This window comes from Papio anubis, chromosome 11 (genome assembly GCF_008728515.1).
Source record: "Papio anubis isolate 15944 chromosome 11, Panubis1.0, whole genome shotgun sequence".
Lineage (NCBI taxonomy): Eukaryota > Metazoa > Chordata > Mammalia > Primates > Cercopithecidae > Papio > Papio anubis.
Genome location: NC_044986.1, coordinates 97,703,349 through 97,847,527, shown reverse-complemented (window position 1 = coordinate 97,847,527; position 144,179 = coordinate 97,703,349). Strand labels below are relative to the sequence as shown.

The following is a 144,179-nucleotide window of genomic DNA, read 5'->3' as shown; positions in this document are numbered from 1 at the left end:
ATGATGTCACTTCTTTCTGTTTTTTTTTTAATTGTGGTAAAATATACATAACAAAATTTACCACTGATACCATTTTTAAGCATACAGTTCAGCAGCATGATATACATTCACATTCTTGGGCAACCGTCATCACCATCCATCCGTCCCCAGAACTTTTTTTTTTTTTTGAGACAGAGTCTCGCTCTGTCACCCAGGCTGGAGTGCAGTGGCCGGATCTCAGCTCACTTCAAGCTCCGCCTCCCGGGTCCACGCCATTCTCCTGCCTCAGCTTCCCGAGTAGCTGGGACTACAGGTGCCCACCACCATGCCCAGCTAATTTTTCTGTATTTTTAGTAGAGATGGGGTTTCACCATGTTAGCCAGGATGGTCTCAATCTCCTGACCTCGTGATCCGCCCACCTCAGCTTCTCAGAGTGCTGGGATTAAAGGTATGAGCCACCGCACCCAGCCATCCCCAGAACTTTTCATTTTGCAAAACTGAAATCTGTACCCATTAAACATTAACTCCACATTCCCCTCTCCCCTGGCCCCTGGCAACCACCATTCTACTTTCTGTCTCTATGAGTTTGACTACTCTGAGTCCCTCATATAAATGGAATCGTACAGTATTTGTCTTTTTGTTACTGGCTTATTTCACTTAGCCTAATGTCCTCCAGGTTCATCCATGCTGTAGAGTGTGCCAGAACTTTCTTCCTCTTTAAGGCCTAATAGTACTCAATTGCATGTATATGCCACATTTTATTTATCCATTAATCTGTTGATGGACCCTTGAGTTGCTTCTGCCTTTTGGTTATTGTGAATAATCCTGCTCAGAACGTGAGTGTACAGATAGCTCTTAGAGATCCTGTCTTCAGTTCTTTGGGGTATATACCCAGAAGTGGAATAGCTAGATCACATGGTAATTCTGCTTTTAATGTTTTGAGGAACTGCCATACATCTGCATCATTTTACATTTCCATCATCAGTGTCCAAGGGGACCAATATCTCTACGTCCTCACCAGCTGGAGCAGACTAATACAGTCTCACAGGCATTCTTTGTAAAAATTATAAGAATAAAAGCAGGGACTCTGTAGTCAAAATACTGGGTTTGAGTTCAGTTCCACTACTTACTAGCTCTATGACCTTAGGGAAGTTAATCTCTCTGTTCCTACTAGGGAAAAAAAATCATATCTACCTTATAGGATTATGAGGACTACATTTGTTAAAATTTTAAAGCGCTGTGCGTGGCTCATATAGAGTAAATGCTGTATAAGTGTGTGACAAATAACAAAGAAACTGAACCAGGCACAATGGCTCATACCTGTAATTCCAACAATTTGGGAGGCTGAAGCAGGAGGATCACTTGAAACTGGAAGTTCAAGGCCAGCCTGGGAAACATAGCAAGACTCTGTCTCTAAGAACAAACAAAAAGACTGGACGCAGTGAATCACACCTGCAATCCCAGCACTTTGGGAGGCCGAGGCAGGCAGATCACCTGAGGCCAGGAGTTCAAGACCAGCCTGGCCAACATGGTGAAACCCCGTCTCTACAAAAATACAAAAATTAAACAGGCATGATGGCGGGTGCCTGTAATCCCAGCTACTCAGGAGGCTGAGGTGGGAGAATCACTTGAACCTGGGAGGCAGAGGTTGCAGTGAGCCAAGATTGCACCACTGCCCTCTAGCCTGGGCGACAGAGTGAGACACTGTCTCAAAACAACCAACCAACCAACAAGCAAAACCCACAAAAACTAGCCGGGCATGGTGGTGCATGCCTGTAATCCTACCTACTTAAGAGGCTGAGGTGGGAGGATTGCTTGAGCCCAGGAATTTGAGGCTGCAGTGGGTTACGATCACACCACTGCACTCCATCCTAAGCAACAAAGTGAGACCCTTTCCCTTAAAAACAAAGAAAACTAACACACACACACACCCAAACTGATGAGTCATATTCCATTAGTCAGGAAAATAAGAGCAACCTAAGAAATTTGAATAAGGAGATTATTATTGGGAACAAGAGACTTATATAACCTCTGAAGATAAAAAAGGCAGGAATGGCAGGAGTCAAGGATCACAGAGAAGCCACCACCAATCCTCAGCACTAATTCTCAGAGGACCGTTAAAAGCCTCGGGCCGACACTGATGTCAGCTGTCTGCATCTGCAGATATCCATGTGTTTCTGGAGAAGAATGGTTCCTCCTAGTCTTCCACCCACCACTCGCTTCTCAGATGCCTCCCTGTGTGCTGGCGAGCCTGGAAAGTGGGGGGTTCAGGCTTTCAACAGCTCCTGGGAGGTCTCAGGGAGGCAGGGCTGACACCAAGTTTGAACAGACAGGGTTTTATTTAACTTCTGATTATCTCCATGTGTGTTTTGCCTTCATTCGTGATTAAAACATTGATTAGAGCCCTAAGAGATCTGTCTACAGCTGTATTATAAATTCTTTAATGTAAGGGAGAGCATATTTTATACTTCTTTTACTCTCCTTTTGTGCCTTAATAGAATTTTGAACCTGGAATGCCCTATGGATGCTCAAGAGATTTTTTTTATTAAAAAAATTTAAAACCTTTATAAGAAAAGTGACTGTGATATAATTCAAGCCACAAAGGGCCACTGCTGAAATTATTTTAGATGAAACTTCCTTTTACAAAGCATCTCTTTTTCCTTTTTTTTCCCCAGTGTATTTTATGTTTATTTCCCAGTCCATTCTACACTGCTAATAAAAACATACCCGAGACTGGGTAATTTATGAGGAGGTTTAATTGACTCACAGTTCCGCAGGGCTGGGGAGGCCTCAGGAAACTCACAATCATGGTGGAAGGGGAAGCAAACCCATCCTTCTTCACATAGAGGCAGCAAGGAGAAGTGCACAGTAAAGGGCATATAAAACCATCAGATCTCATGATAACTTACCTTCATGAGAACAGCATGGAGGTAACTGCCCCTATGATTCGATTACCTCCCACTGGGTCCCTCACACAACATGTGGGGATTTTGGGAACTACAGTTCAAGATGAGATTCAGATGAGGACACAGCTGAATCATATCACCCAGTAATAGTAGAATTTATTATTAAAAATCAGTTCTTAAAAACACCCTGGGCTGGGTGCGGTGGCTCATGCCATGTAGCACTTTGGGAGGCTGAGGCGGGTGGATCACCTGAGGTCAGGAGTTCGAGCGAGACCAGCCTGACCAATATGGAGAAACCCTGTCTGTACTAAAAATATAAAAATTAGCTGGGCGTGGTGGTGCATGCCTGTAATCCCAGCTACCCAGGAGGCTGAGGCAGGAGAAGCCCTTGAACCTGGGAGGCGGAGTTTGCAGTGAGGTGAGATTGTACCATTGCACTCCAGCTTGGGCAACAAAAGCGAAACTTCATCTCAAAAAACAAAAAACAAACAAAAAAACACCACCGCTATTCATGGCATGTCACAAAGACACAGGACTCAGCTTGATGGGGAGCTGACAAGCCAGATCTGGGACAATTTGAGCACCAAAATAACTGCGTGTGTCAATACATTGCAAACTGTTGGATAAAATAGTAATCCATGAGTTCATACTGATAATAATAGGTAATGAGCAATACTAAACAGGTAAATCAACAACTGGGAGAAAAGGAAGTCTTGTTGACGGTTCACTGGTCAACTTGGAGGAGTGCTGAAGTTGGACACTCATAGTAAAGCCTGAATAAGGTAAGAATTATTAATATCAACGGGTGTTCAACCTTGGAGGGTATTTCAATGAGGAGCTTGGCTTTAAAGTGTGTTCCCCTAGACCGTTTATTAGCTGCAAGATAAAAGAATACAGCAATTATACAGTGGAGAGATTGGATAACACCTTGACTGGGGTCTAAGTGAACCTACTGAGGAACTGGTGAAAACCACTTGCCATCAGACGTGGTCCCCTGAGAAGGGTCCATCACTGATGTGGCTGTTTGGAGACGAATGCATACCCACATCTAATAAGGAAACACCAGCCAAACCCAAAGTGAGGAATATTCTATGTTTTTTAAAAGACGGGGGAGCTGTATTTTCAAGAATATCAAGAAAAGTTGTAGAAATGTTCTAGTAAAGGGGACTAAAGAGACATGACAATGAAATGCAATATCTGACCCTAGAATGAATCCTGTACTGGAGGAGAAAAAAATTCTATAAATGACACTGGCCAGGCACAGTGGTGCATGCCTATAATCCCAGTGCTTGGGGAGGCAGAGGTGGGAGGATTGCTTGAGGCCAGAAGTTCAAGACCTACCTGGGCAACATAGCATGACCCTGTGTCTTCAAATATATAAAACAAAAAATTAGGCTAGGCACAGTGGCACACGCCTGTAATCCCAACACTTGGGGAGGCCAAGGCAGATGGATCACTTAAGGTCAGGAGGTCAACACCAGCCTGGCCAATATGGTGAAACTTCACCTATACCAAAATATACAAAATTTAATTGGGCATGGTAGTACATGCCTTGTAGTCCCAGCTAGTCAGAACGCTGAAGTGGGAGAATTGCTTGAACCCAGGAAGTAGAGGTTGCAGTGAGCTGAGATTGCACCACTGCACTCCAGCCTGGGCAACAGAGCAAGACCGTGTCTTTAAACAAACAAACAAAAAGGGACATTAGTGAGTTAACTGACAAAACTGGAATACCAATGACGTTGATATTTTAAATAAAAGTCATTGTATGATGTCAAATTTATTGAGATTAATAACTATGAAGTGGTTAGGAAATGTACGTTGTCATATATAGGGATAAAGAGCCTTAATGTATGTAACGTACCCTCAAAATAGTTCAGGGAAAAATGATTAGGAAGAGATAGACAAAACAAATGATAAAGCAAATGGGGTAAAATGCTAACAGTAGGGGAACAATGTAAGTGTTCTTAGTACTATTCTTATTCTTTCAAGTTTTCTGTGAATTTGAAATTATTTCCCCATTAAAAAAGGAAAAAAATAATTAACTCATGTTTTCACCTTTTTTTTTTTTTTTTTTTTTTGAGACAGAGTCTCGCTCTGTTGCCCAGGCTGGAGTGCAGGGGCGCAATCTTAGCTCACTGCAAGCTTCACCTCCCGGGTTTGTGCCATTCTCCTGCCTCAGCCTCCTGAGTAGCTGGGACTACAGGCGCCCACCACCACGCCCGGCTAATTTTTTTGTATTTTTAGTAGAGACGGGGTTTCATCATATTACCCAGGATGGTCTTGATCTCCTGACCTCGTGATTCGCCTGCCTCAGGCTCCCAGAGTGCTGGGATTACAGGTGTGCGCCACTGCGCCTGGCCCACTTTTCACTTTTAACTAATTTTAATGAACAAATCTCAAACAAATGGAAGAATATAAAGGAAATTATAACTAAATCCGATGTACTTATTATTATTATTTTTTTTTACAAAGAAAAACTTTAGTAAGAAATAAAACTCAAGAAGATTTCTTTTTTTTTTTTTTTTTAATTTGAGATGGAATCTCACTCTGTCACCCAGCCTGGAGTGGTGCAGTGTCATGCTCTCAGCTCACTGCAACCTCCACCTCCCAGGTTCAAGCAATTCTTCTTCTTCAGCCTCCAGAGTAGCTGGGATTATAGGCTCCTCCTACCATGCCAGGCTAATTTTTGTATTTTTAGTAGAGACGGGGTTTCACCATGTTGACCAGGCTGGTCTTGAACTCCTGACCTCAAGTGATCTGCCTCCCTCGGCCTCCCAAAGTGCTGGGATTACAGGTGTGAGCCATTGTGCCCGGCCCTCAAGTAGATTTCTGAATGCAGTCTGAAAACTGAAGAGTTCTGAAGGTAGACCCATTGATGGAAACTCGTGTTCCTAACCAAAGGGAACATGCAAAGCCGTGATAGAGGAAAGGTCTGCCTCTATCAGAGCTCACCAGGTCTCCTGTTTTCTCCATCACTACCTTTTCTAGTGTAGGGTTTGCCCCTATGTCATCCTTACAGAGCACAATGTGGTTACTTCACTCCCCTTCTCTACTGAGTTGAAGAGTGTCTCCCCCAAATTCATGCCCACCCAGAACCTCAGATTGTGACCTTATTTGGAAATAGGGTCTTCACAGATGTAATTAAGTCAAGAGGAGGTCACACTGGATTAGTGTGCACCCGAATCCAATGATGTGTGTCCCTATAGGAGGGAATTTGGGCACATAAACAGACACATGGGGAGAACGCTATGTGATGACAGAGGCAGAGACTGGAGTGATACACCTGCCAGCTGAGGAAGGCTAAAGATTGCAGGCAGCCGGCTGGGTGTGAGAGCTCATGCCTGCAATCCCAGCACTTTGGGAGGTCAAGGTGGGTGGATCACTTGAGTTCAGGAGTTCAAGACCACCCTGGGCAGCATAGTGAATCTGCGTCGCCACTAAAAATACCAAAAAAAAGGCCGGGCGCGGTGGCTCACACCTGTAATCCCAGCACTTTGGGAGGTCGAGGCAGGTGGATCACAAGGTCAGGAGATCGAGACCATCCTGGCTAATACAGTGAAGCCCCATCTCTACTAAAAATACAAAAAAATTAGCCAGGCGTGATGGCAGGCACCTGTAGTCCCAGCAACTCAGGAGGCTGAGGCAGGAGAATGGTGTGAACCCGGGAGGTGGAGATTGTAGTGAGCCGAGATTGCGCCACTACACTCCAGCCTGGGCAACAGAGTGAGACTCTGTCTCAAAAAAACAAAAAACAAACAAACAAAAAGATTGCAGACAGCACCAGAAGCTACAAGAGGCAGTGAATGACACTCCTTTAGAACCTTCAGAGAGAGAGCATAATCCTGAATATGCCTTGATTTTAGACTTCTAACCTCCAGAGTTGTACAACAATAAATTTCTGTTGTTTTAAACCACTTACTTTGAAATAATTGGTTACAGCAGCTCTAGGAAACTAAAATACTAAAACACTTTCCTTTTTTTTTGGAGATAGGGTTTCACTTTGCCATCCAGGTTGAAGTGCAGTGATGCCATCACAGCTCACTGTAACCTCCAACTCCTGGGCTCAAACGATCCTGAGTAGCTAGGACTACAGGCACGAGCCACCACACTCGTCCGACTAATTTTTAAAATTATTTGTAGAGACGGGGTTTTCACCATGTTGCCCAGGTTGGTCTTGAACTCCTGGCCTCAAGCAACCCTCCTGCCTCAGCCTCCTAAAGCATTGGGATTACAAGCGTGAGCCACTGCACCCAGCCAAAAACACCTTCCTAATCGGGTTTAACCTGCTGAGGATAGCATTCAAGGTCAGGGTGGTACCACACCCTTTATTCCAATACACTAAACTTGGGATTGCTGAAATGCGAGGCGACGGGGCCTTTCAGCAGGAAGGCCGTGAGCACCCACTCTCAAGTAGTCACCCTCATCCTCTATATCATATTATTGGTTTATTGTCCTCATCATATAACATTATTTGTTATCATTTTTCCTTGCTTATCTTCTGTCTCCCCCATCAGAATACAAGACGTAGGAGAGCAGGGATCTTATCTGTCTTGCTCGTGTTGTCCCCATGTCTGGTCCACAGTCTAGGCTGGGTGAAGATGTTCTGAATAAACAGCATGAGTGTGAAGAAGCTCGACATCCTGGAGAAGGGAGAGAAGGTCAAATGCCTGCAGCAAGGCCAGCAAGCCCAGTGACAAGCAGCAAGCAGAAACATCTTGTGGCGCCCCAGAAACACCTTAAAAGATTGTGAATTTGTTTCCTAGGATCTTAATGTTAAAAAAAAAAAAAAAAAAAAAAATCCCGGCACAGTGACTCATACCCATAATCTCAGCACTTTGGGAGGCCCAGGTAGGAGGATCACTTCAGGCCAGGAGTTGAAGACCAGCCTGGGTAACATAGGGAGACCACATCTCTACCAAAAATAAAATAAAAATTAGCTGGGCATGGTGGCATCCACCTGTGGTCCCAGCTACCTGGGAGGCTGAGGTGGGAGGATCACTTGAGCCCGGAAAGTTGAGACAGCAGTGAGCTGAGATCATGCCACTACACTCCAGCCTGGGTGACAGAGTGAGACTCTGGCTGAAAAAAAAGAAAAAGAAGAAAAAGACTGTAGATATGTCTATTTCGCTCTCTGTGAATGGAGCTCCTTCATGTCGTTTCTCTTCACTGTCTGACCATCTCTTCCATCCTTCAGTTTCCACTTTAAATGCCTTTCTATCTGCCAAGTAGTTGGAGGTGTCCTTACATACTTCCCAAGTCAGTTCACATCTCAGTTTTAGGGCTTGTATTGTATCTTCAGTCCGCCTGTTTCCAAGCCTATCTTCTCCATAGACTTGAGTTTCTTGAGGATAACCTCTGTTATCTTCAGGGCCCACCAGTGCTGGTCATAGAGTGGGTGCTTCATGGACTTCTTTGTGTGCATGGGTGGATAGATAATGAGGTGACAACTTGCCTCTCAGAGCCTTAACCACCCCTAGTTAAGCCATGAGATAGGGCTATGGTTTCCAGTTTGCACGACCTCCTCCCTAAGTTCATTGCCCCAGACCCAGAATGAGGAGAATTGGCTGGTCCCACTTCTTTCCTTTTGGCTTTCCAATGGTTTTCTTCCAAGCTATAAGGCCTTGCTCTAGAGATTTTAAAGTATTAAGAACTGGAATACTGTTCTACATGTTTAGGTCAACAGAGTCAGTTGATCCACAAAATGCACATGTTGGTTTTTTTTTTTTTTTCATCATTAGGTCTTAACCCTTCTAATGAATGATATTTGCCCCCGAACTCAGAAGTGATGTTTGATCCTACATTACACATGCAAAACAAGTTACTTAAATAATGATTTAGTCCAGGTTCTCTGACAAGCAGATGCCAAGACAGGATTAGCTGGATAAGAGATTAATTGGTGAAAACACTGGGGAGGGAGAATGAGAAGGAAACAAGAGGGTGATAGGAGAGCCATCAGATCATGACACAGGTCTGACCCCTGGGAAGGCAGAAGGAAGAAGGGAAAGAAGGAAGGAAGGGAAGGAGGGAGGGGGGGGGGGAGGAAGGAAGAGAGAAGGGAGAGGAGGGAGGGAGGAGAAGGGAAGGAAGGAAGAAAGGAAGAAACTGGAGAGGGAAAGAGGAAAAGAGAAAAGGAGGGAGAAAGGAAAGAAGAAAGGAAGGAAGGGAGGGAGGGAGGGAAGGAGGAAGGGAGAAAAGGAGGAAGGAAGGAGAAGAGACAGGCCATAGACTGCCTTGTAGTTCTAAGAAAGTTTCAGCAAGGTCAAAAGGGAGTCAGTGAACCTAAGTTGCCCATTAGAGGAGTCCCTGCCTCCCAAGAAGGGGCCTCCTTGGTATCCCTGCCATACTCAGTCTTTGACTGGGAACAGCCCACAGGAAGTGTGGCCTCAATGCTGGGCACACCAGCAGCTAGGGCTGGAAATAAATTATGCTTCCTGCAGTAGGAGATCTGAAAGGTGTATCCTCATGCTACTGCAGACAACAATTTGTATAACTTAGAGTTAACTACCCTCTGATCTTACTGGAAACAGTGGAGTGATCCAAGGAAACTTTGGGGTTTAGTCCTCAATCATCATCCACCTGGGCCTTGTTCTCAATTCCACTAACTAAACAAAGGGTTGTAGTCACAGCATCCTAAATGAAGATTGAGAAGAAGGATCCACATTTTGCTAAAAATGTTAAGCTATAGCTCTGTAGCAAAATAATTCGTTTTCATTTCAAAATACAATAGATGTATTACTTTTCTTCTGCTTCCGCAATACACTGATTTGAGATGAGTGTTGGATGCCTGCAAACAGGCAAAAACAAAACAAAACTGTTAGTCCAAAGTCTTACTTATTTTTTATTTTTTATTTTTATTTTTTATTTTTATTTTTATTTTTTTTGAGACGGAGTCTCGCTTTGTCGCCCAGGCTGGAGTGCAGTGGCCGGATCTCAGCTCACTGCAAGCTCCGCCTCCCGGGTTCACACCATTCTCCTGCCTCAGCCTCCCGAGTAGCTGGGACTACAGGCGCCCGCCACCTCGCCCGGCTAGTTTTTTGTATTTTTAGTAGAGACGGGGTTTCACCGTGTTAGCCAGGATGGTCTCGATCTCCTGACCTCGTGATCCACCCGTCTCGGCCTCCCAAAGTGCTGGGATTACAGGCTTGAGCCACCGCGCCCGGCCCACAGTTTTTAAAATAAGATTAAGGACTGAGGACTGGTGGGGGCTCATAAACGATATAAATAAAGTGTTAGCCAAAACAGAAGAAAAAAAAGGGTGCCCGAACAAGTCACCTTAAAATTTGATACCTGTGCTATCATTAATAGTAATAAGTTAGGAATAAGGTGTGGTTGTCTTAATTAGAAAAGAGGCTATATGGCAGAAAATAAGTACATCTGTCATAAATTAGGACTGTGTGGAAATAAATGTAAATATTGGTCTTGTGTCATTTAGGCCACTTGGATAAAAGAAAAAAAAAATGATGAAAAGGATCCAGTCCACCTTCAGAAAGGAAAAAATGGCCCTTCCTGTACTAAGGGACAATGTAACCCCTTAGAGCTAGTAATAACCAATACTCTTGATCCTTGCTGGAAAAAAGAGGAGTGTGTGATCTTAGGAATTGACGGGGCCAGACTGGATCCTCGAGTAAATATCTTGGTTCGAGGAGAAGTTTACAAAGGCTCTCCTGAGCCAGTGTTTCAAACTTTCTATGATGAGCCAAATGTACCAGTACCAGAAATTCCAGAAAAAACAAGAAATTTGTTTTTGCAATTAGCCGAGGCATGTAGCCCAGTCTCTCAATGTCACTTCATGTTATGTATGTGGAGGAACTGTAATGGGAGATCAATGGCCATGGGAAGCCCAATAATTAGTGCCTACAGACCCAGTTCCTGATGAATTTCCAGCTCAAAAGAATCACCCTGATAATTTCTGGGTCCTAAAAGCCTCAATTATTGGATAGCTAGAGAAGGAAAAGAATTCACTCACCCTGTAGGACGACTTAGTTGTGTGGGACAGAAACTGTATAATGGTACCACAAAAAAGGTCACTTGGTGGAGTTCAAATCAAACAGAGAGGAATCCATTTAGCAAATTCCCAAAGTTGCAAACCGTGTGGACCCACCCGGAATCCCACCGGGACTGGACAGTCCTCACTAGATTGTATTGGATATGTGGGCATCAAGCTATGCCAAATTACCTGACCAGTGGGCAGGTAGTTGTGCTGTTGGCACTATTAAACCATCTTTCTTCCTACTGCCCATAAAAAGAGGCAAACTCCTGGGCTTCCCTGTCTATGCTTCCCGTGGAAAGAGAAGCATAGCTATAGGAAATTGGAAAGATGATGAATGACCCCCTGAGAGAATCATACAACATTATGGGCCTGCTACTTGGGCACAAGACGGCTCGTGGGGATACTGGACCCCCACGTACATGATCAACCGAATCATACGGTTACAAGCTGTCTTAGAAATAATCACTAATAAAACCGGCAGAGCCTTGACTATTCTGGCCCGGCAAGAAACTCAGACGAGAAATGCTATCTATCAAAATAGATTAGCTCTTGACTACTTGCTAGCAGCTGAAGGAGAGATCTGCAGGAAATTTAACCTTACTAATTGCTGCCTACACATAGATAATCAAGGGCAAGTAGTAGAAGACATAGTTAGAGATATGACAAAACTGGCACATGTGCCCGTGCAAGCGTGGCATGGATTTGACCCTGGGACCATGTTTGGAAAATGGTTCCCAGCGCTAGGAGGATTTAAAACTCTTATCATAAGAGTTATAATAATAATAGGAACCTGCCTACTGCTCCCTTGTTTGATACCTGTACTTCTTCGAATGATAAAAAGCTTCATTGCTACCTTAGTTCACCAAAATGCTTCAGCACAAATGTACTATATAAATCGATATCCATCTGTCTTGCAAGAAGACATGGGTAGTGAAAATGAAAGTGAGAACTCCCATTAATAAAATGAGTGAGAGTCTAAAAAAGGGAGGAATAAGGGAGGAGACCACCCCTCATATTGTCTTATGCCCAGTTGCTGCCTCCAAAAAAAGAAGAAGTAAAAACTAAAAGGCAGAAATGAAATCCACAGGCGGACAGCCCGGCGCCGCACCCTGGGCCTGGTTGTTGAAGATCGACCCCTGACCTAATTGGTTCTGTTATGTTATAGGTTACAGACATTGTATAGAAGTGCACTGTGAAAACCCCTATCTTGTTTTGTTCCTATCTAATTACCGGTGCAGACAGCCCCCAGTCCCTTCCCCCCTGCTTGCTCAATCACGACCCTCTCACATGCACCCCCTTAGAGTTGTGAGCCCTTAAAAGGGACAGGAATTGGTTACTCCCGGAGCTTGGCTCTTGAGACTGAAGTCTTGCTGATGCCTCCGGCCGAATAAACCCCTTCCTTCTGTAACTTGGTGTCTGAGGAGTTTTGTCTGCCGCTCGTCCTACTACAGGATTACAGGCGTGAGCCACTGCGCCCAGCCTGCAACTTTTAAAATTTGGTTTATCCATCCATTTTTTTCTAATCTTATTCTATAAAAGATTTGAGGTGGTTGTACTTCAACTAGATCCAATATATTAATGGGTTTAGCTAAGGAGATTCTATACATAGAAAGCCTGATAACTTTCTGAGATTATCCTTAGTTAAAACTACTGGATGACTTCCACTAAAATATCACATATATTTGATTAAACAATTTGTTAAGCAAAGCAATATATTTTTGGTTGAGAAACTCACAATAATAAGAATTTGTAATTTACCTTTATTCTTGTCAAAAACAAAATATCAGCTTTTAAAAATAAAAAGTATATTTTAAAAAGAAACCACAAAATTCACTTCTTTAATCCTTTATGAGATACAATGCAGAAAAGTACATAAACATACAGTTTAATTGATAATTAAAAGCAAATATATGCAATTACCATATAGGTCAAGAAAGAAAACGGCCAGCACTTCAGCAGCAATCCTTTTCAGTACAAAACTCACCATTAATTCAACATCTAATCTTTTGAATTCGTCAGGACATAAATTACCCATAACACTAATTTTTGTTTTCACAATCGCATTAGACACAAGCATTGGAAATGTTACTGAATTTGCCTTTTTTTTTTCCAAAGCAGGTTTGAGTTTGCTTTAGATACTCTATTTCAGCTTTTCAAGATGCTATTTATTCAAAGGAAGTGAACATCATATTCAAGGTACTGACGCCCTCAGAAAGAGAAATTGGAGTGAGCTGTATTGTTGCTATGATTTTTTTTTATTATAGGAACATCATTCAGATTTGAATTACTTCATGGAGACGCCACCATTAGGCCAAACTAAATAACTTGGAGTACAGTATGGTCTATTTCCTTCCTTCCTTCCTTCCCTCCCTCCCTCCCTTCCTTCCTCCCTTTTTTTTGAGATGGAGTTTTGCTCTTGTTGCCCAGGCTGGAATGCAGTGGCACCATCTCAGCACACTGCAACCTCCGCCTCCCAGGTTCAAGAGATTCTCCTGTCTCAGCCTCCCGATAGCTGGAATTACAGGCGCCCACCACCACGCCCAGCTAACTTTTTGTATTTTTAGTACAGACGGGGTTTCACCATGTTGGCCAGGCTGGTCTCAAACTCCTGACCTCAGGTGATCCACCCATATTGGCCTCCCAAAGTGCTGAGATTACAGGCATGAGCCACCACGCCCAGCCAGTATGGTGTATTTTCAAAAGGAGGTCATTTCTTCCCATATTTGAGGTTTACCCATTTAAATTAGTTTAGCTAGGAGTAACAGTAAATGAAAAATTACAGTGGTTTATCAAAAAAGCAGATTATTTTCTAACTCCTCACATTAAAAATCTCTCTAGAGAGGTAGTAGTCTCTCTAGAGGTGACATGCCGTCCCATGATGCTAGGAAACCGGGCTCTTATCTTTGGCTCTATCATCCTTAGCACATGGTTTCCACTTCAGAGTCCAAGGTGCGTATTCACGCTCCAGCTCTCACATTCACATTGTAGCCAGAAAGAAGGAGAAAAGTAGAAGAACCTTTTCCCCTTAAGGACATTTCCTGAAAATTCCGTGCACCACTCCTGCTTATGTCCTGTTGGACAGACATGGCTACGTCAAGCTACAAGGGAAGGGGAGAAATACAGTCTGTTTCTGGACAGAGAGAGGCCCACTAAAACCTAGGGATTCTACAAAGAAAGAATGGAGAAAAAATACTAGGAGAAAGCCTCCTTTTGACAGAGCTTTTATATTTGTAGTGTTCCACAGGTAAATGTATTCACTATATAAACGGGTCAATCTTCTTTCAAATGTGAAAGTAACTTGCATATAGAAAAACATCCAAAATTTACTTTAGAATTTTGCAAATTAAATCTAGTTTTCTAAATGTTGATTTAAGATGGCCTGTCTTTGTTGATAAAGTAATATTCCTTTTTTCGGAAGTATACTTTGTGATGAAAAAAAAGAATCAAAGCCAGATGGAAAACAGCATTGTAAAAGGAAAGAATTCAGTACTACCACACCGTTGTATACCACCTGGCAAGCAGACAACACTAATATGAATTTGGAACCCCACCGATGGAGTCATATGTCCGTGCTGGACTGGGCTGCTAGGATACGCACCTGCCTATATATGCCAAGCGTGTTCCCTACTACATGCTTTTAAAGCAGTGGCTTAAAGGCACATAATGCAGGCCAAAGGTGGGCTTGAAAGAATACTCCCATAGAAGTCACATTATCCCAAAGTAATAACAAGATTTGATTAATTAGGAAATACTGGACATTTATATGAGTAGAATTATCGTATTTCCTCAACACTCTCTCTTTACAGACTCTAATGCTCCATCAGCTCAATGTAGCATCCACGTCCTCAAAACCCTCCATCAGAGTAAACATAAGGCTCGGTAAACACAAACATATTTGAGGAAATATGATAATTCCACTCATATAAATGTCCAATATTTCCTAAGTAATCAAATCTTGTTACCACTTTGGGATGATGTAACTTCTGTGAGAGTATTCTTTCAACCCTCAAACACTGCATGAAAACTGGATGCCTAGTAATTCAATGCTACCTTGGATTAAACTGTAGCCTGCATGACTCCTTTGATCTATCTTGCAGGAATTCGAACTATGAAAATAGTACCTGAATATGCATGTTTGAAAGATGTTTGTTTGTTTATGTTTACCGAGTCTTATGTTTACTATGATGGAAGGTTTTGAGGAGGTGGATGCCATGTTGAGCTGAGGGAGCATTAGAGTCTGTAAAGAGAGTGCTGACAGGGGTAATGATTGCCAGCTACAGGGTCCAGAGAAATTCTACATTAACAAGAGACAATTGCAGAAAACATTAGAAACCTCTGGGATTCTACAACACCCTCTATTATTAAGCAAATTTTGCTTTACCAAAGACCTCTAGATAGGTACCATTTCTCTAAAATTTGGGAGAATAAAGGGGACCCAAGAAATCACTGGCAGGCTTTCCTTCTGCTTCATTTCAAAGACAAATAGCTGAAGGATAATACAGAAGCCTCTGAGGCAATGATAAGCCATTGAAAGCCGAAGAACTACATGTAACTTACCTAGTGACACTATTACACTGGCAAAACAATTGCAAGAATAAGAAACCAAAGTAGAAGATCATTGCATTCACTGATTCATTTGTGTTCACCCTGCGAATTAATACTGCTGCTTCTATATTGGGGCTGGGAAAGTTGCATAGTGCTCCAGGATTTGGTCAAGGATGAAAGCTTCCTAGATACAGGTGGCATTTGGGACCTGAAAAACAGCATACAGGACAGCAACGAGTAAGCAGCAAGAGAACCCACACACAGAAGAAAAATACTAAAGAGCTGCTCCCATTTCTTTTTCTCTCTTTCCTTTTTTTTTTTTTTTTTTGAGTCTCACTCTGTTGCCCAGGTTGGAGTGCAGTGGCACAATCTCAGCTCACTACCTCCTCTGCTTCCCAGGTTCAAGCGATTCTCCTGCCTCAGTCTCCCAAGTAGCTGGGATTACAGGAGTGCACCACATTTGGCTAACTTTTGTATTTTTAGTAGAGACGGGGTTTCGCCATGTTGGGCAGGCTGGTCTTGAACTCCTGACCTCAGGTGATACGCCCACCTCGGCCTCCCAAAGTGTTAGGATTACAGGCATGAGCCACCGCGCCCAGCTGTGCTTCCATTTCTAAACTATCTCTTGCAGAAATGTTGCTAGTTTACCCAGTTCGTAATATACATATTAAATAACAACCACAGCCTGGCCAACATGGTGAAACCCCATCGCTACTAAAAATACAAAAATTAGCTGGGTGTGGTGGCATGCACTTCTAATCCCAGCTACTCTGGAGGCCAAGGCAGAAGAATGGCTTGAACCCGGTGGGTAGAGGTTGAAGTGAGCCAAGATCGTGCCACTGCACTCCAGCCTGGGCAACAGAGTGAGACTCTGTCTCAAAAAAAATTAAATAAATAAGTAAAAATAAATATATAAGTAACAACCAACCATTTACTCACAAGAAAAGCGTGACTACACTATCTTGGTAAAAAATAGATAAAATTATGAAAATGTTTTGAAATACAGATCACCTTTCCTATTAAAAAAGTGCTTATGATTCTCTTAAGGTTTTGTACAGTACATGTACTGTTTTGCAAAAAGAAAGTCTGCACAGCAAAATGATCTGGATACACCAAGGATCTGAATATGTAGGCCCTGGACAACTGTTGCTGTAGCACTGTAACTCCCCTAAGCACGGTTGCATCATACATTAGTTGGATAACAGGTGCTTCTGTTTTGGGGTAACTTCCTGGCACAACAGAGCCCCATTGCTTCCTTTTTGGCTCCAGCCTTCTGTATTGTAATATTACCAGGGTTGCAAAAGAAAAGCCTAAAATAGAGACCTAAATGCAATATTCTATCTGTCTAAATTTTTAATCTGTGAGTAAAACAACGGATAACCATGCCATGCAAATTACATTAACTATTGTGGTTTGTGAGCAGGGATTGGTTAGTACCTTGGGGTCATCTGTGCTGTATGTCTCATTATCTGTTTCACATGAGACATACAATAATTCAGATCATATTTTAAGTTATATGGATAATAGTTCCTAACAGTGTTTTTTTAAAAATTGTGATTGAATAGATATAACATAAAATTTACCAGTAAAACCATTTTTTAAATGAACAGTTCTGTGGCATTAAGTACATCCACATTGTTGTGCAACCATCACCACCATCCACCTCCAGAACTTTCAAAATCATATCAAACAGCAATTCTGTACACGTTAAATAAGAACTTCCTGCTCCCCTCTCCCCGCACCCCTGGCAACCACCATGCTACTTTCTGTCTCTATGAATTTGACTACTATAGGCACCTCACATAAGTGGAATCATACAATATTTGTCCTTTCATGATGACATTATTTCACTTAGAATAATGACTTCAAGTTTCATCCATGTTGTAGTATATGTCAAAATTTCCTTCTCTTTTAAGGTCGAATAATATTCCATTATATATATATATATACACACACACCACATATTGTTTATCCATTCACCCATCAACAGACACTTGGGTTGCTTCCACCTTTTGACTTTTGTGAAAAACTTTGCTATGAACATTGGTCTGCAAACACCTGTTAGGGTTACTGCTTTCTTTTGGGTGTATACCCAGAAGTGGAAATGCTGGATCATATGGTAAATATATTTTTAAATTTTTGAGAAACTGCCAACTCTTTTTCATAGGAGCTGCACTTTTATTTTATTTTATTTTATTTTTTGAGACGGAGTCTTTCCCTATTGCCCAGGCTGGAGTGCAGTGGTGCGATCTTGGCTCACTGCAAGCTCCCCTTCCCGGGCTTGCACCATTCTCCTGCCTTAGCCTCTGGAGTAGCTGGGACTACAGGCGCCCACCACCATGCCTGGTTAATTTTTTTGTATTTTTAGTAGAGACAGGGTTTCACTGTGTTAGCCAGGATGGTCTCGATCTCCTCACCTCGTGATCCGCCTGCCTCAGCCTCCCAAAGTGCTGGGATTACAGGTATGAGCCACTGCGCCCGGCCAGTAGCTGCACAATTTTATATTCCAACCAGCAGTGCACAAGTGTTTCCAGTTTCTCCATATCCTCACCAACACTTGTTATTTTCTGCTTTGTTTTTGTTTTGTAATAGCCATCCTAATGAGTGTGAGGTGGTATCTCACTGAGGTTTTGACCTGCATTTCACTTGTAACACTGAGCATCTTTTTATAAGCTTATTGGCCATTTGTATATCTTCTTTGGAAAAGTGTCTATTCAAGTTCTTTGCTCATTTTTTAATTGTGGTGTGTGTGTGTGTGTGTGTGTGTGTGGTTGAGTTGTAGAGAGTTCTTTATATATTCTGGGTAGCAACTCCTTATCAGATAGATGATCATAAAGTGTTTTAAGGGAAAATTAGGTCTCTAGTGAAGACTGAGTAGCAGTAGAAGACATATAGGTGTGAACACAAGCTTTGTGTGAGTGAAACATACCACTAAGCAGATTTACTGGGGAAGGAACAAGTAGAGACTAGAGGTCCTCTCACGAATGCCAGGGTGCAGAGTTTCAACCTTTCACTCTCAGGTAGAGTTGCCTTTCCACTTCACTTCTTAATCTCCCTTAGCGTGGGGGTCTGGAGTTACTCCATGTCTGCCCCATTTTTCTCAGACCCCTAACTACTACATCAAAGACCCACCCCAGACAGACTAATGATGTGCTTTCTAGCAATGTTTCTCAAACTTCCTTAACAATTTTTGCCATCTTTACGTATATAACATTTTCCTAACACTTTTCTTTAAATCAATTCAATTTTGAAAATTAAATTTATTTTATTATTTTATTTTTGAGACGGAGGCTCAGTCTGTCACCTAGGCTGGAATGCAGTGGCACAATCTCAGCTCACTGCAACCTCCGCCTCCTGGGTTCAAGTGATTCTCATACCTCAGCCTCCTATGAGTAGCTGGGATTACAGGTGCCTGCCACCACGCCTGGCTAATTTTTTTTTTTTTTTTTTTTTTTTTAGATGGAGTCTTACTCTGTCACTCAGGCTGGAGTGCAGTGGCACGATCTCAGCTTACTGCAACCTCCGCCCCCCTGAGTTCAAGCGATTCTCCTGCCTCAGCCTCCCGAGTAATTGGGATTACAGACACCTGCCACTGCGCCCAGCTAATTTTTTTGTATTTTTAGTAGAAACGGGGTTTCACCATCTTGGCCAGACTGATCTTGAACTCCTGACCTCAGGGGATCTGCCTGCCTCCTCCTCCCAAAGTGCTGGGATTACAGGTGTGAGCCACTGCAGTATTATAAATGGAAAACCAGAATCAGGTGTCTTGAGGCACAACAGATAAGCATCAGTCACTCGTTTGTCATCCAGGACATTTCTTACTGTTGGTACTAGATAAGCACGTCCTTTCCCTAACAGAGAGCATCTGCTAGCATGCCATGGTGGGGCCATTTAGTGAACACAGGTGCTACTCAATAGACAGTTTGCACTTGTGCAAAAGTTTGTGTCCAGAAGTAGAGAACGACTGATAGTGACATGGTACCATCTCAAATGTTTATCCTTACCATACTTTGCTCTAGCCTACAGAAGACCTCTCGAGATTTTATTCCTGGGGGAAAAGCCACAGATTCCCAGTGGGTTCCCTCCGTATATGTGAGTGAAGGGTGATAGAGGCCTAACTGACCCAGCAGTCAGTTGACTGGAGGTAATTCTTTAATTCAGTAGTTCTCAAACTTTGTGGCCTCAAGATCCCTTTACATCCTTAAAAATTATTGAGGAATACAAAGAGCTTTTGTTTATGTGCATTTTATCTATTTATATTTACCAATCAGAAATTAAAAGTGAGAAATATAAAACTATTTATAAATTCATTTAAAATAAACTAATTATGTTATAAATATTTTCATGAAAAAGTTACATATTTCCAAACAAGAGTGGCTTTGTTTACTTTTTTGTAAATATCTTTAATATGAGACTTAATGGAAATCAGCTGAATTCTCGTATCTGCTTCTGCATTTAATCTTTTGCAACATTACATGTCATGAAGCCTCTGGAAAATGATACTGCCACACTCATGAAAGAGTGGAAAAGCCAAATTATGTTTTGCTATTATTATGAAAAGTTTTAACTTCATAGATCTTCTGAAAGTGTCTTGGCCACTCCCAGACCTGCTTTAGTTCATTTAGAGGTAGCATAGTATGGTGGGTTAGAGGGTAGATCCTAGAGTGCAAATGCTGAGTGCACACCAGCTCTGCTGCTTTGATTATCTGTTTGACTTTTGCCAAATGATTTAACTACTTTATGTCCTAGTTTTCTTATTTGTAGAGTGATGGTAATAATGAGGTGATGCACCTAAGGGTATGTAATGGTGAAATTAGAAAAATAAAGACCTTGAAAGAGAGGTACCTATGGGTGCTCAGTCTAGCCTTACACTGAAAGTTCAATGTTATTTGTGTTTCATATTTTATATATGAGATTAAACATTTATTACTGGCCATCTGCGTTTCCTTTTCTGACTCATCTATATGTTAATATATTCTATCTACTTTTTGTTGAGTTGGTATTTTTACTAATTTTGGGAGTTCTTTGTATAGTAAACGTATTAACTTCTTGATTCTTTTATGTATTGTAATTATTTTCTTCAAATCCATAGCTTATCTTTTAACTTTATTTATATTTTTCATCATAAAGAAGTTATAAATTTGTATGTGTCAAATCTATCAGTGTTTTTCTCTGTGGCTTCTGGGTTTCATGTTCTGTGTATACCTAGATTAAAACAATTCTATATATTATTTTAGTCCTTTCATACTTTTTTTTTTAACATTTAGGTATTTAATACATTAAGAACTTATTTGGGAGTACAATGTAAAGGAGAGATTTAACTTTTTCTTCAGAATGAGTAGACACGTTTCAACATCATTTCTTAAATATTCTGGCAATTTGCTACTGATTTAAAATGCCTCCTTTAAAATTCACTGAATTCTCATAGCCATATGGAGGTATTTTTGAAGTATTTTGATTCATGTAGTATTTGTCGCTTCCAGTAGCTACATACATTTAAAATGACTTTAGACTTACAGTACATTTTAATGTATGGTATTCCCTCATTCTTCTTCTTCACGATTTAAAATTTTTCATGAATATCTCAGGATAAATTTTAGAATAAACTTATCAAACACTACCCTCATTTTCCCAAAGTTATGATTATGATTGAAATTGTTGCATTACATGTATACCTTTACACTATTAGGTTATTCTAACCAGGAAATTAAATGGTTTTTTTTTTTACTTAGTCAAATTATTTTTACTTTTTTTTTGAGACGGAGTCTCGCTCTGTCACCCAGGCTGGAGTGCAGTGGCCAGATGGATTTCAGTTCACTGCAAGCTCCGCCTCCCAGGTTCACGCCATTCTCCTGCCTCAGCCCCCGCCGAGTAGCTGGGACTACAGGCGCCAGCCACCACGCCCGGCTAGTTTTTTGTATTTTTTTAGTAGAGACGGGGTTTCACCGTGTTAGCCAGGATGGTCTCGATCTCCTGACCTCGTGATCCGCCTGTCTCGGCCTCCCAAAGTGCTGGGATTACAGGTTTGAGCCACCGCGCCCGGCCTACTTAGTCAAATTATTTTATGTCCTTCTGTAAATTCTTAAGATGTTCTCAATATAAGTCTTGATATTTCTTTTAAAACATATTCATGGATATTAAACAGGACATTTTACAAAATCTGTTAGTGATTATGAACCTCAGGATAAAAATTGTAAGGCTGATAGAAGCCTATGATTATTATTTCAACACAATATTTTTGTTTTGGTTCATCTTAAAAATAGAAGTTAAGGTAATGATACTGAAGGTATACATGGTGAACAAAATGCATCCAGAATGAAAGAGAGAGAGAGATATATATATATATAGTTTTTTGAGAAGTAGTCTCACTCTAACGCCCAGGCTAGAGTGCAGTTGTGTAATCTCGGCTCACTGCAACCTCTACCTCCTGGGTTCAAGAGATTTTCCTGCCTCAGCCTCCCAGGTAGGTGGGACTGCAGGCACGCACCACCACGCCTAGCTAATTTTTGTATTTTTAGTAGAGACGGGGTTTCACCATGTTGGCCAGGCTGTTCTTGAACTCCTGACCTCATGATCTGCCCGCCTCAGCCTCTCAAAGTACTGGGATTATAGGCATGAGCCAGCCACCACGCCTGCCCCAAAGATAATTTCATATTGGTTAACATGGGAGAAACGATTACCTATTATACTAACCCTGTCTGATCCATTAAATTTGTCTCCCTAAGCAAGACAGCGTTTGAATCAACAGCAGACTCTATTCCTCTGTGTGAGGAAAGAAAAAGGCGGTAAGAAATAATCTTCCTGAGTCTCATGCAATATTCTCAAATAATCTCATGTATAGAAAGCAGTTGGAGGACTTACTAAAATGCAATTTGCATTTCTAACAAGTTCTCAGGTGAAGCTGATGCTATTAGTCCAGCAACTACATATTGAGAACCACTGTTTTGACGTAGTAACTTTGGGAGAGAAAGCCCAGTAGCTTTGCTAGGAGATTGATGCAGGAAGTGATGATAGATCATTATTAGTAAGAGCTCTGATCACAGTAAGAATTATTTTGTTTGGCATTATATTGCTTTAAAGCTATGAATTCTTCTCTGGGCTTAGGTTTGATTCACTTCCCATAAATATTCATATGAAGTGTTCCAATTTTTCAATTTGTATACAACTTGTAATCTCAAATTTGACTTCTGCTATACTCCAGTAATTATTTTGTAGTGTTTTCAAAGAATTGGGAAGTTTTTAAATTCATTTTTATTTATTCCACAAATATTTATGAAGCATCAACTATGAGCCACGTGCTTGGAATATATCACAGAGCGAAAGAGATTCTGATTTTTATCCTTATGAAGCCCCCATTAGGGGGCAGGAGCTAGACAATAAACATAATACATAAATTATACAGCATGCTAGAAGGTGATAAGTGTTATATGTAACACAAAAATAAAAAAGAGGAAGGAAAATCATATGTGCAGATGGGGGGCTGCAATTTAAAATAATGTGATCAAGGTAGGCCCCACTGAGCAGGTGGGGTTTAGGGAAGGACTTAAAGGAGGGGAGGGAGTTGGCCAAGTGAATGCACAGCAGAAGAATAGAAAGTAAACAGCTTGTGCAAAAGCCCTAAATTAGTAAGTGCCCAGAATAGCATGAGTGAAGAGTTGGAGATGAGGTCCGAGAGGCAAGAGGGATGAGTTCATGTAGGCTTTTAGGCCATTGTTATGACTTTGGGTTTCACTGAGTGAAATGGGGGGCCACTGAAGAATCCTGAGCAGATGGGTGACACAAAATAATTCACATTTCAAAAGCATGACTGGCTGCTATTTGAGCACAGATTACAGGGAACAAGGACAGAAGCAGGAGGCAAGTGAGCAGTAACCCAGGTGAGATAATAGCAGCTTGGATCAAGGTGGTGGCAGTAGAGGAACTGAAAAGGGGTCAGACTCTGTTTCCATTTCAAAGCTACAGCCAGCAGGATTTCTTGATACAATGAATGTGTGTATTAAACAGGAAAGTCAAGGATGACTCTAAAGTTTTTTTTCTTTTTTTTTTTTTTGAGATGGAGTCTTGCTTTGTTGCCCAGGCTGGAGTGCAGTGGCAAGAACTTGGCTCACTGAAAGCTCCGCCTCCTGGGTTCATGCCGTTCTCCTGCCTCAGCCTCCCAAGTAGCTGGGACTACAGGTGCCCGCCACCACGCCCGGCTAATTTTTTTTTTCATATTTTTTAGTAGAGACGAGGTTTCACTGTGTTAGCCAGGATGGTCTTGATTTCCTGACCTCATGATCCGCCCCCCTTGGCCTCCCAAAGTGCTGGGATTACAGGCGTGAGCCACTGCGCCCGGCCTTTTTTTTTTTTTTTTTTCTGAGGCAGAGTCTCACTCTGTCGCCCAGGCTGGAGTGCAGTAGTGTGATCTCAGCTCACTGCAAGCTCCGCCTCCTGGGTTCATGCCATTCTCCTGCCTCAGCCTCCCTAGTAGCTGGGACTACAGGCGCCCGCCCCCACACCCGGCTAATTTTTTTTTTTGTATTTTTAGTAGGGACAGGGTTTCACTGTGTTGGCCAGAATGGTTTCGATCTCCTGACCTCGTGATCCGCCTGCCTCGGCCTCCCAAAGTGCTAGGATTACAGGCGTTAGCCACCGCGCCAGGCTGACTCCAAAGTTTTTACCATCATTATCGAGAAGGATGAGTTAACATTCATAAAATGAGGATGACTACTGAGCAGGTTTAGGATTGAAGATCAGAAATTTGGTTTTACATGTTTTGGTTTTGAGATGTTTATCTGACATTTACCTGGAGATGTTGGGTAGGTTGTTAGATAAAGGAATCAGGGTTTTAGGCGAGAAGTCAAGGCTACATATAAATTTGGGAGTTGTCAGCAAATAGATGGTTTTGAAAGCCATGAAACTGGGTAAGATCCCTCAAGATGTGTAGATGGAGAAAGACAGGGTGAGCCCTAGGGCACTTCACTGTGAAGAGATCTGGGAGAAGTATCAGACCAATAAAGGAGACATCAGTAATGTAGGGAGAAAACAGTGTGGTGTTCTGGCAATCAAGTGAAGAAAGTTTACCTAGGAGGAGGTAGTGATATACTTGGTCAAACGTTGCTGATAGGTCAAATAAAGGAGGATTGAAAAGTGACTGCTGGAATTAGCACATGGAAGCTATTAGTGACCGTGATAAGGACAGTGGTCTTTGTGACAGGGGAGAAAGCCTGATTAGAGTAGGTTCAAGTGAGAATTAGAAAGGAGGAATTCAAAACAGCAACTAAAGACTATTATTTCAAGGTGCTGGCCGGGCGCAGTGGCTCGTGCCTGTAATCCCAGCACCTTGGGTGGCTGAGGTGGGCGGATCGCCTGAGGTCAGGGGTTCAAGACCAGCCTGGCCAACATGGTGAAACCCTGTCTCTACTAAAAATACAAAAATTAGCTGGGCGTGGTGGCGCATGCCTGTAATCCCAGCTACTCAGCAGGCTGAGACAGGAGAATCCCTTGAACCCGGGAGATGGAGGTTGCAGTGAGCCGAGATTGCACCATGGCACTCCAGCCTGGGCAACAGTGAGACTCTGAAAATAAAATAAAATAAAAATAAAAATCAAGGTGCTGTGTTTTGAAGGGGAGCAAAGAAACAGGACAGTAACTGGCAAGAAAAGTAGCATGGAGATTTTTTCGGTTTATTTAAAGATGGAAGAAATAACAGAAGACTTGAATGCTAGTGGAAATAATCTTGAATGAGGGCAAACACTGGTTAATGTAGAAGACAGAAGGAAGAATTGCTGTTACTCTCAAGTAGGTGTGAGGGAATGTGATCTAGTACAGGATTCAGTTTTGGAAAGAGCCAAACAGTAAATATTTTAGGCTTTGTGGATCACACATGGTCTCTGCTGTATATAAATTTTTCTCCTCAACACTTAAAAATGTAAAAACTAGCCGGGTGTGGTGGCTCACGCCTGTAATCCCAGCACTTTGGGAGGCTGAGGCGGGCAGATCACAAGGTCAGGAGTTCAAGACCAGCCTGGCCAACATAGTGAAACCCCATCTCTACTAAAAAATACAAAAATTAGCCAGGCGTGTTGGTGGGCGCCTGTAGTCCCAGCTACTTGGGAGGCTGAGGCAGAAGAATCACTTGAACCCGGGAGGTAGAGGTTGCAGTGAGCTGAGATCGTGCGATTGCACTCCAGCCTGGGTAACAGAATGAGACTCCGTCTCAAAAAAAAAAAAAAAAAAAGGAAAACCTATTCTTGGCTTATGGGCTGTACAAAAACAAAGCAGGATTTGGGACACAGGCTGCATTTTGTCAACCCTGATCTAGTACACAAGCAGAGGCTGATTTTAGATGACAGCACGGACATCATCCTTTTATGTATAGTAACAGGCTGGAAAGAACATTATATGAGTTCAGAAGCTGCTAGAAAGATAGATTTAGTGGCAGGGGATCTCTTCTGATTGCTCCAATTTACTCCAGGAAATAGGAACAAGAGTTATCATTGAGGGTAAGACTGGGAATAGAGTGTTGGATATTTGAAAAGAGAGAATTATATAAAATCATCTCAGGAAAAGGGAGTGTTATGCTCTGAATGTTTGTGTCCCTTCAAAATTCGTATGTTGAAATGCTAACCCACAAGGTGATGGTATTGGAAGGCCTAATCACCTTTGGAGGGTGATTAGGTTATGGGCTGTGGTCCTCATCATTGAGATTAGTGTCCTTATAAAAAAGGCTCGAGAAAGGACCCCTCTTTCCTTCCACCATACCTTCTCACAGTGAGAAGTCACCATCCATGAACCAGAAAGCTGGACTTCAACAGACACTAAATCTGCTAGTGCCTTGATCATGAATTTCCCAGCCTCCAGAACCATAAGGAAGACAAGTCTGTTGTTTACAAGCTACCTAGTTTATGATATTTTATTGTAGCAGCCCAAGCTGACTACAAGTGTATAAACTTGGAGAAAATATAATTTGATTGAGTGGCAGCATTTTGAGGTCACATGAGGTTTGTCTTCAAGAATTTAAAGTGAAACTCTTGCAAATTTCTCCCAGTCATGTTCAGCTACATGGGAGCAAGAATGGAGTAGGTAAGTAATGATTAGGGTTATGGTTTTGCCAGTGAGTAAAAGGAATATCCAATCAATGACTGGCTATGGAATTTAAGCCAAGGGAGGAGGAAAATAAGGGTGAGGGGCAGTGAAATAGGGATAGAATCAATAGATTAGAATTAGCAACAAAGGGCCAGGTGCAGTGGCTCACGCTTGTAATCCCAGCGCTTTGGGAGGCTGAGGCGGGCGGATCACCAGGTCAGGAGATCGAGACCATCCTGGCTAACACAGTGAAATCCTGTCTCTACTAAAAATACAAAAAAATTAGCCAGGCGTGGTGGCGGGCGCCTATAGTCCCAGCTACTTGGGGGGCTGAGGCAGGAGAATGGCATGAACCCAGGAGGTGGAGCTTGCAGTGAGCCGAGTTCTCGCCACTGCACTCCAGCCTGGGTGACACAGAGTGAGATTCTGTCTCCAAAAAAAAAAAAAAAAAGAATTACCAACAAAGTTCAATAGTTATTAGGAGCTAGGGATCTAGAGGGGAAAGCTGGAAAAACAGGATGTGGCAGTCAGAAAGGTGGATGCATGAAGCTGAGATAATTGAGTTTGCTGTTAATGGTAATAAGCAGATCTAACTAGGGAACGACCAAAGGAGTGGCTTAAGTAGAATGAAAGAGGTGTCCAAGAACCTGGAGGTCAAGATATTGGAAAGATCATTGATGCGCATATTAAAGTCACCTAGAATTAAGGCGGGAGTGTTGGAGAGACTGATAGTAAACCAGCAGTTAAAATCATCAAGAAACAAAAATAATCTGTGTTGACTTTAGGTTTTAGTGCACTATCTGAAAAGTAGCTTTTAAGATTTCTACTTTTCGAGATTCACTAAGGTTTTCTAGTTGGTCAATCTTATGATTAATATTTGGAAATGTTCCTTGGGCATAAAAAGAGAAGAATATAAATTCCCTACCTGTAAGATACAAATTTATACTTATAAATATTTTTATTAGGTATTGTCAGTGAATATGGGAGTTAAGAGGCCATTGTATAGACAAAAGACGGCTGCTTGGATAAGGCTGGTGGTAGCAGATGAAATGAATTGGATGGAGTGAGAGTTATTTAGGAAGTCAAATCAATAGGACCTCATGATAAATTGTATAAAGCATGTAAAGAAGTGACAAAGATGACTTTGTGTCCTAGAAAAGGAGACAGTATAGGCAATGGCACACAAACACAGGCTCTGAAAAGTCAGGCTGCTTTTTGTTAGAGGCCAGTCTTCCTGTAGTGCAAAAATGCATTTCCAGTAAGTTTTTTTGAGACGGAGTCTCGCTTCAGTTCTTCTGGTGGCTGAGGCAGTGCTCAGATCTCGTGGGCTTTACTGCAAGCTCCTACCCTGGTTTACCATTCTCCTGCCTCAGCCTGGCCGAGTAGGCTGGGACTGCTGCACCCGCCAAATTCTTCAAGCTAGTTTTTGCATTTTTAGGTAGAGATCGGTTTCCGCATAGCCGGGTACGGTCTCATTTCCACCCTGATCCGCATCCTGCCCGCCGGGATTACAGCAATGAGTTACTCGCGGCCAGCCTCTGGCTGTTATTTTACCTTTCAACTTTCTCACTGCAATGGAAAATAGTATTTATCTGAGGTTTTGAGGATTGGCGGAATTAATGATTAACACTTACTTCAACCCACACAGTAAACCCTCAACGTAATGAAGCTATCTCAGTGAGATTAAAAACATCTACATAATCAAATTTAGGAGAAAAGGTAATGAACTCAGTTTTATATTTCAAAGTTGCATTTGAAACATGTGTGGAGGTGGTAGGTAAGTAAACATCTGGAACTCAGAAAAAGATGTGGGTTGGAGATACAAACTGCCTCTAGTGAAGCATCTGTGTATGGATGCTAACTACACACAAAAGCCACGGGAGTGGAAGAATTCATGGAAAAAAAATAGTGAAGAGAGGGACTGCTATGGATTGTGTCCCCCAAAGTTCTTGTGTTGGAAAATTAATCTTCAATGCAACAGTGTTGGGAGGTAGGGCCTAATTAGAGGAGAATAGATCATGATGGCTCTGTCCTCATGAATAGATTGTTATCATGGGAGTGGGTTCGTTATAATGGAATGGGCTTGTAACAAAAGCACCTTTTCTTGCTCTCTCTCTCATGATGTGATGCCTTCCACCATGTTACGATGCAGTAAGAAGGCCCTCACTAGATGTGGCTCCTTCATCTGCCAGAATTGTGGGCCAATATATTTCCTTTTTTTTTTTTTTTTTTCTTTTCAGACAAGGGTCTCTCACTGTCACCCAGGCTGGAGGACAATGGCTTGATTGCAGCTCACTGCACTGCAACTTCCACCTCCTGGGTTTAAGCAATTCTCCTGCCTCAGCCTCCCAAGTAGCTGAGATTACAGGGACACGCCACCACGCCCAGCTAGTTTTTGTTAGTTTTAGTAGAGACGGGGTTTCACCATGGTGGTCAGGCTGGTCTCGAACTCCTGACCTCGTGATCTGTCCACCTCGGCCTCCCAAAGTGCTGGGATTACAGATGTGAGCCACCGTTCCCAGCCAACATTTGTTCTTTATAAAGTTTCGGGTATTCTGTTAGAGCAGCACAAAATGGACTAAGAGAGGGGCTACTTTTTAAAAATTATTGACCTAAAATTCACATGACATAAAATTCACCATTTTAACCATTTTACTGTACAATTCAGTGCCTTCCAATACATTCACAATGTTTGCAAGTATCATCACTACCTAAATCTGAATATTTTCATCACTCAAAAAAGAAACCCATTAAGCAGCAACTCCCCATTTCTACATTTCCCTAACCCCTAGCATCCACCAATGTTTTCTGTCTCTATGGTTGTGCCTCTTTTATATGTTTCACATAAATAGAATCATATAAATGTGGCTTTTCCTTTCAGTTAGCATGTTTTCAAGGTTGATCCATGTTGCAACATATACTAGTAAGTAATTTCTTTTTATGGCTGAGTAGTTTTTCATTGTATGAATATACCACAATTTGTCCATTCATCTATTGATGAACATTTGGGTTGTTTCTACTTATTGGCTATTATAATGCTGCTGTATACATTCATGTAGAAGTTTTTGTTTGAATATTTGTTTTCTATCCTCGAGTATATATTTAGGAGAACTGCTGGGTTATATGTTAATTATGTTTAAAATTTTGATGAACTGTCAAACTATTTTACAGTGACCGCACAATTTTATATTCCCGCCAGCAATTTATTAGCTTTCCAATTTCTCCACATCCTTGCCAACACTTATCTTTTAATAACAGCACTCTAGTGAGTATAGAAAGCGGTATCTCATGGTTTTGATTTGCATTTCCCTTAAGGTGGAAGGTTATGAGGCAAAGCATCTTTTCATGTACTTGGCCATTAGAATATCTCCCTTGGAGAAATGTCTATTCAAGTCCTTTGCCCATTTTTAACTTGGGTTGTCTTTTAATTGATGACTTCTAAGAGTTATTTGACCTTTACCAGGTACATGACTTGCAAATATTTTCTCTCACTCAGTGGGTTCTCTTTTCTCTTTCTTGTGTCGTTTGATGTGTAAATTTAAGTTTTGGATTGAAATTTTGATCAAGCCCAATTGTATCTATTTTTCATGTTGCTACTTGAGTTCTTGGTATCATATCTAAGAATCCACTGGCAAATCCCAGGTCATGTAGACTTACCCCAATATTTTCTTCCAATAGTTGTATAGTTTCATTCTTATATTTAGGTATTTTATTTCTTTCGACAATGTTTTCATGTGGTGTAAGATAAGGATCCAAATCCGTACTACTGCAGGTGGATACCCAGTAGCCTCAGCATTTGTTAAAAATACTATTCCATTCCCCAGTGATCTATATTGACACCTTTGTCAAAAATCAATTGACCACAGATGTATAGGCTTACTTTTGGGCTCTCAATTCTATTTTATTGGCCTATATATCTATCCTTATGTCAGTACCACTCTTTTGATTACTGTACCTTTGTGATAAATTTTGAAATCACAAAATGTGGGTCTTCTAACTTTGTTCTTTTCCAAGACTGTTTTGGCAGCCTTGTAATTTCTTATGAATTTTAGGATCAACCTGCCAATTTCTACATTAACGGCAGTTGGAATTTTGATAGGAATTTCACCGATTCCGTTGGTCAATTTGGGGGAATACTGCCATTTTCAAAGTCTTCCAATACACGAATATAAAATGCCTACTTTATTTAGGTTTTTTAAAATTTATTTCAGCTATGTTTTGTAGTTTTCAGTGTACAAGTCTTACATCTTGTTTATTAGTATCTTATTCTTTTTGATGCTATTATAAATGAGTTTTCTAAATTTCACTTTGAAATGTTCATTGCAAGGATACAGAAATATAACTATTTTTTGTATGTTGATCCTGGGCATCGTGTGACATTGAGGTATTAGCTCTAACAGTTTTTTCTGTGGATATCCTTGTAATGTGATTCAGGATTCACTTTTGTTAAGGATCTTTCCATCTATATTCATTAGAAATATTGGACTGTAGTTTTATTTTCTTGTGATGTCTTTCTCTGGATTTGGTACTAGGGTAACGCTGGCATGATATAATGAGTTAAGAAGTATTCCCTCTTCCCCTACTTCAAGTGTTTGAGAAGGACTGGCACTCTTATTTTACATCACCAGTAAAGCCACATGGTCTGATCTTTCCTTTCTTGGATTTTTTTTTTTTTTACTGGTTTGCTTTTTTTTTTTTTTTTAACTAGTATGATTATAGGTTTAGTTTTTTCTTGAGTCAGTTTTGGTAGTTTGTGTGCTTCTAGGAATTTGTCCATTTTATCTAGGTTATCTAATTTGTTAGCATATAATTAATAGTATTTCCTTAAGTCCATTTTATTTCTGTAAGATTGGCAGTAATGTCCCCACTTTATTCCTCATTTTAGTAATCTGAATCTTTTTGTCTTGCTCAGTCTTTTTAAGGGTTTGTGAACATTATTGTTTTGAACAATCCACTTTTGGTCTTGTGGATTCTATTTTCTACTGCGTATTTCATTTATCTCTGCTCCAGTCTTTATTATTTCCTTCCTTCTGCTACCTTTGGGTTTGATTTCCTCTTTTCTAGTTCCTGAAGGTGGAAGGTTAGGTTGCTGATTCTAGGTTTTTTGTTTTTTTTTTTTTGAGACAGAGTCTCGCTCTGTCTCCCAGGCTGGAACGCAGTGGCACGATCTGGGCTCACTGCAAGCTCCACCTCCCGGGTTCACGCCATTCTCCGGCCTCCGCCTCCCAAGTAGCTGGGACTACAGGCACCTGCCACCACACCCAGCTAAGTTTTTGTATTTTTAGTGGAGACGGAGTTTCACCATGTTAGCCGTGATGGTCTCGATCTCCTGACCTCATGATCTGCCTGCCTCGGCCTCCCAAAGTGCTGGGATTATAGGCGTGAGCCACAGTGCCCGGCCAATTCTAGGTATTTTTTAATGTAGGCATGTGCAGCTATAAAATTTCTTTTGAGCACTGCTTTTGCTGCATTCCATATGTTTTAGGGTGCTGCATTTTTGTTTTTATTCATTTCAGAGTATTTTCTAATTTCTCTTATTTAATCTTTATTTGAGCCATTGGTTGTTTAAGGATGTGTTATTTTTAGTTTTATTCCATTGTAGTCAGACACTTTGTAATTCAATCTTTTAAAACTGAGACTTGTGAACTAATATATTTTATTGTGAAGAATGTTTGATGTGAACCTGAGATAAATTGGAATGTCTTTTTCCACTTGCTACGGTTTGAATGTGTGCCCTCCAAAATTCAGATACTGAAACTTAATGGCCAACATGATGGTGTTAAGAGGTGAGACTTTTAAGAGGTGGCTAAGTCTTTCGTTTTTTGAGTTGGAGTCTCACCCAGGCTGGAGTGCATGGCGCAATCTCTGCTCACTGTAAGCTCCGCCTCCTGGCAGGCGCCCGCCACCATGCCCAGCTAATTTTTTGTATTTTTAGTAGAGACGGGCTTTCACTGTGTTCACCAGGATGATCTCGATCTCCTGACCTCGTGATCTGCCCGCCTCAGCCTCCCAAAGTGCTAGGATTACAGGCATGAGCCACTGCGCGCCCCCAGGAAGAGGTGGTTAAGTCTTGAGGGCTCCTCCCCTCATGAATGAGATTAAGTGCCCTGATGAGGAATTTCATTCCTTTTTGCCCTTTTACCTTCTGCCATGTTGAGGATATAACATTCCTCCACCAAGGCTAGGCACGGTGGCTCATGCCTGTAATTATAACACTTTGGGAGGCCAAGGTGGGTGGATCGCCTGAGCTCAGGAGTTCAAGACCAGCCTGGGCAACACAGTGAAACCTCATCTCTACTAAAATACAAAAAATTAGCCACGTGTGGTGGTGTGTGCCTGTAGTCTCAGCTACTCGAGAGGCTGAAATTGCTTGAACCCGGGAGGTGGAGGTTGTAGTGAGTCAAGATCGCGCCACTGCACTCCAGTTGGACAGAGCAAGACTCTGTCTCCAAAAACAAAAACAAAATAACATTCCTTCCCTATAGAGGATGCGCAACAAGGTGTCATCTTGCAAGCAGAAAGCAGCTCTTAGCAGACAACCAAGCCTGCCAATGTCATAATTTTGCATTTCTCAGACTCCAAAACTGTGAGAAAATAAATTTCTACTCTATATAAATTACCCAGTCTCAGGTATTCTGGTATGGCAGCACAAGAAAACTAAGGTACCGGCTGGGCATGGTGGTTCACGCCTGTAATTCCAGCACTTCGGGAGGCCAAGGTGGTGGATCACCTGAGGTTGGGAGTTCAACACACCAGCCTGGCCAACATGGACAAACCCCATCTCTAGTAAAAATACAAAATTAGCCAGGTGTGGTGGCGCATGCCTGTAATCCCAGCTACTCAGGAGGCAGGAGAATTGCTTGAACCCAGGAGGCGGAGGTCGTGGTGAGCCAAGATCGCGCCATTGTACTCCAGCCTGGGCAAAAAGAGTGAAACTCCATCTCACACAAACACACACACAAAAAACAACTCCATCTCACACAAAAAAAGAAAACTAAGGTGCCACCCTCTCACTTTCAACATACTTATTTCTTTAGTTCTAAAGTGAGTCTTTTATAAACACGATATAGTTAGAAGATTTAAAAGACTCCATTCTCCCAATCTCTCCATCTGCTAAATGGAGTTTAAAGCATTCACACTTAATGCAATTATAACAACGAAGGTCATGGCCACTAGCTATTTGTTTTCCCTGTATCTTCCTCAATTCCTCCCTTATGTCTTTTTTGTATTAGGTATTTTCTAGCACACCATTTTTATTCCCTTTTCAAAATTTTTAGTTATTTTCTTAGTAGTTGCTCTAGGGATTACCATTAACTCTTTCATTTATAACAATCTATTTCAAATAAATACCAACTTAGTTTCAATAGTACACAAAATTTTTGCTCCTATACTTCATCCTTTCCTCATCATCATGAATCACCTTTATGCATTGTGCTTTCATTGTCACAGATATAATTATTGTTTTCATTTATATCTACCTATGTATTTAAATCTTTATCAGTGGTTTTAATTTATTCATGTGGATCTGAATTACTGTCTAGTGTCTTCACTTCAGGCTGAAGGATCCGTTTAGTATTTCTTGCAGGGCAGGACTACTAGTGACATACTCTCTCAGGTTTTGCTTATCTGTGAATGTCTTAATTTCTCCTTCACTTTTGAAGGATAGTTTTGCTGAATACAGAATTCTTGACAGTTTTTTCTTTCAGCACTTTGAATATGTTATCCCACTGCCTCCTGGCCTCTGTGGTTTCTAATGAGGAGTCAGCTATTAATCTTATTGAGAATCCTTTGTAAGTAAGGAATTGCTTCTCTCTTGCTGCTTGCAGGATTCTTTGTCATTGACTATTGACAGTTTGTGATGTGTCTTGCTGTGGGTCTTTTTGAGTTTACCCTATTTAGGGTTCTTTGAGCCTTTTGAATATCTAGATTCATGTATTTCATCAAATCTGGGACATTTTCTACCATTATTTCTTCAAATATTATTTACGTTCCTTTCTCTCTCTCTTCTCCTTCTGGGACTCCCATTATGCATATACTGGTATGCTTGATAGAGTCCCAGAGGTCTTTTATGCTCTGTTCATTTTTCTTCACTCTTTTTCCTTTCTGCTCCTCAGACTGCATAATCTTAATTGAACTATCTTGAAGCCTGTTAATTCTTTCTTCTGACTTCTCCAGTCTGCTGCTAATAGTGGATTTTTAGTTTTAGTTATAATACTTTTCAATTCCAGAATTTCTATTTGGTTCCTTTCTACAATTTCAATCTCTTGATATTTGATGAGACATTGCTTTCCTAATTTTTTTGTTCTCTGTCCACGGTTTCCTTTAGCTCTTCTAGCATATCTAAGAGTTGATGAAAAGTCTTTGTTTTGTACATCCAAAGTCTGTGCTTCTTCAGGGGTAGTTTCTATTAATTTCTTTTTTCCCTGTGTATGGGCCATACTTTTTTGGTTTTTCCTTGCCTTGTAATCTTTGCTAAAAATGTGACATTCTGAATAGTATTATAATGTGGTAACTCTGGAAATCAGATTCTCCTCCCTCCCCATAGTTTGTTGTTGGTACTTGTTATGGTTACTATTGTTTGGTAACTTTTCTGAACTTTACAAAGTCTGTATTCGTTGCTGTGTGTAACCAGTAGAGCTTCCGTTCTATTAGCTTAATTTGCAGCTAGTGATTCAACAGAGAAACAGATTTTCTTAAATGCCTGAAACCAAGACAAAAAGAAAACACTCTCAGTCTTTACCAGTGGGCTCTGTGTAAGTGTTGGGGCACACCTTCAACATTCAGCTAAGCAACTTACAAATTCACCTTAGTTTTCACTTCCTATTTTGAGTAGAGCCTGATGGTTAGCCAGAGGTGAGAGTTTAAGGCTCTCTCAAGTCTTTTCTGAGTATTTGCTCACCCTGGGTGTGCATGTGGCCTTTTGGGTTCTCAGGTATATGTGGATGTTTTAAAAGCCTTTATTCTCCAAAATATCTTACTTTCTAGCTTTTCCTCCCAGGCTTTTTGGTGTGGCTATTGTTTGTCTTAGCTATTATTCTTTGCCCCAGATGGCAAAGGATAATAAACTTGCCTTTACAAATTTTTGACAAATGCCTGTAATCACCTTTCTTCCTTAGGAGATTTCCAAGTTACATGAACTAAAATAAGTCTCCATAATTCTTTTAATACAAGGTCCATGGCCAGGCATGATGGCTCACACCTGTAATCCCAGCACTTTTGGAGGCTGAGGTAGGTGGATCACCTGAGGTCAGAAGTTCGAGACCAGCCTGGTCAACATGGCAAAACCCCGTTTCAACTAAAAATACAAAAATTGGCCGGGTGTGGTGGCAGGCGCTTGTGATCCCAGCTACTCGAGAGGCTGAGGCAGGAGAATCGCTTGAAGCCTGGAGGCGGAGGTCGCAGTGAGCCGAGACTGTGCTACTGCTCTCTAGATTAAGCAACATGAGCAAAACTCCAACTCAAAAAAAAAAAAAGAAAGAAAAAAAGAAAACAAGGTCCATTCTGCTCCCTTTGGCACCAGGAACTGATATCAGAAACGCAGGTCGTTGAACAGATATCAGAAATGCAGGTCATTGTTTTCAAAGCTGGACAGGGAGGTGGCACCAGGGTAAGTTTAAATGATAGAAAGTGCTCCTGAGATTCAGGATTCAGACATCTTTTCTTTTCTTTTTTTTTTTGAGACAAGAGTCTCGCTCTGTCACCCAGGCTAGAGTGCAGTGACACGATCTTGGCTCACTGCAACCTCCACCTCCTAAGTTCAAGTGATTCTCCTGCCTCAGCCTTCCGAGTATCTGGGATTACAGGTGCCCGCATCCACATCCAGCTAATTTTTTTTGCTGGTCTCAAACTCCTGACCTCAAATGATCCGCTCGCTTTGGCTTCCCAAAGTGCTGGGATTACAGGCATGAGCCACTGCAACCAGCCTCAGCCATCTTTTTAAAAAGATGTTTCCTTGGTTACTATAAACCTTTGACTAATTTCCAGAATTTATATAAAATTGATTCTGACATTTTTTGCCAATGTATTGACTGGTTTTGTGCAGAAATGCGTTCTTGAAGTTTCCTACTCATCATTTTCAATGACATCACCTCCAAAAGACTGATTCTTGAAGAACTTCAACATTTGGTAGTGAAGTAGACGAGGATGAGCCTGTGAAAAATGAGAGAAGCAGTCAAATAAGGAATAAGAAAATACAAAATGTGTTGTGCCACAGAAGGCGAGAGAAAAGGGCGATGCAAAGAGAGTTGCTATCAAGGTCAAATATTCTGAGATCGAGTAAGAAAAAGAATGAAAAAAAAGTTTGTTAAACATAGGTACAAAGAAGTTGTTTGTGACCTTAACACTATTTCTAAATGAGACAACATTGATATTTTGAGCAGGACAAGTCTTTTAAATATAAAGGACTGTCCTATGCATTGCTACATGTTTAGCATCTTTGACCTCTGGTAACTAAATATCGGTAGCACCCTTCACCCTTAAGTCATACAGAAAATACAGCAGTGATAATAAAAAAAATACTGCCATACATTTCCAAATGCCCCCTGGAGACTCAGCACTGCCTCTTGAAGAACCACTGCCTTGGGGAAATCTATTTTGCTAATATTATGGGGGCAGATGTCAAACTATAGTGACTTAAAATGTAAATACGAGAATAAAGAATGAAACACGTGAGGTACCACAAATAAGACTTGGCGGATGTTTGGCTGAAGTGAGCAGTTAAGAGTATAGGGTCAAGAAAGGGTTTTTAGTGGTAGGATTTAGGTATGTTTAAAGACCAGTGGAAATAATCCAGATGAAAGAGAGTTTGAATATTCAAAGGGATAATTGATAATATAAGGTGAACTGAAAGCAGGGTGGGGGGTGTGGCAAGAAAGGACAAGTAAAGAAAATGGCCTTAGATAAGCTTCCTTTCTGCTTTGAAACAGTAACCTTAGGCACTCAGGCAATGCAGTAGCATCCTAACTAGTTTCCCTGCTTCTTTCCTTGCAATATAGACTATTTTCAATATAGTAGCCGTGTCATTTTCTACTCATAACTCTTCAATGGCTTCCCCATTAACTCAGAATAAAAGCCAGTATTCTTATAATGGCCTATAAGATCCTTCACAGTCTGTTCCTCCACCCACTCCTTTAACCTCACCTCATTTCCTAATATTTTCCCTCTCAGTCACTACCCTTCAACCACAGAGCTTTCCTTATTATTTCTGAACACATTAGGCACAGTCTTTCCTCAGGACCTTTGCTCTTGCTGTTCCCTTTCCCAGAAACATTCCTTTCCAGATACCTGTACAGCTTGCTACCTCATCACTTTCAAGTCTTTGCTCAAATGCCACGTGCTCAATAACCACTCTACTTGAAAACATTACTCCTCCATCCAACACTTTATCTTACCCCACTATTCTCTGTAGCACTTATTACTTTCTAAATTACTATGTCATTTGATTTTGGTGATGATGGGGCTGAAGTGGCATCAGTATATTCAATTATTTTATAATCTCCTGCGGCGTGCAACTGCTCAGTGGTGCTCAGAAAATGAATGGTTGGGTTAACTCAGGCTGAAGTTTCACCAGACACAGGTAAAGGGTTTAGGGTATGCTTCTCAATATTAGCTGAAATTTAGTATCTATTACCTGGTAGAACTTTAAAAAATGGCCAATCTTGAGTCAGTAAGTAATTCTCCCAAGATGTGTTGATTGCATCATTTACATCATCCCTGCCTAGAAGGGTACACCATATGTTGATATGGTGACGTCCTGGAGGTTTTTACTCCCCTTTCCTAGACAGTAATTTCTGTTGCAATTTCTTATTTTTCCTCATAATTGAATGAAAGCTTCATATCACAAATCTGAGACCCCAAAGTATCTCCTTTTAGTTATGTATTATACTTAATTAAAATATAAACTCCATAAGAGCAAAATCCAAGTGACTTTGCTTAACACTATGTTCCTAAGACTTGACACACAGAACTTCAATACTATTTCCAAAAAATGAATAACCACCATTAGTAAAACATGTATGTGCCAGGTACTGCTAAATTATTTACACAATTTCGATTACTTTTCACAAAAAGCACTACGTCCTATTAAGCCAAGTTTAGATACAAAACAGGATAATCCTCAAGACCAGTAATTTGCCCAAGGTGACGTTGCTAGTCAATAATGTAGCCAGAGCTCTATGTAATGTCATACTGATTCTAAAATCCATGCCTTTAATCACTATAGTAGGCTGAGTTTGTGAGGAAGGCAAGGACAGAGAAAAAACAGAAATGAAGTACGTGAACATTTTAGGGAATACATCCTTATTTTATGATGTTTTAGAAATTGCAGCAAAGCTTTTAAAAGTCCCTTTTGGCCAGGCGCGGTGGTTCATGCCTGTAATCCCAGCACTTTGGTAGGCTGAGGTGGATGGATCATGAGGTCAGGACATCGAGACCATCCTGGCCAACATGGTGAAATCCCATCTACTAAAAATACAAAAATTAGCTGGGTGTGGTGGCATGTGCCCGTAGTGCCAGCTACCCAGGAGACTGAGGCAGGAGAATCGCTTGAACCTGGGAGGCGGAGGTTATAGTGAGCCGAGATCGCGCCACTGCACTCCAGCCTGGTGACAGTCAGACTCTGTCTCAAAAAAAAAAAAAGTCCCTTTCCCAACTAGAGGCTTGAGGATTTCACTCTTCGGTTCTTCCTTCAACAGAATCACATTAAAATCTTGCTCAACCTACATATAACCTATGAGTTGACAGTTTCTCCCCTCTATTGGTTGGTACGTGTTCAATCTACAGTTGAAATACGGGTCTTTTACTTATTTGCAAACTTTCACTCATTTGCAAACTCATTGCTATCATTAGATAGCAGTGTAAATAATCTGGTTTAAGATTTGCTATACATGCAAATTCATGTATATTTTTAAATATTATCTATTACAATATTTTGCCTGTATTAGGAATAATATAGCTTTATTCTCCATCTTATTTATGAGAACAAGACTGGATTTATAATTCTTTTATTCTTTTGCAAAGCAAACAGAAATAGAACCTATGCTTTTTCCTCTTGAGAATTCAATTTTGCTATCTTTGTTGTATATGTTTCTGCAGGCAAATATCCTTTCATTCAACAAATATTTATGGTACGTCACATGAAGCATTCATTCTAGTGGGAAACAACTAATAAACAAAATATATTGCAAATGGTCTAAGAAAAATAGATCAGGGTTAAGGGAGCAACATGGTGGTAAGGTGCCATCACGTAGAGTTCTGAATTAAACAAGACAAGACTTAAGCAAAGACCTGAAGAAGTGAGGGTGTGAGCCAAGCAGGTACTAAGGGGGAAGAGGATTCCAGGCAAAGGGACAGCAGTGCAAAGGTCCTGAGGCAGAGGCATGCTTGGTATATTGGAGAAACAGGGAGGGAGGATAGAATGGTGGGAAAAGGAGAAAGTAGGGCTGGGCTTGCTGGCTCACGCCTGTAAATCCCAGCATTTTGGGAGGCTGAGGTGGGTGGATCACGAGGTCAAGAGATGGAGACCATCCTGGCCAACATGGTGAAACCCTGTCTCTACTAAAAATACAAAAATTAGCTGGGTGTGGTGGCAAGCGCCTGTAGTCCCAGCTACTCAGGAGGCTGCGGCAGGATAATTGCTTGAACCTGGGAGGCAGAGGTTGCAGTGAGCCAAGATCATGCCACTGCACTCCAGCCTGGCAACAGAGTGAGAATCAGTCTCAAAAAAAAAAAAGAGCAAGTAGTCAGTGATAAGAGGCCAGAGGTAACAGGCAGTTTACATATGGCCTAGTGGATCATGGCTAGAACTTTGGCTTTTATTCTTTTTTTTAAGATTGGAATGATACTGTCTGACTTTTTAAGGGATTACTGCACTGTATGAGATAGCAAACAATGTGGAAGCAGGCAGAGAAGGGGAAGATCAGTCAGAAAGTCTTTGCCACGGTCCAGATGTAATGATGGTGGCTTGGACCAGAGTGAATGTGGTGGAGGTGGGTTACAGAGATCAGATTGTGGATACATTTTGAAGATAATGTTGGCAAAATTTGTTGATAGAGTCAATGTGAGATACAAAAGAAACAAAGATGATTCCAAAGTTTTTAGCCTTCACTCAAAGAATGGAGCTGTCACTTCAAGAGATTGGGAAGATCTCAGCAGGACTTGTTTGGGGTGGGGGAGATTAAGAGTTTGGTTTTGAATACATTAAGTTGGTGATGCCTGTTAGAAACTCAAGCAGTGCTATACAGTAGGCACTTAAGTGTTGGCCTTGTGTTCAGAGGAAAGGTGTGGACTGGAGATTCAAATGTGGGTTTCATCCAGCCAGAGATTTGAATGAGATTGCCTAGGGAGAGAGAACAGAGGAGTGCAGGTTGTGGCATTTGAATCTTGGGCCACTCCAGCATTTAGAGGCTGGAAAAGAAGGAGAAACCGGTAAGAAGTCTAAGGAACAGCCACTTGGGAAGGAAGAGAAGCAAGAAAGAAAATGAAATCCTGGTAGGTAAGATAAGGAACTTTAGGGAGAAGAAAGTTATCAGCTGTGTCAAATACTGCTGACAAGTGAGATGAAGACTGAGAAATAAAAATCAGGCTTGAAAACATGGATGCCACAGATGATCTTGAACAGGTTCAGGAGTGTGGGAATGAAGTCTGTGGGTTCAAGAGTAGAAGTGAAGATAAAGTATTTCTGTAAAGGAGAGCAGATCAGACTTTTGGTAATGTGATTTTATTTAAAGACAGAGTCTTACTCTGTCACCTAGACTGGAGTGCAGTGGTGAGATCTTGGTTCACCACAACCTCCGCCTCCTAGGCTCAAGCGATTCTCCTGCCTCAGCCTCCTGAATAACTGGGATTACAGGCGCACACCACCACACATGGCTAACTTTTATATTTTCAGTAGAGATGGGGTTTCACTGTGTTGGCCAGGGTAGTCTCAAACTCCAGACCTCAAAATGATCCACCCGACTCGGCCTCCCAAGGTGCTGGGATTACAGGCATGAGCCACCACATCCGGGCTATTTATTTTTTGAGACAGGGTCTCCCTCTGTCGTCCAGGCCAAGTGCACTGGTGTGATCATGACTCACTGCAGTCTCGAACTCCTGCACTAAAGCGATTGTTCAGCCTCAGCCTCTGGAGTAGCCAGGAATACAGGCAGGCATCACCATCCCTGGCTACTTTTGAGCAAATGGTTTATACCGATTTCAGCAGACATCTAGTTATCAAACAAATTAGTAGTAATTTTGCTACCAGTTTTCAAAAAGTTTCTATGTAATATTTGTTATTTGTTGTACTCCTGATGTTTGTCTTCAATGGATTCACTACAAATGTGTCAGAAATTGCATGTTAAGATGCTACCGAATTTTTTGTTTTCATCATTTCAGTCACTGGCAATTTTTTTTTTTTTTTTTTAGTTGCTGATACTTTGATTAAATAGGCTTTTTATTGGTCTGCACATCTCCACAAACAGCAATAAGCTTTACATCTGGCAGGTGGATGTGACAAATAAGATTATACAATTAAAGTTTTTTCCAACCAGTTGTGATTTCAGAGCCTTTCTCCCTACATCATTCCATCTCTTCATTCTATTAGGTCTAGCAGTATTGTAACTTCTTGCATACCAAATAAATCAGTTACTTTTTATTACTGTTTATTTGGAGAGGATCTTGTTTCTTCTGACTTGTTTAGTATTTGCCTCTTCTGTGTTAATCACGTTTATGTTTATCACAATTCTTTTCATTAAACTAATGTTGCCTTACAAAGAGTTTAGTGCAAAAAAAAAGTCAACCAATCACCCGAATACCACCACTCTCAACTAACGGTTGTTTGGTATACTTGACGTTTCTCCTCTCAATGTGCCTGCAGCAGTACATAAAATCAAATTTGTAGCAGTTTCACTTAACACACCTCAGGACTTTATTCACATCCAGAACTTGCACATGAATTTTCTTTAGCCAACGGACTTCAGCGAGGAAAAAACAGAGCAAAAAGTGAGAGATAAAGAGAGGGTAGGGCAGGGCACCGATGGGCATGGAAAACGTTAGAAAGGGGTAAAAAGCCGAGCGCTGTGGCTCACGCCTGTAATCCCAGCACTTTGGGAGGCCGAGGCGTGAGGATCGCTTCAGGACAAGGGTTCGAGACCAGCCTGGGTAACACAGTGAGACGCTATCTCCGGAAACACTTTTTAAAAAAAATTAGCCGGGCGTGGTGGTGCATCCCCGTGGTCCCAGCTACTCAGAAGGCTGAGGTGGAAGGATCCCTTGAGCCCCCGAGATCGAGGCTGCAATGTGCCGTGATCGCGTCACTGCGATCAGCCTGGACCACAGCGCGAGAGCCTGCCTCAAAAAAAAAAGCGGGGGGTAGGGTGGGACAGAAAAACGGTTCAGCGCTGTTCCCAAGGAACTCATCTCCCTAAATCTCCAGTCTCAAGCGCCCCTTTCATTCCCTGCCCCGAGCGGCGCTCCCGGATCCGTGCAGGCATCTCCGCTGAGGGCCGCCCTGGCGCACGGCTTTCCGCCTTGGGCACAGAACCCCTCAGCCCTTCCTTTTAGCCGTTTCTGGCCGGGACAGCACGCACTCCTTCCCGCCTCGGGGCCAGGGTGAGACTTACGTCCAAAGGGCGCCCGGCGAGCTCAAAGCAGCCCCTGCCCCGCGGAGGGCCGGTGGCGCGCGCAGCGTCCGGTGAGGGGCAGCGGCTCGGGCTCGGTTCCGGCTTCCAGCAGCGGCCAGAGGGCGCCGCAGCACGCTCCCCGCTTCCTAGAGCGAGGCTTCCGCGGCTGCAGCCCAGGCAGCTCTTCGGGAAGCGTCCGCCCGTGGTCTCGCCAGGGGGTTTCCGACCTCCCCGCCCGAGAGCGCAGGGGCGGGGGCAGCGGCCGGAGAGCTCGCACGAGAACACCCCCTCCCGCGGCGCCTCTGGGCGCACGCGCAGCCGCCGCAGCCTCCCTTATTTAGTCCGCGATGGCTTCCCTCGCGCCCCACCGTCCTCTTCCGGAAGGCGGCTCCCTCCCCGCGCAGCCCGGAGCCCCTGGGATCAGCCTCGAGCAGGCGCCCGAGCGAGACTATCCCTAAAGAGGAACGGCGGTGGCCGGACTCGCGAGTGAGGAAAAGAAGGAAAGCGCTGACAGGTCGCGAGGAGGAGAGCCAGGCCTCAGAGGAGGACAGAGGCCGGAGCCAGCCGAGGTTTGCAGAGGGCGGCGTTCCGGACCCGCGCGGGGCGGGGAGGAAGGCCGAGGGTAGGAGAGGAGGGGCGCGGCGGAAACTGCCGAGGTTTCCCGAAGGCGGCAGCGTCCGAGTTGCCCGGATGTAGTTGGTGGAGCGGCAGCGGCGGCACCAGCGGCGGCGGCGGCGGCGGCGGGAGGAGGAGGAGGAGGAGAAGGACCAGGCGGCGGCAGCAGCGGCGGCGGCGGCGGCGGGGGGAGGAGGGAAGGAGGCGGCGGAGCAGGACGAGGAGAAGGCGGAGGAGACAGTCGCTCTCCGCAGGGCTGAGCTGGGCGCGTCGTCTTGCCCCCCTCCCCCCGGTTCGCGCTGCCGCCGTGTAGTTGGCGCCGCTGCCCCGGCTGAGAGTGAGCGTGGTGTCGACGGAGGGAGATGGCCCGGGAGCGCCGGCGCCAGTAACTGGGAGGTGCTGAGAGTCGCCTAGGGCGCGCCGGGCCCAGGTGCCGGGGCTGCCTGCCGCCCGCCGCCGCCGCTGCCTGCGCGCCCGCCCGCCTCTTGCGGCCGCTCTCCCCCCTCCCCGACACACACTCACAGGCCGGGCATTGATGGTAATGTATGCGAGGAAACAGCAGAGACTCAGTGATGGGTAAATTGTCTTTTCGTTTCGGTCCGGGCGGCGGCGGGGGGCGGCGGCGGGGGGGCTGTTCCTCCTTATCTGGAGCTGGCCCGGCCGCCATTTTTGTTGTTAACCCTGATCCGGATTGGGTTGGGGAGGAGGAGCGGCCGCGCGGGCGGGCGGGCGGGAACGGAGTGTGGCGGGGAGTGGGGGCCCGGCTTTGCGGCGTTTCGCCCTCCCCGGCCCTCCCGGAGGCGCCGGGTTTGCGCCGTGTGCGCGCGGGGCTCGGCGCCGGGGCGCTGGGTAGGTCTCCCGAGGGGAGGGGCGGCGGGGGACCCGTTTTCTTCTTCCCCGGCCCCCCCCACCCCCGCCGTGTCTTATGTCGCTGTCTTCTCTTCCTGTTTTTCAGCTGTCACGACCGGAGGGGGGACTCGCAGCCTTACCAGGTACCAGCCGAGGCCGGGGTGGAGGGATTGGAAGGGGCCGAAGGGGGAAGGGAGGGACTGCTACTCGAGCGCAGGCCTCAGAAGTCGATACAGGCCTTTCGGTGCAACACATCCGAAACTAGCACCGCGGGTCCCCTTAAAATTCGAGGTTTGGTTCCATTAGTGCTCTCCAGCAAGGTTTAGTGACTTATTTTGACAGGTGACTGGAGGGAGTTCGCTGATTTAGGAAAAAAGAATCATTTGCAGCCAGAAAGACCTGACTGGATTATTTGCGGGTGAAGGAATCGATGGGATGAGATGATAGGTGACTTCCGAGGCTTATTTATTTATTCATTGTGTGGGGGGAACTGAAAGTTAATGTAAAGATACTAAAATTAAGTGAAGGACTTGGGATAAATAGCTAAATGACTTAAAACTTTTAAGTCGGTTATAGAGTACTGTCCTCTTTTCCTTTTTAATATTTTTGGTATACTTAATTGCGTTATAAGTAAAAGATGGTACTTTTGTTTCTGTAAGAATTGAGGTTTTTGGGTACTTGGATAATCATTCTGATGTAGGTGGTTCTAGGTAGGTGGGTTCCTTTTAGTTACTGCAGTCGTTGCGTGTAAAGTTCTAAGGATTATGCTAGAAGTGGCTCCAGTTTTCAGGAGGCAAACCTCATAAATGATTGTTAACCATCAAATAACTACAGAAACACTTTCTACATCTTAAAGGCCCAGAGAACAGGTTTCTACCTGATAGTTGTGTTATACAGCTGAATTTGAAAACACCGTCCTCTGAGGTGTAAAACATTGGATATGTCAAAAATTAAACCTTAGTGAATCTGTCCTCCAAAGCATAGCTAATTACACATTGCAACAGACTAGTACATCATGGTTGTCCTAAGATATGTGTTAGAATAAAGCTAAACGATTATTTTGAGTGCATTATGCTTGGTTAGAAATAGTACTCACATTAGTTTATTTTGGTCAATATTTTTATACCTTAAAATTGTTTCCCACACCTGTGAGAGTAAGGAAGTTAGGTCTGAAACGCCTTATTTGAATCAAAGAATTGGAGAAACCAGTGTGTGGATTTTTTTTTTTTTGGTAGGTTTGCAAAAATATGCATGTGCTTATTTATACATGTGCTTGTGTATATCAGCTGTAGAGCAGAAATTGATTATAGTAGTACTGAATTTCTAGCTTTCTTTTGACTGTCAAAAAATGGTTTTAAATATTCCTAGCCAAATTTGTTTTCTTTTTTTTTCAGAATCAGTGTGCCAAGGTGGTTTGATTTATTTATAAGATAATGGAGTTTTTTTTTTTTTTTTTTAAATGTTTAGTATTATGATTTGTAGCAGGAGTCTTATTGTAACACTTAAGCATTAGGTTTTTTGTCTGAGAAACTTTAAAGAGTAAAGCAGAAAGTGGAAATTTTAATTTTATAAGTTCATAAAATTTGGTGATAATACACCAAAATTTATGTTTAAATTAGTTTAGGGAGTTTAAGGTTTCAATTCTTTCTCTCTTTTTTTGGGGGGGTGATGTTTTACAGGCACTTAAGTATTCATCGAAGAGTCACCCCAGTAGCGGTGATCACAGACATGAAAAGATGCGAGACGCCGCAGATCCTTCACCACCAAATAAAATGTTGCGGAGATCTGATAGTCCTGAAAACAAATACAGTGACAGCACAGGTCACAGTAAGGCCAAAAATGTTCATACTCACAGAGTTAGAGAGAGGGATGGTGGTGAGTATCTTTCTTGTTGAAACTTTGACATATATGTTTAACGATAGCTCTATATAAAACAATAGGCGGCAGAGTATTTCTAGCTTGAAAAAGTTACTCTTCGGTTATGTCATTAAAATGTTTTAATCCTATCAATTTTTTTTTTACTCCGAACAAGTCACTGTAGAAATAAGATGCTGATGTGAGCATCTAAAAAGTGGACTCTAAGGCCGGGTGCAGTGGCTCACGCCTGTAATCTCAGCACTTGGGAGGCCAAGGTAGGCAGATTACTTGAGGTCAGGAGTTCGAGACCAGCCTGGCCAACAGGTGAAAACCTGTCTCTTATTAGAAACAAAAGTTAGTTGGGCATGGTGGTGGTGGCAGGCGCCTGTAGTCCCAGCTACTCAGGAGGCTGAGGCAGGGGAATCACTTGAACCTGATTGGTGGAGGTTGCAGTGAGCCTGAGATGGTGCCACTGCACTCCAGCCTGGGTGACAGAGTGAGACTCCATTACAAAAAAAAGTGGACTTTAGTGTCTGGTAACAAGGGAATGCATTTATGAATATAGTTTAAAACATGCTTTGTTAAGGATGGGAAAATGCAGGACGTTTTTCCAAGAAAGGAACTTTGGACTTAAAAAGATTTAAGTTTATTTCGAGATCCTTGTTGCTTCAGTTTGTTACTTTTTAAGGTGTTCAAATTTGTTTTCTAATTACGATGATAAATTATTAATTTAAAAACTCAGTATGTTTTTTCAGGATAGTTCCTAGATTTAAAAAATTATTCATTAGTTAGAGGATACATTCTTGCTTTTTGTTGTAAACATTTTTTCAGTATTCTCCAGTTTCGCTGATGTGATTTTGATACCTGGTTCATTGAAATATTCTTTTTAAAAGTTAGTCTGATTTCCTTTGCACAGTCATCTGTCTTCAATTATAAGTTTGCCTCAAGCTCTTTGTTGTAGGAGGCTGAGAATAAGTAAACAAAACCAATTCTCAGTAACTATTTTCAGAGTTAATTTGCCCTAAATTTGCTAGAATTACATTTCATGTCAAAAGCATGCATTAAGGAACAAAGCAATTTTAGTAAAGACATCTATATTCTTTCCTACTGTAACATGTTGCTCACGTAGATAATATATCTTAAGTAGATTTACAATATTAAAAGCTTCCAAGAAAACTGAGTAAAGTATTATGTGACTTTTTGCCCCTATTGGCAACTAATTCGTCAATATTTTGCTTACTTTAAAAAAACACCTTGCATCTTCTGGTCCCTTTTGTCCTCCTATGATAGCAATCAGCTTTATTCATTGTGATCATATATTGAGAAACATTGGCTTCCTCTACATAATTACTGGTTTGAGAAAATTAATACCGGTCAGAAGATTGCACTGGGTTTGAATAATTTGGATGAGAAAAAAGTAGTTCTCTATTGAATGTAGTTATAGCTTAGTGCTATTTATGCAGATAAACCACGTTTTTGTCTGTAACAGTAGTAGCAGGTGTATTTGATTATTAAAGTGTTACAAGTTATTGGGGTGCAAAATTAAACTTTTAGAGTTACCAGTTTTGTGGGTATGTTTTCCATAGTGTTATATAAAACCCGAGATGGTACTGTCTACCAACCACTCTTCTATAGCAGATTTCATTTCAAATGTTAGCTCTTGGAGAGGAGGAGGTATTGGTTGTACTATACTGTACTTTATTTTGAAAAATTTGGTGATTGTAACAAAATATGACACCTCATCTTCCAGGTTGGCTCTTATTTTAGTGACTGTGATCCAGTATATTCCCAAATGCAAGAAGTCAGTTTCTCATTCAAAGAAACTTACTTTATAAATGCTTTCAATCATTTCCAGCCAACCTTGCTCAGCCAATTCTTTTACAGGTGAAGTAATCCCAGGAACATTCTGTTGCTTATTCATTCAGCAAACGTGGGGCATTTACTGTGTGCCAACATTTGTGTGATACTCCTGGGAGTCAAGATGTTATCCTGGCCTTGAAGCTATTCTTAAATACTTTGACTCTTAAGAGCTAGTGGTGTTTTAGCCACTTACTTTTTCTGTACCTATTTTTTCTTCACTTTGTTTTTTTCATTTTTCTGCCTGTGTGAACTCCAGGTACTTGTTAACTTTTCGTTTTTAAAAATTTGCATCTTTCTGATGTTTCTTTAGCTTCATTTGCAAGAAACTTGATGTTTTTCTGATCTAATCACTTGCTAAGTTAGGCCCCACTTTCTGATTTTCTTTTTAGCTGCTTGTTGTCTTCTGGAGTCTTCCAGCTAATACCGCAATTCCATTCCTGGCTCTGCCATCTCTAACAGACCTGGCTGCCATATTCCTTTATATTATATGGGAATAATAATATGAGCTATATCTCCATTCTGGAATTGAGAGTAAATCTTTGATATTAATACTATCTTTAAAAAAATGTAAAATGGTGATTTTTCCTCATTTAATACTGAGATATTTAGTCATAATTTGATTTTTGGTGTTTTATTTTTTCTTTTATTGCTAATGATGTGTTTGGCACTAACTTGTTAAAAGTGTATATGTATGATTTTTATTGCAGGCATTATAAACTACTTTGGATTTTTATCCAAAAATGAATTCAGGTGGGTTCAGTGGCTCATGCCTGTAATCTCAGCACTTTGGGAGGCTGAGACAGGCAGATCACCTGAGGTTAGGTTTTGAGACCAGCCTGGCCAACATGGTGAAACCCTGTCTCTACTACAGATATAAAAATTAGCTGGGCACAGTGATGAGTGCCTGTAATCTCAGCTACTAGGGCAGGAGAATCACTTGAACCCAGGAGGTGGAGGTTGCAGTGAGCTGAGATTGTGTCACTGCACTGCAGCGTGGGAGACCGATTGAGACCCTGTCTTAAGAAAAAAAAAAAAAAAAAAAAGCAGCCAGGCACTGCTTCATCTCTGTAATCCTGGTTGCTTGGGAGGTTGAAATGGGAGGGTCCTTTGAAGCCAGGAGTTTGAGACTAGCCTTGGCAACATAGCAAGACCCTGTCTCTACTAAAAAAAAAAAAAAAAAAAAAAATTTAATTGGCTGGGTGCGGTGATGCCTGCATGTAGTCCTAGTGCCTGTAATCCCAGTTCCTTGGAGGCTGATGTGGGATAATTGCTTGAGCCCAGGAGTTTGAGGTTAACAGTGAGCTGTGGTTGTGCCACCACACTCTCGCCTGGGTTGATAGAGTGAGACCCGATAGAGTGAGACCCGTCTCTTTTTAAAAAAAAAAAAAAAAAAGAAAAAAGAATGTATATAAGTTCAAGACCATTAGCAAAAATCAAATGCAAGTGAGTTGGATTATCTAAGCTCTAAGCATGTAAAAAACTTAAGGTTACAGCAGGTTACTTACTATATTCATTGAACTACAAATTTCTTATTTTTTTATTTGAAGATTTAATGATATTCTTTACTAATAATAACCTATATGCTACGATTTGTAACTTGTATTTTACAAAGCAAGTTAAACAAATGTGGAACTTGTAAAGTGTTTGTTTTCTTTAGGATTAGGCTTTACTGGCATCACAGCATTTTTCAGTAATTACTAGATTTCTTAGCATCTTGGATATCATTGAAAAATGCTCGTTCGGAAGTAATGTATGAAAGGACTTTCAGGTATACTATAAAAAATGAGAAATCGGGGATTGTGAGAGTTTTTACTCCCAAAAACCTTATTAGTTAAAATAAGACTTGCTGGCCGGGCGCGGTGGCTCACGCCTGTAATCTCAGCACCTTGGGAGGCCGAGGCAGGCGGATCACAAGGTCAGGAGATCGAGACCACGGTGAAACCTCGTCTCTACTAAAAATACAAAAAATTAGCTGGGCGCGGTGGTGGGCACCTGTAGTCCCTGCTACTCAGGAGGCTGAGGCAGGAGAATGGCGTGATCCCGGGAGGTGGAGCTTGCAGTGAGCCAAGATCACGCCACTGCACTCCAGCCAGGGGGACAGAGCGAGACTCCGTCTCAAAAAAAAAAAAAAAAAAGACTTTCACATAACGTGTATAAAGAGCTAGAGAGTTTATCCTTTAGGATTTATTAAAGGAAATAATGTGTATTGTAAATTTTAAGAGAGGTTATATGAGAGTATAATTAAAAGGTTTTTTTGTGAAATTAGTTACTGTTATATAGTCTGTGATCTGTCTATAAACATACAATTTTTTGTTTAAAGTAACCAAAAGCAAAAACCTTAAGGTACAATCGTTAGGGTTTTTTTTGTTTTTTTTTTTTTGGAGACGAGTCATTCAGGCTGGAGTGTAGTGGTGTGATGCCGGCTGGCTGCACCCTCTAACTCCTGGGTTCAAACGATGCTTCTGCCTTAATGTCCCAAGTAACTGGGATTACAAACATGCGCCATCATGCCAGGCTAATTTTTGTATTTTTAGTAGAAACAGGGTTTCACCGTGTTTTCCAGGCTGGTCTCAAACTGCTGGCCTCAAGTGATCTGCCTGCCTCGGCCTCCCAAAGTGCTAGGATTACAGGCGTGAGCCACCACATCTGGCCCATAGTGAAGTTTTTATCTTGTCATTTAGCTATATCTTTGGAAAAATTTGGAAATGTATTTTCATCTCCCTAACTTTCAAACAAAAGTTACTGTTAACGTTTTGAAGGAGTTAGTAGGGATTATTTGGCGATAATTTGTCTTTTTTTTTTTTTTTTAAATATAATTAGTAAAGTTTGAGTCTTTCACATTGAATAATAGACTGGCAGTTGAGCAACATGGTCTTGTCCTTATTTAGATGACTTTGAAATATGCTTTGCGTTAGTAATGTTAGAAATTACTAACATTAGAAATGTATAGAAAGTACTATAGAAATTAACAGTTGCTTTTGATATTCATGTTGACATTGGAAGACAACAGGTAGTATCCTTATTTCACAGTTTTACAAATGAGGGAAAATTTAATAAAATTGAAGAGATAGCGACAGAGCTGCATCTAGAAACTAGTTCTCTAACTTTGGTAAATTTTGTACATTGTCAGAGATGAAACGCTTTTGTATTGAAAGCTTATTTGGTGGTGGTTACTATGGCATGAATTAGTTTGAAGGTATTTTTGCTTTTATCCTCCTAATATCTTCATCTATCTTCCCTCAGTGGTTACAACGTGCCAAATTATAGTACGCTGATAAAATGTATTTGTGTAGTTCTAGGCCCAGTTGTCACATTAGTGTTTTATTTTCAAAAATAAGTTTTGACATGGAAGCATGACACAAATTTCACTAGGAAAAGTCCATTTTCTCTTAATCCCTCATATCTAAAGACTTGTTTACAAAGTGGAAATATTGTATGTAATCTAATATACTAATGTTTGGATTTTAATACTATTGACTAATGTTAAGTATTTTTTGTCTAGTAAAAATAGTGACACATGACCTTTTTTCATTGATTTATTCTCAGTGATAATACTATGCAGAAATGTTTGCACTGGATTTCCATTGGTCAATTTAGAAAACACAGGAAACATACTCTGTTTCAAGAGAAATGGAATAAGATTGAAGGAGTAGCAGTCTTAATGTTCCAACTCTTCAGCGTTTTTTTTAGTTTTAGAAAACTGTCTGTGATGTAAGCATCTGTGCATGTAAATTTTTAAATTTGAACACCAGCACCAAGTCATTTGTCTTATGGCTTCTCATCATCACATTTTAACATTTTTTATATTTTTAGACATGGTTATTATGTATTGTTTATGATTTAATGGTATTTCTATTTTGCAATCATAATATTTTGGAATGAGTTCACTTAGATCCTTAGATCCTTTAAGACAGTCTTATTGAACTGTTTTCTAGTTGTGCAAGAAGTATTTAAAATTTTTGGTGTAACACACTGAGGGTTTTGGTCTGTAAATCACAGGAAATTTATGTATTTTAATTTGTCTCTATTAAGCATCTGTTACCTTACTCTGTTTTGCAGAATTGTTTGGGGGGTAGTGCATCATTTTGTTAAATGATGCTGGAAAGACCAGGCATTAGATATAATTCATTGTCAATTTAATCATACAAAACCAGTTTGTGTGTGTGTGTGTGTGTTTTTTTTTTTTTTGAGACAGAGTCTCACTTTGTACCCAGGCTGGAATGCAGTGGCACGATCTCAATCTCACCTCACTGCGACCTCCACCTCCTGACAAAACCAGTTATTTGGGGCTTGTAAATATATTGTATGAACAGTCTTTTTCAGGATTTGTACGATGCTTTATAATTTTCAGAATCATTGTTCCTCATCTGACTCCACAGTAGCTCTTTGAAATAGGCTGATCAGTATTATTCCTGTTGTACTGATGAAATTATAAAGTATTTAGCCTACTGTTGTTGAAACTGGAAAGGAAGTCTCTTCACATAAAATTTTATCTCTGCCACATTAGTTAAACTTTAAACTCCAAGTTTAACTGATTCTCACTGCTTTATCATTTTAGTTCTGGCTACCAGCTTTTCTCAGCTTGAATTCTGCAAGAGCCCCCTGGTGTTCCTGAGTTCATTTTGCTTTATATAATTGTTTCCCCACACAGTAGCCACAGTGATCCAGTTAAAATGCCAGTCAGCTCACATCTCTCTCAAGCTCATGGCCCTCCAGTGACTCCTTGTTTCTTAGCAAGACTTAGATCCTGTGTAATGTGGTGTCTGGGTATTTTTTCAGCCTCTTCTACTATATTCTTGTTTATGCTACTCTCTCCATACTGGCCCTGCAGTCAGAAGTTTGTTCCTGTCTCGGGGGTTCTGCATATTATGCACCTTTATGTTTCTCCTACTGTGCTCACTCCAGTAATGTGTTCTCTGCTTAGGTGTCACCCTCTCACAGGGCCTTCTCTGCCCATGCTGAACACCGTGAAACAGTCATTCTCATCATTCTTTCCTTGCCCCGCTTGTTCCTTCCTTGTATGAAGGTGACCTGTTATGATTTACTTGTAGTCATTGTGCTATAACATGACATGAGCATTCCTGAAGGTCACTGTGCTGTGCAAAATTGCACCACACCAATTTATGGGGAAAAGGGGGTTAGGAGCACAGTAACCAAAAACATTGTCAGTGACATATTTTAAAAAGATAAGAACCTAATGAAAATTGTAACTTAGTTTCATACATATAAAATAGTTAAGGAATACTTTAGCACCGCAATAAATGGCACTTTACCTTGACCAAAATCTGACTTCTGTGGAAGTGGCCACTCATTGGAAGGGTTGCAGCTCATGAATTACTGTGAAGTGATGGATGGAAGATACCTGATATGAGAAAAAAATTGTAACATCAAATGTGAATGGACCTGACTCATAATTCATAATGAACTAAGACCTATTAGATGTTTGAGCTGTGTGTATCTGTGCCTTGCGAATTCCTGTGCGGCTTGATGTAACTAGTGTTTCTCACAGGTGAAAATACACATGGGTGGGAAATTTGCTGTTTTCTGATATATCAGCTTTCAAACAAATTTGTGTATTTGGAAATAAATGTTATAGCAGAGCTGACTGTATTTTAGTTTTTGTTTGCTTGCCTTCTGTGGAATATAAGCTCCACCAGAAGAGGAAGTGAGTTTTAATGTTTTAACCACCTTGTATTCCTGTGACCTAGAATGGTGCCTGAAACTTCATAGTATTTCACTGAACGGATAGATAAAAAAAATTTGGATTGTTATAATTTAAGGGAATGAAATTACAGTATTTTGGATTAGTGTTCCTCAGACTTGAATGTGTATACTAAGCACCTGGAGATACTATAGTCAGTAATTCTGGGGTGGGTTCCAAAGATCTGCCTTTTAACAAGATCTCGGGTGATGCCTATGCTTCACTCCAATAACGGTTCTATAGCAGCACTGTCCAGTGGAAATATGTTAGCCACAAATGCAAACTGTATGTGTACTTTTCTAGTAGCTTTGCTTAAAAAAAAGTAAAAATGAATCAATTTAAGTATATTTGACCTAATATATAAAAAATATTTTAAAATGTAATTGATATCTTAAAAACTATTAATGACATACTTTATATTCCCTTTTTTGTATAAGATCTTTGAAATCCAGTGTCTGTTTAATATTTACAGCACATTTCAGTTTGGACAAGCCACATTTCATGTGTTTAATTGCCACATGTGAATGGTGGTTGTTGACTTGGACAGTGCAGTTCTGAAGAATGTGATTGCCCTGTTGGCCTGTCTGACTTTCACACGTATTTTTATTTCTCTAAAGAAAGTTTTTTGTATGCTTGACTTCTGAAATGCCATATTTATGCAAAGCAAGGTTGGAGTTAATGGGTCCTTGAACTATGTATTCTGTAATCTTTCCAGAATTGGTTTTCTTTGTTTTTTTTTTTTTTTTTTTTTTTTGTAGTAGTTGTTTTAGGCAGGGTCTCTCTCTGTCAACCCAGGCTGGAGTGCAGCAGCTCAATCTCGGCTCACTGCAAGCTCACCTCCGCAGGTCAAGTGATTTTCCTGCCACCCAAATAGCTGAGATTACAGGTGCACACCGCCGTGCCCAGCTAATTTTTGTATTTTTAGTAGAGACGGGGTTTTGTCGTGTTGGCCAGGCTGGTCTCAAACTCTTGGCCTCATGTAATCCATTTGCCTCAGCCTCCCAAAGTGCTGGGATTACAGGCATGAGCCACTGAGTCCAGCTTCTTTCCAGATTTTTTGGTAAAATTGTTTCACATTGTGTTCCCTTTTTTTAAGCTTGTATTAATATTTGCATAGTGGATTAAACAAATTCTTGGTGTTGACTCTCCATCTTAGAGGACTGACTAGAATTAGTTTTCATTTGGGGCTCAGGGAATATTGATACCTACTTTATATTTCTAGCTAATTAGGAAAATCATTTTTCAGTTAGGTTTGTGTTTTGATTCAGCACTCATAGCTAAGTGACCTAACATACTACTTAATTTCTGAGTGTTTGTGTCCATCCCTGTAGGATTCTTGTGGGGTTAAATGAGATCATGTGTATCTAACACGTCTAAAGCATTTACTTCAGTGCTCAGACTGTGACAGAGTAGATTATTAGGCATGCTGTTACTTCTGTGATTAAATTTAGTGTCAGATTAGCAACCTGTAGCTACTTCTAAAGCTGCTGCTGCTTGCTTTGTTTAGAGTTAGGAAGAAACATGCTGGACACTTTGCCAGATGAGACCTACATGATGTGGGCTGTGGGAACATTCTGACTTGGAACTTGCCCATCTCCAGAACTTTGTGGTTCAGAGATTTTTGGGGATAGATGTAAGGGTTAAAAAACAGAAAACGGCCAGGTGCGGTGGCTCACGCCTGTAATGCCACCACTTTGGGGGGCCAAGGTGGGCAGATCAGGAGTTTGAGACCAGCCTGGGCAACATGGTAAAACCCTGTATCTACTAAAAATACAAAAATTAGCTGGAGCCCGGTGGTGCATACCAGTAATCCCAGCTACTCGATAAGCTGAGACAGGAGAATCGCTTGAACCCGGGATTGCACCACTGCACTCCAGCCTGAGTGACAGAGTGAGACTGTCTCAAAAAAAAAAAAAAAAAAGCAGTGCAGGTTTAGAGTAATGGTTCCCAAATTAGGCTGCTTATTAGGCTCCCTTGAGAAACTTTTAAAGTTACAGCTTCCTTGACTCCATCCCCATTACCCAGAATCAAAGCAATAGTCGATGGAGCCTAGAAAACTGAGTTGTTATGCCGGGCGCGATGGCTCATGCCTGTAATCCTGGCACTTTGGGAGGCCGAGGTAGGCGGATCACCTGAGGCTGGGAGAGACTAACTAGCCTGACCAACATGGAGAAACCCCATCTCTACTAAAAATACAAAATTAGCGAGGCATGGTGGTGCATGCCTGTAATCCCAGCTGCTCGGGAGGCTGAGGCAGGAGAATTGCTTGAACCCATGAGGCGGAGGTTGTGGTGAGCTGAGATCACGCCATTTCGTTGCACCCTGGGTAACAAAAGCAAAACTCGGTCTAAAAAAAGAAAAAGAAAAGAAAACAATTTTAAAATAAACACTGGGTTAATTTAAATATTTATAAACTGCAGATTTAGGGAGAGTACACAGAAGGGAAGAGGAACTCTGAATCGGACATTGAAGAATGAGTTTTATCATTAACAGTCTGATTATTAGAGTGGTTATTTGGCAAATCGTGTAATGTGTTCTTGTTTCAAAGAATTCTCTATAGCCTTTTAGATTCACAGATAGGATTTGTAAGTGATTGCTATTAAATAGCTAACTTAATATCCTGTGGCAAGGGTATCTAATGCCTAGCAGTAGAGAAGTTTCTACTTGGACAGGCCAGTGAGATATATTGGGTAGTATCTGGAGCCACTGGTGTTACTTTAGATAATACGTACTTAGGTACTACATTTCCACCATAACCCCTCGTCTCTAGCATAAAGCTGTCCTGAGACACGTCAGTGGTAAATTTCATTTAGCTTTTATCTCGGTTTGAAAAATAGCCTTTCCCCAAGTTAGTAAAGTATACTTAGGCCAACCTTAGGTGTTAACAAAAGATTTCTTGAAGTTTACCCTTAGGAGTATTTGCATCTTAAAGGAAAATTAGAATGTGTGTGGTTGATATATTTAGATATAGTGCTAGTCTTTCTGTGTAGGTTTTAATTACTTCTGACTTTGTATGAAAGTGTGCCAGAAGAGCATGACCTACTACTATTGGCATCTTCCGAAAGGTTCTGACCTGTTCTATATTCATAGAACTAATCTTTTCTGGTAGCTGAAAAAGCAATACTAGTGAATTATGATATCCTGGGAATACTTTGGTTAGGATGAAGAGAGGATCATGATAAAATATTTCTGCATTTAATAATTTGTTCTAACTTCATAGAATTGTGTGCCTGTTGATTGTGAAAAGATTCTTTGTAATGGAAGAAAGCTGGAGAAGTTGGGGTACAGAGTGACAGGCTGCTAGAAGTACTGTTCTCTGCTGCCTTCAGCCTTTTCTGTGGTTATTGGGGCTGGTTTCTGTTCTGCTGCCTGTTGGGTCCTTGACAGTCTTCTAAGCATTCATACTTAATATATGCACAGATACCTGAATCGCAGTTATGATACTTTGATTTTTTAAAATAAGTCCCAAAGTACTACTTTCTAAAACTAAAATAATTTTTTATTTTTGCATAGTTATGAGAGTTCCTTTTTTATATAGCTGTTAAATAAATGCCAGTGTTAAATTATTTTGGAAAAATAGAATGAAATACTTAGACCGTTAAACTCCCCTTTGAGTTTGACCAATTTTATTTATTTAAACATGTAAATTTTGTGAACTTTGCTGCTTTGTTCATATTGCATAGGTTTTGATGGAAAGTTGAAGAGTCGTATCTCATTTTTTATTCAAGCCTAAATGTAATTTCAGTTTTGATTTCTTTTTTTTTAACCCAGATCTCTTAAGAAGTGTATTTTAAAAATCTAAATGAGTCAGTTTTGTAAATGACTGTTAGGCTTTCTGTTTCTAATTTTCTTGGCTTTTTGGAACTAGGATTGTTACTATCTCTGGATACTTTGTCGGTATTTTTTGGATATTTGAAAATAATGTATTTCCTGTTGGGTACAAAGCTCTCTGTCAGTAGATCAGGCTTTTTAATTATGTAATGAATAATTATTTAGTATGTCTTTTGTATCTTTATTTGATTTAGGATTTTCTGACAGATAGGATAATTTTCTAGCATAGTTGATTTCATTTCTCATTTTTAAAAGCACTTTTTGCTTTATCTGTTACATATGTTTGCTTAAAGACTTAGGGCTTTTGGCCAGGTGCAGTGGCTCACTCCTGTAATCCCAGCACTTTGGGAGGGCAAAGTGGGCGGATCACCTGAGGTCAAGAGTTAGAGATCAGCCTGGCCAACATGGTGAAACCTCGTCTCTACTAAAAATACAAAAATTAGCTGAGTAAAAATTAACTACAAATTTAAACATATTACTTTCATTAACCCTGAAAGCCTGAATTTTAGAGGTCTTAATTATGTTGTATTGATGACAGTTGTCCAAATACGAGTTTTTCTCTCCGCTTCCACATATACTTATCAGATGCATTATCTTATGTACATAAGAGGCTACTGAAATGAAAAGAACTGTTATGTCCATGCCAGAAAGTTAGCATCTCAGACTAGGTTTTTGGCTTGTGTAAGTATAACTTGAAGTTTAAAGAGTTTAAGTTATGGCCAGGCACAGTGTCTCACACCTGTAGTCCCAGCAGTTTGGGGGGCGAGGCAGGCAGATCCACGAGGTCAGGAGTTCAAGACCAGCCAGCCAAACATGGTTGAAACCCCATCTCTACTAAAAATACAAAAAGTTAATCTGGGTGTGGTGGCTGGCACCTGTAATCCCAGCTACGTGGGAGACTGATGAGGCAGGAGAAGCGCTTGAACCTGGGAGGTGGAGGTTGCAGTGAGCAGAGATCATGCCACTCACTGCACTGCAGCCTGGGCGATAGTGCAAGACTTAGTCTCAAAAAAAAAAAAAAAAAAAAAAAATTTTTTTTCATGAGCCACCATTACCCAAAGTCCACATTACTCTTTTCTCAGCCACTCTCTGCTTTGTCTATAATCTAGTCATGTAAAAGCACTTACCCAGTCCTAGACTTTTTTTTTTTTATGCTGTTGTCCTATTGTATGTTTTCATAGCCAAAACTGTCCTCTCTCCACTCCTACCTTACTATTTTTTCCTTTGCCAAACCTCTTACTCCTTCAAGGTCCCACTTTATTTTATGAAGCCTTCATTGGGCCTATCTTTATTATAGCTCTTTTGTAGAGATTTGTAATTATTTACATATGTTGTTTGCCTGCTACACTGTGAGCTCCTAATAGGCAGCGATTTGTGTGTGTGTGTGGGCGGGGGGGTGTGGTGTATATATACGTGCTCAGTAAATGTTAAATGTCTTATATGTCATTTGACATATTCAGAAACAGGTGAGTGGCAGTAACCTTCAGAGAACTGGTGTCCCTCAAAGTTTCTTTTTTAAGTGCGTTTAAGCGTAAAATCGTAAGAATTTACTACTACAGAGTTCCTATAGTGTTTGAATTGAAGTTGCTTTTGTATTATTTGTGGAGGAAGCAAATAGTCTCTTCAGGCTTTCAGGAAAGTATGTAAATGATAAGCATGTAAACTTAAAAATCGTGTACATAATTGATACGCTGATTCCAAACCATTATCAGTCTCTTAAGTAGCACTGCTTGTTAGTGTCCGTTGCATTAGTGTAATCCTATAAAAAGCTGTATGTGATTTGAATACTGAAGTGACATTTTAAATTTTGCAGTTCAGACTACTAATTTTATTGTTTCTTTCCCAAATCATTTCTCAAACCCTGTTAAATTCATATATGAATAGGAGATTTTTATGGTTTTTCTCTGTAGTAGATTAGGTAGAATAATGGGGATATTTTGGGGTGGTGTTAGTGGTGGTCTGTTTTCCAAATATCCTGTATTTGAATATTAAGTAAGCTTTTTGAAGCTACTTGTACATCCCTAAAACTTCTCAGATGTAGTGCTCTATTTCCTGTATCCTTAAGAATGGCTAATTGTTTTGAACTGGTGATTGATTATGTTGTGATTTTATTTCTAACGTGACTATAGTGATGTAAAGTGACTTTCATCACTTTGTATCAGGGGGAAAAAAAGAATGCAGCTATTACATGGGCATGCTTTAGCTCTTGAGCTTGTGCATTTTGACAGTAAAACTATGACTTTTACAGGTAAACCTATTGAAAGCATATAGCTATTACAGTCCAGCAGTGGCTCAGTTGTAAAGTCTTTTTGGGGTTGAATTCACATCTTGTGGAAAAACCAGGGGCCACATAGCAGATCAGTCTTGATTTCTCTTCAATCCCATCTTATTTTTGATTTGAAACAATATAAACCACATTGCCTTTTATCTTATTTACTGTTATTTTCACTGAATTATTGTTTTTAATAAACCCATCCCCAGTGATTAAAGAATTAGCTTAAGATATTGGAGTGAATGATGTAGGATCTGAAATTGTTTTTCAGAAACAATGTTTTGAGAGTTGATGTCATTTTAAACAAGTTAAATGCTTTTATGTTTCCTGTCTACACTCTGTGTGTGTGTGTGTGTTTTCTGAGATGGATTCTTGCTCTGTTGCCCAGGCTGGAGTGCAGTGGCACGATCTCTGCTCACTGCAACCTTTGCCTTCCGGGTTCAAGTGATTCTCCTGCCTCACGGCCTCCCTAGGAACTGGGATTACAGGCATGCGCCATGATGCCCAACTAATATTTGTATTTTTTTTTTTTGAGATGGAATCTCGCTCTGTCACCCAGGCTGGAGTGCAGTGGCGCGATCTCAGCTCACTGCAAGCTCCGCCTCCCAGGTCACGCCTTTTCCTGCCTCAGCCTCCAGAGTAGCTGGGACTACAGGCGCCAGCCACCACGCCCGGCTAATTATTTTGTATTTTTAGTAGAGACCTTGTGATCCGCCCGCCTCGGCCTCCCAAAGTGCTGGGATTACAGGCTTGAGCCACCACATCCAGCCCTTGTATGTGTATTGTAATACTGTTTACTTTTCAAAAATCAGCACATTATTTGTTACTTTTCAATTTTTTTTTCCTCTTAGTATTTATTCTTAGGTATATGTGTGGTTTTTTGAAAAGCCATCTTCTGACTTTAAAAAACTAATTTTGTGGATGCTGCAGTGGTGTATCATTATGGCTTTTCTGCCTAGACTCAGAATTGATCAGAATCAGGTGGTTAAAATTAGGCTTGTTGGTCAGAGTGATACTTTATATTTTGGTTTGTTAGCCCTGTTTCTTCCTTATGACATTGGATACTATCCGCTCTTTCTATTTTAATTTTTCTTTTTTTTTTTTTTTTTTTTTTTAAACAGAGTCTTGCTCTGTCGCCTAGGCTGGAGTGCAATGATGTGGTCTTGGCTCACTGCACCCTCCACCTTCTGGGTTCACGCCATTCTCCTGCCTCAGCCTCCCAAGTAGCAGGGACTACAGGTGCCCACCACCACACCTGGCTAATTTTTTATATTGTTAGTAGAGATGGGGTTTCACGGTGTTAGCCAGGATTCTCGATCTCCTGACCTTGTGATCCGCCCACTTCGGCCTCCCAGAGTGCTGGGATTATAGGTGTGAGCCACTGCGCCCAGCCTCTGTTGTAATTCTTTCAATATCATTAATGTTGCTATCAATGGAGGGATTCAAAAAAGCGTATAGAGAGCTTGTGTTTTGTGTAGTTTTACTTCAGAAGACCCTTATTGGTTGGCCTTTGGGTTTTTAATGTAAATGTGAAAGCATCATGTTAAGGAGTTACACCAAATAAAATTTAAAACTGAAAATGTTGAATCATATAGTCAGAACTCTTTAAATATTGACTGGATTCTAATGTGTTTGAGGAAGTTCCTCTTTGGGTTTGGATATTACATACCATTTAGGGTTGTATGCTGCTAGAGAGTATTGTTAACTCGATAACAAGAATTGAAGTGTGAAAAAAGGTTTTAGAACAGTCTTGTGGTCTGTATGTTGTCATTTTTATTTTGGTTTTTAGTGTTTTGACAATGAGCAAATCTTAAAACCACTTGACTGCTATTTTTTTTTTTGTTTTTTTTTTTTTTTGGTCTTCCTTGGGTATAAAGAACAAGGTTGAATTTGATAATCTCCAAGGTCCTTTTCAGAATAAATGATTTGAGACCTGTACAGGAGAGCCTTTTGATTTTTGTACTTTAATTTCTGCTTTCAAATATTCTGTGTCCTGCCAGCCCATGGTATCTTTCTCTGCCAGAGGTAGTGTTTATGGCTTCATTTGTTTGTGTGGAGATGAATGGAATATTTTCCCCAGTGTTCATTTAATATTTTCATCAGTATTTAGAGAAGGATAGAACAGGAAAATAGTTATCTCTGGATTTATTAGGTTTAAATTGAGAAATAAGGTTGAAAATTTTCACAACTATTATAAACAGAAATCTTTTATAGTTTTTGGTGTATATACTGTATGTACTATTTGTCTACAAGTAATTTTTGTTTATGTAAAAAGTAATTTACTTTGTGACCATGTTAATACAGCTTTCAATTTAGTAAATCTTAAGTTGCCCGCCAGATACAGTATTCATTTTCTGCTTAATTCAGTAAATACTCATTTTAACTCTTGAAATAGTAGATACTAAGCATTTTAAACTTAATCCACTGGGCAAATACAATTTTTATTTCTGGTGGGTTTAATTTTTTTTAATTTAAAATGAATTTCATATTTCAGAAATTCTTGTGTATTTGTATTTGAATGTATGACTTTTTCTTTTTTCCTTAAGACACTTATGGTGTTGAGGAACAAAGGCATTATACGATTTTATAGTGCTATATAAGATTGAGGGAAGAGTTATTGTTTTAAGTTAAAGTTTTAAGGTTAAGGTATATAAGGTAGAGTATAAATGTTAATACAGTCAGCCTTCTGTATCCATGGATTCCACATCTGTGGTTTCCCCAACCACAGATAGAAAATATTTGGGGAATAAAAGGGTGGTTGTGTCTTTACTGAACATATACAGACTTCTTTTCTTATTCCCTAAGGAATAGGGTGTAAGAACTGTTTACATTGTAATAGATATCATAAGTATTCTAGAGATTTCTTTTTTTCTTTTGAGGCAGAGTCTTGCTCTGTTAACCATGCTGGAGTGCAGTGGCGCTATTTTGGCTCACTGCAGCCTCCACCTCCCAGGTTCAGGCAATTCTCCTGCCTCTGTCTCCCAAGTTGCTGGGACTACAGGCGCACATCATCACGCCAGGCTAATTTTCGTAATTTTTGTAAGAGATGGGGTTTCGCCATGTTGGCCAGGTTGGTCTCGAATTCCTGACCTTAAGTGATCAGCCCACTTCTGCCTCCCACAGTGCTGGGATTTGTAGGCATAAACCACTGCACCCAGCCTCAGAGGTGATTTTAAGTACGCAGGATGTGCATAGGTTATATGCAGATACTACACTATTTCATATAAGGAAATTGAGCATCTGGAATTTGGTATCAGTGGGAACATCTTAGAACCAGTCTCCTGTGGATACTGAGACACGACTGTAAATGTGATTTATTTTTTGTGAAAATGGATTTTTTCAAAATGCAGATATCTAGAATCAGTAAATATGTGTAAAGTTGTTTGCTTCTGTTGCTGTGGAATGGAAGGAACTACTGAGGTTTAATAAAACTTAGGAGTTGTACTAACTTAAGTTCATTTTTGTATTTTGGTTTCCTTTACTTTGCTTAGCTCATTATTCTCCCTTATCCTCAATATCCACACATAGCTCATGAATTTGTTCGCTTTTTATAGCTTAGGCCATGATTGTCTCTTGCCCTGAGTTAAGAGTCATACTACCCCACCATTCCCTCCCAGTTCTTTCTCTACATTGCAGTCAGAATCATCTTTTAAGAAAAGCACATTTGCTCTTTCTTTCTGTAAAAATCTTTTGTTGTCTTCCCATCGCCCTTAAAGCACAGACATCGCAGTGGTCAACTCCTATGTCTTTCTACTTTTCCACCCCCCCACCTTTGCTCTTTTGTTTAAGATGTTCTTTGAAGACGGTAAGAGTTCTGACTTACTTAGGTACCTCACACATGCTTTTTCTTTCTCACTCCGTCAACTCCTTTTGCCTAGTTAATTCCTTATTTTTCAGGCCTCAACTTAAAAGTTACTTCCTCTATCCTCTCAACCCCAGTCTAAGTTACTTAGCACATCTGTTGTCACATATAATAGTTTATGATGATAGTATTTTAGTGTCTGAAGTGGAATTGTGTGTTTTCCCCTCCCAAACCTGCTTTTCTCAGGTCTTCTGCATTTTGTTAAATAGAAACTACAGTTTCCCAATTGCCAGGCCAATAATCTTGAGCCTCCTTCTTAACCGGCCTTTCTACTTTCCAACCTTCTACTCTTCAGTACCTTTATGTAGGAATGAGCTCAAGTTACTCTTCTGCCCAAAACCCTCTCAGATGTCCTTGCAAGTGGCTCATGAGACCCTACACCTTGTTACTCCTGCCTAGCCCTTTTACCTCTCCAGCCTCATGTCTCTGAGTTATGCTCTTCACTTAGGTTTACTCATTCACATGAACATTGTAGTTCTTTGAGCATTCCAGGCACATTCCTGCCTTATGTTAGAGAATATATTATTCAGTGATACTTGTTTAAAGCACAGTAAGGAAGATTTTCTTTTTTCGGGACGATTGCAGTAGATATAAGAACTGCAATCAGGTCTTGGAGTTGGTGGGAGTGTTGGGCTCAACTCTGAATGCATCATGAGCAAGTGGGAGTTCATAGCCAAGGAGTAGTGTAGGAGTCAGTGGATGGAAAATTACTAAGAGGAAACATACAGTGGTAAGGGGGGATTTGGCTAAACCAACTGCTGTGGTTTGAGTGTGTTCCTTAAATTTTTATTTGTTGGAAACTTAATTCCCAGATTCATATGTTGATGGTTTTTGGAGGTTGGGCCTTTGGGAAGTAAGATTAGATAAGTCACCAGGATAGGGCCCCCATGATGGCATTGGTGGCTTTGTAAGAAGAGGAAAAGAGACCTCAGTTTGTATGCACTGGACCTCTCGTCATGTGATGACTGACACCGTGCTATACGACTTTCCAGCTTCCAGAACCATGAACTAAATGAACTTCTTTAAATTACACAATCTGGTATTCAGTTACAGCAACAGAAAACTAAGACACCAGCCGAGCAGGATTCCTGCTGAATATTTGCCAGGGTGATTAGACATCACCTGGGAGATGGTGGAGGATGAGAACACTGATCAGATATTGAGTATATCTCTTTGAGATACTGATTTCCTTTCCTTCGGATATATATCAAGTTGTAGGTGTGCTGGATCATACGGTAGTTCTATTATTAGTTTTTAAAGAAGCCTTTATGCTGATTTCCATTACTCCCACCAATTGCGTACAAAGGTTCCCTCTTCTGCACCCTCACCAACACTTATCTCTTGTTTTTTCCATAATAGCCATCCTAAGAGGTGTGAGCTAATAGATCATTGCAGTTTTATTTGCATTTCTCTGATGATTAGTGATGCTAAGCACTTTTTAATATACTTATCAGCCATTTGTATGTTTTAAAAATGGTAAATTGAATGTCTTTGCCCATTAAATTTTTTTTTTTTTTTTTTTTTTTTTTTTTAATCAAGCTGGTGAGTTCCTTACAGATTTTGGATACTTAACCCCTTATCAGGTACATGGTTTGCAAATATTTTCTACTGTTTCATAGGTTGTCTTTTCGTTTTGTTGATTTTTTTCTTTTTTGGCGAAAGAAGCTTTTTAGTGTGATATAGTCACACGTATTTTTGCTTTTGTTGCCTGTACCTTTGGTGTAATATTAAAAAAGTTATTGCCAAGACCAAAGTCAAAGAGCTGTTTCGTCCCCTATGTTTTCTTGTGGGAGTTCTACAGTCTCGGACCTTATGTTTTCAGTTGTTATTCATTTTGAGTTACTGTTGTATATGGTGTATGACAAGGATCCAATTTCATTCTTCTGCATGTGGATATCCAGTTTTCCCAGCAGCATTTTTTGAAGAGACTTTCTATTTCCATTTTTCATTGTGTGTTGTTGTCAAAGATTAGTTGACTGTGGAAGCATGGGTTTATTTTGGCATTCTGTTCTGTTGCATTGTTGTGTGTTTTTGTTTTTATGCCAGAACCATACTTCTTTTTATTATTACCATAGCTTTGTAAGACAGTTTTAAATCAAAAATTGATACCTCCAGCTTTGTTCTTTCTCAAAATGCTTAGCTATTTGTGGTCTTTTTATGTTGCATACAAACTTTAGAATTTTTTTTGTGTGTGTGTTAAAAATTTCATTGGAATTTTGATAGGTTTAAGTCACAATTATTTAAGTTGAACAGCCCTTTTCTAATAACTGGTAATGTAGGTGTTTATATCCTGACTCAGGTTCCTGTACCAGATTTTTAAAGATAAATTTGAGTGCCTTGTAATACTGACTAATAAACTGTTAGGCATAATTTAATGCATTGCCAGTGCCAATAAAAATCACCTGTTGAAGCAATGTAATAATATTATAAAACTGTCAATATTACACAGTATCATTAGCTATATAAAGGATATGAGATTTTCTTTTGTATAAACGTCAAAATTGAAAAATAAAGGAATAGCTGTAGGCTGAGTGTGGTGGCTTACACCTGTAATCCTAGCATATGGGGAGGCCAAGGTGGGAGAATCACCTGAAGTCAGGTGTTCAAGACCCACCTGAATATAGTGAGACCTTGTCTCTACAAAAAATTTTTAAAATTAGCTGGGCGTGGTGGTGTGCCCCTATGGTCTTAGCTATTTGAGAGGCTGAGGCAGGAGGATTGCTTGAGCCTAGGAAGTTGAGGCTGCAGTGAGCCATCATTGTGCCACTGCACTCCAGCCGGGGAGACAGAATGAGACCTTGTGTCTTTAGAAAAAGGAATGACTTCATTAAAATGGTCCTGGAATGTGGAAAAATGTCTTTGGATAGATTTTGATAGATGTTAAGAAAATACTCTTAGGGGTCGGGCTCAGTGCCTCACGCCTGTAATCCCAGCACTTTGGGAGGCTGAGGTGGGCAGATCACGAGGTCAGGAGATCGAGACTATCCTGGCTAACACGGTGAAACCCCGTCTCTACTAAAAATACAAAAAATTAGCCAGACGTGGTGGCGGGCGCCTGTAGTCCCAGCGACTAAAGAGGCTGAGGCAAGAGAATTGCTTGAACCCAGGTGGCAGAAGTTGCAGTGAGCCAAGATCGTGCCACTGCATTCCAGCCTGGGTGACATAGCAAGACTCCGTCTCAAAAAAAAAAAGAGAATAGTCTGATGGTCATTTGAAACACTTTGAGAAATTCCTTCTGTGTCATCTTTTGGCCTAGCTCTTTCCTTATGAAATATCTGCAAGAAAACTCAATTTTTAGAGAGAAAACTTTGTGAAATTATTTTGCTCCTTTTTTTTTCTGTTGCCACTTTGTTCACTAATGTTTAAATTTTAAAGATTTTATTGATGAGAGTGATTTACACTCAGACCTTAAGCAGTTGGGGAGCTCAGCCTGCAGTGTTTGAGGGGAAAGCTTATATAGGGTAAATGCAGAAGCAGAACAAAGAAATTATTTGATTTCTTAATGTTTGAGCAGTTGCCTTACTTGGACTGTCCAAGTGGGAAGTTCAAGACACTGTAAGTAATACCTGTTTGGCCACCTGTGATTGGCTGAGTGTGTTTCATTTTCATTAGGAAGCCGGGTTTATTTCATTTTAATTATTTTGAGTTATGTGTAGCAGTCTATTTGTATAAATATAAATTGTAAAAAACAAGTGAGCCACCTGTGTGTGTTCCAGAATTTTCTATTTTTTACTTTGTTCCTCATTGCCTTCATTGTATCAGAGACTAACATCGTGGGTATTAATGAAGGCAACTAAAATAATAGTGAGTTTGCTTTACAATGAATCAATAAAGTCTGGTGCACTCAAGTAATTCCAGGAATCCAAAGGTGGTGGCTGTCCTGTAATAAAGATACATTGCAAAGAGTAGAATATAATTTTTGTGCACTGTAGGTTTTTTACTTGATAACATTGGCAGGCCCTTAGAAGTCAAGTATTGCTTTAGGTGTTACTGGAATGTTGGAAAATATCAGAAAATCCTGGAATGACGAATATGTGTAGTTCATTTGGTGCAAATCAACCCAGCTCAATTTGTTAATATAAGGAATAGAATGTGTAAAATAAAGCTTTGGAGGTGGGTATAATATTTTCCATCAGATACTAATGTAGTACATATATATGTCAAGCAGCCTAGTGTGTCAAGTACTGTGGGTATGGTAGACAACAGATGAGTTAAATCTCTGCTCTCGAGAAACCTGATATATGTGTGTTTAAGTCTGATGTTCTTTTGGGTGCAATAGCATATGAGTTGGTGATAGTGCTGTCTTGTAGAAAAATAAAGCTAGGTAAAGGAAGTAGTAAGATATGCTTGGAAACTAGGAGTTGCTTTTCTGTGTAAAATGAGGAAGCTAAGCCTATGGATATGGGAGTGAGGGAAGTGTGTTCTAGGCAGAGAACAGTAAATGTCCAGGCCTTATGGTGAGAGTGTTTGTTTAAACAAGATTGCTACCAGTGTCTTTCTGGTGGGAAAGTATTAGATGAGTTCAGGGAAGGGGTAACAAGAGTTGACCTAAGAAGAAAATGGAGGCAGAATTAATACAGAGATTTCCTTTGGACCAAGGTTGAGGACTGCAGCCCCAAAAACACTGGGAGGTGCTCTATTGGCATTTGTGACAAGCAGGTTTGTAAAGACAAGGAAACAAGGAGTGGGCCGATACAAGGATGTTTGATGGTGGTTCCCAATGGTTTACAGAAATAACATTGATTATTATTATATATCGTTAATGATAAGGGATAAGTTAAGGTGTCCAGCGTATCAGTGTTAGGTTAATTTATGGCTCCTTATGGCCGGGCGCGGTGGCTCAAGCCTGTAATCCCAGCACTTTGGGAGGCCGAGGCGGGTGGATCACGAGGTCAGGAGATCGAGACCATCCTGGCTAACATGGTGAAACCCCGTCTCTACTAAAAATACAAAAAAAAACTAGCCGGGCGTGGTGGCGGCACCTGTAGTCCCAGCTACTCGGAGGCTGAGGCGGGAGAATGGCGTGAACCCGGGAGGTGGAGCTTGCAGTGAGCCGAGATCGCGCCACTGCACTCCAGCCTGGGCGACAGAGCGAGACTCCGTCTCAAAAAAAAAAAAAAAAAAAAAAAAAAGAAATTTATGGCTCCTTGGTGTCAGTCTAGAACCCCCATTGCAAGAAACTTCAAGAGGTGATTACTTACCTTGAGCAGGGAGAGAGACGTGACTTCGTGTCAAATATCATTGCCTCTCCGGGCCTGATGAAAGGGTTCACATTCCTCAGATAGATGTTTCTTTTCTTTCTCACAAGGGCTAGATCATGTAAGGTCTTGTAGGCTTTTGGAAAGGATTTTGGTTTTTCTTCTGAATAGAATGACTTGGATTAGGGTAATGACAATAGATATAATGTGATTCTGGATATATTTTGAAAGAATCAACTGATTGATGAACTGGAAGTTAGGAAGGAAGAATAAGGCTGGGAGTTATGTCTCATGCTTGCAATCCCAGCACTTTGGGGGGCTGATGTGGGAGGACTTCTTGAGCCCAGGAGTTCGAGACCAGGCTGGGTAACATGGTGAGACTCTGTCTCTATGAAAAATAAAATAAAAAATTTAAAAATCAGCCAGGCATGGTGGTATGCACCTGTAGTACCAGCTGCTAGGGGATGGGAGGTACCTGAGGGGCAATCACAGACAGCTTGAGACTAGGAGGTCTAACGAGCTGTCCTGATGCCACTGTACTCCAGCCTGGGCAACAGAGCGAGATCCTGTTGGGAGTGGGAGTGTGTGTTGGGGGAAAGATTTTAAGCCGAAGCAGGCATTAGCTGGAATTGTTTATTGGGATGAGGAAGACTATAGACAAAATGTTTGTGGTGTGAGGAGAATCGGGAGTTTTGGGGGTTTTTTTGTTGTCTTATGCCTGAGATTCTGGTTTAGACACCAAACAGATGTTGAGTAGGCAAATAAGTAGGTAGAGTCTAGAGTTGAAGGCACGAATTTGGGCTGAGGTTATCTGCATGTAAATGGAATTTAAAACTGTGAAACTAGTATATTCCACCCAGACTCTTAAATTGAGTGAAGACCAGGAGCCTGCAGACTCTGTAAAGGACACATGTAAATATTTTTGGCTTTGCTGCTATAGAGTCTCTTGCAAACGCAGTAGTATTCAAGTTTGCCTATATAGTGTAAAAGCAGCCACAGGCAAGATGGAAGTGAAGGGGTGTTGCCAGCTTTGACCAGTAGGCAGATTTTCCTAATTTGTACACTTCTGCTGTAGACAGAGGAATTTATTAAGGCTTTGGGGTGATCCCTGTGTTACTATGATGTTGAGGAGTCGAGGATATGAGGAGAGACTAGCAAATTTGAGACAGAGGAGTGGCATGTGAGGTAGAAAGAGAACCTAGAGAGAGTCTACTGAATGCCAGATGAAGAGGATGTCTCAAGAATATGTGAGTGTATACTGTGTCTAGGTCTACCAGTAGATCAGATAATGTAATAACTGAGAATCTGCAACCTAGAGGACATTGACGTTGATGGAGAGCAGTATCAGTGGATTTGGGGTATTTCAAAATATTTTAGCTTATGTTCTATCTTTTAACATGAAATATTGATGTCCAAGTTACACGAACATACAAGGTGATGATCTGCTACAGCTCTCCAGAACTGGGTACTCGCCACTCAATTACACATAAAGAAAGCCCGTATGTACTACCACCCTTTCTCCGTCGTTTTATTCTGTAACCCTTCTTTTCCCAGAATTGTCCTGATTTTGTTGTTTGTCATTCCCATTAATTTGACTATCTTGTTTCTATTTTGGATTTATCCAAAATGCAGTTTTACAGATTTTCCTTTGACAAGAATTTAACCCAAAATGAAAAGTTCACTTTTAAATGTTTTGTTTTTTAAAGATGTCATAAACAATTTACATTAGAGCATGTGTGTATTTAATTGAATTTGACCCTGTGGGGAAAAAATAAGGATTATGGAGCTCTGAAGTTTTTTCGCTAGGTGGGATAATGGGTGAAATGATATAGGGTCTTTGAAACCAGGGGGTCTTTAACCCCTGGGCCACAGACTGGCACTTTTCTGTGGCCTGTTAGTAACCAGGCTTCACAGCAGGAGTTGAGCAAGCATTGCATCCGGAGCTCCGCCTCCTGTCAGATCAACCACAGCATTAGATTCTCATAGGAGCATGAGAACCTTATTGTGAACTGTGCATGTGAGGAATCTAGGTTGTATACTCCTTATGAGAATCTAATACCTTATCTGAGGTGGAATTGTTTTACCCCAAAACCATCAACACCTTCCCAACCACCCTCTACCCCCATTGAATTGGAATAGTTGGGATGAGAAGCAGGTAGGGTGCAGAGACCAGGAGGTGATTATGATCTGTGATATGCTACAGACAGCTGAGATTAGTTCTGTTTTCTAATAGAATTTCTTTTTGAGATGGAGTCGCGCTGTGTCACCCAGGCTGGAGTGCAGTGGCGCCATCTTGGTTCACTGCAACCTTTGCCTCCCGGGTTCAAATGATTCTCTTGCCTCAGCTTCTTGAGTAGTTGGGATTGCAGGTGTGCGCAACCACGTCTGGCTAATTTTTGTATTTTTAGTAGAGTCGGAGTTTCGCCCTGTTAGCCAGGCTGGTCTCAAACTCTGACCTCAAGTAATCCGCCTACTTCAGCCTCCCAAAGTGCTGAGATTACAGGCATCAGCCACCAGGCCCAGCCAGTTTCCTAATAGATTTTCCATGTGTTTTTTTCCAGTTTCTTAAGAGCAGTGACAATATTTGAAGATTTGTTGCAAATACAATGATTGATCTGATCATTTTACAAGCATGATTTTTGGTCTGATACAGTGATCTGATATTTTACAACATGATTTTTGGTCTGATATGTGTTGTCTTTGCACGTAGTAGATGCTGAATGATATGGTGATTAGTGAGTTATTGTTTCTGAATTTGAATATATTTTCAGAACATTTTTATGAGATAATAAAGGTAGTAAACATTAGCTCATTCTGTGCTTATTTGAAGAGGTTAAACTAATTACATTGTGGCTGTCCTGTAACCAAATATCAGATGTTGTATAAATTGTAGTGCATTAATGACAGTGACAGAATGAAAATAATAAAGTTAGCATTAGGGCAAAAACTCTAACCTGTGGTTGTCTTCCCACTTAGTGGCTTTGGGCTTTTTTTTTTTTTTTTTTAATGCTGTTTTCAGACTGGAAAAAATGTATTTTTTACTACGTTCTGCAAAGATTTTCTTGAAGAATAAGTGAAATGGTGAAATCTGTGACAATTACTAGTGTGTAATAAAATCAAAAATTTTATTTTCTTTTGTGTTTTATGTTTGAGTAAAATTCTTTGGAGTTAGGGACAAAGAACTATATTACTCTTTCAGCATGACTCTTTTATTCATTTTTATTTTATTTTATTTTTAGTAGAGGTGGGGTTTCACCATGTTGGCCAGGGTGGTCTCAAACTCCTGACCTAAAGTGAACTGCCTGCCTCGGCCTCCCAAAGTGCTGGGATTACAGGTGGGAGTCACCGCATCTGACCGAGCATTTTAGCATTACTCTTTTCAAGTAATTTGATTCTTTTCCTTCTAGTTGGGAAGTTTAGTAATACCCAGTGTTCCTGTCTTTTCTTAATTTTCACTTAATGGCCCACTTTAGTGATTATGTTCTAGGAGGTAGAACAAGTGAGATTTTGGAGGAAAAACAAAAGAGCTAACAGTTTTCTATTTTAGGAAATATGTATTACAATTCTTAAAACGCTGTGTTTCGTAACAGTAATCAATTAAGTTTGGGAATTTTTATAGTATATTTTGACATATGGTATTTTTAGTCTTTTTAGTTCTTCAACATGTTTTAGATTTATGGCAATTTAATGATAGCAACACAAGAGATTTAGTATGCAGTATTTTATTTTATTTTATTTTGAGATGGAGTTTCGCTCTGTCACCCAGGCTGGAGTGCAGTGGCGCAATCTTGGCTCACTGCAGCCTCTGCTTCCCGGGTTCAAGCAATTCTCCTGCCTCAGCCTCCTGAGTAGCTGGGACTACAGGTGCATGCTGCCTACACCCAGCAAATTTTTTTTTTTTTTGTATTTTTTGTAGAGACTGGGTTTCACCATGTTGGCCAGGATGGTCTTCATCTCCTGACCTTGTGATCCACTGCCTTGGCCTCCCAAAGTGCTGGGATTACAGGCGTGAGCCACTGGGCCTGGCCTAGTAGGCAGTATTTTTAATGAGAATTATAGTAAAATACTCTTTGAATAGAGGTTTGTTTTCTGAAACACCATCCAATCTGAAAGTAGAAGAAAAAGACTGGGTGTGGTGGCTCACACCTGTAATTCCAGCACTTCAGGAAACTGAGGTGGGCAGATCCATTGAGCTCAGTTTGAGACCAGCCTGGGCAACTTCATCTCTACTGAAAAATACAAAAATAAGCCAGGCATAGTGGTGTACACCGGTAGTCCCAGCAACTCAGGAGGCTGAGGTGGGAGGAAGGCTTGAGCCTAGGAGGTGGAGGTTGCAGTGAGCCAAGATTGTGCCACTGCACGATAGAGCCAGACCTTGTTTCAAAAAAAAAAAAAAAACAAAAACCCTAGGAATAAGAACAATGGGAAGGGAAAATGTCCTGTGGGCAGATAATATTGTTGTAACTAGAAGGCGAAAATGAGTTTTTTGGATTAATTTTTGATGCTGACTGAAGTCGTAGAGATGGAAGAAGAGAAGACAGAGAAAAGGCCATGGTGGTTAGAGGAGGAGTGGGAGTGATGAAACACATTAGTGGAGATTAAGGAATGTTAGTGGCGATACTGAGGAGCAGTGACAAAAGAATATCCACTAACAATGTCTTTGTCATTAGGGACAAGGAGAACAAAACCACACTATTCATGCTTGTTAATAGGCAGGAGAGTAGACATAAAAGGGTTATACTTGGATTTAAACCTCACCTATTTATATTTAGCTAGTTTTTTAGGGGAAAAAAATCCATTTTGAGATAGTTGTAGATTTACCTGCAATTACAAAATAATCAGAGAAATTCAATATACCCTTCATCCAGTTTGCCACAGTGGTAACACCTTGCATAGCTATAGTATGACAGCCTCAAAATTGATAGTGATAATCCCCATTGACCCTATTGAGATTTTACTAGATTTGGATGCACTGTGTGTCCGTGTTTGTATTTTGTTCCATGCAGGGTTGAGTTTGTTGTTGTTGCTTGAATAGGTTAAGGCGACTACTGCCACAGTCAAGATACAGAGCAGTTCCATCACAGGAATTCTTTGTGCTACTCTTTTAAAGGCACAGCCGAACCTCCCATAACCCCTAGTAACTATTAATCTGTTCTGTCTCTCTAGTTTTGTCATTTCAGGAATGTGTTATGTATAAATGGTATAGTATTACCCTTTTGAAATGTGCTTTTTTCACTCAGCAAAATTCCGTTGAAAACCATCCAAGTTGTTACATGTTCCTGTTTTACTGCTGGTTTGAATATACCACAGTTTGTTTAACCATACGCCATTGAAGGAAATGTGGATCATTTTCAGATTAAGGCTGTTAGCAGTACAGCTCTTATGACATTCATGTACAGATTCTTGTGTCAGCCTAACTTTTTGTATCTCTGTGATAAATTCCCAAGAGTGCAATTGCAAAATTCATATGACAGGTTAGCTGCTTAACATTTTTTACTTTTGTTCTAAAGAGATAGGGTCTTGCTCTGTCACCCAGGCTGGAGGGCAGTGGCTCAATCATAACTCACTGCAGCCTGAAACTCCTGGGCTCAAGCAATCCTCCTGCCTCAGCCTCTGGAGTAGCTGGGACTACAAGTGTACACCACCCCGCCCAGCTCTGCTTAATGTTCTAGTGACAGTTATAAGCAGAATAATCTTCGCTTATTGTCATCAATTATCAAATAGTATTATTATAAATTGTTACTGTTTTTATCTGTTGTCCTCTCATTAAATTATTCTGTAGGTTGTTACGCTAATACCTGAATTTTTAAAAGGAATTTGCTAGATGCTAATTTTTAAATGTACCAAATTAGCTTTTCATTTTGCTCATAAAATAATACAAGCAACTCTTTCTGTACAACCTGCACTTTAATTTTGGTCAGTACAGATTATAACAAATACATTTCTTGTTTGTATTTAAGGTAAATCATTTTGAGCCTATCAAACTCTTGGGCTAGTATGTTTGCACAGGTAATTTTGCTGCCACTCTGTATTTTCGAAATGTTTAAAAATACTAAAGAGTGTGCAGAAAGCAGTGGCACAATCTAGAATCTGACATTTATACTTATAGTACTGCCATTGTGTTGAAAAAAATTAAAGTAAAATACAGTACCGAAGGTACTTACTTTGCCTTAGACGATACAGGAGATCTGAAGAGGTTGTAGTATATGTTGTAGCTATTGCAGATCTGTGGTTCCTAAACCTGGCTGTCAGAATCACCTGAGAGGTTAAAGATATCTGAAAATCTGCTGATTATTAAAAGTGGTGGTATGGAACTAGGAATCTTAAAAAGCACTTCAGTTTTGTTCGATGCCTGATAAAGCTTGCAAAGTCGACAAAGCTCCAGGGAAGAATAATTTCTGTCTTACTCTTTTGGTGTCTTATACCTGCTTTGCTATATAGTAAATGTTCAGTAAATTAAATGTTTGTTAAATGATTATTGTGTGTGCACGTTTGTATGTGCATATGCTGGGAGTAGGGTGGGGCAAGTGTTGACTGTTTTTATAAAAAAATAGAAAAAGTGTAAAGAATGTATTTACTGTATAATGTCAGTCCTTGGACACAAAACAAATAAAGTTGTCAAAATAAGCACATGGTAATCAGTGGCTGTTGATCTCAGACAGTAAGCAGGTGAGTTTAGCTGGATTTGGTGTACACTGCCAGTCCTCAAAGTACAGCTACTCCATTTGCAAATGTATGTTGATTTTTCTTATGATTGTCTGTATTCTGTAGTTTCCTCTTCCCCAGTGTAGTTGAGAATGTCTTCCTATTGCTTTTACTCATGAATGACATCTCAGATTGAAAAATAATTTTCTGGGTCACATCCGATTTTTTTCTCTTAGCATAAGACATTACTCCATTGTCTTCTGGCATTTAGTGTTGCTGTGGAAAAGTCCAAGATCATCCCATTTTTGTTTTGTAAGTGACATGCTTCTGCTGGGTAGCTTTTAGAATTTTTTTTTAATGGGTAAAATTCAGCAGCTCCACCAGGATATGAGGACATGTGTCAGTTTTTTTTGGTTCTTTGTTTTTGCTGGTATGTGGTGAGTCTTTTTCAGTCTGCAGATTCAAATCTTCTTTTATTTCAGGGAAGTTTTGTTTTATTATCCCCTTGAATGTCCTCCCTGTTTTTTTTTTCCAGGACCTTCAGTTTTGCATATATTGATTTCATCTTTCATATTGGACATCTTATCTCTAAGTACTTCACATTTTTGTCTGATGTGCTTTATGGTATTTCTGTGTTCTGTTTCCTTGTGATTGACATTGCTTTCAGCCATGTTATTCTTTTGCTACTTCTAATGTGGTTTTAATTTTTTAAATACTTTCGTCTTTTTCCTTAAGTTCCTCTAAATTCCAGCTCCTTTTTTTTTGCCCCCTGTGTGGGGGGGCTTTGTTTGCCTAAAGTTTTTGGTTTCCTGAAATTTCTTTTGAAGTATTTTCTTTGTGTTGTGTACCCCCACTTCCATGTCTGTACAGGCTTTGTGCGTGTGTGTGTTGAGTGGCATGTGTGTGGATAGTATGATTACTCTCTGATTCTGCTTCTTACTCTTTTGGACACTATTTTAATTGTGCTCTTAAAATTTGGTGTTTGTAATCTGAGACCAGGTTAAGGAAGGAGGTATGAAAGGCATATATTCGGAAGAGAGCGATAAAGTGAGGAGGTTACATATTTACTCTGAAGGTTTACAGTATTTGATGAAGTCTTTTTTCAGAGATTACACCTGGGGATCCAGGCAAAGACGTAGGGTGGCGGCAGGGCTCCCTTTTGAGAATTCTCTACATCATTGGGCCAAAAAAAGGCAGTTTATTGGTACAGATGACCCTTCTCTCCCACCTCTTCTGCCTGCCATAAGTTTTCAGAGTATGTAGTCTTGACAAGAATTGGAATTTGTACCTTCCTGCGTTTCAGTATGGGCTTTTCTTCTTTTTCTTTCTTTCTTTAAATGGAAATGAGGTCTCGCTTTATTGCCCAAGCTGGAGTGAGTGCAGTGCACCATCATGGCTCACTGCAGCCTTGACCTTCTCCTTCTCGGCTTAAGTGATCCTCCCACTCCAGCCTCCCAAGTAGCTGGGACTAAAGGCAGGTACCACCACACCATTGTAGAGATGGGGGTGTCTCACTATGTTGGCCAAGCTGGTCTCGAACTCCTGGGCTCAAGTGATTCGCCAACCCTGGCCTCCCAAAGCTCTGGGAATACAGGCCCGAGCCACCTCGCTCGGCCTCAGTGTGGATTTAATTTGTCTCTTGAAACCATTTGTCAGAGACGGTTTGTTGAGTTACAACTTCCCTTGTTAGATTTGATTACATTTTCTTTTTAGTCCCTTTAGTTTTGATAGGTGTTATAGAGGGCAAATACAGAAACATGTTCTCAAACTGTCATCTTTTTGAAAGTTTACTTTTAATGTAATTTTCAGTGTCAATTTGATGTCTGATTCTTCTGAGTTGTTTGCAAAAATACATTATTCCAGTTGCTGAGTTAATGGCTTTTTAAGTCAGTTGGAAATAGGTCTTTTAAGATAACTTTCATATGATTATTACAATATTAGGTACTGCTAAGTTCTTTTTTTTTTTTTGAGATAGAGTCTCGCACTGTTACCTGGGCTGGAGTGCAGTGGCGTCATCTTGGCTCGCTGCAACCTCCGCCTCCCAGGTTCAAGCGATTCTCCTGTCTCAGCCTCCTGAGTAGCTAGGATTACAGGCACCTGCCACCACGCGAGGCTAATTTTTATAGAGACGGGGTTTCACTATGTTAGTCAGGCTGGTCTTGAACTCCTGACCTCTTGATCCGCCCACCTCGACCTCCCAAAGTGCTGGGATTACAGGCATGAGCCACTGTGCCCGGCCTAAGTTCTTTTTATATGAGTTGGGAATTCCAACACTCAGATAAATAGTAATTAGAGAACACATATGTCACAGTGATTACATTCAGTATATGCATTGTACATGTGGAGTATAATGTTGCTGTTAAAAACAATGGTGTAGAGGCACATTTATTGATGAATGAAGAAGTTCCTGGATACTAAATAGAAAAATCCCCGCACAAAGTAGCATGATTCTATTTTTGGTTACAATATGTACATACAGAAAAACTATAAGGAAACTTACCTTTTCTAAGTTTTTTTCTGTAGCCTCTTGATACTAATAACTGTTCTTTATAGAAAATCAGATAAAATAATATTACAGTTTTAAAAAATAATGGTAAAACTAGACTTACGAGAATTTCATTCTTGTTCCCGATGGTAAATGATTATTGTGCAAAAACTTTTTCATATTGAGGAAACCTTCATCTATTCCTACAATTAGTTGTTAATGCTTTGTTGGAAATCTGTTTGAATTTTATCAACTGCTCTCGTTTGATAGCATATCTTAAAGACATTAACATTTAAGAATTAAATTTTTGCCAGTCTGATTATTCAGACATTTTGTATTCCTGTGCTAAGGGGTGTATATAGTTGTGAATTCTCTTATTCTGTTATTTGTCAGCATTTTGCAGTTGATTACTTTTATGATTGAATCTGTTTCTGGTGCGTATATACACTGAGAATTAATCTCTGAATGTTTGAAACCGTTCCTCAATGAACTTCTGTAGTCTCAGTTTGGCTAGAGCTGTGGTTGGGCACGGAGGTTGGTGGGGAATGGAAAGATTGGGACTGAAGGGAGAGTGAAGAGATGTCTAGAGCATGTTGTCGTAAAATTGGTATGTAGATTGAACATGAACAAGTGTGATTTTTTGGGGCTTCCCCTCCAGTAATCATGGAGATTGTTTTTATTTTTAGTACAGTACCTTATAGTAAGTAACATTTCCATCTGTTTCTTTTTGTGTATAAAATTGGTTTAGGCAGTGCGGCAATATGTACTTTCCCTTGAAAAAACAACCATTTCATAGTTCAGCAGCACCAAAAGTGTCCAATATTAGGTTATCAATGGCTCTATCCAAAAATGCACCTCTGGTTGCCTCAGCTCAAAAGCAGGATGACTAAGCACCCAAAACAGATGGAGTTTTAGAATAAATACTGCTTTGTGTACACATGTCTCAGCTGAGACACATGAGCAGCATTGAAATTGTCTTATCTGTAAGGGAGAATTTACTTAAAGTTTTTCTTGAAGTAACTCTGCTGTAATATGCTACCTTTTTTCTTTCTTTAATACCACATATTTTTGGGAAAAGTACTATTCCAATTTATTTTATTTTGTACAGATAGAGTGGAGGCTAGAGTAATTTTAAAGTTACTGATTACCAACTTTAAGTATTTTTAGTGGGTATTACAGGTATAGTGTGTTGTCTTAAAACTTTTTTTGGTATGCTGTAACAGTTGTATTTAATAGATGATGTTTATATTCTTGGATATGACCCTAAGATTTGTTATCACCAGTCTTTGGCAGCTCATCTGCAGAGATTATCTGTATCCCTTATTATTAAATGATGCTGTATGGAGCCCAGAGGTTCTAAGAACAGACTGAACTAAGAGTTGATCCTTAATCACCCACTATCCTTGATGCAATAGGAGCATCTCCACTTTTAAGTATTGGACTTTCATTCATGCGTTTATTTTATTTTGGAGTCTACTGTCAGACCTGGGCACTGTTGTAATTATGAAATTATTGCAATGGTATGTCAGGAAGATCCCTGTGCCCTTCTAGTGGAAGGACAGACAATATAAAATATATAAAAAGGATAATGGTGTGATAAGGAAATAGTGATTCAAACAGTAGTGACAGTGAGGTAGGCAGAGTAGTTATTGGTCAGGGAAAGGCTGACATACGAATTAACATCTGACAGATGAACAACCAGCCATATAAGGTAAGAACTCTGTGGCTTTAAATAGTTGGGGAAAAATTAGATAACTGTTTTTCTAGAAAGAGTCTTCTTCTTTAGTTGTGGTATCCTTAAAGATACGCTTTTTCTTTTCTTTTTTTTTTTTGGCGATGGAGTCTTTCTCTGTCACCCAGGCTGGAGTTCAGTGGTGCGATCTCGGCTCACTGCAACTTCCATCTTCTGGGTTCGGATGATTCTCCTGCCTTGGCCTCCCCGAGTAGCTGGGACTATAGGCGCTTGCCACCACACCTGGGATTTTGCCATGTTGGCTAGGCTGGTCTTGAACTCCTGACCTCAGATGATCCACCCACCTCAGCCTTCCAAAGTGCTGGGATTACGGGCATGAGCCACCATGCCCGGCCCTTAAATATGTACTTTTAATGTGCTTTTTCGTGATGCCACTAGTACTATTCAGAAGCATCGAAAAATGCTTAAAAGTGAAAAGTAAATACTTTTGGAATTTGTTATTCAGAAGATGAGATCTGTTCTTTCTTTAGTTTAGTATCCAAGGCCCCTTAGTAGTCTAGCATAATAGCTTTACACATACGTTACATCGCAAGCGCAGTAACCATGTTACTGTCAGACTGCTTGTGCTTTGCCCTCTGAATCTTTATCACCATGTACTTTCCTACTTTTATGCTGTTGTGAATAATGTGTCCCTTGACTGAAGGTTGTTGTCTACTGTACCAAGTTGAAATCTCCTGTGTGAGATGATTTTTGTAGCTTGCCTTACTATCTTAATGTAACTGAGACAGATGAAAGCACAGTATGTACTTGAAGATTCCTTTGTGCTCATTTTCACTCCTCCTCAGATTGAGAAGTGAGTTCCATGTGGCTTCCAAAGTTGAAATCCACTTCTTAATTAGGGTCAGGAGGTAAAATTATTTGAAGACACCTGTGTGTGTGTTCAGGTACCTGCCTCTGTTTCTTTTTGCTTTCTGTTCTTGTAACTCTAATCAGTCAGCTTGGAAAAGGGATAATACTCAGTTTTTTAACTATATTACTTGCTCACCCTTTAGAATCTTATTATAATTTGATAATTTTTTTATAAAACTTACTGTTTTACACTAACTTGTATTTTTTCTCTCAGAGGAATGCTTTCCTCCTTTAGAATAACTACTTAGCTAATTTAAAAACAAGAAAATGGAGCAATATGGGATGTAGTGTAATTACACTGCATAAAAGTAGCTATTGTCCAGGTGCAGTGGCTCAGGCCTGTAATCCCAGCACTTTGGGAGGCCGAGGAGGGTGGATCACGAGGTCAGGAGTTCAAGACCAGCCTAGCCAAGATGGTGAAACCCCATATCTACAAAAACTACAAAAATTAGCTGGGCGCTGTGGCAGGTGCGTGTAATCCCAGCTACTCGAGAGGCTGAGGCAGGAGAATTGCTCTAACCTAGGTGGCAGATTTTGCAGTGAGCCAAGATACTACCACTACACTCTGGGCCTGGGCAACAGAGTGAGACTCCGTCTCAAAAAAAAAAAACAAAAAAAGCTATTAAGGAGAGATGTGTGCTATGATGGGGGCTTGCTTTAAATTGGGTGGTCAAGAAAGGCTTTTCTGAGGATGTAGTATTTAAGCTGAGAAATCAAACACGGCCAAGAAATAGAGTGGGAGATAGAGGAGAGGAGATACAGAATGTATAAAGGATCTTAAAAATCTTACTTTTGGCTGGGTGTGGTGGCTCACCCCTGTAATCCCAGCACTTTGGGAGGCGGAGACAGGCTGATCACTTGAGGTCAGAAGTTCTAGACCAGCCAGGGTCGCACCATTGCAATCCAGCCTTGATGACAAGAGCGAATCTCAGTCTCAAACAAACAAAAAAACACCTTACTCTTGAAATCTTAGCTAATTCCTTAGTGAAAAGTCAGATGACAGGAGTCAAAAGGAGTTAGTAACATTCGTAAGTATCTCATTTCAGACTTTGTTGTGATTATTGCAGCCCTGTACAGTGTCAGGCAATATCTTACTTGACAGGTGACCAAAGGTAGGCCCCCACCTAGGTAGAGGCAAAGTCTGAACTGAAGCCCAGATTGCCTGATTGCTAATGTCACTGAAGGGAGTGGCTCTTAACTTGGTTAGACCAGCCATCTCAACTTTTAAAAAATATTTTCCGTGGCTATTTTTTTCTATTTTTAAGATATTTGTTACTATTATTGTAGAGACAAAATCTCTCCCTATATTGCTCCAGGGTAGTCTGGAATTCCTGGTGATTTTTAAAAATTGAGATGAAATTCACATACCAATTATCATCTCTCCACCCAAAGTTACTCTATACCTGTTAGCAGTCACTTTCATTTTTCTTCTCAATGCCCAGCTCTCCAGTTACTGATCTGCTTTCTGTCTCTCTAGATTTTTGTTTTCTGGATATGTCATATAAATCGATTACACAGTGTGTGGTCTTCTGTGACTGGCTTCTTTCACTTAGTGTTTTCAAGGCTCACCCATGTTGTGTTATATATCAGTACTTAGGCTTTCACTTCCTGGGTTAAAATTTTCCTCCAGTAATTCTCAGAGCATGTAAGGTACATTTAAGCCATAAGAGAATGTCAATACAGCTTATTCCAGATTCACAGTTGTGCACCACTTTATATTCAAAGCATCCCATGGGATTAGGTGTCGAGAACTGATGAATTAAGGTCTGTGTCTAAGCTAGACAAATTAAAGTCACACGTAAAATACAGTAGATTGCTTTTTTTGGTGGGGGCATAAGTTTTATTTATGTGTAATTCACATACCATACCATTCAGCCATTTGAAGTGTATAGTTCACTGATTTTTAATATATTCACAATTGGTAGTCACCAGTGTTCCAATACATTACTTACCCTGTAACTGTCATCCCCCAATACCCCCCTCGCCCTCACCTCTAAGAAACTATTACTGTATTTTCTGTCTCGACAGATTTGTCTGTTCTTAATGTTTTGAATAAATGGACTCATGCCATATATGATCTTTGGTGACTGGGGTATTTCACTTAGCATGTTTTTGAGATTCATTCACGTTGTAGCATGCATTAGTATTCATTTGTTTTTATTGCTAAATGATATTGTATGATTATGCCACGTTTTCTTATCAATTGTAAACACTTGGTTTGTTTTTATTTTTGACTGTTAAGAATAATGCATTATTATTATTTATTTATTTATTTATTTATTTATTTTTTGAGACAGAGTCTTGCTCTGTCCCCCAGGCTGGAGTACAGTGACATGATCTTGGCTCACTACAACCTCTGCCTCCCAGGTTCCAGTGATTCTCCTGCCTCTGCCTCCCGAGTAGCTGGGTTTACAGTCACGCGTCACCACACCTGGCTTATTTTTGTATTTTTAGTAGAGGTGGGGTTTCCCCATGTTGGCCAGGCTGGTCTCAAACTCCTGACCTCAGGCGGTCCACCTGCCTTGGCTGTGCAAAGTGCTGGGTTTACAGGCGTGAGCCACTGCGCACGGCCTGTTGCTGTTTTTGAGATAGTGTGTCACTCTGTTGCCCAGGCTGGAGTGCAGTGGTGCAGTCTCAGCTCACTGCAGCCTCCCCCTCCTGGGTTCAAGTGATTCTCCTGTCTCAGCCTCCTCAGTAGCTGGGACTCCAGGCACACAGCACCACACCTGGCTAATTTTTGGTATTTTTAGTAGAGACGGGGTTTTGCCATGTTGCCCAAGCTGGTCTCGAACTCCTGAGCTCAGGCAATCAGCTTGCTTCAGCCTCCCAAAGTGCTAGGATTACAAGTGTGAGCCACTGTGCCTGGCCAAGAATAATGCATTATGAACATTCGTGTACTAGTGTTTGGGCCTATGTTTTCATTTCTTCCGAATATATACCTAGGCGTGGAATTGCTGGCTCATATAACTGATTGGTTGGTTGGTGGTTTTTTTGGTCTCTTTTTCACTGCTTTATTCTTGTTTGCCAGTATAATGCCGGTACATTTTAGGTACACAAGTAGATGTTTGAATGAATGAATGAATCAAAGAAAAAGTTACATTAATGGTGCCTAGAACTTATTATTTGGTAAACATTGATGTTTTATTTAACCCAGGAATATAGCACTTATTTGTTATTAGTATTTTGTATATATCTTCAACTAATAGAGGATATCCTGTTTTTAAGTTTTTGTTTGTTTAAGATTTAGTTGGGTACATTTGAAGATTTGTTACTTGGGTATATTGAGTGATGCTGAGGTTTGGGATACGAATGATCCCATCACCCAGGTAGTGAGCATAGTACCCAACAGTTAATTTTTCAACCCTTATCTCCTCCTTTCCTCCCCTTCTAGTAGTCCCCAGTTTCTGTTGGTTGCTATCTTTATGTCCCTGAGTACCCAGTGTTCTGTTTGTATATATGATATGATTTTGTTCTTTTGTATGGCTACAGATAACTATGCTTAACATTTTCAGGAACTACCAGACTGTTTTCCAAAGTAGCTGCAGTATTTTACTTTCACATTAGCAGTGTGTATGAGAGGGTTCCTTCCAGTTTCTCTGCATCCTCACCAACACTTGTTTTTGCCTGTCTTTTTGGCTATACTTACTCTAGTGGGTGTGAAGTGTTACTTCCCTGCAGGTTTGGTTTGCATTTCCGCAATGGCTAGTGCCATTGTTCGTCTTTGATATACACTTTGAAAGTTTGTGTGTCATCTTTGAGGAAATGTTTGTTCAGATTTTTTACTCATTCTTAATCAGATTATTTTTATTGAGCTCTGGAGTTCTTACTGGTAGAATTAGATAAAAGTCTTATATGGATGTATGATTAGCAACATTCTACATGTTGTCTTTTCACTTTTTGATAGTGTCTTTTCAAACACAAAAGTTTTAATTTTTAAACTCTCGTGTTGCATAATGATATTTCCATAAATGAAGGACTGTATATGTGAAGGCAATCCCATAATATATTTTTACTGTACCTTCTCTATGTTTAGATATGCTCAGATACACAAATACTAACAGTGTATTATAGTTGCCTACAGTCTTCAGTACAGTTACAGGCTGTATAGGTTTATGGCTTAGGAGCAGTAGGTTATACCACATAGCCAAGGTGTGTAGTAGACTACACCATCTAGGTTTGCGTCAGTACACTGTTACGATGTTTGCAAGACAAAATTGCTTCACAACATGTTGCTCAGAACGTAACCTTGTCTTTAAGCAACACATAACTGTATGGTAGAAAATCGCCATAGTAATACATACATAATAACGTATATTACCTGCTACTACCTGCACATAGAATGAATGTTATGTGTAATTTTCACAAACTCTTTGTAGCACTGTGCTAAAAATATGTAGCCCCATATATATATATGTTTAAGATAAGCTATGGCAGTGCTGTTTTTTAAAGAATGAAATTTGTTCACTGTATCATCTTGTGTTTATGTCCGCCACTTCAATGTTTGGACCTAACTGTTAACAAAGGAATCTACTTAATGTCATTTGTTTGTGACAGATATAAGGCAGATGTATTATATATATGTAGCATTATTGTCAGTGGTGAGATTTTTCCAAGTAGTGAACATTTTGATAAAAATGTTCCAAAAAATGACCTTATTATAAACTAAAGTTGTATTGGTTCATGTGTAAAAATGAGTTAAGTTTTATACAGTACAGTTTGCATAGCAGCTATATTCCTGGAAAATTCAGCATGCTGTGCTCAGCAGATTTTGGTTCTAGACTCAGTTAATTACAAGCAGCTTATTTTCAGACATTAGACAGTTCTTTGGGAGACATGTATAATGTACAGTAGGCATCCCTGGCCCCCTTTCACTAAGTATTAGCGCACCTTCATCTAGAGCAGTGCTTTCCAGTGAGTCAGATACACAGTTTTAAGTTTTTTTAGTAGCCAATATCTGGAATTTTAATTATATTTATTATTTAACCAAATATAGCTAAAATACTTCATGTAATCAATATAAACATATTAGTGTGATATTTTTCATTTGTTTTTCCCTAAGTCTTGGAATCTAGTATATATTTTACACATACAGAAAATCCCAATTCATATTAGCAATGTTTCAAGTGCTCAATAGCTATGTGTGGCCAGTGACCGTCATTGAGTAGCACAAATGTAGAGGGAGTAACTGTACAGCCAAGTGTCAAATTGTTGATACTTCTTGTGATCCACTTTTCCCTCCCCCGAGAGACAAAGCCTCGTTAGCTGTAAGTTTTGCTTTTCACCACCAGGTTTCTTGATATACAGTTGGTAAATTGCAGGATGCCATTATTATAAACTAAAGTTGTATTATTGGTTCATGTGTAAAGATTTTTTTTTAGTCAGGGATAATGCTTAGAACTTCATTTCCATTTCCATGTTCTTACCCCCAAATAGCTACATTTTTATCCTAATGGGTTTTTTTTTTTTGCATTATTATCTCTTGAAAGTAACTGATAACCATGCTGAGCTGCTTGCCTGTGCTATTCAAGTTATTAGTACTCTGATAATAAAGTTACATAATTTTGAATGTCTTTGTTCCTATTTTTCCCATAAGACTTTTTATTTTTAATATGCAGTTTTGCAGAATTCAAGATTTTTCAAGGAAAACATTTATCGTGTTATAGCAAAGAATACCGTATAGTACAGATATGTGGCTCTCTTGGTGATCCCTTTTTAAGTACTCTGGCCGCTGGTTAGGAGTGATGAAAGGCCAAGGACCCTGAAAGGTAGTACAGCATTCAGAGTAACAGAGGAGGATCCTTGGAAGGTACTGGAAAAGGCTTAGGAAGAGACCTGTAGAGTATAATCATCTCTGTAAGTGAAGAGGGTATGATCATCAGTTTATTTTTAGCATATTGCCATCTCAGAGGAGATTTTGTTGAGTGTCCTCTACTATTTGACTTTGTAAACCTGTGTTTCCCAAAGTGTGGCCTGGGTGCTAACTACACTAGAAACATCCTGAGAATGCCTATTAAAAATTCAGGTATTAAGCCAGGCGTGGTGGCTCACGCCTGCAGTCCCAGCACTTTGGGAGACCAAGGCAGGTGGATCACTTGAGGACAGGAGTTCGAGAACAGCCTGGCCAACATAGCGAATCTACTAAAAATACAAAAATTAGTGGCATGTGGTAGCGTCCACCTGTGGTGCCAGCTACTTGGGAGGTCCTGAGGTGCAAGGATCTCTTGAGCCCGGGAGGCAGAGGTTGCAGTGAGCCAAGATCGTGCCACTGCACTCCAGCTTGGGTAACTGAGAGATCCTGTCTCAAAACCAAACAATTTTAAAAAAATTAAAAATGACTGTGAATTAGAATCTGAGAAAGACCACCTTGAAGTCTACAATTTTTAATATACTAAAGATTCAGATCCACTACTGAGTTTTATTCATTGCTACCTATTTTTGCTTTTGTTTGAAAGCAATGTCGGATGGTAGATGTCCTTGAATTATTTCATTTAGTATACAGATATGCCTGTTCCTTCCTTAGTGTCTTAAAAAGAGTAAAGACTAACTAAGACTTCTAAGTCTGTGGATCTGGTAATATATTCTGGTGGTTGTCATGGTCTGAATAAGGACATAAAAGCCACAATATTTTGCTCCTGAGTAGACTGAAAACTGTTGTTCCACCTTTTCGAAAGCTGATGGCCGTTCCCACTGTCATTTAATCGTATAGAGTTGTATATCCTCCCTCTGCTTTCCCTACTCCTAATGTCCTGGTTCCCTTTTGTAAATGGAAGGGCATTGTAATTGCTTAATGCCCATTTCTTGCTGAGTCAGGTATGTTTTGATCAATTTTTTTGGACCATTTTCTGATTATTCTCCTAGTCCCTCACTCTTTGAAACTATAAGTTATAAGTTATAGTCCTTCTCACACTTAAATTTTAGCTTCTGAAGTTTTAGAAGATGCCAGATAGGGATTATTCTGTCAGAAATACTGCAGATTTTGTCAGGGAAAATGTCATTCTCTTGTACCGACCCTTGGACTCTGGTCTGAAACTAGCATCCAGTCATGTTGTTACATCTCCATTTTATAATCTGCCATGGTTAAGCACTGGAAGGGAGAATTTTGCTCACCATTTAAGTTCTTCAAGTTGCAAGCTTAAGTATAGAACCCTTTTATCTGTCCTGCCCTTCTCCCAAAACGGAGTCATTTCCAATAGCATGTTTTCTTAGACTCTTTTAAGACTTAACTTTATCAGTCCTAGCTTTAATTTCTTGAGATTGGTTTAAATGTGCAGCATTTTTATCCCAGTTATTCACTGATACAGTGTTTCTTGGGTAGATGATTTTTTTTGTCGTTAAATAACGAGCTTTTCCTTGGTAATATACACAGTGCGTAAAGGTACTTGACTGTATAAACAGCACTGCCTCCGTTGCTTCTTTGGATCAGTGTGTGACCCAATGAAGGAATGGAGGCAATGCTGTTTATACAGTAAAAAGTACCCTTTATGCACTCTGTCTCTCACCAGCATGTATATATTATCTTCCTTTGTGTACTTGAATACTCACTGGATTTGGGATTGAAATTCTGAGTTCAAGTTTTATGCATCGGTTCTTCTCTTACTGGATATGTTCAGAAGTCTTACTGTATTCTTTCTCTTAGCCTTAGATTCTGTATTATAATAAGAGAAATCTAAAACTTGTGGGGTCGCATATAAAAATTCATGTAATATTTTAAGATAGGAGATTTAAAAGGAATTTTGTGTTGTAGCACTTCTTTTCGGTATGGCTCTAGAACATCATAACCACCATTACCCCAGCCCTGGGGAGGATGCGCACAATCACTTTGTTCTTCTGCTTGTGTATTACTTCAGTTTGGAATGAGTTAAGTAAAAGTCTCAAATGAAATACCAAAAAAAGTATGTAAGGTAATATAAGCTGAAGCTTTTATTATGAGACAGTTAATTTTGTTTACCTTATTATTGTCATTTTATTCAGGGGCAAATCTGCGCTACCTTCAGGTCCAAAGGGCATCCTTCTGGTTGGAATCTAAAGATGTATTGCCTGCCATGCTTTGTATAAAACCTCTTATGTAAATTTGAAATCTGTTTGAGAATGTTAGTTTATTCTTAGTCTTTTACAAAAATGTCTTTATCTTACTTCTCACCCATTTCAAGTTTTGTTTTTGGTAAGCAGTCTTAGTAAATCTCCATAGAATGTGGAATCTGGTCCCTATCCAAAAAACTCCTGTCTTTGAAAATAATTTCCCCATCAACAACTGATTCTATTTTCTCTTTTAGAGAAGTCTTAGGCCGGTGTGCCTTGATGCTTATAAAGACTTGATTATTATGCTGTGCCTTCTGAAGACACATATACTAGATCTAAAAGTTAGTTGGTAACTTCCATCAGGCTGGTGGAAAGCATACCGTTTCTTTAGAAGTATAATTAATTGGAATGTTTGTCAATATCTGAGTTTTCATTGACTTTAGGAATAGTCACTAAAGTGGAGTGAATTCCTGGATCTTAACCTCATGAGAGGTCAGTGGACCTCATTTATAATAAACCTTATGTTTGTAGAAAACCTGTTATGTCTTTCAGTAAACCTTTAATGTGGCACTTCCATTTCGTAGATTTAAGCATAGAACATACTGTTCAAGAATGTGTGCAAATAAATGTCAGAGTGGGGTATCTAAACCAGGCTTTTTAATGGATTACTCTGGGGTTTATTTCAGTCAGTAAGATTAGCTTTTTTCCCATCACTGTCGACAAACTTAGGGAAATTTCAGGGAAATCTCAACTCTGCGAGTAGTGCATATATATTCTAGTAATCCATATTACTAGTTCTACTTCTTTCTTATATTCAGTTGTAAATCTGATTTTAAAAAAATCTTCGGAGTTATATCTGAAAAGTAGAAATTTCAGCATAGATCTCATATTTTCTTTAAAACTTGAAGTGTTAATTTTCCTTTGTTACTAAGCATTTTGGGATCCTAAAACCATTTGTGAGGTTTGGTGAGTCTCTCAGACTCTCAGGACTCAACATAGTCATTATTATGACTGTGACTTACTACAGTGGACAGGTGCAAAGAGAAAAGGCACACGGGGCAAAATCTGAAGGAATCCAGGTGTAAGCTTCCAAGAATTCTTGCCTAAGAGAGTGATACAGGATGCACTTAATTCCTCCAGCAACAAATTGACACACTTGTGGAATGTTGTCTACCAGGGACGCTCACTAGAGATTTAGTGTGCACCGCTTTTACTGGATTTGGTGAGTTATATATGTACTCTTTGCCTTGCATGTACCAAAATTTCAGACTGCAGTAGGAAAGCAGCTATTCAGTACAAAACATACTATATACCCAAACAGCTTAGGTACAATGAACAATTCTTTTTTTTTTTTTTCCTTTGAAGACAGGTTCTCATTATGTCACCCAGGCTGGTCTTGAATTCCTGGACTCAAGGGATTCCCCTGCCTCTGCCTAGTCTGAGACTACAGGTGCAAGCCACTGTGCTTGGCCTCAGTGAGCACCTCTTTCACCTCTTTATCAGTTACGGTTGTGAGATCCCTCCGGAAATTTAGCTTCCCACATGTCTGTCAAGGGCCAGCTGTGCCAGAAAGCCTTTCTAAAGATAGCAGTCTCTGGGCTTCTGCTAACTTTTCCTGCATACTCAGTCTTTTTTTTTTTTTCCCCCTTTTTCTTTTCTTTTCTTTTTTTTTTTGAGACAGAGTCTTGCTCTGTCGCCCAGGCTGGAGTGCAGTGGCACGATCTCAGCTCACTGCAACCTACTCCCCAGGTTCAAGTGATTCTCCTGCCTCAGCCTGCCAAGTAGCTGGGACTGCAGGCACATAACCACCACGTCCAGCTAACTTGTGTATTTTTAGTAGAGATGGGGTTTTACCATGTTGGTCAGGCTGGTCTCGAAATTCCTGGACCTCAGGTAATCCACCCACCTCGGCCTCCCAAAGTGTTCACCTTATTTTTGACTGATTTCTTCTTGATTGTGTTCATTCTTAGAGCTTTTTTTTTTTTTTTTTTTTTGAGATGGAGTCTCGCTCTGTCGCCCAGGCTGGAGTGCAGTGGCCGGATCTCAGCTCACTGCAAGCTCCGCCTCCCGGGTTCACGCCATTCTCCGGCCTCAGCCTCCCGAGTAGCTGGGACTACAGGCACCCGCCACCTCGCCCGGCTAGTTTTTTGTATTTCTTAATAGAGACGGGGTTTCACCGTGTTAGCCAGGATGGTCTCGATCTCCTGACCTCATGATCCGCCCGTCTCGGCCTCCCAAAGTGCTGGGATTACAGGCTTGAGCCACCGCGCCCGGCTCTTAGAGCTTTTATTGAGGATTTATTTCTTGCTTCCTGTTATTACAAGGGGGTTTTAGGGTGTTCTCTCTATATAAATATAATACTATACAGCAAGATAAATCAAAATAAGTAGAAGAACCCATCAGGCGTCTCAAGCATCAGGCTTCTTAGGAAATGTCCTCTGTCATACCACCTACGTTGTTCTTAAGTAACCATTGTAGTTAGGTAATTCTCTTTGATAGTTTGTGACATAACTAGCTTTCTTGGGTCTTTGAATCTGCTTGTAGTTTCCATTGTAAGCAGACCCTTATCTGAGGGTAAATCTTGGCCATTGCCTTTTTTCCTTCCATACTCTTACTTCATCCATGAACTTTTAGTGCTTGCTGCTTACACACAAAGCAGTTAGTCCCTCTCCTACCTTTGACCTGTAACAGAAAACACTTCCAAATCCACATCTACTTAAACCTTTTCTTCTGAATTCCTAGTTCTATATTAATCTGTGGACCATTTTCACTTGCATATCTAAAACCTTATAGTCATCATCTATCTGAGTTCACCTTTGCTCTTACCATTTAGTTGTTTCTATTGATGGAAATAATATTCCTAACTCATTTCTACATTTATCCACCCTGGTTCTCACTAATAATTCCTGGACCACTGGAGCATTTAAATTGCTCTCTGCACTTTTCGTTTTTGTTCATAATAGTGTAGCCTCCATGCCACTCCCAGATCACTTATTAAAAAAAAAATACCAGTTCGATTATGTTACTTTGTTGCTGAAAAATCTAGAATTATGTGGAATGAAATTGAAATACTAACATTAGACTTCTGTGGTGAACCTTTTTTGTGTCATTCGTCAAAGTGTTTTTGCAAGTCTGGATTTTTACACCCTGGTTTTTCTTAAAGCAAGAGAAACTTTTTTCTCTGGTCACTGGCATATACAGATTTTCATAAAACCTGAGTTACTCTTAAGCAATTTTTAGATAGAGTTGGACCTGTTAGGAAAAGACTCTTGATCATCTTATAAGTGAGCACCTTCCCTAAGACTCTTTAACTTCTTGAAAAAAGTTGATGCTGTTTTATTTGAAAAATTGGCAAAGCTATTAAAAGGCAAATAGAGGAAACTATTAAGAAATTGAAATACAGTTGCAAAAACATACTGATAACAGTGACTTTTAGTTCTGTATCATTTGAGTTCTTGTGCCTTTTTTCTGAGCACGTTGTACTTCTATTTTTCTCCAATAAAACTTTAAGAAAACCCAGAAGTTGCTACAAATGATAAAGATAAGGTTTTGTTTCTCTCAAAAAGGTTTTGTTATATGCTGTTGTTCCAGGGCATATAAAGCCACTTCTTTAGTAGGTTCACAGATACTTTATATACTATAAAAAGTATGACTATGTATATATTCCTAATGCTTATGTAAGATGTTCATTTAGAGATATACAATAATGTATGATAGAGAACAGTTTAAACATTAAATACAGTTTACTTGTAATTCACTGTATTCTTTATTTTCTTAAGGGACCAGTTACTCTCCACAAGAAAATTCACACAACCACAGTGCTCTTCATAGTTCAAATTCACATTCTTCTAATCCAAGCAATAACCCAAGCAAAACTTCAGATGCAGTAAGTATTATAAACATGTCCAATATTTTTTCTTTGGAATTTATTGCAAAAAAAACAAAAACAAAAAACAAAACCCATGGGAAGTCTTGTAAAATCTAATGTCTTAAAAAAAGTTTGAATCACAGTCTTAATGTGTTTACTTGATATCATTATCCTATTTTAAACCAATGAACCAGTCTTTTTAATGGAACTGAGCGTTGTGAGAAGCTAGTATCTTTGGTATTACTTAATTAGGATTCCTGTACAAAGCAATGTTTTTCCATTGTGATATCTGAGATAAAAATAACTTCAGGCTGAAACTTCTTATAAAGTGGTCTAACTTAAGCTTTCTTTCCATAGTGTGTAAACTCCTTATAGGATATATTTATTATCTACTGTGTCTTACACACTCTCCCAGACACTAGGGATATACAGTTACCTGTCCACAAGGGCGTGAAACCCAATGAGGGATTTTAAATACTTTCAGAAGTTTAGGTTAATGACATTAACTTATTTTGAATTTTTTAAGTCATAGGTTTCAATGAAATTTTTAATTCACCATAGAATAAGGTTTTAATTCACCAGGCATATGCTAAGCTGAATGTATTATAGAATGTGGCCCGTCTTAAAGGAAATTTGGGACCTGCGGTAGAGACAGAAAAGTAAACAACAGTGCCTGTTAAAGTTGCTTTGGGGTGGCACTCAACACAGGACTCCCAGCTTGGGTGAGGAAGATAGTAAACTATAACTAATGCTTCCCAACAGTCTGACTATAACTTAGGCAGTAAACGAGCTCTGGAATTCATAGCATACAAAGGAATAGAGCTCCTAACGATGTAGAAGTGTAAAATAGTGTAGCACATTTAGAGAAATGCTGGGATTTTGACGGTGTGGGAAAATGGCAGGAGCTAAATTTACAGAGGTAAGTGGGAGGCATATCATGAGAAGTTCTATGTCATGCCAAGGAATATTAATTAGACATGTATAAGGCAGTGGAGAGGTATTGAAGGATATTATCAGTAAAATAAGATCATATTTGCAATTTAAAAAATTATCTCCGGTAACAGTGTGGAAAATACATGATAGGGAAAGAACAAACAATGAGAAGGCCGTCAGAGGTGTAGGTTGAGTCCAACAGATTTTGCTTTGAGTATTTGAGTGATCATCGTGTCTTAATTGATGTTGAAAAACCTTCAGATTTTTTGTTTCTTTTTGAAGCAGTGTGAATAGTACATTTCCATAGAAAATTGAGACATTAGGATAATATTTGGATAAAAATAGATAGTATTAGTGTTCATTTAGAAAATTATACTGTTGGCCAGGCACTTCACTAGTGGCCAGGCACGGTGGCTCACTCCTGTAATCCCAGCACTTGGGAGGCCAAGGCGGGTGGATCACTTGAGGTCAGCAGTTCAAGACTAGCCTGGCCAACCTGGTGAAACCCCGTCTCTACTATAATTACAACAATTATCCTGGTGTGGTGGCAAGCACCTGGAATCCCAGCTACTTGGGAGGCTGAGGCAGGAGAATTACTTGAACCTGGGAGGCGGAGGTTGCAGTGAGCCAAGATCACGCCATTGCATTCCAGCCTGGGCGACAGAACAAAACTCTGTCTCAAAAAAGAAAGGAAAATCATGTTGTTGTAACACAGAATTAAATATATGGGATTGGTTAAGCAGATACTGAAAAAAAAGGAGGAACCCTGAGGTAACACATACAGTAATCACCACTCAGGGCTATGGAACAACAGGATGAATTTGGGGTTTTAGAACCTAATAGTCTAGAGGAGGAGCCCCACAGAGCTCGTGGTAATACCTCTGAGGGTATGGTGAAGCTAGTTCTAGTGGTGGGATGGTAGTCCAGTGCTGGTAACAACTGTGGCTGATCCTTTCTCCTACCTTTCATTCATCTAATTAATGCTTCTAACAGGAAGGAAGCCACCTGGCTAAATAGAGAGTAATTTGCACTGTCCCAGCCCTAGCATCACAGAGCGGACTATCCTAGGGGGTGGGATTGAGACTGAGAAAACAGTCTTGCTAAGTACTTCATGCATACTATCGTCAAACTATTTGTGATGAGGCATTTCCTTTTTCCTTTTTTTTTTTCTTCAAGTAGGGAAGGGAGGATTAGGCTGAGTGGGGAGAAAGGGGAGCAAATCATTTTCAGTGAGATGTATATTCAGGATTTTAGAATGAATCTGCCTGTTTTCCTGGAAAACATTCTATTAATTTACGAAGTAACACCTGAAGTTCCACTTGTCATTGACAGTTTAGGTTTGCTATTTGTCTACTCTTACTGCAGCAGCCCTTGTGGGCATTGTTTTTTTCGTAAAACACAAATGCAAACAAAACAAACACCTCATTCAGGGAAGACAGATTTTGATTATTTGGATTTTAGAGCAGTGGGTTTAACCCAGTGAAATCAGAAAGAATAAATAGTGGGCATCAGAGAAGCTTGAATGATTCAAATCATAAGGGTGTCAGGGAACTTAATTATGTGAGTGAAAGTTGAAGACCATTACTAGAACAGATATGTTTTGTGTTTCTGGAATCCGGGTTTTGGTTTCTGTTGATTTCACCTGTAGGTACATAATTAACTTATAAGTAGTAGTCTTTTGTATTATAATGTACCTAGTGGAAATGACACAAACAGCCCTTACAGACTGTAAATTTAATCTTACTTGAAAAGTTGGCTTTAGAGTTATCTACACAGATACTTGGGTATGTGGGTGATTTTTTTTTTTAAATCAAGTTAACTATTAAAAGCCCAGTTGAAATTATCTTTTATTTTCAGTATCAGATTAAGGCGTTGACATTTAATGTACTTCCTGCTAAGTCCTATGACAAACATTTATTGTGGGGTGTTTACCACAGAGCCTGACTTCTGGTAAAGATCAGGAAAAGATTGGTGAATGCCTCCTTCACAATAAAAATTATGGAAATGTTGTTGCAGTGGCTCACAGCTGTAATCCCAGCACTTTGGAATGCCAAAGCAGGAGCGTCACTGGAGGCTTGGAGTTTAAAACCAGCCTGGGCAACATAGGAAGCTCCTGTCTCTTAAAAAAAAAAAAAAAAAAATTAGCTAAGTGTGGTGGTGTGTTCCTGTGGTCCCAACTACTTGGAAGGCTGAAGCAAAGCATTGCTTGAGCCCAGAAGGTTGAGGCTGCTGCAGTGAGCTATGATTGCACCACTGCACTTCCAGCCTGGCCGACAGCAAGACCCTGTCTCAAAAAAAAAAAAAAAAAAAGGTAAAATAAAAAATCATGGTATGACTTGTAGACCAAATTAGTCGTGCATATTTGATTTTTTCAAAGGGGGCTCTGAATTGCTGAAAAAATATTGCTTATTTTTATTTAAAAACACTGTAATTGAGATTTTCCCTTCTAAATACTCTATGCCAATTTTAATTTGCCGAGATGTGCTTAAGTTCAATCCTGTATGAGTTTGCATTCCTATTCCAGCTCCTTTTGTTATCAACTAAGTATCATCTGCATACTTTGAAGCTTTTGAGTCTTTAGCCAGGAGAGGTGCTTGTCCCTTGTAGTCCTGGCTACTCGGGAGACTGAGGAGGGAAGATCACTTGAGCCCAGGAGTTAAAAACCAGCCTGGGCAGAGTATAGCAAGACCTCATCTTGGGGAAAAACAGAAAGAAAAAGTTTGAGTCTCATCAATATCTACCATATTAAAAATTAAAACTGTGAAATTTTAATATTTCATTTAAAATATCAATTGTAAACCCATTATATGGTAACATATGTAACATCTTTATGAAAAGTAACTAATTTTTAAAAAAATAGATATTGAACATCTTGGTAATATTTGACTTAATAGAAAAAGACACTTAGAATTTCATAACTTCCTATCTGCTGCTTCATTCAATCTGTTGTGATACATCCAGTGTTTTGTTGAGCCTCTGGGTAAACTTCACTGTATGCTTGTGATAAAACGAGGAAGAAAAAAATCATGTTAGTATTATTATGAAAATAGTTTTGGTCTTGTGAAAGGGTCTTGGGGTTCCCCAAGGTTTCCTGGATAACACTTGGAGAGCTGCTTTAGAGCGTATGTTGGCAACCATCCCAGGCCAAATCTAGAAAACTTTAAATGTTTGCAGGCCTTTTGTTTAAGTTTTCAATGTTAGATATTCTTTTTGTAAAGTTAAGAAATTTGACACCTGCTGTTGCACATCAGCATTGTAAAAGTTATCCCATAATTTGAAGGGTTTCTTTTTCCTTAACCCCTTGAGGATGGCAGTGGGGTGGAGAAAATAAAGTTGTTGATATGTGATTGTATGCTTTACCCTGGAATTTTGTTAAGTGTAAGACATCAGCTTGAACTAATGTACAATTTGATAGGCAAAATCAATGTAGCGTGGTAGACCAGTGCTCTGATTGTGAACTTTCTGTCCTGGAGGTTGTGCCAGAATGTTAATCACTTAAATACAATGTTTAGTTCAGCTGACTTTTTTTTTTTTTTTCCTTAAAGCACAACTTCTGTGAAAGAAACAGTATGTTTATATATTCAAATGCAAACTCCTTATTTCCTCCAGGATAAGTTGGCAAACCATCACTTGGAAGAGCACTGGCCTAGACCATGCTGACCTCTGGTGTCCTCTGTCCACTAGTCTCAAATCTCATTGTACCTCTTCAATCCAGTAATTCCACATAACCACTTGGCAAGCAAACCAAATCTTCCAGATAACATCCGTAGAAGGGATCAGTTGCATAATAATTTATGTATAGGGAAGAGGGGGTGGTAGAGAAGAACTTTCTGAATTTGGCCCTTTGTGATTGGGTTCCTAAAGCTTGATTGTAGGCTTCTGGAAGCTAGTGGGATTGAGAATTAACTCTCCACTGCTTTTTGAGGTGTGGGGGTACAGGGCTGCTTTGCCACCCTCATTATTTTGAGATGTAAACGTGAGCATATAAATATATGACAGAGTCTGTGATCTTTTTCCAACTGCCTTGAGAATTATTAGGGGAATTTCCAGAATTTGGTGTTAATTTAGTGGAAATAATAGGCCTTTGGAAACCAGAGTCTTTTGTCCTTTGATAAATCACTATTTTTGTGAGCTGTAGACAGCTCTTAAGTCTGTATGTTGTCTCAGCTTGTTTCCTAGTTGTTAAAATTAAAGCTGGGCCAAGGGTAAGGCAGTGAATAAGACTTTGTTTCCTCAGGCTTGAAAATTGTATCACAATACAGTGAACCTGGAAGGATAGGCTATGATAGTATAGTACATTATTTCATTTACTTTTTTCAAGTGGTTTAATATTTTTAAATTTTTTTTTATTTTTCTAAATTGACAGTTGTACATATTTATGGGATATATGGTGATGTTTCGATACATTCAGTATATTTAATAATGTTCAAATCAGTAATTTGTGTGTCTGTCATCTCCAACATTTGTGTTGGGAACACTCAAAATCCTCTTTTCTAGCTATTTGACAAAATATAATCAATGTTGTTTCAGTAAGCTCCTTTGAAAAACTAATTAAGGAATTCAACCAAGGTACTTGAGATTCTACCAGATTTCCTGGGGCCAATCAGAAACTTAACTAATCTTTGTGAGATTCTTTTCATGGAAACTGGGCCTTTCTGATCTTTCTAATTTCATTATGATGTTACATTGCCTGTAAAAATACCTGGAAGAGACTGTATCTGAGAATGTTTGAAAGACCATTTTTAGTTATGGGAATATGAGTGATACTGCTAATCCTGTATATCACATGAGAACAAGATTTTAGTTATGTGTACTTGATCCATCTTGTCGATTTTGAAGGTGAAACAAATTTATAGCATTTAATTAGCTTTCTGTTTATGTTTACATATTTTGGTTCCTTTTGTCACTGAGTAACAGTTAATACAGGCAAGATTGTTCTCTTTTATACCATATGTAATTACTATTGTGCCTTAGAATTTAGAACTGACGATCTCACGCCATCATCTAGTCTAGAGTGCATTCCTCACCCCCATGTTACTGGATTTCAACAGTTAAAATTGTGGGGGATTTTGTCATGCTTTCTAAAATCAAGGTGATGTTAATTTCACAGTTTTCTTTGTCTAACAATCTAATTTTTATGCTACTTAATTTTGGTATTTTATGAAGTTCTATTCTTTGAAGCCTTTCATAAACTAAGGTCTTATAAATACTTATGCAGATAATTGCATTCTAGTTCAGAGTACCTTTATCTCATAAGTGTTTTCCTGTATGTGTGCTTTGATGTTCTTGATATTTCATGTGATTACATAGTATTAACATTTTCTAATTGTAAAAAATATATTTTTAAGCCTTATGATTCTGCAGATGACTGGTCTGAGCATATTAGCTCTTCTGGGAAAAAGTACTACTACAATTGTCGAACAGAAGTTTCACAATGGGAAAAACCAAAAGAGTGGCTTGAAAGGTAATTAGCTTTTAATCTAATTAAACGTTATTTCTCTAGCTTGGTTCTACAGGTTAACATCTTACAGCATTAAACATTCTAATTTAGCTTTTTTATGGTGCTACCCATCTACACTTTTTAGTTGCAGTGGTTGGTTGCCCCATCATTTTTTCCATAATTTGTCTTTACTTTTAAAAACAAAAACCTGGCCGGGTGCAGTGGCTCGTGCCAGTAATCCCAGCACTTTGGGAGGCCAAGACTGGAGGATTGATTGAGCCCAGGAGTTTGAGGCCAGCCCTGGCAACATAGTGAGACCCTGTCTCTACAAAAAGTTAGCTGTGAGTGGTAGCATGCACTTGTAGTTCCAGCTACTGAGGAGGCTGAGGTGGGAGAATGGCTTCAGCCTAGGAGGCCACAGCTGCAGTGAGCCATGATGGTGCCACTGCACTCCAACCTGAGCAATAGAGCAAGATGCTATCTCCAAAAAAAAAGAAAAATTTTAGGACAGCTAGGCAGCTGTCCACAAAGGCCTTTTGAATAGTATAATTAATAAAATACTTACCTACATTTATGCATCTTTAATTTTGATGGAAATATTAATAGCTTAATAAGACCATAATGTTTCTTTCACATGTAGAATTAAAATTGATGAGCTTTGGTTATGGCGTTAGTAGTATAATTAATTGGTATAGTTTTGCCATTAGTGAGAAACATTAGTGTTTCTGTTTGCCACGTTCCATCTCCCACACCAGTTAAATTATGACCGTGTTCACTGCTTTTGTTTTTTATATAACCGTTTGTTAGGCATTTGGCCAGAGCTGTTTATTATGGAAACTCATGCCCTCGATGTAATTTTTATGTGTTTATCTTATTTTTTTTATTTTTAGAGAACAGAGACAAAAAGAAGCAAACAAGATGGCAGTCAACAGCTTCCCAAAAGATAGAGATTACAGAAGAGAGGTGATGCAAGCAACAGCCACTAGTGGGTTTGCCAGTGGAAGTAAGTATTAATTTTTTTTCTTTGAAATGTATGTTTGATTTATTCGTATTATTTATTTTTCAAATCTGTGTCCATCGCCATCTACATATGTAAATTAAAATAAATAGAAACATGCAGAGATTCTTTTACATTGGATTTATTATCCCCTACCTGCCACCATTTTGGTCCCTGAAAAGGGAAAAGATACATGGTAGAGTAGCATACGTATGTGTTTCCTGCTGTGCATTATGGCTATAATGGAGCTGAATTGCAAACAGTAGAATTTTGTTTTAGATTGGTTTCCCCTGATCCCCCCCAAACAGGAGCTTCCTCTCCCACCCTACCTGCCTGCCCTTTAGTTGTGTCCTATTAAACTGGACACAGATCTCATCAGGTTTTAGTCTAATAATTGAATCGTAGCCACACAAGTGACATCAGAGTAGCTACTGTTTTTTGTTTGTTTGTTTATGTTACCAGTGAGTAACTTGTTTATCCTTGTATTTAGAAACAAATTTCACCATGATCATAGATCTGTGTAACATCTCTAGTTTGAATTTGCACACAATTTAAAAATGTCTAATAGAAAACTTAAGCCTTTTTGTTCTAAGGTGGTCTTCATCTATAAATCAAACTGTGGGCATACTTCATTGTTCTCCTGAGGCCAGATTTTGTGCTAGTGGGACAATTTTGTATCCCATACATTTGTTTTGTAATTCATTCTCCAAATTTGAAGCTTTATTAAAGGTACTCTATTTCCACTGGCTTCCCTTACCTTGAATCAGATTTACTCCCGGTGCTGTGGCTCATGCCTGCTGCAATCCCAGCCCTTTGGGAGGCCGAGGCAGGAGGATGGCTTGAGGCCAAGAGTTTGAGACTGGCCTGTGCAACATGGCAAGACCCAGTGTCCACAGAATTAAAAATTAACCACTCAGCTGTAGTCCCAGCCACTTGGGAGGCTGAGGCAAGAAGATGACTTGAGCCTTGGAGTTTGGGTCTTCAGAGAGCTATGATCTTGCCACCTCACTCTAGCCTGGCAACAGAGTCAGACTATGTCTCAAAAAAAAAAAAAAAAAAAAAAAATTAAAAATATTTAACTGTCACGTAGACTTCTAGGATTCGTTTTGCAATTTTGGGAGGAATTTCAAGGTGATGTTTTCTGGGAATTCTTAAACTTCAGTGTTTCAGTTCTGCTCCTGTAACTCAAACCAAAATGTTGGGGGTGTGTTTGGTCTCAGAGGGATTATTGAGTTTTTGATGGGAGACAATATTTAAGATGAAACAGTAACAGATCTGCAGGATTAAGTGTGAAATAATAAATTTTTAAATCAGTGAAATCGTATATAATTTTTTAAATGATATAAAGTACTGAAGTTGGCATATTGAAGAACATTGAATTTTGAACATTGAATTTTGAGGTGGAAGAATTAGATTCTAGTCCCACTTCTTTTTATATCTTAATTAACTGACTTTTGTCAATTAAAAATGAGAGAGAGGTTTTCCTCTAGACATAAACAAGTTACACCCAGCTTGTGGGTTTTTTGAACATATTGCAGGGTAGGGGATGCATAGAAAATGAGTGACAGATGGCTGGGCGCGGTGGCTCACGCCTGTAATCCCAGCAATTTGGGAGGCCGAGGCAGGCGCATCACGAAGTCAAGAGATCGAGCCCATCCTGGCCAACATGGTGAAACCCCGTCTCTACTAAAATACAAAAATTAGCTGGGTGTGGTGGTGCGCCCTGTAATCCCAGCCACTCAGGAGGCTGAGTCAGGAGAATCGATTGAACCCAGGAGGCGGAGGTTGCTTTGAGCTGAGATTTCACCACTGTACTCCAGCTTGGGCGACAGAGCAAGACTCTTGAGTCTACAAAAAAAAAAAAGTATTAGATAAGTATAAAAATAGTAACTTGTTTTTCTTCATGATTTCAAAAGTATGCCATATTTGTAAATAATTAGGTAAAACGTTTAAATTCCATGACCCTGAAACATGCTGGAATATATACTTTTTTCTGTATGCTTATAAATGTGTATACAAATTACATATGTATGTATTTCAAAAATGGGATTCTATATTACTGTTTTTTACCTGTTATTCAGTAATGTATCAGGAATGTTTTTATGTCTGTTTATAATTCTGCATTTGTTATATTGATTGCATAGGTAAACTTTCATCAGTAAATAATCCCCTATCAATGAATACTGGGGAAGTTTTCAGCCTTTCCCTACTATAAACAAGATTATGATTCATATCTGCCCACTTGTCTGATTACTGCCTTCACTTAAATTCCTAGATAGGCAAATGATGAGTCATTGTGTCTGTGCTTGTGTTGAAATCTAGTCATGTTTCACACTTTTTTTGAGTTAGGTAGTGTTTGAGAAAGAACCTTAGCTGTGTTGCTTTTTTTAAAGATTGGTCAACTTAGTAATAAAGTCAATAAGCCATTCAAGTGTTTAACTTAGTCTATCAGAAACATGTTGGCAGAGTGTGAGTGTTCCCTTGTGTTGAGTATATTGGTATTTGTGTAGAGTGTGGCTTAAAGCTTGTTCTTGACTACCAATAAAAAAAACTTTAGGGGATGGCAGAGGGGGAAGGATTGGGAAGATTTTTACATGTAAAGAGATAAAGTAGGTTTTAATGAGGTTTTCGTTATTGTTTTTGTTTTTTTGCAATATATTAAGTGTTTGTAAAGCACTAAAATATTTTAACAAAGGCTGGGCATGGTGGCTCATGCCTGTAATCCCAGCACTTTGAGAGGCCGAGTCGGGTAGATCATCAGAGGTCGAGTTTGAGACCAGCCTGGCCGATGTGGCAAAACCCCGTCTGTACTAAAAATACAAAAATTAGCTGAGTATGGTGGTGCACACCTGTAATCCCAGCCACCTGGGAGGCTGAGGCAGGCAGAGATTTCAGTGAGGCGAGATTCGTGCTGTTGCACTACAGCCTGGGTGACAGAGTGAGACTGTCTCAAAAAAAAACAAAAAACATAAAATATTTTATCAAATGTTAATATTCTCCACAACCTGATGCTGAAAATTAGATGGATAAAATTTTTAATTTGCTATTAACTGCTACTAATTTTTATTTTTGCGAATCTGTGCTTTATATGTTGATGGCTCTATGTTTAGAGACACCTTTCTCAACAGAAGCACTAATGACGTTTTGGGTGAAGTAATTGTTTGTTATGGAAGGCTTTCCTGTTTTGTAGGTTATTGAACACCAAAACTGGCCTCTCCTCACTAGATGCCAGTAGCATACCTCCCCTCTCTCCAGTCAGGACAAACAAAGCACTGCGCTCTGGGAGGGTGGCAAATAGGCACTGCTTTAACTGTGTTTATTTAGAGTTGTAAGTATAGAAAGCTGTTACAGCTATAGCTTCCCCCGTTCCTGTAATGCTGCTGCCCTTTTTGCTTTTTAACTTAAAAATGTTAGAAGTATCATCCTTAATTTCCATTGGAGCACCTATGCTTGATACATTTTGACTAGCCCTATAGAACTGAAAGGAAGTTTTCTTGGTTGAGGAAATAAAAATTGTATACAGGGTTGGGCATGATATTATCCTATTATGTCTGTCCCTAAAGGTTTCTGTCTTAGTAGTATCCTCATTGCAGGTAGAAACTGTAGAATAAAATTTTTTAAATTTTATATTCATGCAAGTTGATAGCTTACTGATATATTACTGTCATACAACAGATGTTTGTATTCTGTTCATTTTTGTAGATTTTTATATTGTATCCTTTATAACACTAAATTTTATATATTAAGTCATTGTCAGAAGACCTTGTGCTTTGATGTGATTGTTTTTTTGGATGGTATTCTGGTACTTTTTGTTGTGGTGTACCATGTAGCGGTTGTGTACTGACAACTTTGAAACTGACTTCTAGTTTGAATGTTCCTCCTTCGTTGTTTTGTCTTGGTCTTTATAATTGGAGGAGCTGTGAATTGGAAAAAACAATGCAATAATCAACAGAGAGGGCATACTTTAGTAAAATTATTGTACATCACATGCTTGGATTTTAGGTCATTTCTCTCCTTGGAGGTTATTTCTCTCCTGGGAGGTTATTTTAGTTCTTTAGTTATTGTTGGGAATATTGTAATTTAGATTGAACACTTCGAATGAACTTTAACATGATCGTTGAAATTTTCCTTCTTTTGTACTATTTTGAGGAATCATGGTGTTAGAATTTAAATTGTTGATAGATTTTAAACTGTTTTCAGTATTTCTGAGCTTAAAGTATTTTTGTGGCTTTAAATTGAAAGAGGATTTGTTTTTAATACACCTAGCGATAAGTAGATTGTTCTGACTGTGCTGCGGGTGTTGGACTTCTATTTTCAAATAGCATTATGCATCATGATTTTATTACTAACTCTCTGGTTATTTGTAACATTACTAAAAATACTACAGATTGGTTTACTTACTGTATTCACAGTTCATCATAACTTCAGTCATCTTAAAATGATTTCATTTAAGCCTTCGTATAAACTGCTTTAGAGGCAACTAATTAGCTAATGTAGTATTTAGAAAGACCAGGCTAATAAAGCCTAATATTCCTTTGCAGTCGAACCACTGTGAATAATTCAGTTATTAAAATCTATGACCCATAGTGTAAAACAATGAAGCATTTATTTTTTCTGCTTTTAAAACAATTTAAAAATTTTTATGAGACGGTATTATAACTCCATATGTTGATTTTTGTTGTTGTTGTTGTTTTTTTTGGTATGTTTTGTTTGAACTACAGTGTGATTCTAAGGAATCCTTAAAAAATGTGTAGCCCCCTTGAAATATGAGTATAGATGAATATTTATAGTTGAGCAAAAACTCCTCTTCTTCCAGTATTGCATATTTACATGCCAGTGGTAAACTGCAGACACTAACTGGGTTTGCAGTTTTATAAAAGAATATGTAAGTACAAGTATGTTGCTGAATTAGCTGATGTTAAAGGTAGGATTCTAATGTAATCTTTTTTCTTCCCCCTTCTGTCATTCCAACATCTGTTTTTTCGAACTGTGAACTAAAGTGGAAGACAAGCATTCCAGTGATGCCAGTAGTTTGCTCCCACAGAATATTTTGTCTCAAACAAGCAGACACAATGACAGAGACTACAGACTGCCAAGAGCAGAGACTCACAGTAGTTCTACGCCAGTACAGCACCCCATCAAACCAGTGGTTCATCCAACTGCTACCCCAAGCACTGTTCCTTCTAGTCCATTTACGCTACAGTCTGATCACCAGCCAAAGAAATCATTTGATGCTAATGGAGCATCTACTTTATCAAAACTGCCTACACCCACATCTTCTGTCCCTGCACAGAAAACAGAAAGAAAAGGTATGCCATTATTACTAGATGCTGCACGTTGAACTATAGTTTCTAAGTTTCTTATATATTACATTATTTCCTTTGGCTTATAAGTCTCCGAATTATAAATTTTTTAAAAAGTCTTTTAGAATGTTTCTGTGTAGAGTTAGGTGTAGAGTTAGCAATATTTAGCTTTTTTCTTTAATTTATAATTATCCAGCCTCAGAACTGTTTCTTGCCTCTGGATTAAGTCAGGTGCTTAATGTGTAACAATAATGGTTTAAGTAATTTTTTAAAGTCAAATAACTGTCTCTTCAATTTTCTGTTTTTGTGATCATTGTCTTGACAGTTTATAAATTGTCTCAGTTTTCTCTTAATATGAATAGAGATATTTTAAAACTAATTCTGTATAACATTTCATTATTGGTTTCAATTTGCGATTAGAAAATTAAGTTGTGGGCCATAAGATAAGGAGTGTTAATGTCTGAATTGGACCTTAAGTCTGAGGAGTGGAAGTTAAACATTGCAACCCAAATTGTGTTTATCCAACTCAGTGTCAATAATCACAGCATGTTTAAAAAGTTACAGAAAAATTTTAAGAACAGCTACTTGGAAGGTGTGACACAACATAAGCAGTGTGATGAAATTTGCATAGACCATTCACAGTCCGAAACTTGTACTTCATAGTATGTTTTAAGAGTCTAAGGAAATTAAAACGCAGTAAATAAATTGTCACAGGTAAATCCATTAGCAGACCATTAGTAAGTGTTGATGCACTTTTAAATGTCCTGTGGGTTTAGGAGAGGCTTGATACGTTAATTCACATTGATTTAATTTGTTGGCAAAGGGCTCAAATAGTTGAATTTCTTTTGTTTCTGATTTCCCCTCTCCTTGAACTACAGTGTGATTTTAAAGAATCCTAAAAAAGAACTTGTAGCCCCCTTAAAATCTACATTAATATAGATTAATATTTATAGTTGAGCAGAAACTAAACTATCAATACATGTTGTTTGAAATTTTCGTATATTACATGTTATATGTTTGTAATACATGCGTATGTACTATGCATGTTATTTGAATTTTCCTTGTTATTCAGCCATATACTTTATATATCATACAGTACATAATGTGTCAGATTAATGCTTGTTCCAGATGTCAAATTCGGTCAAGGTGGTTTGTACCAACATTTATAAATAACATGTCGGATTTACCCTGTGACAGAATTAAATTTGCAAAGAGAAATACTGAGAGATGAAATCTGAATTAATGCTATAGTTACTATATTTTCCAGAGGACATTTTGGTTTTTTAAGTTCCTATAATTTTGACAGTTTGCTCACAGAAAACTTTATTTTAAAAATCCTTGTCAGTTAGAATTCTGATGGCCCTTTGAAAGTATTTATCCCATGTCACCTTTGTACATTTAACACTTTTAAACTCCTTTTTGAAATTCTTCCTCTGGCTTCTGTGATACTACCCTCCTTCAGTTGCCTATTTCTGTTCCTTCCTGCTTGTTACATATCAGCATCTCAGCCTTTTTTTCTCTGTTTGGTTCTTTTTCTTGTTCACCATATTCCTTGGTAGTCATTTTGTTACTGTTATGACTACCAAATCTTTAGTTCTAGTTCAGACTTATATGTCTACGTGTAAACTCTCAGTATTTGTTACATATCCTCATATACAATGTGTCCCTAATTTCTCCCTTTCCCACAATTTATTCTTAGATTTGCAGTAATTGACAACACTGTTCTCCCTAACTTTGCCTTATTCTTAAACATTCTCACCCACCCACCCATTGACAAATCTTGGACTCTCTCTCTCAGCACTCATTGAAATTCAGATTCTCTCTTTTAATTGTAAAAATCTTTCGTGGAGATTTCACTTACTGAAATTCAGATCATCTCTCTCTGTTAATTTGTAAAAATCACTGTGTTGCTTAGACTGGTCTCAAACTTTTGGCCTCAAGCAGTCCTCTGGCCTTGGCCTCCCAACATGCTGGGATTACAGGTGCAAGCCACAGTGCCTGGCCAGGTTCTCTTGAAATAATCTGATTATCTTCTTACCCAGTCTATCCACTTAACAATGGCATCATTATACAATTTAAATTGAATTGTGTCAGCTCCTTGCTTAGAAACTTCTAGTGGTTTTTTAAACATCCAAATGATAAAGTCCATACTTAGTAAGATTATAGCAAGCACTTGACAGGATGGTTGCAGTCTGTTTTGCTAGCTTGATCTCCACCCATTTCACTCTTAATTCTCTAATTCATCTGTTGCAAACTTGGACATTTCTTAGGACTTGCCATTATCTTTCCTGTCCTGAGCTTTTGCTAAATAGAACATGTTCTTTCTTTGATTGCTGTCCTGTTGAATCCAGTACTCTATTGTTACAAAACTTAAACATTGTAATTTCAGTTTTTTCAATTAGATTATATCCCCTTTAGGGCTCAACATTATGTTTTACTGTATTTCATACTTTATTCGTCTTCTAACCCTTCCCTATGCAGTTTGATGCTAATTGTCTTATGTTCATTTTAGTTTATTCCTTAAAACAACACTGTGAGGGAAGGTGGTAATATCTCTGTCTTAGAAATGAAGAGCCTAAACATTACCCCAGTTCAAACATGTAGTGTTAGAGGCAGCTTCTCCACAACCCTGTTCTTTCCTCAAAACCAAATATAATGAAAGACTAACATACAGCACATCTATGTCAGTTCGGATGCTCGTAATGTAAAATTTCTGACAGAGTAGATTCGAGTTTAAATTTCACAAAGTGTGTTTGCTAATCACAAGCATTATGTGCCTAATTTATATGTAGTATTCTTAAACTTGTAGGAAGAAACTCGATTACCTACCATGGAATTATCTGTTTATATAGGGGAAATTGTGCAGCCTTTCCAAGTACTTCTCCTTGTATGTTAATTGAAGACTGTTACATCCTTAGATAAGTTTTGTAGCAACTGTAATCTTTACAGATTGTTTTCCATTTAGTCTGTTTAGATTGTTCATTTAGATTGTTCTTCGTGTTTCTGAAGTGTCTATTTGACATATTTTTTTTTTTTTCCTCAACGGGGACATCCATGTTATTTAAATTAAGCTTTCTATTGACTCTTCTCATCAACTTAGTGATTTTACTTGTTTAGGTTTTTCTTAACAATTAAATAATTTATATTAAGCACTGATGGTTCAAATCAGGTTGGCCTGTTGGTGTTAAGCACTAATAGTACAGCTGAGCTCTGTCTAAAGTTGTCAGTGGTGGATGCTGTGTACAAGAGCAGAGTCTTTGTCTTTCTTAACCACTGCTCTATTCCTAGTGGTTGACAAATAATAGGCAGTGTGTAAATGTTTGTTGTAGATGCCTATACAACAGTGTGTAAATGTTGGATGGATGCCTATACAGCGTGTGTAATGGATGTTGTATAGGCATCCATGTGGTATGTATAAATATTTGTTGTAGATGGATGCTATAAGAACAGGTGTTGAGAGTTGGGAGCACTTGCACTGGTCATGGTTTAAAAAAGTGTTTGAAGAAAAAGAAGTTTGCATATGTGTTGTGCATCCGATTAAAGCATACCAGCAATGGATTTATATCTGTTTGATGCCAATGTGTCATTTGAGAGAAAGAACCTAAGGTGAACTCAAGGTTTGTGCCTGTGTGAGTGGTCAGAAGGGTAGAGAAAGCTGCAGAGCTCTTTACTTTTGCAGAGAACAGTCTTGATGTTAGGTAGAGTGAAACAAGGGAGTGAGGTGACCCCATTTAGGTCTATATTTGTTTGTTAGGGGAACATTTGAACATCTGTATGTGATCACTTTATTGGACAACCATAAAAAGAGAAACTCTGATACACCAAAAAAAAATGTAAAACTGAGTTTTATCAGTTGGCTCCCCAGTGGCCATTTTAAACCTGCTCTAACTCTGCCATCGCTTCCAGATTTGTGAAATGACAAAAGAGGAAACGTGGGTCCTTACTGTTTGCTATGACCAGGTTGTCAGGAGAGTTTAATAACCTTATTCAATAAGTTCCTTATTTAGTGATTTAGAATTATGATTTATTAGCAGAGATAAATGTGAAAACAAAACAAAGTAGCCATAGGATTAGACCTATTTAGTAACCTCAAGCTAGCTCTCAGTATGAACGTAGGTAAATAATCACATACTCACATGCTGGTGCCATATGTAATGGGCAGGACAGACTAGTCATGTTAATATGAGGTGAGTCAGTCACTTGAAGTAAAATTCACTTCTGTTTTTATGCTATCTGTAGACTAAATGACAATTGAATGAAGTCAAAAACTTCAGTGTGTATTAAAGCTAGGCTCTTATAGCTGATGTAGATGGTCATTAACTGGCAGTGGTAGCACTCAGTTGATTTGCTTTAAAATAATTTTCAGGGTTACTACTCATGAAAAGTTATAAAGATTGGCCATAGTTATTCAAATATTTATTGAATAATCGAATACATTGGTGTAGGAATTTAGTCTTAGTCATTAAGTTTAACTAGCTTTAGTCAACTTAATGAAGAAATAACTGATCAAAAGAGTATTAGGAAATATTGTTTGTAATTTGAGGGTAAGGAAAATATTCATCAAGACCCAAATGGATTTGTCTTTTTAAAAATTAATAAATTTGACCACAAATAACACATTTAAAACTTCTTTATGGAAAGTTAATAACAATAAACTAAGGTTGAAAGATAACTATCAGACAGGAGAAAATACTTGAAACATAGGTAACAAGATATGTTGAAGATACATAAAAAGATACAAAGCATTATGAGAAAGACAATCCAGTGGAACAATAGACAAAGACTATGAACAGAAAATAAGAAAAGGGCAATTGCACCAAATACAAAAATTCACTGAGAATGGATCAAAGACCTAAAGTTAAGAACTAAAACACTAAGACACTTGGAAGGAAACAAAATCTAAATGGTATTGGAGTTGGCCATGATTTCTTGAAATATAATACCAAAGCACAGGCAACAAAAGAAAAAAACAGGCACATTGGACTTCATCAGTATTAAAAAACTTGTACATCAAAGGGAGTGAAAATGCAATTCATAGAATGAAATAAAATATTTGTAAATCATGTATGTTGATAAGGTATGAATGAATATACGTAGAAGTCCAGCTCAACCACATAAAACAACATAGTTCATAAATGGGCAAAGGACTCGAATAAACATTTCTGCAAACAAAACATTCTGGTGGCCAGTAAGCACATGAAGAGATGCTCAACCTCATTAGTCATTAGGGAAATGCAATTCAAAAACCATAATGAAATAATAACAGTTAATACCCGTTAGGAAGACTATTATAATTAAAAAATGGAAATAGGTGTTTCGGAAGATGTGGAAAAATTGAAACCCTTGTACTTTTGGTGGGAATGTAAAATGATGCAGCTACTCTGGAATATAGTTTGTATGTTCTTCAAAAAGTTAAACATAGGATTATGTGTAGGATCCGGTGGTTCCATTTCTAGATACATACCCAAAAGAAAGGCAGAGACTCAAACGTGCTTACATGTGGTTGTTCTTAGTAATTCACAACAGACAAACATTAGAGACAATCAAGTGTTCATCAGCAGAGTGAAATTCTGATACATGCTACATACAACATGGATGAACCTTAAGAATATTACATGAAATAAGCCAGGAGGAGAAGGACACATTTTATGATTCTACATATACAAGGGTACCTAGAATGGGCAAATTCATACAGACAGAAACTGGAATAGTAGTTACCAGGGACTGTTCGGTGGTGTCCGGGGTGGGAGTGGGTGTTAAGTTTCTGTTTGGGAAGATGAAAATGTTCTGGAGACGTATAGTCGTGATAGCTGCACAGAAATGCGGATGTACTTAATGACATTGCCTTATACTTGTAAAATGGTTAAAATAGTAAGTTCGATGCTGTGTATACTTTACCAGGATAAAAACAATGCAAGAGAAAGATTGCTAGTGCATGTTGAAAATTAAGATTACTATGAGGATATTTTTCACTCTTGAGACTAGTGACAATGGAATGTTTCTGGGAAGCACAGTATGTGGAGTGTGTAAGTGGGTCTTGCTAGTATGGGATGTCACTTTAGCAATGTCTGTTGGAAATTGCTTATCTTTTGTATGTATTAACATGAAGATTTTCTCAGTTGAATAAAACAAGTTAAAAAAGGATACTGTCTTCATTATGAAACATCAGTGTATTTATGTACATTTATAAATGCATTGAGATCTAGAAGGATACATGAGTAAAAATACTCATGAATTTAAAAATTAAAGTCACAGATTTAGGTGTTGTCACCTACCTACTTTATGTTTTTTTTCCTTACTACACTTACATACATCTTCATAATTTGCTCTGTGTCTCCCATGTAACACCACTATTACAAAATAAAGCAGGCTGCCTTTGTAGCAGTAATTTGAGTTTCACGTGTTCCCTTGTCCTGCTCAGTATTAGAGCAACTGTCAAAACACAACAGGAAAGTAATGATTAGAAGTGCACTTACTACCAGTATCATTTTAGATCTTCCGTATATTGAAAAGGATTTGAGATACCAGAAAAATTCAGCTCAGAAGTAAAGTTTGGCTTTATTTACAGTAGTTTGCAAGCGTACCTATAGGAAGAGTTGAAGTGATAATTTAAACCCTAGAAAGAGGTTATAGCAACAGATTTTTATATGTCTAGTCTTTGGTAAGCTGCCACCCCCCACCCCCCACCCCAGCAGAATTTGGAAATACAAGTGAATTATTTATAATTACAAAGCATTAAGAAGTGTTGTCTCTTAAAGCAAATACCTACAACTTAAAATTGAAGGGTGACATTTATAGCACATACCAAATAATTGGTCAGAGATACACAAGGCACAGAAATATCAAATGGGAGAGTGAAGGAAGGTTTAAAATAGCTTAGGAAGAGATCACAAAATATCTTTTGAAAGATCATAGGCACACACAAGTCAACACTAGAGCTAAAACTAGGTATTCCATTACCAAAGAGTGATTATGAAAGACCATTTAAAGTAGGAGTGTCCAATCTTTTGGCTTCCCTGGGCCGCATTAGAAGAAGAAGAATTGGCTTGGTCCACACATAAAATACGCTAATGACAGCTGATGAGCTTTTTTAAAAATTGCATATTTTAAGAAAGTTTACAAATTTGTGTTGAGCCACATTCAAAGCTGTCCTAGGCCTCATGGACGAGCTTGATCTGTAGTCTAGGTTTCCTGAATGCTTGGAAAAGTTTGCATTGAAGCAATGAGAGTCGGGCTGATATTCTTCAAGAGCAGAAGAATGCATTGAACTGAGTTGTTAATGAGAAACACTGCATTCTCTCTTATGTAAATTCATTTGTGTTTAGCTGTTTTCAAAGATGTGGATTTTGTATTTATGTTCAGTTTGTTGCAAACATGTAAAACATGTTATTAAGCATGTTAGCCTCATATCCTAACAAATTAGCCTAAAAGGTTTCAGACAAATGAAAGTGTTAATGAAAATTAGGTATTTGTATACTAAAAATACACTGTTTTTTAAAAATTATTCCAAAGTTTTATTGCCTTTGTGTTTACAAAAGGTGGTTTGAGTTATTTTTATAAGATTATTTAAAATAACTTAAATTTGTCTTTACATAGTGTTACTTAGCTTTATGAATATAGCATAAAATGAGCTGTTCATCATTTTCTTTGACTGTTACATCGATGGAAGCATAAGGCCTACCTTCCCAGCATTATCAAGTTTTTTTTTTGTTTGTTTAGCATTAATCAGTTTTGAGGCCAATAAAGATGATTGGCCTAGAAGTTAAATGCAAATGCACGTGTACATGCTCCTGTTACCTGTATTGAAGAATGCTGTCATTAACTGGCATCCAAGCAACAAGTTTATGTTGATGCCATTTTGGTGCCAAGTCCTGTTTTCTACAAGGGCTACAGAGAAAAGTACAACAGGCCGGGCACAGTGGCTCATGCCTGTAATCCCAGCACTTTGGGAGGCCGAGATGAGCAGATAGTTGAGGCGAGGAGTTCAAGACCAGCCTGGCCAACATGGCACAATCCCATCTCTACTAAAAATACAAAAAATTTGCTGGGTGTGGTGGCATGCATCTGTAATCCCAGCTGAGGCAGGAGAATCACTTGAACCTGGGAGGCAGAGATTGCAGTGAGCCAAGATCGCGCCACTGCACTCCAGCCTGGGTGACAGAGAATGACTATATCTCAGAAAAAAAAAAAAAAAAGTACAACACAGTTCCTCTCCTGAGGAAGCTCATGTTCCTAGTACAAAGGAGGGATAATAAATGTTATGTAATAGAGGATACTGAGTAATATGCTAGATTTGGAGTAAGGGCACTCCAAAGGGAAGGGGCACCCAACCAACACTTTAAATATAAAACTTCTACCTTTTATAATATTTCAGTGATAAAACGATAAAAACTACCTCTCAGAATAGCATTTTATGTTTGTATTATAAAACTCAGTCCGCTATTAGTATTATTTATGTAGATTGAGGCATGTGGCATAAGAAATATGTAAATAACTTGCAACATGCTATGGAAGGACGTTTGTATGTGTGTCTTTGGTTGAGTGAGTGGAGCAATAAAGTGTAAATACAGCATGCTGAAGACCTGCTGGATAAAAGATTTTGCTTCTGTCCTTGATTGTATCCTTATTCAACTCAGTTCCCCACGTTGCGCTATATTTTTTCTTTTTTGCTTTGTTTTTCTTTTGTTTTTAAAGTTAAAAGGAACCTTGGAGGTTCTCCAGTCTATTTTTGCATAAACAGCAAGTAGTGCCAGAATCACACATAGAACTTTTACAAGTTGTTCGATATGCCCAGGCTTCCGTTCAGTAGATGTGGCTTGGAGCCCAGGTATCTGTTTCGTTTAGTTTTTTAACTTTAAAAGTGATTCCGATGAGCAGTCTGTTGAGGACTAACACCTTTCTTAGAAGGTTTAATAAAACCAAACCTTTTCATAGAGAAATTCTGGCCTTCAGAGATGTCACTTGCCCAAGAGTCCCATAAATACTAAGTAAGATCAACTGATTTCCACACTACTCACCTATAATTCCCCAAAACTGCAAAAGAAGTCTATTGTTGGGGTAAATAAACTTATTAAATAGAAATTAAGGATGTTTTTGCTATTTTTTGTTGATGATGATGTGTATTTGTTTTTGATTTTGGAGTATTTTCCCTTTTGCTTGTCTTGATGAGCAACACTGAAGGAGTTTTAAGCCCTTCTGTTAATTTTTCATGTCTCGTAGATTTGGTAGCATCAAATAAAGTTGTAAACACCTTGCACTTTCTTCTCCAACTTGTTTCTGTTAAAAGCAGAAGAAAATTTACAGAAATAACTAAGAATGAAGATAATTTCAGGGGGATATTAATACTGGTTTAATTCATGCAGTAAGTAGAAACAGTGTATTTCATTATTAATATTAATCAGGATGCCCCCAAATTGTGTGTGAAAGAACCTTAAGAGGGATGCGATCTGGAGAATACTGCTAATAGACTCTAATTGATTGCCGCATAAAATACAATAGCTGACAGCAGTGGGTTTTTTTTGTTTGTTTGTTCGTTTGTTTTTTTAAATAAAGACCAGGTCTCACTCCCATTGCCCAGACTAGATAGCAGAGGCTTGATCACGGCTTACTGCAGCCACGACTTCGTGGCTCAGGTGATTCTCCCACCTCAGCTTCATAAGTAGCTGGTACCACAGGCGCAGGCCACCACACCTGGTTAATTTTTTGTATTTTTAGTAGAGACAGAGTTTTCCCATGTTGCCCAGGCTGGTCTTTGAAATCCTGGGCTCAAGCAATCGCCTGCCTCAGCCTCACAAAATGCTGGGATTATAGGCATGAGCCACCACATCCATCTGACAGCAGAATTTTCACAAGGAAAACTTTTATTGTTTTATTCGAGTTTCTTTATGCTTGTCTATGACTCCAGAACAGCAAAGCTGAAAATAATAGGCAGTCTGCTGGATTCAAGCACCCTCCTTTAAAAGTGTATACCCTTACACAAATAAAAATATCTTAGTCCTTCTGAGTTCATCATGGTTAATCAACACATTTTTGAACTGTACTTAAATCAGGTATAAGATCCACACTTTAGAGAGCTATTATCCCTAGTTCTTTTGAGCATTATAGTAGTGTAAAAAGACTCATAGGCAAGTCTGTTTTCAGTAAGCTTGCTGTTACTGTATATATGATCTTGAAAATCTTAAATAGATCATTTCTAGTTTTGTGCTAAAATAAAGCAAACAATGCTGTTCTGATAGTCTTTGAATATTTCTCCTGATTTACATATATCTGAGTTTCTCTGAGGATGTGTACCTAAAGGGGAATTACTGGGTCATGTAGTGTTTGTCTCTTCAACTTTTCGAAATAATGCCAAATTACTTTCCAGTGTGGTTGTATCAATTTATTATCCACCAGAAATGTTAAGTAAATGTTCTCATTACTCTTTGCCAACATTTGGTATTGTCTAACTTTTAAATTTTTGCATTATGGTGAGTGTAAAGGGTTATGTTGCTTTATTTTACATTTTCCTGATAATGAAGTTGAGCATCTTTTCTTGAATTTCCTAGGCATTCAAGTTCCTTCTTTGAAATAATGTCTTCTGTACATTTTTCTATTGGACAGTTTGTCTTTTTTGACTTATAGAAGTTCTTTAAATATTCTGATTACCACTTTGAATATAATTGTTTTGCTTTTTGTAACTTGACACGTCTTCTGCTTGGTGTTACAGATACCTTTCTGTGTTTTCCTCTAATAGTTTTAAAGACTTAAATACCTGCACAAAAGTTCAGTCTACCTTTAACTGGCTTTGTTTTAAATGTAAGTTTTAAAAAATTTGGCAGGACATGTCCTGCTGGCAGTGTTCTTTTTCTTCAGGATATGGAATCTTCAGGATTTATGTTACTAGCTTGTCAAATACTATTAACAGTGCTCTTGGGGCTTTGATTACAGGTACTTTAAATCTATATAAATAATTGAAACAACAACTTTCAAATAATTTTCCATGCATATTTTATACATCCTTTATTTCTAAATACTGTAAGATGGGTTGTTTTTACTATGAAAGTGTCCTTTTAAATTTTAATAATCTTTAATTGAAACAAATAGCTCATTGCCTTATATATTGAATTACAGAAGGGAAGTATGTAGTTACAAAACTCAGTTATTAAGTATAAAAGTCTTTTCTCATCATGTCTTTAGCCCATTCTGGTTGTAACCACCTTGGTACCTATCCTGATTTGTGTTAAGACCAATGTCATATTTAGGTAGGTTGTTATTGTGGCCATAAACATTTTTCACCTTATTTTATGAGATATAAATTAAATTCTGTAGAATAATATTGTCCCTTTATCCTAATGGAAGCTTACTTGAATATGTGGTTAATAAATAATTGTCTTTGAGATAGCGTTGCTAGTGGACAGATTGGTACTTTTCAAATCAGATATGGGTATGATTTACCAGGTTTTATGGCTTCAGGTTTATCTGACTTTTGTTGTTCAGCTTTCTTACCTACGAAGTAGGGTGAGAAATGTCTAAATCATTATTCTAGTCACTTGAATGTTTACTGAGCATCCTCTGTGTGCGCCAATGTAAGGGTTAAATGAGAATACTTATGTTAGGCGCCTGGCACATGAGAGATGTTCTTTTGATGTTTGTTCTAATTTTCTCTATTCAAGTAATTTTTCAGGCTTATTGTCTTTTTATTTAGAATCTACATCAGGAGACAAATCCGTATCACATTCTTGCACAACTCCTTCCACATCTTCTGCCTCTGGACTGAACCCCACATCTGCACCTCCAACATCTGCTTCAGCGGTCCCTGTTTCTCCTGTTCCACAGTCACCAATACCTCCCTTACTTCAGGACCCAAATCTTCTTAGACAATTGCTTCCTGCTTTGCAAGCCACGCTGCAGCTTAATAATTCTAATGTGGACATATCTAAAATAAATGAAGGTAAATCTTCGTAAGGTTTTAAAAATTTATTTGCATTGTGCAAAGTTATGTAAGTAGTAAAATCCTCAGTTTAGGAATGGTCTTTGTTTTCTTTTGAAATTTATAGTTGAATATTGTTTTTTTTTGGTTTGAGTTTGGAAATTTATATCCATTGTAGTTTAAGACCATTGGTAGTATAATTGAGTTAGTGGTGCTTGGATCTTGTGTATATTTTTCAATACTTGTTAGGCATCTGGTAGTTACTGGGAGATAAGCCATTCTATGTATGTAATGTTTATGGTGAAATTTTACATCAAAACAGTAGAGCATTTGTTGAAATTGGTATAAAAACTTCTGGTATGTTTCTAAAAAATCTGTATAAATAATTACTCAGAATATTTAAAATATGCTAATTACTAGAAAAGTAGGAATTCGGGTAGCTACTTAAAACACTTTTAAAAAATTCTGAGAAGGGAGGAGATGGGTACTAGATAAAATACTGCCATTTTTTTCTGGTGAATTGCATTATTTAATTCCAGCCTTGCTTTTCAGTAATGCTATTTATGTTTCAGAATATTTAGGCAGCCACTTTGAAAAAGTCTGAATAAAAATAGATGCGGTTTAATTTGCAAACTATTCAGAGTCACATGTTAATTCCTAAGAGCATTGCAAAATTTTCTGTTGAGAATGATCAATTTTTAGGCCAAGGCAGGTGGATCACCTGAGGTCAGGAGTTTGAGACCAGCCTGACCAAGATGGTGAAACGCTGTCTCTACTAAAAATACAAAAGTTAACCAGGCGTGATGGCACATGCCTGTAAATCCCAGCTACTCAGGAGGCTGAGGTACGAGAATCGCTTGAACCCAGGAGACGCAGGTTGCAGTGTGCTGAGATGGTGCTTCTGCACTCTAACCTAGCTGACAGAGCAAGACTCCATCTCAAAATAAATAAATAAAAATAAAATGATCAATTTTTTGTGTACATTTTCACATAATATACTTAAAAGTAGTGTTAAGTGGTTAAGTTCTTATCCTAAAAATAAAGCTATCTCAGGCTAGTTGGTCATTAGTCTGTTCTTACTGTCCTTAATTTCTTTGTATTTTTATTTTATTCTCTAACCACAGAGTTCTCTTGTATGGTAGGTAAATGTTTCATTTAGGCAAAGTGGGGCTTTTAGATAGTTTGAGGAGGCCAGATGCCATGGCTCATGCCTGTTATCCCAGCACTTGCCGAGACTGGTGGACCCTTAAGCCCAGGTGTTTGAGACCAGCCTGGGCAACATGGTGAAACCCCATCTCTACTAAAAATACAAAAACAGGCCGGGCGCGGTGGCTCAAGCCTGTAATCCCAGCACTTTGGGAGGCCGAGACGGGCGGATCACGAGGTCAGGCGATCGAGACCATCCTGGCTAACATGATGAAACCCCGTCTCTACCAAAAGATACAAAACTAGCCAGGCGCGGTGGTGGGCCGTAGTCCCAGCTACCCGAGGCTGAGGCAGGAGAATGGCGTGATCTCCGAGGCGGAGCTGCAGTGAGTCGAGATCGGGCCACTGGGAATCCAGCCTGGGCGACAGAGCTGAGACTGGCCTCAAAAAAAAAAAAAAAAAAATACAAAAACATAGCCAGGAGTGGTGGTGAACGCCTGTAGTTGCAGCTACTTGGGAGGCTGAGGTGGGAGAATAACTTAAGCCTGGAAGGTGAAGGCTGTGGTGAGCTGTGATTGCACAACCCTGTCTCCAGAATAAATGCTTGAAGAAATAATAGTTAATGTCAATAATAAAATATCTAACACATCAAAAATACATGGTATTTCTAAATACGTGGGGGTTTTTTTTGTTTTTTTTTTTTTTGAGATGGAGTTTTTGCTCTTGTTGCCCAGGCTGGAGTGCAATGGCACAATCTTCGCTCACTGCAACCTCCGCCTCCCTGCAACCTCAGCCTCCTAGGTTCAAGCTATTCTCCTGCCCTAGCCTCCCTAGTGGCTGGGATTACAGGCACCTGCCACGATGCCCAGCTAATTTTTTGCATTTTTGGTAGAGACAGCGTTTCACTATGTTGGGCAGGCTGCTCTCGAACTCCTCACCTTAGGTGATCCTCCCGCCTCGGCCTCCCAAAGTGCTGGGTGTGAGCTAACCATGTCCAGCCAATACTCCCTTTTTTAATCCATTTTTAGATTATTAGGGTGGATCTTGCTGTAGGATTTGAATGGCCAGCTTGTCTAAAAAGGCAGTCATATGAAATAGCAATCGTTTATCCAGTTAATTTCCTATAACATACTGAACACTCACAAATAGGTTTCTGACGTAATTGGAAGTTCCTATGAACACTCATTAAATTTTGTAGAGAGACTTTGTTCAGGTGATCATCTTAATTTATTAGTGTAAAAGAAATTCTGTTGGTTTACCTTTACTGTAAACCCATTAAGTTCCTTTTTCTCTGCCTCAGATTGTTACAAATCTTGGGACCCATTGTATTACTCCTAGTAGGCTTTTATTTTGAGAGTTCTAGGTTGAAATATTCCAGTTTCTTGTGGGTTCTCTTCCTTGTCAAGTTGTTACTAATGCCACATAAGCCTCTTGTTTTTATACGAATGTATGAAATAATGTGTTTTTAGTTCTTACAGCAGCTGTGACACAAGCCTCTCTGCAGTCTATAATTCATAAGTTTCTTACTGCTGGACCATCTGCTTTCAACATAACGTCTCTGATTTCTCAAGCTGCTCAGCTCTCTACACAAGGTACTCTTACTCATCTTAGATATCTCTACAGTGGTATCTTGATTTTGTTTTGGAATTAGTAGCCCTTTTTGTATGTAGTTTTTTTCTTCTGTTTTTTTTGTTTGTTTGTTTTTTGAGAGATTAGCTACAATTTTTTTTTGGTAACACTGGCATATACAGTAGTATTTTTATTTCCTTTCTTTTTAGATGAAGCAAGTTTTGACATTTGTCTTAAGGTATTGCCATCAAATCTGTAATTATTTAATACAGCATTTAATTCAGACTTTGTTAATGAGTTTTTTTATGCCAAAGCTGAAAGTAAACTATGATATGCCATATATCTTTGTGAACATTGCATGTATTTGAAGAGTTGAAGTTTGGTTCAGATTGACGTTAGATGTTTTTTGACTGGATAATATGGAAATGCTCATTTTCTGCCTTGAATTAGATATCCCTCTTCATGAAGGTATCCAAATGGAGAGAGATACACGTAGGAGCAAATGGGAAGTGAAAGGGTCACTTTGTCAGAAAGCTGATAAACAGCAGGAATGCCTTGTCTGGAATGGAAGTATAATGGTGCAAAGACTCTTGCAACCCTCTGGCTAGCCTCATGAGCAGGAGACTGCGTGGGATACCTGGGCCTAAATGTAGAATAAGAAAGAAGAAATAAGGATGGTGAGGAGGCCTTCCATGTGAGAATAGGTTCAGGCCTAGCTTCCTGTTCCAGCCACATAAAGGAGAGTGGGCCACACTGGGTGTGCTTACCTCTGAACACACAGCTCACTTAGTCAGTGTGGCCCAGTGAGAAGGTCAGATTCTGATTTATTCCGATAAGTGTTCTCTGGGTAATATGGGGGTGGGGGGTTTAGAGTGATACAAAGATTGTTACCACATATATTACAAAGGACTTAGTTTTTTTGTTTTGTTTTGTTTTTCTTTAAAATTAATTGCTTCCCTCTTTTACAGCCCAGCCATCTAATCAGTCTCCAATGTCTTTAACATCTGATGCGTCATCCCCAAGATCATATGTTTCTCCAAGAATAAGCACACCTCAAACTAACACAGTCCCTATCAAACCCTTGATCAGTACTCCTCCTGTTTCATCACAGCCAAAGGTATGTCACCTTTGAGGGATATTTGGGAAAGAAACTACTTTTGGAAAATCAATAACATTTTAGACTCTGTTACAGAAAAAGCTCTATGAGAATGAGGTGTAGTGGTGGAATGGATGACAGGTATGATAGTAGATGCAGCCTAGAATTTCTCAGTTCACTGAGGGATAGAGGGGGGCTTTGAATCTGTGCTGCTTTAATACACCATCTGAGTCTGTTCCCTAATGGTTTTGGGATTTGTCACATGGAGAGTGAGATAAAGAGGGTATACTGTGAGTCTTAATATTTGTAGAATTTTCAGACTCCAAAAGACATGAGTGAACATGTTTTCCAGCAACTTTGCCATATTTGTATTTCAAAAATGAGGCAGTTTTTGTGCTAAGAACTTAATGTATGTTCAACTTTCACATCATGAGCATCACTTGCTTCATTTAATAGATAAGAAAATCAGACTCTCAGTTAAGTCTAGTTTTTGTGGTAGAGTCAGAATTTGAAACCTAGGTGTTTGTGAATACAGGGACCCATTTTACTAAGCTTATATTGCCTGTATTTGTCCCAGCAGAATCTCACATGGTTGGCTCCATAGGTGCAGTTAGAAAATTTCTGGGCTAAATGGTAAATATAGGGGGAATTTCTTTTGAGTAGTTTTGAAACAGTGGGCTGTTTCAGACTTTCTAATGCCAAATAATTATTTGTAAGATCTTAAGCAGCAGCCCAAAAATAAAAATGCATTGAAATACAACTTGAAAGAGGTGGTTGGTCAGCTTTTAAGTCTTCCCGTTTGTTCATCCCTTCCCTACCTTGGCCATTGATCAATGCATGTTTTAGGGTCAATTTAGATTGATTTTTAAAATTCCAAGTTACAGTTGTTAGTTTGTCATGCAGTTCCTTATCATTCACCAGTATTTTAAGGAGGAAAGAATTAAAATGTGAGTTTCAGCAAAAGATACGTTATTTTTGGAGCTTAGAACTTTTCTTCAGGGTGATATTTTAAGAGTATAGTAAATAGTGGTTAAAAGTGAAATAAGTGGCAGTATTGGTTTTATAGTCACTTGTAAACTGAGCATTTCAACTCCTTTAAGCAGGCTGGGCGCAGTGGCTCACACCCATAATTACAGCACTTAGGAGGCCAGGGCAGGAGGATTCAGTTAGGCCCTGGGCAATACAGCAAGACCCCATCTCTACAAAAATAATTTGAAAATTTACTGGGGGAGGCTGAGGCAGGCAGATCACTTGAGGCCAGGAGTTTGAAAAAAGCCTGGCCAACAGGCAAAACCCAGTCTCTACTAAAAGTACCAAAATTAGCTGGGCGTGGTGGCACAGACCTATAATCCCAGCTACTCAGGAGGCTGAGGCATGAGAATCACTTGACCTGGAAAGTGGAGGTGCAGTTGAGCCAAGATCACGCCACTGCACTCCAGCCTGGGCGAGAGAGCGAAACTCTGTCTTTAAAAAACAACAACAAAAAAAACTTATTTGGGCATAGCAATTTGTACTACTCAGGAGGCTGGGGTGGGGGAATCACCTGAGCCTGGGAATTCGAGGTTGGAGTGAGCCAAGATCACGTCACTCTGCACTCCAGACTAGGCAACCAGACTAAGACCCTGTCTCGAAGAAAAAAAAAAAAAGTCCTTTAAACAGATAGCTATCAGTTTTTTGTGTTCGGAAAACTTCTTCAAGTTGTTTTTAAAATAATTGAACATTTGAGCTTTTAGTGCTTACTAAAATGTTCTTTATAAGACTTGACTAGAATTGATAGGTAATATTCAGAAGTTAAGCAGGACGTTCAAGATTTGTTAGGGAGAATTATTAATCATATCCCCTCACCCCACCAAAAGAAAAACAGCAGTGAGGTGTGGCTTATCACAAAGGACTCCATCTGCCTTTGTGCCTCAATTTAGAGCTTATATTTTAAACTGTTTATTTTCTCTCTGTGGCTTCTGAATATAATATGTATCCTGATGGGCAATCATGGACTTCAGTCTACCTCTGTAGAGTAACATCTCTTTGAAAAACACTCATGATGAACTTTATATGGGCCATAACTCATTTTCTGATAGCCGAATCACATTGTTTCTCCATGTCATTAAAATCTAAGCATCCATATGTGTATGATGTGGTAGCATACATATTTACTTTTATTGATATAAAAGTAACAAATCAGAAGAGATAATAATATATTGGAAAGAAAACTGAGTTGTAAAGGAGGAGAGCTAGTTTCTTACACTGGTTTGATAGGGAAGTAATTTTATGACCTTGGGCCATTTTTACAAAGAAATGAGATATCGAAGTTTTAGAACTTGACAGTCTTCTTTAAAACACCATATTTTACATGTTCTAAGACAATTACCTAGATTTTGGGGGGAGAGATGTGGATTAGATTTGGAGACCATCTCACCAGATTTTGACATTTCAGGTTAGTACTCCAGTAGTTAAGCAAGGACCAGTGTCACAGTCAGCCACACAGCAGCCTGTAACTGCTGACAAGCAGCAAGGTCATGAACCGGTCTCTCCTCGAAGTCTTCAGCGCTCAAGGTAGGTCGATATTGTATATTGAGACCACATTGTTTTGTTTAATGATAGTATACTGGTATATTGCATTGTTTGAAGATGTATCTGTAAAATATAACAACTTTAAACTCCATGAATACTCTAAAGTAGGCTTATATGTTGTAAAATTTACAAAGACAAACCTGTATACAAGAGGTAGGTTATTATCTCTAGTAGTAAAGCCCGGGTTATTTTGAAGAAAGTGGCTCTTTAAAATTTTACACAGTGGAATATGATGGGGTAAAGATTTGTGATACTTGTACCAGAAAGGCACATGATTTTACAATATTTGTTGGAATTACATTGCTTTGTAACCTCCTCATGGCAGTTTTGGTTTGAGTATATTGATGAAAGCCAAAGTCTCCTATCTAAAACTTGGGCCGATGTTTCCCATGTATGTCAGGCTTTCCCAGTAGCTTAACTGTGACCCTATACAGATGACTTTTAGATAGTTCTATACTGCTGTATTGTGTTAGCACTTTTCTCTGTTCATTAACAACACAACTTTAAATGACATTTGTTGAATGAATGGTTTTCATTTGATTGATTTTCCTATTTTTTATTTCATGCTATGAGGTAGCAAAATAATTGAACTGTTGTTTTTATTGTTGTTTTCTAAACAAGCATTTCAGAACTTATACCTCCAAATGAGAGTTGTTCCCTTCAAACTAATCACCTTGGGAAGCTGTCTACTTACTCCAGCAATGTTGCCATTGCTCAGAACATTTTTGGGAAATTCTTCTTTTAAATTGTTTTTAGAGGCTGCAGTATTATTTTAAATATCCTCAGTGATGAAAACTCTTCATCCTTTGGGAGATTTAGTTTTTGGAAATAACTGAAATTCATTCAGAGCCAAGTCTGGTGAAGCAGGTAGGAGATCAACTTGGGTGATTAAATTTTTTGGTTCTCGCCACCATATCCCCAACCCTGGCCCAAACCATTCAGTTTTAAAAGAAGATAAACAATCTCAGAGTGTTATTTTTTTGGTTTTGTTTTGCCACTATGCTTGCTCAGTGCTATCCAACAAAATGTTTGTATTTTGCTTCACATTATTTCCCCCTCTGATTCAGCAGTTCTGACGTTGAACAAAGGCAATATATATTTTCCCCTTACCTAGATGTATATGAGACAGTCTTCAGATGTGCATTATATCTATAGCTGTTAAAATGTGACCATTTTTTAGTTATATTCTTATTAGTGTTTGTGGTACACAAAGTTAACAGGTTCTGCTCTCAGATTTGGAGAGTACAGTTTACATTAGACTCTGACAGTCGTGTTAAAAAGGCTTTTTCCCCCTAAAGTGTTTTGAGGAATAATATACTTTGGATTGTTAATTCTCTTTATTTGATGTTAAAATAACAAATTTTTCTTAGGAATTTGGATATCTTTAAGTTAATAAAAGGTACTAACATGCAGTTTATAGGATAAGGATACCCAGAAACTACTTTTAAACATATTACACATTCAATTCTGTTTTCTAGTAGCCAGAGAAGTCCTTCACCTGGTCCCAATCATACTTCTAATAGTAGTAATGCATCAAATGCAACAGTTGTACCACAGAATTCTTCTGCCCGATCCACGTGTTCATTAACGCCTGCACTAGCAGCACACTTCAGTGAAAATCTCATAAAACACGTTCAAGGATGGCCTGCAGATCATGCAGAGAAGCAGGTATGTTAACGTACAGCCTAGATTTTACCTTTGGGTGATTAGCAAAACAGAACTTAATCAACTTCTAGAAAATCTAATGTAGACCACTGAATTCAAGCAATACTTAAAATAACAAATCTCTAACTTTGTAGTCATTTAAAAAATATTTGACATATAAGGTAACTTTTTTGGTTTTACAAAATATTTTAACATAATTATAGCCCCTGTTGTCAGGTACTCAGCAGTTAGCTCAGTGCTTAGTGCCTTATATTTATTTTCTCTGCTTCTTAAAACAGCTAAGCAGAGTAGATAGAGTTTTCTTATTTTGCCATTGAAGTCCTTAAGACCAAATAGTCCATAAAACCTTGATCCCAAGGTCACCCCATTAACACAGTGATGTGGCTCAAAGCCAGTGTACTTTTTCCACTCAGCTGCTCTGATAGTTTCAGAATCCATTAGCACCGTTAATCTACTGGCCAAGTGCAGTGGCTCATACCTGTAATCCCAGCACTTTGGGAGGCCGAGGCAAGTGGGTCACTTGTGGCCAGCCAGGAGTTCGAGACCAGCTTGGCCAACATTGGTGAAACCCCATCTCTAACCACAAGTACAAAAATTAGCCAGGCGTGGTGGCATGTACCTGTAATTCCAGCTACTCGGGAGCCTGAGGCACCAGGATTACTACTTGACCCCAGGAGACAGAAGTTGCAGTGAGCCGAGATTGCGCCACTGCACTCCAGCCTGGGTGACAGAGTGAGACTCTGTTCCCTCCCCCCCCAAAAAAAATGTTTTATTTTGCTTTGGGGTGAGACACCTTAGGACATTCCAGTTACTGTTGATTTGCCTCTTTTTATCAGATAACTGACCATCTGGGGTGTTCGAAAGTTTACAGAGAATATGTTGTGTGTCTTACCATAGAGAGGAGTATAGTGAGGCTCTTGAATCAATACCTAATTCCTGAACTTGCAGAAATGACAGTCTCTTTGGCTGACCCAGCATCTTTTATTAACCACAAATTATGCATCATTCTTTCTTAGTGCTGTATTAGCTTCAGATTGGAAATCCTATTTTCTCCAACTTGGAAGAGAAATACTAAAATAAGTACCTTCCACCCTTATAGACAGTTTCTTAAAAGAAATTAATTTTCCCCATTAGATTCACCAGCATTTTTGTGTATTTAAGGGAGAAGAATTATTCTCTAATCTTAAATATAAAATTTTACTCAGAAATGTAATGTTTTATTTTGTGTATGTTAATGTTTATATTTTATGTTTTGTTCATTAATTACAGGCATCAAGATTACGTGAAGAAGCGCATAACATGGGAACTATTCACATGTCAGAAATTTGTACTGAATTAAAAAATTTAAGATCTTTAGTCCGAGTATGTGAAATTCAAGCAACTTTGCGAGAGCAAAGGTAAGTCTTTCACTGAAATACATTTTTATGTTGCTCAGGATTATGATTCTTAAATCGAACTAAAGAATGTAAATGACATTTTATGAAATGTAAAGTTCTCTTTGATACATTGATCACATTCTATCATTGCATTTTCATAAGTTATTAATATTCCTCGTGATGGATAAAGCCTGTCGATTTTCTCTTAACCCATGATGAATGCTTCATTAGACTTTTCTCATAACTCCATAAGCTACAATAATATATTTAAAAAATGAAATATTGACCACAACTAATTATAAATGTTCTCTCTTGCTGAGGGTGTTTCCATTGAAATTTCTGATTATTTGTCCTTGCATCACCAATAGATCTCTTGAAAAGTATAGAAAGAATTTGTCTAGCAAGTTTAGTGTAATCTGCTGTCTCAGTATTTTTCACCTGAACTCTTGTGTCGCATTTCTTGATCTAGTGTTTCACTCAAGTAGAATATCTACGTCACAATAATAATAGCATAGGTATTTTTTTTTTTAATGCCTATTACAGAATTGAGGACAGACTTGGCAGTGGCTTTATGTCCTGTCTGTGCAAGTCACAGAGTTACAGGTAGAGTTAATCTTGTCAAGAAACCATAAATATTTAGTGAATACCAAATAGAGTTTATAGTACAACTTGAAAAAGTAAGTTTATTTATAGTTACTAAAATATCTAGAGGTACTCTTTGAGTAACAACTTGGGTTCTTGTACTCTCAGATTGCTCTGAAAGTAATTCTAACATAAACTTCATTTTGGCTTGTTACATCATTCTACTTTTAGGAATTCATTATTGCATCTTAGGAAACAGTATATACAGGCAAATATCAAGCCAGCCTGATTATGCCTAATTCATGTCTACAGGCAATAAATATTATAGTTCCCAGAAGAGAGGAGTAAAAACAGGAAATATTTTTACATTCATGGGAATCTGGGTAACTGTGGGGTTTGTGTGTTTCAATTTTTGGTTTTTGGCTTCATTTTTATGTACCTACATCTACATTGAGAATTGCTCTTCTAAATGATTAATCTCTTACACCTGGTTAATTCTACTCTTTACTATATAGTGGGCCAGAAAACATGCAGTATAGGTTTATTTCATGTATAATAGCTACTGCTTTCTTTGTGATGATACGGTTTATAAAGTAATAAATTTTAAGTCTATATAGCCAAAGGAATTATTAAGAAATTGTTAGAAAAGGCTGGGCGCAGTGGCTCACGCCTGTAACCCCAGCACTTTGGGGAGCTAAGGCGGGCGAATCACCTGAGGTCAGGAGTTCAAGACCAGCCTGGCCAACATGTTGAAATCCTGTCTCTACTAAAAATACAAAAACTAGCTGGGCGTGGTGGTGTGTGCCTGTAATCCCAGCTACTCGGGAGGCTGAGGCAGGGAGAATTGCTTGAACCCGGGAGGCGGAGGTTGCAGTGAGCCAAGATCGTGCCACTGCACTCCAGCCTGGGCGACAGAGCAAGACTCTGTCTCAAAATAAATAAATAAATAAATAAATAATTAGAAAACTAAAATATCCGTTCACCATCCTGATACTTTAATAGATATTATGTATTAAATATTTACTTTGTCTTAACTATAAACTAATTTATAGTTAAAGTATAAAAAAATTTTGCCTTAATTAGAAATCACTTATTTTATTTTATGTTATTTTATTTTATTTTATTTTATTTTATTTTTGAGACGGAGTTTCACTCTTGTTGCCCAGGCTGGAGTGCAATGGCACAATCTCGGCTCACCGCAACCTCTGCCTCCCAGGTTCAAGCAATTCTCCTGCCTCAGCCTCCGTAGTAGCTGGGATTATAGGCATGTGCCACCACGCCCGGCTAATTTTGTATTTTTAGTAGAGACGAGGTTTCTCCATGTTGGTCAGGCTGGTCTCGAACTCCCGACCTCAGGTGATCCACCCACCTCGGCCTCCCAAAGTGCTGGGATTACAGGCGTGAGCCACCGCGCCCGGCAGAAATCACTTATTTTAATTTAAAAAATTGTAATTCTAAAAGTTTGGGTTTTCAGTAATATTTGTATATATACACAGATTCTAATGTCTGCTTTTATTTTTCAGGATACTATTTTTGAGACAACAAATTAAGGAACTTGAAAAGCTAAAAAATCAGAATTCCTTCATGGTGTGAAGATGTGAATAATTGCACATGGTTTTGAGAACAGGAACTGTAAATCTGTTGCCCAGTCTTAACATTTTTGAGCTGCATTTAAGTAGACTTTGGACCGTTAAGGTGGGCAAAGGAAATGACAAGGGGATGGGGTCTGTGAGAGTCAATTCAGGGGAAAGATACAAGATTGATTTGTAAAACCCTTGAAATGTAGATTTCTTGTAGATGTATCCTTCACGTTGTAAATATGTTTTGTAGAGTGAAGCCATGGGAAGCCATGTGTAACAGAGCTTAGACATCCAAAACTAATCAATGCTGAGGTGGCTAAATACCTAGCCTTTTACATGTAAACCTGTCTGCAAAATTAGCTTTTTTTAAAAAAAAAAAATTGGGGGGGTTAATTTATCATTCAGAAATCTTGCATTTTCAAAAACTCAGTGCAAGCGCCAGGCGATCTGTGTCTAAGGATACGATTTTTGAACCATATGGGCAGTGTACAAAATATGAAACAACTGTTTCCACACTTGCACCTGATCAAGAGCAGTGCTTCTCCATTTGTTTTGCAGAGAAATGTTTTTCATTTCCCGTGTGTTCCATTTCCCTCTGAAATTCTGATTTTATCCATTTTTTTAAGGCTCCTCTTTATCTCCTTTCTTAAGGCACTGTTGCTATGGCACTTTTCTATAACCTTTTCATTCCTGTGTACAGTAGCTTAAAATTGCAGTGATTGAGCATAACCTACTTGTTTGTATAAATTATTGAAATCCATTTGCACCCTGTAAGAATGGACTTAAAAGTACTGCTGGACAGGCATGTGTGCTTAAAGTACATTGATTGCTCAAATATAAGGAAATGGCCCAATGAACATGGTTGTGGGAGGGGAAAGAGGAAACAGAGCTAGTCAGATGTGAATTGTATCTGTTGTAATAAACATGTTAAAACAAACAAAAATTGTTATTTTTCTTTTCCTTCGGTCAATGCACATTAGAATTTGAACTACCTGGGGATTCTTTATCCGAACTGTTCTTGTTGAATATTTATACTTTATTGAAATAATTCCTTAAGGGAGGTTTTGTTTAAAACGTATTAACAGGAAATTGTGTATAAGATATTTAATGAAATAAGAAATTCAACAAGAATGATTAAGTCACTTCCCAAGTGGTTGTCATTTGTTAAACCCTGGTTTACCTGTCTTGCTATTACATTTCATTTGGAAGGATGTTTGTGTTGTAGCTAACTGTTCAAGTCTGGTGCTGACTGCTGTTCTTAGCCATCACAAAACGCTAAATTTGTGTAATTGGAGCTTCCTGCTGTTATCTGAAAATAGCAGGAAAGCGCAGCTTTGTATATTGTTTCCTAAAGTATATTAAAATAAAAAAAGAAACTATTGCTACTATAAAATTACCTGACTTTTTTTTTCCTTTGCTAAAATATTAGTCACATGGCCTTAGCTTCACACTGCCAGTAATGTATCAAATCACAAGGGTTTCTGCATGGAAAAAAAATACTTAATCACCCACAAAAAATCTTTTACCCTCAAAATCTTGCCATCTGATTTAGAAAGGTGTTTTTTCTTTTCTTTTGTTTTCTTTTTTTTAATAGGTTTAGAGTTTTCTGGTGATTTTTTTTTTTTTTTTCTGTAGGGGCAGATAAGTGCTTCCAAAACTGCCAGCACCAAGGGCTTATTTTTTATGTTAGATATCAGTGTCAATGTTACTACATTCTCAGATGCTAACATAAATTTTGAAATTGTTCTTGTGCTTTAAGCATATATTTAAAGTATGGAAGTTACATGTTGAGGCTTTTCAGTAACTCAAAAAGTTAACTGCAAGCGATAGTGTTGGTGTTTTCTAAAATACAAAAATGTTCCAGTGTAATTAAAAGGAATTAAAATCTTATACTGGAAGCTGATATTTTCCTATAATTTAAAGAGTACTTTGTAAGACAAATGTCATTAATTTATTGTCATGTTCATGCCTCTGTGAGATTGTTAACATATGCTGAATTGAATTAGTGCATGTAAATGAAACCCCAAAGAGCTGTGTTAAGCTAGAAACCTTATTGTATCTTTTCTGGAAAGAAGTGAGCAGCTTGTTGTAATAGGCAAATGTTTCCTGATCAAATGGCAATGTGATTTAGGTAAATTTGAATTTGATTTGCTAATAGTCTACTGGTCTGTGTAGCTATGTTTTTTTTTTTTTTTTTTTTTTTTTAAGTTTACATCCCTAAATGTATTAGTCACATAGATTTAGGAGAAAACGCCTAATTTGACATTTCTTAGTAGTGAATTATTATTATTATTGTTGTTTGAGACAGAGTTTCGCTCTTGTTGCCCAGGCTCACTGCAACCTCTGCCTCCTGGGTTCAAGCGATTCTCCTGTCTCAGCATTCCGAGTAGCTGGGATTACAGGCATGTACCACCACACCTGGCTAATACTGTATTTTTAGTAGAGGTGGGGTTTCTCCATGTTGGTCAGGCTGATCTCGAACTCCCAACCTCAGGCGATCTGCCTGCCTTGGCCTCCCAAAGTGCTGGGATTACAGGCGTGAGCCACTGCGCCTGGCCAGTAGTGAATTTTTAAACACAGAAAACAAAATTTTGTGGAAATATTTTAAATGTTGCACCTTAATACAGACATGGTATCCAGCTCCTAACCTTAACTAGGGAATAGGAATAACTATTAAAACAAGCATAATGTTCTGGACTGGAATTTCCTTATCTAGTTGGCCATGGATTTCAACATGTACCTTGGTTCAGATAATTAGAAATACTGAATAGCCTCTAGGGAACTTCTTGAGTGGCTTTTTTTTCCTCCTGTTTTGAAAGATTAGTAGTCTCTAGTCAAACTTTTAAAATGTCGTGGTATTGTAACAATATGTTTGATGAAAGAAGATTAGAGACTCCCCTGAAGATCCAGCTTTCCTACGCTTTTTATTTCTCTAACTTGTCTAACCTGATTTTAAAACGACTGTAATTCCAGACTGAAAACATGTTTCAGCCCTGTTTCAAGACATTATGCTGCTTTTAACAGCCCAAATGAGTAGTTTTATTTTCCTTCTAAATCTTACGTTTCACACTTCTAAAATCTTGGGAAGGAGGTTCTTGAAACTTTGCCAGGAATTGTTACCCATTTCCAAAACAGTTTATTACGTTCAAAAACCACCGTGTCTTTGAGGAACTGTTTTAAAGGGGAGAAGGCAATGCGGGAAATAATTCACTCTGCGCACCGGAACTGTTGTAGTTCAGGACTTCCAGCTACTGTATTTAGATGTTGGGTTTGAATATACAGATTTCTTTTCAATACCTGTAAATACAGCTATATTCTTGTATTTGTATGGGAGTGTACAAAATGACACTGAAAAGTAATAAATATGTTTTGACTATATTGTGCAGTTATTTCAGAACTGTTTTGAAAGTCTTAGAATGCATAATTTGTATTTGAGTAAGGAAATTTAAAATACAGATTACTGCTAAAATTTTAATCAGTCGGTGTGTTTCAATAGTCTCTGAAACATGTTAGTGAAAACTGTGGCATAAAGTTGGGACTCTTTAGGTCCTGCTCTAATTTGCGGTACCCTCCTTTTCCTGATCATGACCTTTGATAGTGCCCTGATGTGCAGCCTGCCTGGATGATCTCATCTAGGCTCTTGGCTCTAAAAATCCCATTCGTGTGCTACTTTATACTTTACATCCAGATTATCTCCAGCCCTGATCTCTCTGAGTTCCCAAAAACAGTCCACTTAGATGCTTTCCTTAACATGGCATGTGCTTCAAAAAGAACTCATGGTTTGTGCTTAGATTATTGTCGACTTTCAATTTTCTAGTGATTGACACTGTCATTGTTAAAGTTGCCCAAAACCCAAATCAAGTCATCCTTTATTTTTTTTTACACTCCATATTTAATCCATCAAGACCCACAAGCTGTCTTTGAAAATGTTTCCTTAATGTTTACCTCTCTAGTCCAATCCACGATCATTGAAGCAACTCCCTGCCACAACCTCCTAACCTTTCTGCTTCTACTCAGATCTTCCAAGGTTCTCTCCACCCCACCTTCACACATACACAATCTATTCTCCAGCCAACAGAGTGAAATGTAGACACCAGGCCGTTCTGTACGTAATCCTGCAATGATTCACACTCAGAACAAAACCCAGAGCTCATACCATGGCTTGCACGTTCAAGCCCCTGATTATTGCCACGTTTTCATCACTGCAGTCTCTTGCGGGTTTGCATTTCTTCTGCCTAGAAAGCTCGTGATAGAAATCGGTACAGCTTGCTGCCTCTTTATCAGTCTCCTTAAAGAGGCCTTTCCTGGGCCAGGTACAGTGGCTTACCCTTGTAATCCTAGCACTTGGGAGGTCAAGGTGGAAGGATTGCTTGAGCTCGAGTTCGAGACCAGCCTTAGTGAGACTTTTTTTTGGGTTTTCTTTGCCTTTCTTGATGGCTCAGACCATCTAAAAGCACCCTCCATCACTCTTTCTTCACTGACGTTTTCTTCAAAACAACACCAGATGTGTTGAGTGAACTGTGAATGTTTATAAAGGGCTTTGGACAGAATCCGAACCTGTGAAGATGTAAAAGGGTTAATGAATTTTTTTTCTTCGTTTTGATGTTGGTCCCCTCACCTTGAGAGATGGAAAAGGAACAGCAAGTAGCATTTTTTAAAAAAGATTACAATTGGTCACCAAAACCTAACTGCAAACCTGTCCTAAATTGTTAGCATTAATGAAATGTAGTCTCTAAGCAAGGGTAACCAACTGAACCAGTAATCATAGCCTCTTAGGAACACATTTTAGGAGTAAAGCCAATGAGAAATGAGATGATGCTTCTGATGTGCCAATCTTGGGGAGATGGACTGGTAGGAAGTGATCCTGCTTCTAAGGCCAGGATTGGGTGAGGCATGGGGGTTGGGGATTGTCCTGGTTTCACTAGGTAGGACTGAAACTGGTTCAGAAGATGCCTTGACATCCAGCTAGCCCCTTTTGGCTTTTAGAACAGGAACCAGGCACTTACCACATTCTAAGCTGTGTCACTAATAGAACATCTGTACTACCCATATCCATCTTAAAAGGCTAGGATGTAAGAATTGCCTGCCTTTGCAATGGATGGGAAGATTAAGATTGAACAGGTACTTCATGCCACTGTTTTCCCCATAAATGAGCTTCCTTTTTTAAGGTGCCTTCTGTTAATTGCCCAATTTGGTCAGCGTATGTAAGTGTGCTAGTATGAACTGTTTCTTACACTTTTAAGTAGTTCAAGGGCTTTATCTTGGGACAACAGAATGTATGGACAGTGATTTTTGTCATTTTTGTGTCTTATGTATCCCCATCACCTAGAAGAATCAACACATGTTGGAGAATCAAGATATTTGTCAATAAGTCTTTTAAAGTTCATGTTTGCCCCACATTTTGATGCCTTAACATTTTATTACCTTTATAAACTGTTAAAGTGATAAACTGAAAATACTACCATGGTTGGTGAGGGCTCACTTTTAAAATGTCAGAGTAGTTTCAGGCTCCACTTGTCTGTATCTGTTTCACAAGCACAAGAGTTCGAAAGATACTATCTAAAATACAGTGGTATGAAAAATGCTCAATACCATTAATCAGGGAAATGGAAATCAAAACCACGAGATATCAACTCCACTTTTGACTATTACCAGATGAAAAATATGCTGGCAAGGATTGGAGGAAAGGGAACTCAATCACTGTTGGTGGGAATGTGATGCTAGTACAGCCATTATGGAGAGCAGTATGGAGTTTCCTTAAGAAACTACAAATAGGGCCAGGCACAGTGGTGCATGCCTGTAATCCCAGCTACTCCGGAGGCTAAGGCAAGAGAATCACTTGAAGCCGGGAGGCGAAGATTGCAGTGGGCTAAGATCACGCCACTGCACTCCAGCCTGGGCGAAACAGCAAGTCACTGTCTTAAACAAACAAATAAAAAACAGTACAAATAGAATGACCTATGATCCAGCAATTCCATTAGCAGCATTTCCTATATCTAAAGAAAAGCATATGTCAAAGAGATATCTGCAACCCCATGTTTATTGCAGCAAGCACTATTCACAATAGCCAAGATAGGGAATCGAGTGTCTATCAGTGGATGGATAAAAGTGTGGTACGTATACACAATGGAATACTATTTGGCCATTAAGAAAATGAAAGGCTGTCATTCCCTGGAGGACATTATGTTAAGTGAAATAAGCCAGGAACAGATACTTCTCATATGCAGAACCTAAACAAGTTGATATCATAGAAATAGAAAGTGGTTACTAGAGGCTGGGAAGGGGAGAGGGAATAGGGAGAAATTGATTAATTGGTTAAAGGATATAAAATTACAGCTAGATGGGAGAAATAAAAGAATTCTATAGCACTGTAGGCTGTCTAAACTAATTTTATATATATATATATATATATATATATATATATATATATTTTTTTTTTTTTTTTTTTATTTTTTTTTTTTTTGAGATGGGAGTCTCATTCTGTTGCCCAGGCTGGAGTACAGCCTGGGCTCACTGCAACCTCTGCTTCCGAGGTTCAAGCTCACTGCAACCATCTCAGCTCATTGCACCTGCACCTCCCAGGTTCAAGCAATTCTCCTGCCTCAGCCTCCTGAGTAGCCAGGATTACAGGTACCCACCATTATGCCCAGCTAAATTTTTGTGATTTGTAGAGATGGAGTTTCACTGTGTTGGTCAGGCTGGTCTTGAACTCCTGACCTCAGGTGATCCACCCGCCTTGGCCTACCAAAGTGCTGGGATTACAGGTGTGAGCCACCGCGCCCAGCCGAGGGTCCTCTTTTAAATGTGCAAAAAACTATTTCCAGTTTGAACACAGTGTGAATTGCCTTCAAGAAATCTCACAGGTATGAGGTCATATGGTGGAGCCCTGCAGGCAGCCCTGGGACAAAAAGATGCAGATCTGGGGAAAGAGAGGCTTCATTACAAAATCCTTTTCACTGCTTTCCTCAGTGGGGTTTCCATTATGTGAACGAATTGCAAAATTTTTTCAACATTTACTTTGGTTAAATGCATGTCTCCTAGAAGAATTTGTCAGATGACTGGAGCGATTAACTTCAGAAATGGTGGCACTATCTGGTTCCCACAATCCTGGTGAGATCTTTTCATTCTACTTCTTCCACACACACCCATTCCCCTCTGCCCTAACCCCTCAAGACAAGATATCAACTAGCACTTTGGGAACTTTAATCGAGTCTCTTCACCTATTGTTATTTTCCATGTGGGCTTTGCTAGGAGCTAGCATTTCCTGCTTTAGTGTAAAAACACAAAAGTGTTAGAAAAGCTGCTGGTAGAGAATGAAGGTGAGAACCTAGGAAGAGAAATGTGTCTGTGTCCAGCACTAGAGGAAGGAACTGAGCTGTTCCCATGTAGTTGAACCAGGAAAGAGGAAAACTGTGCCTGGGGACAAGGTCAGCGCAAACTGCAGAGCAAATGCCAAGCCTTTGCATTGATGCCTTGGCAGTCATTCGTCATGGGGACCCCCTTGTCTGCATCCTCTCTGCTTCCAAAGAATCACTGATGGTGGTCATAATAGGAGGTTCTTGCTGCAAATCACTCTGGTGCATTGCATTTAATGCCGTGTAAAGTTTACCATGTTTTGTTTGGTTGGGGCCGCTGAGCTTCTCAGGCAGGGGAAGACTGCATATCTCCAAGAAGGTTTAATGCTACCATTGGGGTTCTTGGCTGGAATCCATCCCACATCATTCAGCTTGCTTGTTAGCACCATGCAGCTCCTAGGAGTCCCACTCATATGGAAGGGCACTCATGTCAGCTTTCCTAAGTGTGGATGTTTGACATTCCAGCTGTCTTTCCTCTGTCCTCACTCAACAGTGATGCTGTGACTTCTTATTTTGAAAAATATCAAATGTATAAAAAGTTGAAAGAACTTATACAGTGAGCACCTACTCATATATTCCTCATTGAGATTCAGTGATTAACGTGGTCCTATTTCTCTACCTCTTTCTCTGTCTCTGTATGCTCTCTTGTTTGAACCATTTGAAAGCCAATTGCAGACATGGTGGGACGTATCCCTGCACACTTCAGTGTGACTCTCCTAAGAATAAGGCTGTTATCCTACATAACTATAATAGGCTGGGCATGGTAGCTCACACCTGTAATCACAGCATTTTGGGAGGCCAAAGCAGGCAGATCACTTGAGGTCAGGGGTTTGAGACCAGACTGGGCAACATGGCAAAACCCTGTCTCTACTGAAAATACAAAAATTAGCCAGGCGTGGCGGTGCATGCCTGTAGTCCCCGCCACTCACGAGACTGAGGCACAAGAATCGCTTGAACCTGGGAGGTGGAGGTTGCAGTGAGCCGAGATCGCCCCATTGCATTCCAGCCTGAGTGACAGAGCGAGACAGTCTCAAAAAAAAAAAAAAAAAAAAAAAAAAAAAAATACTGTCATCACAAAAGCAAACACAATTTGATGGAATTTGGGGATAGGAATAATTAGAGAAATATCCCTATGGAGGTCAAAGCAGAGTAGGTGTCACGTTCTATTGTGCAAGCAGGCTTTTCCACTTACTCCTTACAAGCATACTTAAATGTTTTACAATAAGCATGTTCTTTTGGAGTCAGAACAAAAAAAAATACAAAACCCTTTAAAGCAGCGGTCATGACCGTTGGGTCTCAGCCATGTCTGTGGTGGTCACTGGGCTTGTCATGGGCCTTCAACACCAGGTGGCGGTGTTGGGCTACATTCAGCAAGCCAGTACTAACCCATGAGAAGCCTCCCTGGGAAACTAGGGATGGGGCAAGAGAAGGGTGGTTGCACTTTCAAAAGTAAATGTCAGAACTTCAAGTAAACCCCTAAAGACATAGGAAGTGGGAAATGACAGAGAACTTATCTTAATGAACATACCTCTTTTGGGGGAAGATGTTCTGTACGTTGTCTCAGGAGGTGATCTACTGAATTCAAACCCTCATTCTGTCCCCTCCTAGTTGACTTGCCACAGACAAGCAACTTGACCTAGAGAACGCTGCGTTTTGTTTTATCCTATGTAGGATGACTGGCAGGGATATGGGTGATGAAAGCCCAGAGCACAGGGCCTGACACCGTGCAAGTGCATACAACGTGCTGGCTACTTAACTACGATGACTCACTTCTCTCCACAACTGAGCCACTGCTGGCTTTGTCCTCTTGAAAACCTCTTCTGCCTCTGCTCTAGTCACCTTGCTTGCAGAGCTACCTGCGTAGGGGTGGACAGTGGCTTCTTTTGCAGAGTCAGGGAGGTGGACAGCACCCACGTGTTGAGAGCAGGACTGCGTCACAGGCTGCAAGTACAGGAGAGTTCTCCATTGGCCTCCAGAGTCCATCCTGTAGCGTAAGTGTACTTATACCTGATGGACAAAGAATCTTGATTTTGGGTTCAGAATATATTTGCACAAAGCCACCCTAGAATGGAAACATTCAGGCCCTCAGCCGGCTTTGCCAAACTCCCTCCGGAGCATGCACAGTAGCTGCTTTGCTTCATAGGACAGCATCAGCCTTCTCCTAAGAAGCAGGTTGGAGAGGACTCGGGGTCACTGGGTGGCTCATCTCAGCCGGTAAGCTGACCCAGAGCCCTCCCTGACAGCTCTTGCCACTGCCCACCTCCACCCTACGTTGCACCGATTTCTTTTACTTGCTGCTGGTGTGTGCCCTCCCTTGTCACAGCTCCTCTCGCCCCTTTCTCCTGGGAATGCCCGCCTCTTCTTCTAGGTATCTGTACCCAGCATTGTTCAAGAGCTGCGCAAATGCCCCTTCTTAGTACAGATCCACTCTGCTATCTCCAGCTGTTTCCTCTGCCTGGAATGATCCCCCAAGAGTCTCACATGATTGGTTCCTTCACACCTCCACCTCCTACGCCTGGCTGCAGTGCCCCTCCCCGGGGGACCTTCCCTTCCTAGTCTCACTATCCTGTCACTCTAGGTATTTTCTTCTCTTTTCTTTTTTTTTTTTGATGGAGTTTTGCTCTGTCATCCAGGCTGGAGTGCAGTGGCACAATCTCGGCTCACTGCAACCTCCAACTCGCAGGTTCAAGCAATTCTGCCTCAGCCTCCCAAGTAGCTGGGACTACAGGCTCCCGCCACCATGCCCAGCTAATTTTTGTATTTTTAGTAGAGACGGGATTTCACCATGTTGTCCAGGCTGGTCTCCAACTCCCGACCTCAGGTTTGGCCTTGGCCTCCCAAAGTGCTGGGATTACAGACATGAGCCACCGTACCCGGCCCACTCTGTGTATTTTCTTCATGGCATGTGGCCCTCTCTAAGCTTACACTAATTTATCTGTGAGTATTAGGAAAGGTCATTTTATTTTTAACGTATTTATGATTTCTTTCCTGCTACTCGAGTAATAAATAAACTCCCTAAGGGCAGGGACTTGGTCTTGTTCATTGACTGCTCGGTCCCCAGCACTTAGAGTAGGGCCTGCGTAGGCCAGACATGGTGGCTCACACACCTGTCATCCCAGCACTTTGGGAGGCCGAGGTGGGAGGATTACTTGAGGCCAGCAGTTCAACACCCTGTCTCTACCAAAATCAAAAATTACCTGGGCACAGTGGTACCCACCTGTAATCCCAGTTCCTTGGGAGGCTGAGGCAGGGGGATTGCTTGAGCCCTGGAGTCCAAGGCTGCAGTGAGTCATGACTGTGCCACTGCAGTCCAGCCTTGGTGACAGAGCAAGAGCCGATCTCTAAAAAAAAAAGTGCTTGGTAAAAATTACTGAATGAATAAAGACCCCGGCCCCCAAACTGGAAGCAGTCATACACTCTGGCAAACTCGCTCTCGCTCTTTGTTTGAACCTCTCTCATCCTGTGGAAGCTGATAGCTCTGAGGCTCTTCTGTCCAGACAAGCTGGAAGTGAGATGCGAAACGGCAGCCCCAGCACACTCAGCTTTGTGTCCTTGAGAATGCTTGCCTTGTGTATCATTCCTTGGCTGGTTTTGGCTGTCTTTTGGCCTCAGGTTTATCATTTGGTGTTTATAAGAGTTTTCTGAGCTGGGGAGGATCCTCAATGCTACCATTCTGGTGACCCTATGCACATGCCACTTATATCTGCGTTTATCCATGAGCAGTGGCAGCAGTCTAGACCGTGCCTAGGACATAGGAAAGGAATAAAGGAGCAAACTGTTAAGCAACATGGAAGCTGCAGGAAGCATCTGCCTACCCTATTCTAACCACTCTGAAAAACCCAAAGCCTTGTGGCTGGAAGGATCTACTTCCCATTCACTCTCACGGTGTAAGCCGACTTGGCTTCTGTACCTCCATGCCATGGACTGGCTTAGAGGAGAAGGACATAGGGCTGCTGCGGGTGGAACAGGGTTAGCAGTGCAGGTGAGCAACAGCCCAAAGTGGACAGCGACTCTTTTTGTTTGTTTGTTTTGAGACAGGGTCTTGCTCTGTTGTCCAGGCTGGAGTGCAGTGAGATAGTCATAGCTCATTGTAGCCTTGAACTCTTGGGCTCCAGTGGTTCTCCCACCTCAGTCTCCCGAGTAGCTGGGACTACAGTTATGCACCATCATGCCCAGCTAATTTCTTAATTTTTTATAGAGATGGGGTCTCACTCTATTGCCCAGGCTGGTGTGGAACTCCTGGCCTCCCTCAAGCAGTGCTCCCACCTTGGACTCCTAAGTACATGGGATTAGAGGTGTAAGCCACCATGCCCAGCTAACAGTGATCGATCTGTACAGGAAGATGACAGACAGAGGCTGACAGCAAGTGAGAGGGCAAAAGCCTGTACAGACTAGGAAAGGGGTTAGGTCATGGGTGAGGAGGCCAAGGCTTAGTTCAACAACTATGGACACAATGGGCACCTAGTAGAGGGGCACAAAGGTTCACATGGAACTCAGCTCACATGGAACTCACAGCATGGATTTGTGCAAAACTCTATTCTCAACAGAGCCTGGGTTGGAAGGCAGAGAAACTAAGAAAGGTGAGTGCCCTGAGAGGCTTGGGGACAAGCTGGAACTCAGCTGGCACAGGAGGACCTGGGCTTGCTCTACACGTTGAGTTTATAGTACAGGGCAAAGTGGAATTAATCTCCAAAGTGAGCACCAAGTTGTCAGCCAAGACAATCAGTGAAAAGAAATGCAGTGGCCAGGAGTTCAAGACCAGCCTGGGCAGCATAGCGAGACCCCATCTCTACAAAAAAAATTTAAAAATTAGCGGGGCAAGGTGGTGCACCTATAGTCCCAGCTACTCTGGAGGCTGAGGTGGGAGGATTTCTTGAGCCCAGGAATGAGGTTGAGGTTACAGTGACAGTGAGTCATAATTGTGCCACTGCATTCCAGCCTGGGTGACCAAGCAAGACCCTGCCTCTCTCTCTCTCTAAAAAAAAAAAGAAAGAAAAAAAAGAAAAAAAAAAAAAAGACATTCAGGTGAACCTGAGTTCAAATGTCAACCCTGCTCATTTCTAGCTGTGAGACTGCACAAATCGGCTCTCAGAGTGCATATGATTTCCTCTTGCCTCACCAGGGGATTGGGTGACCTTCTCTGGCTTTTTTTTTTTTTTTTTTTTTTTGAGACAGGGTTTTGCTTTGTCACCCAGGCTGGAGTGCAGTGGCATGATCTGTGCTCACTGCAACCTCCCAGGCTAAAGTGACCCTCCTATCTCAGCCTCCTGAGTAGCTGGGATGACAGCTACTGTCATTTTTGTATTTTTGGTAAAGACAGGTTTCATCGTGTTGCCCAGGCTGGTATTGAACTCCTGAGCTCAAGCAATCCATCCACCTCAACCCCTCAAAGTGCTGTGATTACAGGCATGAGCCACAGTGCCCAGCTGTGTAATCTTCTCTGAATGGTGGCTGTAAAAACTAAATGAGATCATGTAGGTAATGCCCCAGCCCAGTCTGGCCCATAGAAAGTGCTCAAGAAATTATATTTATTATAGCTATGATACTTGGATGAAAAGCAGGCATTAGTAAGATAGTAAAGTTTATATTTCTAAGGAGTTAGCAAAAATTAAAACAGAAAAACATGCGTAAAGAGACTGATGATGTTCATATGGGCCTGCTTAACTCTGAGCTTTACTATTTTACTCAGATCACGTAGAGGAATAAAAGGAAGCAGAATTCAGCTGGGAGAAGCAAAGTCTACTGAATGACACATCATTCTTCTCTTTGCCAGACAGATGCCAGTTAGTGGGTTGAGCACTCACCAGTGAGTAAATGCTCTTTTATCTCCGCAGAACTGCAAGCAATATTCATGACTGCTTTGTAACCAACGCCTGGGAGCTTTTTTTTTTTTGAACCTTAAGAGGAGGAAACTTGAAAAATCCTCCTGAGAGAAAAGGTAATATAAATTGATTCCACACTTAACACCTGAGAGTGTTTAATTTGAACCAGGAATGTGTGCATGTGTGTATTTGTGTGTGTATACGTGTGTGTGTGTGTGTGTGTTTGGCTCCCTACTGCATCTTCATTTGTTGCTTTCTACAATTAGAAATCATGAAGAGGGGCTGGGAGCAGTGGTTCATGCCTGTAATCCCAGCATTTTGGGAGGCCGAGGCGGGCAGATCACCTGAGGTCAGGAGTTCGAGACCAGCCCGACCAACATGGAGAAACCCCATCTCTACTAAAATTATAAAATTAACCGGGTGTGGTGGTGGGTGCCTGTAATCCCAGGTACTCGGGAGTCTGAGGCAGGAGAATCGCTTGAACCCAGGAGGCAGAGGTTGCAGTGAGCCGAGATGGCGCCCTTGCACTCTAGCCTGGGCAACAAAAGCGAAATCCGAAACTTCGTCTCAAAAAAAAATAAAAAATAAAAATAAAGAGAAGTCATGAAGAGAATTAACATCATTAACTAGTCACTTGTTTTTGCATCAATGACTGTGTGTTAGGCCGTTCTTACACTGCTGTAAAGAAAAACCTGATACTGGGTAACTTATCAAGAAAAGAGGTTTCACTGGCTCACGGTTCTGCAGGCTGTATAGGAAGTGTGATGCCGACATCTTCTTGACTTCTGGGAAGGCCTCACGAATCTTACAACCATGGCGGAAGGTGAAGCGGGGGACAGGCATATCACACGGAAAAGCAGGAGCAAATGAGATTGACAGTGGGGGCAGGGGGGGCCCACACACTTTTAAATGACCAGATCTCATGTGAACTCAGAGCGAGAGCTCACTTGTCACCAAGGGGATAGCCCAAGCCATTCATGAGGAATCCACTTCCATGATCGAAACACCTCCCACCACGCCCCACCTCCAATGTTGGGAATTACATTTCAGCATGAGATTTGGGCCACGACAAATATCAAAACTATATCATACTGTTTCACGCACTACATTTCTCTTACCTGTCAGCTTTCCATTCCAGGTCAGTTAATTTATGTAGCCAGGGCTACGAGACAGGACTCACATAGGAGCAGCTACCAAGCAAGCTGGTGGTGCCCAGTCAATGGTAATGAGCCTCGGAAATGCTCAACCACCTTGTAATGGCAATTACAAACATGCTTCTTGGGCTAAAAAGGCAGATAAAAAGGTTCAATCATTTATCAAATACCCACCATATAATAATCTCTATAACCAAAAAAAGCCACAACCCCGTGGTGTTGTCATTCATCTGCCCAAGCAGTCATTGGGTGGTTGGGAGGTTAAGTCCAGATTTTACCGCCTATGTGTTCTCTGATACGGAGCCACATCGGAGAGGCTGCATTCAGGGAGTTCTCCTGTTTTCTTCCATCTCTGGGATGAGTTTAATTTCAGGCGTGCTATTATCTCTGAAATTCAGATGTACCTATGAATTAGGAGGAAGGAATATTTTCACAAGAGACTCTAGGACTCACAGGCAGGAGCACAAGCATGGTGGCTTCAATGCCCAAGTGACAAGGTGTCATGCCTATTCTTAAAGAGAGATGGTCTTTTTGCTCATTCATTCAACATTTTTTTTTTTGAGACAAAGTCGCATTCTGTTGCCCAGGGTGGAGTTCAATGGCACCATCTCGGTTCACTACAGTTCAAGATCAAGCGATTCTCTTGCCTCAGCCTCTTTAGTAGCTGGAATCACAGGCACGTGCCACCATGCCTGGCTAATTTTTGTATTTTTAGTAGAGATGGACTTTTACCATGTTGTCCAGGCTGGTCTCGAACTCCTGACCTCAAGTGATCCGCCCGCTTTGACTTCCCAAAGTGCTGGGATTACAGGTATGAGCCACTGCACTCAGCCCATTCATTCAACAAATATTAATGGAGCAACTACTTATGTGCCAGAAACTGTCCTAGGTACTTAGGATACATCAGTGAACAACAACAGTAACAAACCTCTG

At 39.6% G+C, this 144,179-nt stretch overlaps 1 protein-coding gene across 11 annotated transcripts; it reads left to right on the top strand.

Annotated features, from left to right (window-relative positions):
• Positions 1 to 41,878: 41,878 nt before the first annotated feature.
• WAC (WW domain containing adaptor with coiled-coil) lies at positions 41,879 to 132,293 on the top strand. 11 transcript variants are annotated; one of them, XM_009214175.4, is made up of 15 exons: positions 41,879 to 43,654; positions 44,656 to 44,692; positions 44,892 to 44,996; positions 46,229 to 46,424; positions 92,661 to 92,767; positions 99,031 to 99,146; positions 100,013 to 100,125; positions 105,120 to 105,428; positions 117,106 to 117,351; positions 119,946 to 120,068; positions 121,014 to 121,162; positions 123,576 to 123,694; positions 125,191 to 125,380; positions 126,647 to 126,774; positions 128,859 to 130,308. In XM_009214175.4, exons 4-15 carry the CDS (start codon positions 46,286 to 46,288, stop codon positions 128,926 to 128,928), a joined length of 1,809 nt encoding a protein of 602 aa, XP_009212439.1. In that variant the 5' UTR covers positions 41,879 to 43,654; positions 44,656 to 44,692; positions 44,892 to 44,996; positions 46,229 to 46,285; the 3' UTR covers positions 128,929 to 130,308. The 11 variants fall into 11 exon arrangements, 10 of the variants coding, with proteins under 10 accessions (XP_009212439.1, XP_003903550.1, XP_009212440.1 ...); XM_003903501.5 differs by lacking the exon at positions 44,892 to 44,996 and having other exon boundaries at positions 128,859 to 132,293; XM_009214176.3 differs by lacking the exon at positions 44,892 to 44,996 and having other exon boundaries at positions 43,258 to 43,654; positions 46,211 to 46,424.
• Positions 132,294 to 144,179: the final 11,886 nt, after the last annotated feature.

What these genes read in the sequence shown, in the direction of transcription:
- WAC (XM_009214173.3), top strand. Translation starts at nt 44,236, where the DNA reads ATGGTAATGTATGCGAGGAAACAGCAGAGACTCAGTGATGG. An exon ending in GGGACTCGCAGCCTTACCAG is followed by an intron (nt 44,693 to 46,210) that starts GTACCAGCCGAG and finishes CTCTTTTTTTGG; the next exon opens with GGGGGTGATGTTTTACAGGC. An exon ending in AGTTAGAGAGAGGGATGGTG is followed by an intron (nt 46,425 to 92,660) that starts GTGAGTATCTTT and finishes TATTTTCTTAAG; the next exon opens with GGACCAGTTACTCTCCACAA.